Source organism: Hermetia illucens, chromosome 7 (genome assembly GCF_905115235.1).
Source record: "Hermetia illucens chromosome 7, iHerIll2.2.curated.20191125, whole genome shotgun sequence".
NCBI lineage: Eukaryota > Metazoa > Arthropoda > Insecta > Diptera > Stratiomyidae > Hermetia > Hermetia illucens.
In genome coordinates, this window is record NC_051855.1 from 11,220,431 (window position 1) to 11,354,320 (window position 133,890).

The window sequence follows — 133,890 nt, forward strand, 5'->3', positions numbered from 1 at the left end:
AATTGTAGAGGCTTGGTTAGCGAGGAATCGGTCTTGTGTTTGCGGGGTCCTGCACTGTGTCCTTCTTAGGGATAAGGTAGGTAATCCCCGCAGTGAGGAATGGTGGAAATTCCTCCGTTTCGACTCACGACCTCATTTATATTGCGTGCCAACCGACTGTGTACGCTGGTAAATTTCTGCATCCGATCCAGACCTGGGCCCCTCCAGTTCTTCGCGCTGTTTATGGCTCGTCGAACTTCCTCTTCGGTAACATCCGCAAAATTCATGTCAGGCGTATTGGAATGGCGGGTGCCTTCGACGGTATTCCACTCAGCATGCTGGGTTACCTCCAAAGTCCACCCCAATACTCTTTCGCTTTTGTTACCGAATACTGCACTGTCTGGACGCTTTGTTGGGATTCGTTGAGAGATCTGAAAAAGCTCCGTTGGTTCCTCGCGTATGTTGCATTCTGGACACGTCTGGAATGACTTTATGACAGAAAGTTTTTGTTTTAGTGTGTCCAGAATTTCAACTACGGGTGTCTCACTGAGGATGGCATAGTTCCGGTGAACTCTCTGCACTTTATTTCTCACCCGTCTGCTGGCATTGCCAGTGCTGATCTGAATCAGTCTAGCAATGTTCTGCCTTAGTGAGCTCCGCCGACGTTCGAGACGAATTTTCCATGGTGGATCTGTTCAGTCACTCAAATCAATAACACGAAAGCGAATCTTCTGACCGTGCAATCTGATAGCCGCAACTGCACCATAGTGATTGTAGTTGCAGCAGCATGTCAATCTCATCATTGACTTGAAATAGAATTCCCGGAGTTGCTGGAGATGCATAGAGCCTGGGAATATCCGGTCTATGCAAAGGATTCATATCTGAGAATTCTATACACGCTCTTTGGAATTCATCCCGAACCTCAGCGGAAACCTCAGCTGGACGGTGGAGAAGAGTGCTTCGGCGAATACTGAAACTGTTGCCTGCAATGCAGTGTGATGTTTTTGATGCAGCCATCGATTCTCGGTCACCAAATTCCCCGATGAGGTCAAGTCGAACACGTTCCCTGGTGGTGGCCGGGATTGTGTCGCTACGAGTAATAAAGTGATACTGGTCTGCGACTCGCTGGACAGTCACGTGCGCGGATTGCGGGAAACGCTCGACGAATCTCTGGTGCAACAAGGGGCGATAAGCTATTGGTCGATGGTATGGTCTCGTAATTCGCGCTAATGAGAATTCACTTGCCAAGTTTGGTCTGAATATCGAAGTCGATGGTAAGAAACCAGAAGGTCGGCCAAGACAACGGTGACTTTTTTCGCTGGATGGGGATTTAAAAGTTCCGTGATTGTATCCAGATCAGGCATTTGATCCCCGCTTGTGAACGGGACAAAGGCTGACGAAAAAGATGAAAGGGTCAATGAAGTCCAAAGACTGGTAATTTCTTAAAATAAATGTAATTTGGTAAAGTTCTAAGATCTTTGGGGTTTTACTTTTATATTCTAGTTTCTGTTTCAGTAGGTTTGAAAAAAAAAAGCTTCCTTTTTAGGAAAAAGTGAAAACTTGTGAATTCTATGCCGATATCGGTAAATTTTATGTATATTTGCATCTTCACATCTTTCCACGTGCAGCAATAATTGCACAAACGCTCTAGTTATCCTTGGAGAACAAACCCCTCCCCTTTTATCGGTGGTATGTTGCTAGTTACCAAAAATTATTTCTGTTTTCAAAAATCGTCCAAAGGAAATATAATGTCGTAATTCCTATCCTATCATCCATCCAGCAACAGAACATTTATCCAATACTCGAACCACAACATGTTTTCAGAACGTACGCATGCGTTTGACAGTCGTCATATGAAGTTTTGCATCCCGTACGTGTCGACCAATCCAATTGTCGTGTCGACCAATTCGATATACTATGGTTGCGTGTATAAGCCTCCGTCCTCTGTCGTTTGCTATCCTCTTACACCACATTTAATTCGAATGACAGACCGTACCAAACACCCTGCACGTCGTCGACTAGTTTTTATTAAATTACGATAGCAAAATCCCATGCAAACATTGGTCCGAATGCGGTCGTATGCGATACGAATGGATGGCATTTCGCGGCTGGTTTGCTAAGTGCGCGATTTGATGAGCGACAGCAGCCGCAGCTTTTCGCGTTCGCAACAATTCTCAGCCGTCGTCGTCTTCGGTCTTGTCGATTTCGTGTCTAAGGTGTTGTGTGTGTTTTTTTTTGCTTCTTTCTTGAAATGTTTCTCGCGTGAAATTTTCATCAGCGACAGAACCGAGAGCGCACAGCCCGTCGTGGTCGTGACAAACGAGAAATTTTCTAGTGGCAGCAGCACAGCAGAATGAAATTCTTCTCAACGTTTTTGTGGTGCGTTTACCTTTACTTGTTTTCCTGTTCGGGGGCATTTTGCTTGAAAAATCGAATTGGTCGTGTGAAGAACAAGTGTCGCGACGACGCATAATAAGTAGAATAATTGCCTGGCAGCGGCGGGCCCGTCGTGTTTGAGCCTCGCTCACAATTCCTCGAGCCCCGCGCTGATATTGTGTGTGTTTTTTTTTCTTCTTCACAGCCTATCCGTCTCTCCGCGGGCTCGCGAACCATTGGGACTCCCACGCCCCTCCCGTTGACCGTTCGAATTCGTTGTTCCCGTGGGACCGATTGCGGTTCTCCGACTGTTCGGTCGCCAGTGGTAGTGTCCTGTCATCTTAGAATTGATTCTTGTGGTTTTCCGGAAGTGTGGGTTTGATTTTCGTGGAGTTTTGCTAACTATGATGAGTGTTGTTTTGAAAGTTGGCCGAACGGTGCACGGAGAATGCCTGGGACATGGCTAGCGGGTGGCGGTACTTTCCTGACAGCAGAGTACGTAGTTAAAGTTGGTCGGCAATCGGTGCAGAGACGTCAAGAGTTGAAAGTTTTGGTAGTTCGCTTGCCGTGAGGACCCCAGAGGAGGAACCATGCGTGATTATCACTCTGTCCTTCCCAACTAATCGACCTGCAGGTTGCCTGAACATCAGTCAGGAGGCTGGACAGGAAGAAATGGAATACAACAGGAGCCTAACTCCCCAACTTTGGAGCTACGGAATTCTACCTGCACCCGGAGACCAAAACAAACCCTGCTTGTCCAGAACCTCGTCCGGGACGCCCTCGATCACGATGGACTAATCAAAGCTTCCAGACTGCAAGGACCAGCAGCCAAAGCCAAACAAGAGGAGTTCCCTTGACACAGAACAGCTGTCTCTGACACTCGGAAGGAATACAGCGACCATTTCCTGGGTTCCTTGCAATCACCATGTCTAAGACCACGAAACTCTGGAGCAAACGAAATGCAGCAATAAATAGTGCGGTTGTGTCCAATGTACCAGCGACGATGTAGCCACACAAGCGAAAGTAGAGAGGATGTCAGCTGTGGGGTGAATATACACTGTGGGGAAATCTCCAGGATTTCCCATGTGATTTGCAATAGACATTCAGATAAGTTTAGCCTAAATAGAAGTAAGTGGACATTAATGCGCTCCTAAAAGTCTAAGGAGCAAGACACTCACCCCCTTCGGTGTCGGTGTTAATTCCAAGCCAAAGTTCATGCCATTTCTCAAACGATGAACTGTGTATGATTCCATCAAAACTGTTTCCAACCCCTGCTGCACAGTGTGACAGACTAATATTATCCCATCATGTTATAATTTGTTTGTCAGTCTCTTTTAATTTTGTGTAATCATTTAATTTCGATCATCATGACTGGGTTAGGATTTCATTAAACTTGATTTGATATTGTTCAATAAACAATAAACAGATCTGACACCACCGGTGACATGAATTTTCGACTTGTTTCAACGATTTTTCCCATCAATTTATTTCAATTTTTAAGTAATAAACAAGTTTGTCATGGATGTGTTTTTACGAAGAAAATTATATTCCATAAATGATGCTTTTGCATGATTTTTTTCAGTCGTTTGAAGAACTGTAGTGGTCAAAACAGCTTGTCAACAACGCTCAACAAATACCACGGGAAATGTAGGAAAACAATTCGTTTATTATGCAAGAATGGGTTATAACATACAAAAAAAAAAAAAACATGTACAAAAAGAAAATATGAAAAAAATTGAGTCAAATTAGTCCACCCTAAGAAAACACGATCAAGACAGTATTTAATTTTATTTTCCTTCAACCTTTGTCCCGTTCACAAGCGAGGTCGGCTCGTCGTGATCGTATTCACCATTTGGCCCTATCAAATGCCTCATCTGGATGCAATTTCCACACCTTTAAATCCCTATTCAACGTATCAAACCACCGTTGTTTCGGCCGGCCTTTTGGTCTCTTTACCATCGACTTCGATATTCAGACAAATCTTGGCTAGTGAATTCTCGTTGGAGCAAAGTACGTGACAATTCCATCAACATCATCATCATCAACGGCACAACAACCTGCCTTAATAAGGAACTCCAAACATTCCAGTTTTGCGTCGAGGTCCACCAATTCGATATCCCTAAAAGCTGTCTGGCGTCCTGACCTAGGCCATTGCTCCATCTTAGGCAGTGTCTGTTTCGTCTTCTTTTTCTACCATAGATATTGCCCTTATAGACTTTCCGGGTGGGATCATCCTCATCCATACGGATTAATAACCCGCCCACCGTAACCTATTGAACCGGATTTTATCCACAACATGACGGTCATGGTATCGCTCATAGATTTCGTCGTTATGTAGGCTACGGAATCGTCCATTCTCATGTAGGGGGCCAAAAATTCTTCGAAGGACTCTTCTCTCGAACGCGGTTTCCCTTTGGTTTATCTGAGTAAGTCAACTAACGCCTGAAATTCCTTTTCTATTAAGGCCCGTCGATTACTGTACCTTTGATCGAGAAGAACCCATGCTTGCTGGAAATTCTCTCCGTAGATCCCTAAATGATCGATTACACGTTTTGCATCGCTTTTCAACTTGCTCCGAAGCATCATTAAACGCTCCGTAAAACTGATTTCAGAACCATTTTATACGGAGTTAAAAAGGCTTTTGAGTGTTTCGTATTCACTGATTTCAACACTGAATGAATATTGGAATATCTGGGTTTGGTGGGGTGGGTCTAAAACGATATCCTCAGTTCCAGGGGAAAAAATGGTTTGGCCGGGTTTGGCTGGGATCCAAGAAGGACTCTGAGCTTTTTGGCCCAGGAGTCCGCAAATATTGTGGCCGGAGCTGACTAGGGTCTAGTAACTAGTCCAGTCATATTTGGGTGGGGAAGGGCCCATGATTAGATGAACGCGGTTCGTCTCTCCACGTTGGGTAATATCGTCTATCTGTATAACGCCCCTCCGAACGCAACTTCACACCTGCTTGAACTCCTTGGAGTTGCCCAAGTCCCGTTCTAATGACTCTGTTTCGACGTGTCTTAGGACGCCCCCCCCCCTATTCGAACTTCCCTCACCGGGATCAATATAATTTTGGGTCTTTTCCGGGGTTTTGGGGCTTGTTCCCTATGTAACGGGTGGCCTCTGGTTGCCTCTCCTCAGGAATAAGAGAGGGATGAACTCTCTCAACGAGCTCCTTTGCTTTCAAATAGACTGATTGCATGAGTCCCAGTTTATTCTCTCGGAAGTCTGTCGATGGATTCAGCATATAGGAGCCATTTATGATCTGCAATGAGTTCTGACTAGATCTGCCGGACGTCACTCCACGCGGTTTCAAAGCGTTCCTTAGTTCGCTTCTTCTGCCGCAGTTCGCACAGCGTCTCCCGAACCTCTTCAATTGGAATTCCCTTTTAGAATATTTTCGATTTCCTTAGAAAACTCAGTCCTCTGTACCAACCGAAGAACCTGAAGTCGAATCTGTTCGTATTCTTTGGGGGACATTTGACTTTTCAGTTGCATGGCGAACCGGAGAGCATAAGCCACAACCCTTACCAGCTTTGAAAAACTTGAAAACCGCTCCAACTAATCAAAGTGGTCAATGATACTGATGAAGCTGACGACCTCCTGAGTGATCTCCTTTTCCGACAGCCATTGCGGGCCCTTCCACCATAAATGATGATTTACCAAACTCCGAGGACTTATAACTCTGGAAGTACTATCAGCTGGGTTGTCCTTTGATCTGACGTTGCCCCAAGCCCAACGAATGTCCTCCAAGAGTTTTCAATTGGTTCACCCCCTTGCTGACATCATTATCCAACTTTGCTGGATCCTTCTTTATTCATTCCAATATTATCGTTGAGTCACACCAGCAGTAGACTGCTACCTGCTTCAGGTCCATTATAGAAATCACCCTTTCTATTAGCTCTGCTAAAAGGGTGGCACCTTTCAGCACCAACCTTGGAAGTGTGAACCTATTCAATGGCTTCACATGGGTCTTCGCACAAAGCAAGGATCATTCACAGCTGGGTCGACAGGTATCCGACGTCAAATCACGATACAAATATCGCTGCCACCAGTAAGATTTGAACCGCGATCTTCTGTACGATAGCCTTGTGCTCTAACTACTCAGCTATCCGGACAAGACTATCTTCTGCTTTGCTATAAACGACCCTTGCATAGGCTGATTCGGAGGCATCACAAAATCCATGAAGCTTGCAACGGTATTTCTGAGAACAATGGATCCAGCGCGGCAACGAATGGATTCCAGTTTTGGAAGCTCGATTTCATGGGATTCATGGGAAGGTCGTCCCAGCCAATTTCTGACTGGTAAATCTTCTGCATGGAGATTTTCATCTCTGTCGTCATGGGTGCAAGCCACTGCAAAGGATCGTAGATCGCTGCAATATTCGAAAATATCTTCCGCTTGGTGAGATTTTCATTTGGATCATATTTTACCGACTTAAATCGGAGGTCATTTTTCGATGGATACGTGGATGCGAGGCCTATTTAACACCTCTGTCGCAATTAAGGGATACGGCACCCGAGTTGTACAGCGCAACTCCACGCTTGAGCTCCGAGGAGCTCTGCCCGCGATAACCACAACCACCATGAAACTCCCACTAGGGGGCCAACCGCAAAGAACCGGGCCGAGAACATATTCTCCTGGAGTATATGCTCTCAGAGGGCCATCCTGGTTCCCATGGTACCAGATATCCTCCGGTGAGGTTTCGTGGCAGAGCCACTTCAGATGTGTCCCTTGCAGACTCGGGTTTGATCCCCCTCCTCGAGGACGTGGGTACGGAGCTCCCCAAGGGGTAAGTTGAAATCAGCCCGAGGCGGAGAATCGCAAAGGAACCTTTCACCACCTAACTACCGCTCTGCGTACAACACAAAGGACATCACAAGACGACACTAACACCAATCACGCAAGACTGGTGGCTGACCATCGCGGCCACTAGGCCAATCGCCCATCAACTGCAGGTGAAACAGCGTCGACGAGCTCCCTCCTTCGTTCGGCATCTAAGTGTCCCACTTCTAGCAAAGCAGTGGCTAACATCGAAGGTACCGTTCAATACGTGAACGCCCATGTCGTTTAAATTGCGGATGTCACAGTACGCCGAACAGACACAGAGAACATGTAACCAGTCCTCCGAGTCAGCTCCACATAAAACAGCCCTGACTGGAAGCGAGGTTGCGCTTGAAGAGGAACTCATTCAAGCTACCATGCCCCGTCAGGAGAAATCCCATCTCGAGTCCGAAGTCTACGACGGAACTTCCTCTGGCAGACACGTTTCTAACGTACTGATATGTGACCCGACCTTTGCCACATTCATCCCATCTAAGCTGCCACTTAGATGTGACACTCTCAGTTAACAGCCTTTTGATCGCAAGCGGTCCTAACCCCTCCACCTGATCAACCCTTACTAAATCGGTTTGCAGCAGTACCGACGAATCGCCTCCAGTCGTCTTCCTTCGACTGTCTCAGCAACTCCTTATACGAGGAGACACCTCGCCTATAGGCGAGCCCAAGCTGGTCCACATCAATAACAGAATTGACATCACCTCGACGACGCGTCTTTTGGAATCTCTTCCTCAGGCGACGGACCTCCCTCCGTTTAACACGGAGAGCATTCGTCCACCACGTGACATGCTTCAGAGGCCTTCATTCAGGCTTCGTAAGCATGTCATCATTGACACAACACATCCATTCATTCAACAGTTCAATCTTTTCATCCACTGACAGGAGGGAAAACTCACAGAGGGGTGAGCGGCCGGCTAACTCCTCCATCCGAGCAAAATATTCACCCCAATTACACCCACGCGTATTCCAACGCGCCGGCATAAACGGGGGATTCACACTCACGTTCGCATCCCTATTGACCAGCACGACCTCAATAGGAGTGTGATCATTAACACTGCACCCAGACAACATTCTCCAGGACTGGACAAACGCCTTTGCTGCAACAATCCCATACGTAAAATCAATATCACTAACGCCCCTGGAACTTTCAAAGGTGGAAACACTTGAGCGGACATTCAGAAAGAACAAATCGTGCTTAAGCAATACTTCTCCCCTACGTATAGCACGGTGGCAAGATGTGCGCAAGGCAATGTTGCTGTGCCACATAGGGGAGACCGCATTCGGGTCTATGCCCAGGATGAATGGCGTTCCGTGAATACGCGGAACCATCTCATTCAGCTACGCGATATACAGCTCTAGGTCGTCTGTCGGTGGACAGTACATACTCGAACAGTACCACCGTCCTAAAGGCCCCGTGATTGAGTCACATACGCCCCACTCATTAGTGAGACTCTCAACATAGACGCAATCTAGACGCGTATCATTAACGACAACGGCCGTCTTGGCTGACCCCCTAGCAGTGAACACCCGCATGTCACCAGCTAAGCCTCTGACACAGTCATTGACTGCCCAGGGTTCCTGCGACATCATCATCAACGGCGCAACAACCGGTATCCGGTCTAGACCTGTCTTAATAAGGAACTCCAAACATCGCAGTTTTGCGCCGAGGTCCACCAATTCGATATTCCTAAAAGCTGTCTGGTGTCCTGATCTACGCTACCGCTCCATCTCAGGCAGGGTCTGCCTCGTCTTCTTTTTCTACCATAGGTAATGTCCTTATAGACTTTCGGGGCTGGGTCATCCTCATCTATTCGGATTAAGTGATCCGCCCACCGTAACCTATTGAATCGGATTTTATCCACAACCTGACGGTCACGGTATCGCTCATAGATTTCGTCGTTATGTAGGCTACGGAATCGTCCATCCTCATGTAATAATAATAATATTGGATCAGGGCCTTGAAGTGTGTTAGAGCACTTCATTCAAGACCGTAACGGTACACTACAGTACACTGTAGGAGGCAATGTGGTCAGCATTGCGCTCGTCCGAGATTATTACCCTGATTTGATTCAGGTACTCATTCACAGCTGAGTCGACTGGTATCCGACATCCAGTCACGATAACAAATCTCACCGCCACCAGTGAGATTTGAACCGCGACCTTCCGCTACGACAGTCCAGCGCTCTAACCATCCGGACATAGCCCAGATTGTCGTCTTCAAATTGTCGTATAGTATGACCCGATGCGATAAGTACAACACAAGATATTTTTAAGTATGGCCATCTATTGACAAAATACGACATGACGTTTTTCCCAACCTAATATAATCTAAAGGCAAATTAAAGAACAACCGCGCGTGTAAAGTGTCCTCGATTAGAACACTTTAGCTCTTTCCGGAGACTTTTCGAATGATAGTCATTGTGAGTCCTGTCCCACAATGTTGGTAAAACTTATGAAGCTGTTGAATTATGAGGTCAGCTAGGTGGCATTTCCCAAGAATTATAGAGTGTTTCTGCTCAAACGGAATGAGCGCCTGCTCTGATCTTCCTCCCACTCGGAGAACCCAAGATACCTCGTCGACAAAAGGGTTTAGCGTGGACAGCCAATAGTTTTTCTCAGTATTCGATCCCTTCTGAATTCTGGAAATTTGCCCCCAGAAGAGTAGTTTTTGTTGATACCTTATGACTGCCCACTCCGCTTGCTTCAACTCCTGAGCTGAAAACGTCCCGGAAGTTCCCGATCTCCATCGACGGCATGTCGCGATTATGTTTATCAATCGAGGTAAACTTGAGAATCGCTGAATGAAATCTGGTTCAGGTGCAGGCGTGACCAACTTCTGCTAGATGAGTCACTGTTTCAGCGCCAGAATTGACGACTTCCGTGCGAGGGAGTTCCCCTGCAAGAATTTAGGTCCATGGAACCATAACTCGTGAGCTACAAATTTCAGGGGACACATGCCCCTGGATACACAATCTGCAGGGTTAGTGATTGACCTAACGTGGTGGATATCTGTGGGTGACAGATACTTATGGATCGCGGCTACTCGTCGCTGAACCAATTTGTTGTCGATACCCTTCCGATTCCGTATCCAGCAGAGAGCCACCTCCGAATCGGTATACGCTGTGAACTTTACTGGGCTAGTCCCTAAGCTTTTAGGGACGTCGTTGGACAATTCCGTTAAAAGTACTACACTTTCCAATTCAAGTTTGGGGATCGTGCATGCTTTGGAACTTATACTCGATCGTGTCTTTAAACGCGCCCTCTGGCTGCGATCAACCGCACGATGTATCCCGTCTTGATTTTGCGTCGGCTATAGATGACCGCGGCGTAATCATCACCGGATGCATCGCTGAAGTCTACTAGCTCCATTTCTTCATCCTTCATTTTTCATTCACGTATTCATTTCATTCACGTATTCTAGGGACGAGAACACATTTTCTAGTTGCCTTCGGGACGGTTCCTCAATAATGTCATCCCAGTCGTAACGATCCTGCCATAGTGGTTGAATTTCTATTCTCAGCTTTATTACAACTGGAAGCAGCCAATCAATAGGATCGAAAATAGAAGCGACTATACTCAGCACTCTTCGTTTGGTATACCCAACATATAAATTTGGCTTGATACTGTACAGAAAACAGTCATCCCTGGGATTAGAGTGTAGGCCAAGGATCTCAAGATACCCATCTGCCTTATCAACCTCAACATATGAACGAATTCGGTGACTTTCGTCAATATATTTTAGAACCTCTGGGCAATTCGTCGCCCACTTCGTTAGCGGAAGTTTCCCTTTTTCTAGTGCATGGCTTAGCATTCATACTGGTGGATGCAAGACCTACCTAAATCTCTACCGAACTAAGGAGTACGGCACCCGTGTTAAAACGCAACACCACGCCGAAGCCCGAAGGTCTCTTCTCGCTTGAGCATAACCAACAACATCCATGAAACGCCCACTAAGGGTACAACCGAAAATAACCGAGCTGTACTCACATACAACGGGAGTTCACTCGAAGTATGAGAGTTCAGGGGCTATCTCGGTTCCCATGGTACCAGTATACCCCTGGTAAGGTTTCGTGACCAATTTGCCACTTCAGATGAGTCCCCGTGCAGACTCGGGCCTGATCGTCCTGTCGCGAAAATATGGTTCGTAACATGCGTTCAGTTGTGGAGAAGAAAGCAATATCGATGATAGTGTAGGGGCGACTCACTCGTTGGCCGTCTTGGAGGGGTGAATTGTCGTTCCTCCCCAATGTGTGATCTATTCACTATCACTTCCGTCGTCTTATCAAATCGTATACGAGTGCCAAGACTGTGTGCCGATCAAGTTGTTCGTTTGAGATAGTGTCAGGCCAGCGTACTCCGATGATACGACGCAGATAGGTATTGACGAAAACTTAAAGCTTTTGGGTAACACTGAACACACTAGCACAGAATAGTCTCAACTTGATCTCAGTGTTGGGATAATTGTTTTAGACAGGACAACGAAAGCGGATCTAGCGTTGCTAATGCCTCGGGCAACATCCAGTTCGATGCCTCCGTTCGCAGAAACCACGTTTCCTAGATATACAAACTAATCGACGCTTTTGATGCTCCGCCCATTAATGCAGATAGGGAGATTGCCCATTAATGCAGATAGGGAGATGACCCGTCAGAATGAGAACCTTCATTTTGTTGGTGTTTATCTTGAGTCCAACTCTACTTGCCTCTTTTCCCGAATCCAGAGCCATCTGTCCAAGATCTATGACCCGGTGAGAGAGCAAGCAGATGTCATTCGCGTAGTCAAAGTGTTTGAGGAAAGATGTCATTGTCCATGGGACTCATCCATGTCCCGTGGAGAACGCAGCATGAAAAACTTCACTGATAACAAGAAGAAATAATATCGGTAACAGGATGCAACCTTGGCGGACTTCGCTTTGGACCTCAAAATCGTCCGAGATTTTACCTCGGTGCAGCACGTGACATTTTGTGCAAGCATATATCGCTCTGATAATAGCTATTAGTTTCTCTGGAATGCCCCTCCTGCGTAGAGCACTCCAGATACACTCCCTGTTTACGCTATCGAAAGCGCACTGTTCCAAAATGATCCGTAGGGTGTTGCAATGGTCAATGTAGCAGGATCCGGAGCAGAAACCAGCCTGTTCTCCGCCGAATAAGCTTTCGAGATGTTCTTTGATGCGTTCTAATTCTATTTTTGCAACGGCAGGTAGCACGGAAATACTTCTCCAATCGTGACACTCAAAACGAGTATCCTTCTTTGGGATCTTGACGATCATCCCTTTCTTCCACTCTATGGGAAAGGTCTCGGATTCACCCCCTTCCGTTCATCGATGTGCTTCCACGATTCCGCAGTCAGCCAGATCTTATGACGCTCCTTCGGGACGTAATCGACCATCAGTTGGTGATCCATTTCGAGGCCGATGTCAGCGCCTCTCTTGTTACGAACATCCAACAGACAACTCCTAAATCTACTGCTGATCGCGAAGTGGTTGATCTGATTGTGCGTATGGCGTCCTTATGGCAGGCTTTGTGCTTGAACAATGTGCCACCAATGACGACGCGGTGGAAGTTGCAGAAATCCACGAGCCTGCCACGGTCGCCAAGACCGGGTTTCCCCACCGATCAAGGTATTTTCAGATCCCACCTTGGCATTCAAATCGCCTATCACGATCACAATGTCACCTTTATGAAACCTCCTCTCAACTGCTGCTAATTGCTCGTAGAAAGCATCCTTCTCCACTATATCGGAGGTCTCCGTTGGTGCGTAGCATTGTACAATTGTGATGTTCTTTAATCTGGGCCGAAATTTTGCAATTAGAAGTCTGTCAGAAACCGGTCCCTGGTCAAGAGAGCGCACCTCGCGGTAGAAGTCAAAAGCAACCCGACACCGGATTAGGGTCTGCTACTACTTGGCTTTACAGCTTTCAAAAGCATTTTGCCACAGGGGGGAGAGGAGTACTCTCCAGAGGGCCACCATCTTACTTCCCCCCCGTCGAGCTTATATCGCTGGAATTCCCGCTCAAGTTGGAACGAACATGTTGGGGATCCTCGCTACCGTTATCGAGGAGCGTCTGCACATTCCAGAAATCAATAGCCAAAGTTCGTTGCTGTGAGGTCAGTCTCTATCCATCACCGAGCGCGATCCGAACATTATCAAATACATATTACCTAACATCACCACTTTACTTAACATCATCACGTTACCTAACATCACCGCATTACCAAAGTGATTATGATTTTTTATAACGTGATATTACATTACAAAACATCACCCCTTTTCGTAGTACAACTGGTGGCAGTTGTCTGCTCTTTTGGCTGGCTTTGGGCTAGAAAATGAGTTCGGGTGGTGATACGGATTCTTGGATTTAAGTAGTTTATAATGTTATGACTTCGTAATAAATTTGTGTTCTTGGCTCCGCTACGTAGGTGATATTGCGCGCAGGATTTTCTAGCGCTTTGTTTTTTCGGGGTCTAGCTGCCTGAGCTGGGGTAATTTTTCGACCCTTGTCATGAATATGGAGATATATTTGGAAGAATGGAAAACCGTGTATCGCTCAAGATAAAATGACAAAACATTTCAAACATATTCTTATGCTAATTTCCGTGGAGCCATGTATAAATGTTAATATTTTGAACTACATTTTCTGCAATTTCTAAAACTGAATTAAAGATACACGTGCGCGTTACGGTACCTAAAAAAACTCTTGTTATGGTTGCCTTCTCAAACAAAACAAAGACCCCCGACCTATAACAATAACTTGATCTAAACATGACCTCTTGTTCAGAGCAATTTTATAATTAAGCCTTGTTAAATATTTAAATTTCACATACGCTCCCCGAAGCTGTTGTGAATATCATTTAGAGGGATGTAGCCCAATAGGCAGTAGATGCCGTGAAGACAGCTCGTTTGGAGTATCCATTTTTAGGTCTTTTGTAGTTTCAACAAAATTTTTCTTCAAATTTACGAAGCTTATTTCATTTAATCGTTTTGCCATCGTTAATCGAATGAGGGAGGGATTTGATGCAGAATCTGTTTAACAGTTGAATTTCGGTGTATCCGGGTCAAACTCGTGAAACAGTAGTGTGAGGCTGAGACCAGTTTTAGTTGAAGCTTGAGAGGGAGGGAAGACTAGACCTTTCTAGGAGATTGAGCACTGCTCAGTGAACTATATCAGAACGGGCTTGTGCCTTGAAGCCGTGATTTAGTCAGCCTTAGTGAGTATTTATCACGTGACACTATCTTTGATAACGTAAAATCTAAAGGGAATGCGATAGGTGATACTATATGATACGATGTGATAGGTGATAACATACTAATCTAATTTTTGGAACTTGTTCGTCATTACTGTGTACTGTGTTGTGCCCAGATATTAATCAACCTCCTTTTTGCTTCCATAGACCTCGGACCATGGTCCAGGTCCTAAAAACCGATAATAATCAACGACTGCACATTTCCTAATCCAGCAAAGAGGCCATTCGTCGGGGACTTCGGGTTAATCAAAGGAATGCAGACGGAGCTATATGCAGAGTCTAAGTACAAAAGCAAAAAGAACATGCCTAAGAAGTTGGAAATTCACAGGAGAGCAGTCCATTCGGAGAATCCTGATTTTGGAAGCCAGATTGTTTAGGTCTTACTTTCGAGCAGAAGAAAGTTAAAGGTGTAGATACCGCCCTAAAGGGAAACACAAAATATCTTTTTAAGGTTCTGCGTGAAACAAACCTTATCAAAATCGATTCAATGTTTGTCTGTCTGTCTGTTCGTCTGCCTTTTTTTAAGGAGGTGCAAATCTTCAAAAAACTGGCCTCGGGACGCCAGACTGTGTGATTTTTATCCCTTAATACCACCCCCAACTCCCCCATATCTCGTGAAACCACTTTTAGATTTTACGGGAGGTTCGCTCACTTTAACTAGGTCTCTTTCCGTCTACCCACGAGGTTCGCCGTGCCTTCCTCACTGCTTCTGCTTTTCGCAGTTTATTCGGGACTTCCAGGCAAGCTGCATATTGCGGACAAAATTTTCTGGTGATAGCATTTCAGCTAGAGCTTCATCTAGGTTCCTCCTTTCTTCCACAAACCTGGGATATTTGAAGGATACGTGCGCTGAGTCCTCTGGGACACCGCCGCAATTTGGACAATTAGGTGAGGTGTCCAATTTAAACCTGTACAGATATTGACGGTATCCTTCATGGCCGGTGAGAGACTGGGTGAGATTATAATTGATCTCCGCATGCTTCCTCTCCAGCCACTCCCCGATGAAAGGGATCAACCTGTAAGTCCAACGACTCTTTTCTAATGGGATGGATCTCTGCCTTTCGGCTTTTTTCACCCGCGATGAAAGCGAGATGGACCTGATGTTATATGAGTTCATCATCTCGTCTGCCCAGATGTCAATCAGCATTATTCCCGAGATCACGAACGCTAGATCATCTGAGATGGTCCTAAAGGCAGAACATACCCTTAAGGCTGTTCTTCTGAAGACCGCATTCAGTTTATGTGCATTGCCTAAAACATGCAACGCTTTTCCCCAAATTGGGACTGCAAGATTTTTTTTTGTTCGTACACGGAGGTAGGTAGGTTTGTCCTTAGGTACTGGTCCTTCTCCTCCTTTTGGTTTTCCTTTTTTTGTTATTCCTTCAGCAAGTCCTTCTGTATTTGCACGATTGTGGACCGTAAGCCAGTTTTACTCGGACCTCAGCATCTCTGCAACGAAGTTCTCCGGGCTCACGCTCCTGCTCAAAACTTGGTTCAGGTTTCTGTTCTCCATTGCAAATCTTGGGCAGTGAAAAATCACATGCTCCGAAACATCCGGTATGCCACCGCATTTAAGACACTTCGGAGAATCATCCAACCCGAAGCGGTGCAAATACTGCCTGTAGCAATCACCGTGTCCCCATGTTTCCGTTTAAGCCACACCCTAATGTTGGGAATGATCCTGTGCGTCCACTTCGTAGACTCATCCCATCTGCGTTGCCAGAGATCATGCGACTCGGACCTTGCCGCATTTCTACGCTCATTTCACTCACTCATTTCTTTAGCCAGAATGTCAACAGGGATCAAGCCTGCCACCACCAATATTGCCTCATCTGATGTGGTTCTAAAAGCACTACAAATCCTCAAAGCCATCAGCCATAAACTGAGTTGACCTACTTCCGTCTTTGAGAGTTTGCAAGCGCCTCTGGCCACACAGGTGACCAATAAAGCAGGATGGATTGCACCACTCCGGCTAGAAGTAACCTCCGACAGTGTTTTGGGCCCACCAATATTCGGCAACATTTTTGCAAGTGCTGCGGTGGGATTGGCTGCCTTTTGACGTGCATATTCTAGGTGTTCCCTAAAGCTCAATTTGGTGTCATTTATCATCCTCAGGTATTTGGTAGCTGGCTTTGATACAGCCGTATATCCACCGACTTCCACTTTCACAGTGCTATTTCTCCTGCGGTTCGTTATTAAGACCGCTTCCGTTTTTGCGTCCGCCAAGGTCAGCCCAGTTCTTTCTAGCCAGGACTTTACCGCTCTTATTGTTTCTTTCGCGTTGACCTCTACGTCTTCTGGGTGTTTGGCTGTAACAACTACAGCTAGGTCATCAGCAAAGCCGACAATCTTAGTCCCCTCTGGGACGGGAAGAGCAAGTACCCCATTATACATGATATTCTACAACAGGGGACCAAGTACCGATCCCTGTGGTACCCCGGCTGTGACAACGTACTCTCATTCGGCTCTCATTCGTCCCGTACTAAAGAGTCCTCTCTTAGAGGTAGTGTTCCACCAAATTCGCTAAATATCCGGGGACACCTATGTCAATTATGTTCCAGTTGGCCGAGTAGAATGCATTTTTGACATCCAGCGCTTACACGGCACAGCAGCCGCCAGAAATCAGGGCACTTTTTGGCAGAGTTACTACCATATTAATTGCGTCCACCGTAGAGTGGGCACGTCGGAAACCAAATTGGCGTTCCGACAAACCATTGCTGGTTTCGACGATGTGTAGGAGTCTGTTGTAGATGACTCTCTCCATCATCTCGTCCATTGTATCCAGCAGGCAGATAGGATGATACGACGCTGGGTTTCCAGGTGGCTTGCCAGGTTTTGGAAGCAACACCAACTTTTACTTTTTCCACTGGACAGAGAATACTCCTTCTTTTAGGCACGCTTTGAAGGTGTTAACGAAAAAGTCGCGCCTAGTCTTCACTGCCAGTTTCAAAGCTCGGATGGGGATGCCAACCAAATCTGGGGTCTTGTTGTCACCGAACCTACCACATGTTTCCCGCAGCTCCTCCACAGACACTGGAGGTATTATGGCCTCGTTTAGCTGGACAACCATTTGCCTCCCCCTATTTTCGTGGTGAGGAAACAGAGTGGTAACAAATTGTTTTAGGAGGTGCGTACAAGTCATTTGGAGTGATCTCTGCAGCCTTTTCACTACCACTCTGTAGGCGAGCCAAGGTTTGAAGGAGTTCTTGTTGTTCCTCCGAATGTCCTCTTCGGAAGCAAAACTAGTTTTTACCTCTTCCATCGGTCGGGCAAAACTCCTACCATGCATGTTTGAAATATGCTGATAAAGCAGTCGGGTCTGGTCTTAACAGCGTGTTTAAGAGCTCTATTGGGAACAGCATCCACACCGGGTGCTTTGTTATCACCAATTCTCTCTCCTTCTCAGTTACCGCAGGTATGGTGTAGACGTCCAATGCTTGCTTGAGTTCTTTGCGCTCCCCTTTATCCAGGGGGAAGATCGCCATCATGATATTGAGCAGAAGATGCAGGCAGGTCAGTTGTGGTGTTTGCCCTCTCATATTCTTCATAACCAGCCTGTACACTGTTCCTCAGGGGCTTCGTCTGCCTCTGCGCAAAGTTCCTTGAAGCCTACCTCGAAGGTTCATATATACTTGCCGTTTCTCGTCGAAGTCTGGTCTTCCCCTAGCTCGTTGGCAGATCTTTCAAGCTCAAAAACATGCATCCCGTAACTCCGCGATATCTTCATTCCACCAATAGTTTGGCCGCCTTTTTGCGAGGACTTGCGGCCTTGGCATAGCAGCGTCGCATGCTCTCGATATGCGTCCCATTATTTGCTTTACCTCTTCTGTAGCCGCGCCACCGGGATTGTGGCCTCCCAATAGCATCTCTATGAATGCATACCCTTCAAACTTTTTCACGCACCAGCCCTGGTTTCCAGCTCCGCGGGAACCCACATCACCGCATGGCCCATATTCGATCTGGAGGTGGAGGTAGCCTGGTGGTCGCTATGAGTATCATGGGCACTGACAAACCATGCCATTCTCCTCGCTAATGTGGTACTCACATATGTCAGATCGACTATTGAGCTTGACCCTGCCTCACGAAAAGTGGAAACATTTCCCGTATTTGCAAGAACCAGGTCTAGCTCCGCGAAAACTTCGAGCAGGATATGGTCCCTGGTGTTCCAATGCGTCGAAATAACCCGCTATGATCATTGGGGTTTCGGCTTTTTGCCCTGACGAATTCAACTTCTGGGAACTCCATCGCTTCATGAATAGCTTGATTTCCACATGCCCATATTGCCGCCTTGCTAGCTACATCTGCAGTCCAGGCACCGCTCTTATTATTGCGGTAAGGCTGGTTGATTATGGCAGCTTCCCTTCTCATAGATGGTCTGCGAGAGAAGATCTTGCACCTGGCAGTCGTTGAGGTTGATTAGTATCAACCCCATTTCTTTACTGCATTCAAGGCTCTCCTAAACGCTGGGCATACACGCCGATTCCTTAGCCTACATAACGATGAAATCTATGAGCGATACCACGACTGTCTGGTTGTGGATAAAATCCGGCTCAATAGGTTGCGGTGGGCGGGTCACTTAATCCGTATGGAAGAGGATGATCCAGCCCGTAAAGTCTATAAGGGCAATATCTAAGGTAGAAAAAGAAGACGAGGCAGATCCTGCCTGAGATGGAGCGATGGCGTAGGTCAGGACGCCAGACAGCTTTTAGGGATATCGGATTGGTGGACTTCGGTGCAAAACCGGGGTGTCTGGGGTTCCTTATTAAAACAGGCCTAGACCGGATATCGGTTGTTGCGCTGTTGATGATGAAGAAAGCATACATTCAGGCTCAGCCTTCCATTCCCTGAACATATGACCTTCTCCTCCATATTCTCTACAACTTTTCGACCTATCACAGTCACCGGTGCATTTCGTCGCTATGTGGCCAAATTCCAGGCATCTACCGCAGCGCTTGACGGACAACTTCGGAAACACTTCGAAGGTTTTGGGCTGCTGTGTTTCAGGATTGGGTAAAAGAAATCAAAGACACCAGTTGCATGGTTTAGTGTCTTCGTGATATGTGGGAGGTGGGATAAACGACAATTCATAGCCACCCCAAAGTATGTGACTTCATTTACGGTTGGGATTGTGGCGATAGTCTCTCATTTCTGTGGATTTAGGGAGAGTTTCCAGCGGGTGAAGTACCGGTAAAGCTCGTCCAAATAGGAAATAGGCGGGCTTCACGTAAAGGATGAGGTCATCCACGTATTGAAGGAATCGGATTGGGTTTGGGCATGAAGTTGGTTTGGGTAGGTCTGCGGTGAACAGAGAGAACAGGATAGCGGGGAGGACTGATCCCTGAGGGATGCCAGCCGGACTTGAATAGAGAGAAGAGAGGTGCTCTTGGGGTTGGACTTGGGACTTCCGCCCGTCAAGAAAGCTAAGAATTAGCGGATGGAAATGGAGGACTTCGGAAACCTTATAAACGAGTTAGTATTGCTATACGCAGTCAAAAGGTTTCTTTATATCCAGGAGACAGGTCATGGCCCTCGTTAATGATGGGTTTTATGGTTCGCTCGAAGATCTTGGCGGAGGATGAAAGGGTCGAGATAGACCTGTAGCCATCGGGATTTAGAGGATTCTGGTTCTTTTTTGGGATAGGAACTATCCGAGCAATCTGTTGGGAAGTTGGCATTGATCAGGTTGATGATGAAGGACATGATGGGAGCAATACTAGGAGCGCAATTCTTTAGGACGATGGAGAGAATTTTGTCAAGTCCAACCGATTTTTTTTTTTGAAGAGGCGATGGATGATGCCGAGTTTGAACTGACACAGTGGATGGGAAGGATATTTTCGCGTTGAGTTGGGTCGGCGGGAGCTTTATTGAAGGGATTTTGTGTGGGTTGGGGAATGTGGAAAGAAGGAAAGGAAAGGAGTTGGGTGGTCTTTCCGCTTACATCGTTGTCGAAACGTGGTTCACGGAAGTGGAAGGTGCAGTGGTGTGGTTGGAGGAAGCGTTCGGCGAGGACGTTCATCTTTTCTGTGGGAAGGGGGGGTGTTTTGGGGTAGGGTCGCGTTTTGTTGAACAGATTTGCCTAAACGCGGGCAGGTTCTCCTGAGTGCCCTATATGCACCAGGGTTCAGTTCGGTGTTGGAGAGGCGGTTATGGAGGTATTTGGTGTAGAGGGTGAGGACTCTTTAGCGGATGGACCTGCCCAGTTCACGGATTTCGAAGATTGCGGAGAGTATCTATTTCTAAATAGTCTCCGCCTGAGGGTCTTTTTATATTCGATGTCGTTTAGGATGTCATAAGGGAGGGTAACGAGGTTGCGGTAGTTTAAGGGACGGGATGGGATCAGTTCGTCACATACTTGCCGAATTGCTTCGGTGCATTGACGGATTGTTTCCTCAATGGTGTCGTTTGGAACTGTACTGCTGGATGGGAGTAGGAGGGGCTGAAGTTTAGTTGTGAGGGCCTGGAAGTGGGGAACTGAGGGTGGGGCAGAACGAATGACTCTGTCTGGAAGCTTGATGTGTAAGATTATGGCATCATGGTCGCTGATACCAGGAACTGTTTCGAGGAAAGGAAAGGTATTTCGATTGGGAATAACAGTTGGGTTACTGCTAGTCAGGAAATGGTCTAGGAAGGAATGGTAGTAGCTTTTGTTGAAGGTTGGAAGGGCTTTGCTGAAATGGGCTTGGTTGATGGTGGAATGGGAGGTTGTGGGGAACTGGTGGAGCTATTCCCCGTTCTGGTTCGATCATGCATTAAACCATGGCAGGTGTCTGGCATTGAGGTCTCCACCGATAATTAAGAAACGTGGAAGCACTTGATGTGGAGGAAGTGGTGTGTGTCGAGTGATTGGTAAGGGCAATAAACGGAGGCGACGAAGATCGAGGTTGATTGGGATTGGAAGGAGATGAGGGTGGCTTCAATCGACTTGAAGTTGTTATGAAGTGGGTGAATTTACGTGGCTGGGAGTTTTTCGGAGATGAGGACGGCCATTCCACCGCTGGTCTTTTGTCAGCCTGGCAGAGGTTGAAACTGGGAAAGGAAGGATTCTATCTACAGTTCAACCTAGTTTCACATAGAAGAACTATATGGGGTTTGCGCTCCCCAAGGAATAGCTCGAACTCGTGTCTGCGAGCTTGGCCCATGATGCAGTTGATGTTCAATTCGACTATCTTAACGTCCATTGATAGATGCCAAGATACCGACCATTGAGTTGAACATCTTCAAGAATTCTTGCGATTTTCTGGCGAACTCAAGAAAGTCTGGATTGGGAGTGGTGGTGGAGTGGTTTATACGGGTAGGTACATGGGGAAAGGTTCCGCTTCGTGCGGCGTCTGCAAAGGACATGGACGGACGGATGAAGGCGGGGTTTGTAATTGGGCGATCAGAGGGACCTTGCCACCACCAGGACAAACCGAGGGCATTTCTTGTAATTTGCGGGGTGTCTTTGCCCTCGCAGTTAACACACTTAGGTACCTGTTCAACCGTTTTGGCACATTCTCCTGAACCATGAAGCTGGTCACACTTGACGCTTCTTTATGCGAGATGGCAGTTGGTGGCCGCGTCCCCGATACGCTTGCAATTCTTACATTGCTGCACTTGCTTGTTCTTAATCTGCTCGAAGTGAACCATCATGTGCTGCATTGCGTTGACGTTGCTTAACTGACCTTCACTGAAAGTCGCGTCAAAAGTGACCAACTACAAGTCGAGGTTTATATTATTGTTCTTTGGCTAGGTCGTGGTAAACCGTTTAGCGCTCAGCGCTGTAGACTTCTTGAGCCTTTAATTCGTCGCATCTAAATCTTGGAGAATGAGGCTGGTAGTCCTCTGGGACGGGAGAGTGTACGTGAAGAACTTATTATGGTTCTCCGCTAGGATCTGCTTGGCGGTAGAGTAATCTTCCGGCATTTCTGTTTTGGTGTGACCTATTTGATTTCTTTATCAGGTAGTTGTTAGGGAGGGCACGGGAATTCGATTGCTTAATTGAATCAAAAATTTCTTCGTTCTCTACGACCACGAGTGGAGCGATCTTCCGACTTACCTCCTGTTTATTTGATGGCGCTGCGTTGTTGTTCGAAGCGGCTGGTTGATGAGGTTGATGAGGTTGTTTAGGTGAAGAAGGTTGCTTGGCCGAGCTTCTTCGTTTCGTTGAGCGTGGGGAAGGTCTCGGGCTGGGACCCAGTAGGGAGGACAAGTGGCGCCTGCTCGACGTGGACGGTTGTGTCCATTTCCTAGCTTTGCTTGGTTGGCATCGAGGTTGGGTTGGGTGCCCCGAAAGTACGCGACACGATCACGGCAGTTAGTTCCTTAATCCGGTCTTCTTGTCGGTTTCCCTCGAGTTTCGTCAACAACTTCGTTTTCTTCTTTCGGAGGCCGACCGCCTCGCGGATCGCGCTAACAGAAGTGGAGCTTCTGAACGTGTTGTCAGATCCAAACTGCGAGTCGGTTTTGTGTCAAACAAAACTTTATAAAAATTGATTCACTCTCTGTCTGTCTGTCTGTCACACACACAGTTTTCTCCAAAACGGCTAAACCGATCCGAATGAAATTTGGTGGATAGATGGGAACTATGAAATCCAACGAAATATAGGCGGAGCTTAGAGGGGGCTTCCCATACATGCAAAGGAGGGATTTATGGTCTTTTTTTGCACCGGATATAGTCGTGTAGAGTATCAGGTTTTCTCGAGTTTCGTAACCAACTTCTTATTTTCCTTTCGGAGGCCGACCGTCTCGCGGATCGCGCTAACACAAGTGGAGCTTCTGAACGTGTTGTCAGATCCGAACTGCGAGTCGGTTTTATGTCAAACAAAGTTTTATTAAAATTGATTCACTGTTTGTATGTCTGTCTGTCTGTCACACGCAGTTTTCTCCAAAACGGCTAAACCGATCCGAATGAAATTTGGTGGACACATGGGAACAAAGAAGTCCAACGAAATTTAGGTGGAGCTTAGAGGGGGCTCCCCATACATGCAAAGGAGGGATTTATTTTTTTTTTTGCACCGGATATAGTCGTGTAGGGTATCAAATGAAAGGTCTCGACTAGTATTTTCCGAGACTGTTATTAGTTTTCACGTGAATTGTAGTGACGTGCACGAGTAAGGAGTCAAAATGTACACACTTAAAGTGAGACAGGACTCATTTTCGGAAACTGGCCCTCCCCCTCCATTTTCATATTTAGCTTTAATAAAATATTTTGTATTGACATCGTTTATATCCAAGAAATATTTTTGAATAAATAAAAATAAATATGAACCGATTTGTTTTAATTTTTTTCCACTGTAATTTGATGATAATTTGCGACCAAAAAAAAATAGTATTGCATTAAATTAATTTATATTTCTCTCTTACAGATGTTTGAGCTGAACGAATCATTTTTTGGAATCCAACGTCCCTACTTTTGTTTGGGATCTTCACAATTAGAATTCACGAACGAGGGAGAATTTTATAGCATACAAGAGAGAATATACCGATTAGCAAAGTCGATCAAAAGAGCTTGTTCTTCGATTTCATTAGCTATCAAAGCTCCCGAACCAAATCGCGGAGTAAATAATAAAGAAGCTACTTTAAAAATTAAATCAGACTTAGATGTTTTGGCCAATGGGAAAACTAATGCTAAGACATTGTCTAATATAAAATCTAATGCTTATAACCGACAAGATAAATTCTATTCTCAACAACACCATTTTAGTTTAATATCATCAATGCAGAGCATGATAATATCGAATAATAATAATAATAAAAATAGTAATATTGACACCAGGAGAATAAGAGGAATTAATAATTATAATAAAATAAATAAATATCAAGGTGGTGACTTTTTATCTACTCTGAGCTCTAATTTTATTAAATCCTTTCACTTTGAAATTCGTCAAGTGCTGTGACTTTTCTTGTAAAAAATATACCATTTTTTTTTTTTGCTCTAACCTTCCCGTTCTTTGCCATCACGAAATGAGGAGAAAATTAATAATAAAACTGGATTAAATACCGAAAGTTAATTGTGGAAAAAAAATCCCGTGCTGTATAATTGATAGAAAATCAAGGCGTCCCCTAAAATCAAGAATCATTTCCTAAATAAAAATAATACAATTAAATATTAATTCATTGATATAACATTTGCTGTGTTGGATTGTTGTGTCTGTTCTCTTTAGGCCGACTTTCTAAAAAGTAAATTCGATAATCATTTTACGGAGAAAGAAGGTATAAATATTCACACTCATCAGGTGATTTATAAGATAACTTTTCAAATTATAATAGAAATTAAAAAGGGAAATGGAATTTGAATAAGACTTTTTTTTTTTAAGAGTTCTTTTCCAAAACTCAATAAGACCTATTTAAAAAATAGTTCAGTGACCTCCTTTTAAGTTCATTTAATTTTCAATTAAACGTTTTTTTCTTTTTTTTTCTTAATTTTCTCACGTCTGAAATTATTCATTCATTCACTATTGGCGACCGTATATCCTCTAAATTGTATTATATAATGTATATGATAAAATAACGTGAAAATTGTGATACTCAGTTAAAAATTAAATATAATCTTAAATAAAAAACACACAAGTCAAGATATTAGTAATTTGCAAATATAAAATAAAACTTTGAAGTAAATAAAAAAATTAGCCAACTTCTTAGTTTTTATGACAAAAAACAAAACAAAGCATGAAAATATAACATCCATTGATGTATGAATTTATATATTATACTAAGTGAAGGTGGATGAAGATGGAACTGAATTAATAGTATAATAGTAACCTGAAAATTATTTTCTATAAACCCAGAAATTTGATTGAATATTTAGCAAAAAATTAATAGAATCAAAATAAAACGAAAAAAATAGAGCTTTGAGTATTTATATATAAATAATAATACAAAATATAATGAAAAATTAAAGTGCAGACTGCGTCGCGAGCGTAATTATAATAAAAACCATTTATAAAACTTATAGATCACTTTTTTTTTAACAGTGAAATGTGATAATGATTATAATAAAGCGAAAGGTTGATGAATTGAACCAGTGTATTTGCAACGTTTCTTGTCTATAAAATAAAAGTCAATATTAATACATATTATATATATAACAAACAAAACTTAAAACTAATCTTGAAAATACAAAAGCAGTCAATTTAAATCCTAATATTTTCATCTCTGCTTATTCTTTTTTTCTTTTCCTCTTGGTTTTGTGAAGAAATAGAAGAACTGAGATCTGAAAACCACTTTGTTGTTTAGTAACAATTATAAACTAATAATAACCACAAAATTATATAAATCAAATGATTGTTTGGTTATGAACGAAAGTAAAAAGGAGAAACTGGAGGGAGGTATATAATAATCAATTTTACATCCACTGTTGTCTAGTGGATATAATTAAAAAAAAAAACATTTAATGTGAAAATATCTAGTAATTAATCGATCAATTATCTGGTTTTGCTTTGTGAAAACTTCTGATGCCTTGAGCCTGGAGAGACTACGTCGTCATAGAACGAAAAAAAAACCACCAGTGACGCGATAAATACTAACGAAAAAAATATATAATTAAAAAATATTTAAAAAAAAAAACGAAATCATTAGATTTTGCTCTTGAATATAACAATTAAATTCTGATAGTTGCTTTCCATTTTTTATATAAATAGATAAAAGGCCATACATCAACATAAAAAAATTCAAATTAATATTAATTTTTATTATTATAATTTCGAGCCCCTATAAAAACTATAAAAGGGAATTGTGTATATCATACGGTGAAATCAGTGTTTTAATTTTTTTTTTTTTCAATAAAAGATTGTGTACGTGTAAACGGTATAAGATTCTTTTTTAACAATTGGTCAAAATCTGTGCGAATTGGGTCAGCGACAGGGTGAGACGAACGGTCGCCGCAACAATGCGGCACAAAGAGGTGCAGCCACTACCGCCGGGACGACGACATCGGCCAAAGGAAATCCCTTTATACGGTAAGTTTATGCATGTAATATATATTTAAAAAAAATAAATAAAAAAAAATAAATAAATAAATTAACCTTCATATATCCTTTTATTGGTAATAATTCCACGAGACAAAATCAGTGTAGTTACCTTTTTTTTTTTGATTTTATCTTATTCAAATTTCGATACTTGCTGTGAGTTAAGTAGCAAAGTGTAGAGAGCTTGTAGGTCTTGTCAAAAATTAAATTTTGTAAAAATTATGCTTCTATTTTGTTGTTCGTTTTGAATTTTGTCAGTTCCTCACGAATTTCTATTTTAATTTTTCAAATATTTCTCCCATTTGTCCGCCATGTCTCAACCTGTACCATTATGCAGGTATGCAAAGACTTGTTGTCTTGAAAACACCGATATTTCGGGAGCCACTTATTCCCTTCATCAGTGCTAACAGCAACAAAGACTTGTTGTCTTGCAAATACCGACATTTCGGGAACCACTTGTTCCCTTCATCAGTGCTAACAGCAACAAAGACTTGTTGTCTTGAAAATACCGATTTTTCGGGAACCACTTGTTCCCTTCATCAGTGGTAACAGCAACAAAGACTTGTTGTCTTGAAAATACCGATTTTTCGGGAACCATTTGTTCCCTTCATCAGTGCTAACGGCAACAAAGACTTGTTGTCTTGAAAATACCGATTTTTCGGGAACCACTTGTTCCCTTCATCAGTGCTAACAGCAACAAAGACTTGTTGTCTTGAAAATACCGATATTTCGGGAGCCACTTGTTCCCTTCATCAGTGCTAACAGCAACAAAGACTTGTTGTCTTGCAAATACCGACATTTCGGGAACCACTTATTCCCTTCATCAGTGCTAACAAGTCTTTGTTATTCTTTTTTTTTTGGGGGTAGGGTAGGTGAATGCATTTACGCACACTGTGTTGGACTCCTGATTCGGTACGTCGACGGACAACCAACTAAACACCTCCATCCATCGTCAGAGAGCTAGCCTGTAACCGTTTGTCACATTACTTCGGGCTAGTCTCCGAACCCTCCCGCCTTGCGGAGCCTTCACATCATCGAATTCCTTTCACCAACGCGAAGGGAGAGGAGGAAGGGAACTGTCAGTTCAAGGAACCCTCTGCCATCCGGCTCCTCCACCGGTCGAGTTCTATCTTCTTAGCAACGAGAAGGGCCCGAACGTTATGTTCTACCTGTCAGCAGTCCTCAGCATCTCTTCGACAATGTTGTCTGGAGAGAGATCCCTTGTGTTTAAATAGAGCTGCTGACGAACCCCATCCCACCTTCCACAAGAACAAAAAGTGTGGTGGGCGTCGTCCACAACTCCATTGCAAAACACACAATCCGGAGATCGCGCCTTTCCAATCTTGTGCAGATAAGACTGAAAACTTCCATGTCCACTTAAAAATTGGGTAAGGAAATAGTCAGTCTCATCATGCTTCCGATTCAGCCACGCACCTAAATTGCTGATGAGCCATGCAGTCCATCTGCCTCTAGTTTCATTTTGCCACGAGAGCTGCCACTCGTCTAGAGTGCGTTACCGTTCTTCACGACCACCTCCCTTGGCGCATCTCCCTTGCGCTTGTATATGGCCTGACGCTCCTTAGCAAAAAGAGCAACGGGGATCACTCCCACGATCATCATCACGGCTGGTTCAGAGACAGTGCGGTACGCAAAGCTTCCAGTCTCTGTACTTGCGCGAGGTGTTTACAATATACCTCCTTGTTAGGAGCGTCAGCCCATACCTCTGCGTCGTAGAGCAGGACAGACTGCGTTGAACTCATTAGGAGACGTCGCCTACCAAACGTAGGACCCCCAATGTTTGCCATTAGCCTACTTAACGTCGAAACTCCAGCCGTAGCCTTGTTCGCTGCTGCTTTGATTTGCTCAGAAAAGCTCATTTTTGAGTCAAGAGTCAACCCGAGGTACTTTACCGCTGATTTTGACTCGATTTTCGACTCGTCGAACAATATGGGACGCAGGGTCGGAATTCTCTTTTTAGTCAGGATGACTACTTCGGTTTTTTTCCAGTGCAAGGTTGGAACCATGAGTAGTCATCCATCCGCTTACCCGTCGCATCAATATGCCGAGTCTGCTTTGCGCCTGTTCGACAGTGCGTCCAGCAACAAGCGCTGCGACATCATCTGCATAGCCGACTAGGCGCGACTCTTCTGGCATGTCGAGTTTAAGTAGACTGTCATAGGTAGCGTTCCAGAGGTCCGGACCTAGGATGGATCCCTGTGCTACCCCTGACGTGACCTCCATCCGCCTTTGATTCTCTAGTGATTCATCGAGCAGGGAGCGGTTCCTCAGATAGTCCCTAAATATCCGTAAGAGATAGTTCGGCACTTTGAAAGTATTGTCTAGTGTGCTTAGAATGTCTTTCCATCTTACGGAATTAAAGGCGTTTCTGACGTCAAGCGTCGAGTTCGGCGGCTATGTGCCTCTGCTCGTCGAACGGCGTCCACGACTTGCATGATAGCATCAACTGTGGATCTCCTGCTCTAAAACCAAACTGTCGGGGAGATAAATCTCCGGCAGCGCGTATCGCCTCAGCGAGTCTACTTCTGATGAGCTTTTCGAGCACTTTCCCAGCAGTGTCAAGCATACATAGTGGGCGGTATGAAGACGGCAATTCGGGGTCGCCTTTCCCCTTATGGATCAGCGCAAGCCTCGCAACCTTCCAACGAGCAGGGAAAATGCCCTCTTTCAGGCAAGCGTTGAAAGTGCCGAGCAGTAGGTCTGGCCGGTGTTGGAATACCAGTTTGTATACCTCTGCTGGGATACCATCGGGTTACTGTTAGCAATGATGGAGGGAACAAGTGGTTCCCGAAATATCGGTATTTGCAAGACCAATAAATTAACCACCGCCACCACTTATTCCTTCATCATTCCTACTTTTAACATTTCAGTCCTAACGGAACGTTTTGACTAACTGTTAGGTCTACTTTATCTCTATGTTTAAGTTAGTTGGCTCAAAAATTTACAAGCTGTAATTTACGTTCAAAACTTCTATACGGAAGAACTTACTGCTGGAGTGTCACCGCCTCTTTGTGCGACCGCCTTTCGCCAACTTCTCGGACACTTGTCCACTGTCCAAAGATGGCTTACGAAGGTAGATTGATCTCCACTCCTCTCCTCTCTTCTTCCTTTTCATCCATGTTATTACCCCTGCCAGAGTTACGCGGAATAACCCACCGCCTCCGGCACAACCATGGAGCATGTAACTGCTCCATCAATCTCCTCTTTTAGCTTCTGCTTAGGGTAGGTATCAGTGGCCGCTCCGAGGAGCCCAATTAACGCTTTGGTGCGCCGTTTTGATGCCACAAACTCCTAAGACCGTGACTGCTGTTATGGGAGCAGGGAGGCAGAGTCCAGCCGGCTCGGATCTTCAGAGTCAACCCTTAGCATTCACGAAAGAAAGCAGCGCTCCCACCCTGCAGCTGTAAATCTCTCTGAGGTCCCCAAAGAATGGTTAACCTAGTGCCCGCAGCCTGACTCTAGCCAGGGCTGGGCAATCGCAGAGAAAGTGCATGAGGGTTTCCCTTCCTTCTCCGCAGCTTCGGCAATGCGAGTTGTAGGGTATGCTGAGCCTAGCGGCATGGTCCCCTATAGGCCAGTGCCCCGTACAGATCGCCGTAATCTTGAATGTATTTGAACGCGTCTGGCACAGGAGCTCTCGTGATAAGCGGCCCAAATTCTCCTTGACTTGGCACAGCTTGCAAGCCTTCGCCAACTCAGGACGGCGTCTGCAAGGTAGTGCGAGTAGACTCAGCTTTCGACAGCCGCCAGCGGAACACCGACTGTCTTCACCGAAGGACTGCCAAGAGCAGAGCCTTGGATCTTCGGCAACCAGATGCGAGCGACTGCTCTCCTGGGAATCTCGTTGTAAGGGATGATCTTGAGCTTTACGCCCTCCCAGGCGTCGCTGATCTTAGCGACTTACGAACCGAGAAAGTCCTTAGAGAACTGGTCCATGCAAGCTATTACGTGGAACCCACGGACCACCTGAGAGGAATCAAAGTGGGGGATGAGTCCCGGGTGTTTGCCTCCGGTGTCCAGGAGATGCTCATAGACCATGCTCGGCAACCTGCCCTCAATACTGGTCCACATCTCCAGCGCTAGTTTGCAGAATTGCCATCTGCCAGCGCCACACGTAAGTGGCTCCTGGCCACGTCGCTGAAGGACCTCGTAGTTCGTGGCCCGTCGGCTGAGGGTTGCTGGGCAATTTCCTTCGGATGTTGCTTCGCGTCTGTGCTCTTGCCCACTCTGCTTCGCTTTTTATCTTGCTCGACCTCGGCTTGAGATCGATTGCGTTTCAGAGCGATGGGCTTCGCCTTCTGCTCGTCAGTCAGGCGTTTGCTATTGTATTTATCAAGAATCGCCTGGTATTTAGCGAGGTCTTTTTCATCTTGCTCGTCGACAGTGCCTGCTTCCTTATTCTTAGTAATCTTGCTGAGAATATGCATGGCCTTCTGGTACTGGCTCTTGAGCAGGACACCAGTGGATCATCGCTTTTTAGCCGGTTTTTGGCGACCGACATTCTTGTCGGTTTTCGCTTTCAAGGGATCCCCCGACGCTGAGGGTTTCGGGTTAGAAGTACTATATCTGGTGCTCGCTACACCCAGCTTGACGGCAGTGGATTCCAAGCTGGTACCCAATAATCCGTCTGCCGCCTCGCTCCGGGAGGTCACTGCGGTTGGTTTCAGCACAACGGTGCTACGGCTGGCACCGAGTGTACTGCTCTCGACGGCTACTCTCTCCTGGCGCGCCTGGCATCACCCTCTCTTCTTCCATCGTCGTTTTTTGTTTTCATTTTTTGAGAATTGAGTCCATGTCTTGGTCCCACGAGTTGTCCGGGAAGAATGTCTACCCTGGCTGGCCCGGCCATCAGGGTAAGGGTCTTATTTGAAACTGAAGGTGCCCAAGGTATTCAGAGTTCGCATACGAAAGATCAAGCTCCCCATTGGCCACGCAGCCTTCGGCGTATGCTGTTCCATCTTGGCTTGGAGTCCTATTAGTACCTTCGGTCCATCCCCCCGCCAGATTTACTTGCCCCTAACACAACAGCAGACAAGCAGATCCTCGTCAGTTGGATGAGCCTACTCCCAGCCCGGCCCTACACATTCTTGGCCCGCCCGAAGACGGTTTCCAGCGCCTACTACGAGGAGGTGATGTGAGGACTTACCGAATCATGCAAATTTAACCTGCTTTAGCCTGTGCTTCAGAATCTGGTAGTTTGATCCCGCTCGGCGGAGACTTAAATCGTGGTTACTTTGTTCCAATTAGTGGTGATGCTCCTGCAAACTATCGCATCTTTTCGACCTTGGATTTAACCAAGGCATATCACCAAATCCCTGTAGCTCCAGAAGACATTCGAAAGATGGCAATATACACACTCTTTGGACCCTTCGAGTTCACCCGGATGAACTTCGGGTTGTGCAACGCGGTGCAAACCTTTCAAAGGTTCATTCGCTCGGTCTTGCGAAACCTCGACTTCTGTTTCGTGTATTTGGATGATGTTTTGGTCGCTTCTTCCACTGAGTCTGAGGACTTAGCCCACCACGAGTGCATTTTCCTACGTCTCCTTGAGGCCGGTTTAGTCCTAAACGTTGAGAAATCCAATTTTCTTCAAACACAGGTGAGATTCCTCGGCCATTCGATTTCCCCTGACGGAATACAGCCCGACCCAGACAAGGTGCAAGCAATTACAAGTTTCACGCGTCCGAAAACATGCTAAACTTCTATCGTCGTTTCCTGCCCAAGGCCGCCCAACACCAGTCCGTTTTGAACGCGTACTTGTTTGGCCCCAAAATAAAAGGCACACGAGAGATTGTGTGGTCTGAAGAGGTTGTCCGCGCGTTTGATAAATCCCGACAACAACTGGTTGACGCTACACTCTTGGCATTTCCTCTACATCTCCGCCTCACTCGACTTCTTGGCTATTGCCAAGGCGCAGGAGGATGACACAGTGCTTCAGAGTCTCAAATCCAACCCCAAATACTAATCCCGGGAGTTGCCCATCTTCAGCTCGAACCTCTCTCTCTGCTGCGAAGACTCGGAAAAGGGACCCTGGCCATACATTTCAGCCACCTCTTGCCACGCGGTTCACGACTTATCGTATCCAGGCATCAGGACAGCAAATCGGCTAATCACCGAAAAATACTTCTGGTCCTCCATGAATAAGGACGTAAACTCCTGGGCCAGAGAGTGCTTCGCATGCCAGAAGTTTTTAGTTCCGTTTGTTGGACTGGTCAAGACTCTTTTTTTTCCTTTTTGGTGCCTGTTGATTCCCCAAAGTTTCCCCCTCTTTGTCTCGCACTCGCTTACTTGATCGAAGATTGATGACCTTGTGCTTTGGTGTCACTTGGGTCGCCTGTGACACTGTTGGGGCTGGGATGTCCGGCTTTTCCTTAGGCTTTCTTACTTCTTCCTGGGACCTATTTTAAAGGACTCTAATGGCTCTCACCATGTTCTTAATGGCTTAGTGCACGTTGTGCTTGTCCTTGATGAATTCGGACAGCTCAACTACTTTAGTCCCAAGCTGCATAAAAGGTAGTTCTTCTGGGTCAGGGTTCTGTTCTCCGTGAGTCTTGGCCAGATTACTCCTTTTAATGACTCCTTCGCCTTTTTCAATTACTGAGCTCCCATGGACTCCCATAGCCATGTTGGTCCACGCACCAGAGATGAGCAAACACTAGCCCATGCACAGTCAGAAAAGGAAAGTGCATGAACACATATTTGCACATCAATAGGTATGCCCCAGTCCACCAGCTGGGGTCATGCCTGATGGGAGATCTGGGCACTCCTCACAGTCTGTCCGTCTGTCTGTCCGTCACACGCATTTTTTTCGGGGACGGTTATAGCAATTGACACCAAATTTGGTAGAAAGGTGGGAACTGTGAACGCTCACGCATACAGTGGAGTTACATCCTTTTACGTTGAATTTAAGGGGGGGGGGGGTCCCCATACATGTACAATTTTTTTTCATCAAATATAGTCATGTGGGATATCAAATTAAAGGTCTCAGTTAGTACTTTCCGATGCCGGTCTTAGTTTTGACAATTGCAGGAAAGGTGGGGAGTGCGGGGGGTTGAAAGTGATCATTTATTTAAGGGGGACATTTCATATGCAACAACCTAATACCACCCTTCCCGAGCGAATGAAAGATTAATTATTATTGAACTGACTAAATTCAAACTAAAAAAAAATTATATAAATTTGGATGAATGGCAATATAATTAATTAAAATAAGTAATTATTTTTAAAATAAGCCTTAATTTAGTTGCATTTAATTAATTCATGCTGTCTTATAGAATGTCTTGGAGATTAGTGATTTTATTATACAAATAAACCATTTTAAACATTTTGAGAATGTTGTCTCTATTTTGTTTAAATTGTTGTTGCTTTTGTTTGAAAAGTAAAAGATAATTCTTTACATTATCAATCTATGTTAGTTGTTTACATATTTCTTGTGTCGTCGGCGAACATACGGAATTTTATTTTTTTATTTTATTTTAAATTATTTTAATTTATTTTATTAATTTTCCAAAATTTTTGCGATGTCGGCTACAATCTCTTGGCATATTATTCATAATTAATTTATATGCTATTAGCAATTGCGCTCCTTTTTAGTATTTTATATAAAATATAAAATCCATAATATAATCAAAATTAATTAGATTTTAATTTGGATATTTTTATTTCTTCCAAAAGATTTAAAAATTATAAAAATTCCTTGAATTGATTTATTTTCTGTTTGGCTTGTGTATGCTAATACACTCACTCATTCATATGCACAGACACGGAAACAGACAATAATCATTTTTTTTTATTTATAATTTTCGCTAATTTTACTATTTTTTTTATTAATTAAAAAAATATCAAATTTTATCGTAGAACAGAAACCCATTAGAAGCGTATATATTTATTCTAACAAGACCATATTCAGTAGATGATTTTCGTCTGTCTTATGTCGCATTAGCACACAACTCATGAAATATTCTACTAAAAACATTCCATTTAAGACAAAATAACACAGAACACACCCAAAACAAATCACTGATATATCTGTTAGTTGGATAGTTGCTCCACATCGAATGAAATGAAGAATTGGATCTAGTGAGCTATAACTAAATACGTGTGAAAGGTTTTTTGTTGAGTCCCGGATTTTTCCATTAACAATTTCCATAACAATTCAATTCAAAGGGTAGGTGAATGTATTTACGCACACACTGTAGGACTCCCGCAAAAGTACATCGTCGGACCACCAACTAAACACTTCCCCATCGTCAGAGAGCTAGCCTGCAACCGTTTGTCATATTACTTCGAGTTAGTCCCCAAACTCTCCCGCTTGCGGAGCCTTCAAATCAGGGAATTCCTTTCACCAACTGGAGGGGATAGGAGAAACAGAACTGTCAGTTCAAGGAATCCCCTCCCATCCGGCTTCTCCACTGGTAGAGCTCTATCTTCTTTGCAACGAGAAGGACCCGAATGTAATGGGCAACACGGCTCCACCTGTCAGCACTCCTCAGCATCTCCTCGATAATGTTGTCTGGAGAGAGAGAGAGAGAGATATCCCTGTATTTAAATAGAGCTACTCACGAATCCCATCCCGCCTCTCACAAGTTGCATATTACTCTCTGAGGAAGCTTAGGTGAATGCATTAACATTAAACATCTCTCCGTCGTCAGAGAGATAGCCTGGAATCGTTTGTCACACTACTTCGGGCTTTTTTTTTGTTATGGATGGAGGTGGAAATCTTAGAAAGACGCTACTGCGCCAGGTTGCAGCAATGTGTGGGATTCACACCCACTAAAACCACCCCCACTCTTCCGCCGCTCCCCGCGGGACCACCATGAAGTATTACTTCGCGGGGGAGGCTCTGGTTCGCCATACCAGCTCGTCCATGTCACGTCTCCGTCGCGCCGCCTTCCGAGCTTGATCCAACTCCAGGAGTTTTATCTGCACCACGGCTACTGCCTCATTTACCGCCATCCAGTTTTCCTCCGACTTCAACATCTCTTCCACCAGGTTGGAGGGCTCGATGTCCGCCCCTAAGATGCTGTTCAACCTACTTTTCTGCTGCAGAAATCTGGGACAATGGAACATAACGTGCTCCGGGTCCTCGAGTGTAGCACCGCATTCAGGACAGTTGGGAGACTCGTCCAACTCGAAGCGATGCAAGTACTTCCTATAGCCACCGTGTCCCGTAAGGAACTGTGTCAGGTGGTAATTCAATTCTCCGTGCTTTCGGTTGACCCATTTCTCGATACACGGGATCAATGTATGGGTCCACCTGCCCTTGTCGGAGTTATCCCATCGTTGTTGCCACTTGCCACACAACTCTCTCCTGATGGCTTTTCGGAAATCCGCATTCACCTCGGCTGGATTTGCCTTCCGTTTTTCGTAGAGCCAGTGTGCCTCGCTCGCTAGAAGATCTATAGGGATCATTCCTGCGATAACACACACTGCCTCCGTCGACGCCGTCCTAAATGCGCTGCACACCCTTAGCGCAATTGGCCGGTATGCCGAACATATCTTCCTCCGGTTGACAGCGTGGTTCAACGCTGCCGCCCAGACAGGGGCCGCGTATAGCAGGATCGACCTCACCACTCCCGCGATGAGTAGCCTGCGACTATACTTCGGCCCTCCCACGTTAGGCATCATCCTTGCAAGGGATGAGCTGGCATTTGCTGCCTTCTCTCGCGCATAATCCAAGTGTCCCTTGAAACTCAGCTTGGCATCGATCATCACCCCCAGGTATTTGACAACCGATTTTGAGACGACCTCACGATTACCAACCTGGATGGTAACCGTGTTGTTCTTCCTACGGTTGGTTATAAGGACCGCCTCCGTCTTCTCGTCCGCCAGGTCCAGCTTGACCATTCGTAACCATGACTTGATGGTATGAATGGCTTCATTTGCATAAAGCTCCACGTCCTCGGGATGCTTTGCAATTGCAAGTACCGCTAGGTCGTCCGCAAAACCAATCAGCGTTGCCTCCTCCGGCACGCGAAGGTCAAGCACTCCGTCGTACATTATGTTCCATAGCAGCGGTCCCAATACAGAACCTTGAGGCACACCTGCTGTCACCATGTACTCCTTCGGCCCGTCGTCCGTCTCGTACCAGAGGAGTCTGTCCGAAAAGTAACTCTCGATGAGCCGAGCCAAGTAGCTAGGAACACCCAGTTTGGCCAAAGCGCCCTTAATCCAGCCCCAGTTGGCTGAGTTAAAAGCATTTTTGACGTCCAGCGTCACCAGAACACAGCATTTGCCCATGGCCATTGCATTTCGAGCCAATTCCACGACCTTTGCTACTGCATCGACCGTAGAACGGGCTCGCCGAAACCCATATTGCCGCTCCGAAAGGCCACCCGCAAGCTCGATGAACGGGAGCAGCCTGTTGTATATCACCCTCTCCAACATCTTTCCCATGGTGTCTAAGAGACAAATAGGGCGATATGAAGAGGGCACGCCGGGTGGTTTTCGGGGCTTCGGTAGCAACACCAGTTTCTGCCTCTTCCACTGGGCGGGAAACACTCCTTCCGCCATGTATGATTCGAATGTGCTTGCGAACCACCTTGGTCTGGCCTTGATCGCCACCTTCAGAGCCCTGTTCGGAATTCCGTCCAATCCCGGGGCCTTGCTGTCCCTAATACGTCTGCAGATTTCCCAAAGTTCCTCTTCGGTAACATCAGGGATCGAGAAGACGTCCTGCTGAGCTGTCAGTTGGGGTTCTCTTTTGTCCTGCTCCTGCTGCGGGAAAAGAGTTGTAATTATTTGCAACAAGAGCCGTGGGCATGTCACCTGAGGTGATTTTCGCCCGCGGATATTCTTCATTACAACTTGGTAGGCTGTACCCCACGGTTTCGTATTAGCCTCCATGCAGAGCTTCTGGTAGCATTCCCGCTTGCTTCTCCGAATGGCCTTCTTAAGGTTGCTACTTCGGGCTAGTCCCCGAACTCTCCCACATTGCGAAGCCTTCAAATCAGGGAGTTCCTTCCACCAACGGTGGGAGAGAGGGGGAAGGGAACTGTCAGTTCAAGGAACCCCCTCCCATCCGGCTCCTCCACCGGTCGAGCTCAGGGCCCGAACGTAATGGGCAACACGGCTCCACCTGTTAGCACTCCTCAGCAACTCTTCGACAATGTTGTCTTTTTTTTCATCGTTGGAGGGGGGAAAGGTTCAAAACCTACTGCTGGCTCCTGCCATGCAGTTGCGTGAGACTCTTGCTCGCTAAAACCACCTCTTCCACTCTCCCCACGGGACTGCTATAAGCATTGCATCGCGAGGCTGGGTCAGTTCTTAACTGCGGCGCATTATTGTTCGGTCCCTTTCTTGCTTTCTTCGTAGTTCTTCATGCCTTAGCTGTTGATCAATCATGTTCAGCTCAATTACCACTTGATTTCAAGCCTCCGTGGATTCCAACATAAACACCACTATATTTCTAGGTGTTAAGCGCCTGTCTGCGATGGCTTCCAGCCTAGATTTTGTCGTAGAGGCGCCGACCTTCATCCGCCAAAATGTCTATGGGGATTGTCCCTGCTGCTTCTCCTGAAGTTGTTCGATAAGCACTGCTTACCTGGAGTGCACTTAGTCGATACGCCATTCCTAGTTTTCCGCAGTTTGATTTGTTTTCCAGAACGGTTGCCCAAACTGGAGCTGCGTAGAGTAGCACGGAACTAACTACCCTTGAAATAAGACGACGTCGATTTTGTCTTGGTTCACCAATGTTCGGTAGTATCATCGAGATCATTAAGAAGGCGTAGCCTCAGCACTCCATTGTACATAATTAACCACAGTAAGGGACCTAAGACAGACCCCTGTGGTATGCCGCACGTCATTGGAAATAATTTCTGTCCATCGTCCGAGTCATTTGAGGCATTTGTCACCTTGTATTGTAGCTCGAGCTAGGCCAGTCACCATGTTGATTGCATCGACGGTTGATCTTCCCTTACGAAACCTAGGCCTCCTTCCTTTTCCGCAACAGCGAGCAGCCTGTTGTATAATATTCGTCCAAATAGTTTACCAATGGTATTGACCAAACATATCGGTCGATATGAGGAGGGGTTACCCAATGATTTACCTGGCTTCGGAATAAGTATCAACTTTTGCAGCTACCATTGCTCGGGGAATTCTCCTTCTCTAAGGCATGTCGTAAAAACTTTGGCAAACATACCTGGTGCTGTCCTGGCTGTCACTTTCAGGGTGATATTCGGGTTCCATCTGGTCCTGGGGTCTTATTTTCAGCGAATTTCCTTGCTGCATCAAAAATTTCCTCTTCTACCACTACAGGTTATGCCTACATCGCGGGCAGAGCTCCTCGGAATTCAGGTTGATTTCTTCTGCGCTGGGAGCGTCTCCTAGTTCTGAGGCAATTTTCCCGACATTCCTCAATTTCTGAATTCCACCAGAAATTGGGATTTCGTCTTCGGAAAGCGCTACGCCGTGGCCTTTCCTTTTGCTGACTAGCGTAAGCCTCGCCACCTTTAAACGAGAAGGGAAAATGCCCTCTGTCAGGCGTTCGATGGGCCGAGCAATAGGTCTGGCCAGTGCTGGAATACCAGTTTGTATACCTCTGCTGGAATTCCATCGGGTCCTGGCGCCTTCTTGGTTTTCGTAGAGAGGACTAACTGTTCCAACTCTTTTATAGAGAAAAGAGGACAGTCCTCGGCGCTCTCCGCGCCGTCGTCATCATTCCCTACGGGGTGCGCAGGAAATAGTGTCTGTACAATGGGGTCCTTCTGCTCGGCTTTAAGGGAACAGGGCTGCAAAGCTTCGACTCTTCAGGTTACCAGTTTGTAATCGAGTGCCCACGGCTCCCCATTGACTTCGTCGACCAGATCCTGTCAGCAGCAAGCTTTGTTCCTGTTTATTGTGCTATGGAGTTTCCTTTTGGCTGATTTGTACTACGTCATTACGGTACCTGCCTCCTCCCGGCCGCTTAGACGCTGTGTTAAGCGGCGGAGCCAGTGCCTTCCGGAACTCTGCAATTTACACCATCCGCCAATACATGGAAGGTTTGCCACGTCTCGATGTTCTTCTGGGCATGCAGGCTCCGCAAGCCGTCGTTATCAGGTTCATAACTGAATTTACGACAATGTCAGCTGCAGTGCCACCACCCCTAGGAGTACCCTCCAGCGCGGCTCCACCTGTTCCAAGAGTTTCGACAAAACTTCCGGTGTTCACCGTTCCATGCACAGAAAGAGCGCACACCGAGAGTTTGTATCTACCACTTCGAAGGCAATGTATTGATGGTAGTTTGCCGAGAAGAAGAACTCACCAACGCGAAGGTTACGTCTGGAATGCTTCCCTCACAGCCTGGGCACCGGAACGTTGGGGTTCTGTTCTCGCCGCCATTTCGAGAATTCGTTTCCCTCTGAGATCTGTGTGAGGCATGCCCTATTCAAGTGCCCTGTCATTGAAGTCCTTCTGACCAACATCCGCTCATCTGTGCCCAAGATAACGTCCTACGAAGCATTAAGCCTGCCTCGAAAGTCCAGCATCGACTCATTCGGCGTAAGATAGACACTGAAAAACGTTATCCCTGAACACCGAATCCAGACAAAGCCGTCCCCTCGGCCTTGGGTAAGAACCCTAAGGCACCCTGCCTTCCCGGAATCAGATGGCAAGGGTACCTGATATGTCAGGGCGCATTGAAACGCCCCGGTGGACCTCGGCGAAAAACCGGGATGTCTGAAGTTCCTTATTAAGGCAGGCCTAGACCGGATACTGGTTGTTGCGCTGTTGATTATGATGATAGTTCACTCGATACCTTTCCATCATCATCATCATCAACGGCATAACAACCGGTATCTGGTCTAGGCCTGCCTTACTAAGGAACTGCTGACATTCCGGTTCTGCGCCATGGTTGACCAAATCGATGTCCTTAAAAGCTGTCTATCGTCCTGGCCTACACCATCGCTACATCTCTCCTTCTCAAGTGAGCGGTGCTTCCTTCTCAACCACGTCAATTTCCCAGAATTTACGCAGTTCCTCCCCAAAATCCACTTCGGAAATACAACACTGGATATGTTTATGCATGCCACCTTCCCAGATAGAATCCAACTTAATTTTGTCCGTTGCGCAATTGGCACCCCCGATGGCCAATGCAACACTGCTTCTAATACAGTTGCCCCAACACGTCAGCCCAAGAACCATGTTAATCTTCCCCGAAACTACAGTTTTAGAGAGAGTTTTGCCTTCTGCACCGGCTTTGGTCTATGTTCTGGGCTCCACTTGGAGAACCTCCCACACCAGAACTGTTTCATGACACAACTTTACTGTTTTACCCTGCTCTTGACCTTTGGTCGCCTGCACCTTATTTTCTGGTTTAGAAGCTTCCGCACCTCAAGGAATTCTAAAAGCTCCTTAAACGTTTGAAGCTCTTCCAGACAATTCTTAAATCTACCGCTGATCACGAAGAGGTCGATCTGATTGCTCGTGTGGCGTCGGTCAGTTGAAGCCCAACTGACTTTATGGCAGGCTCTGTGCCCAAAGAATGTGCCACAAATGACGAGACCATGGAAGTTGCAGAAATCCACGAACCTTCCACCATTATCGAAGCGGTCGCAAAGACCGTGTTTTTCATCACATATCTGAGTAAGGTGTTGTCAGATCCTACCTTGGCATTCAGATCACCTATCACGGTCAAAATGCCACCTTTATGAAGCCTCCCCTGAACTCTGTTTAATTGCTCGTAGAAAGCATCTACTCTACCGAAAGTCTTCGTTGGTGCGTAGCATTGTACAATTGTGATGCTCCTTAACCTGGACTGGAATCTTGCAGTTAGAAGTCTGTCAGAAACCGGCTCGCAGGTCAAGAGACCGCAACTTTCGGTAGCTGTCAGAAGCTACCACTGATGGTCGAAGCCTGACAGATCTGCAGTCCACCAAGTTCTCATCGTTCTTTAGCAGAAATAGCTAAGGTATCCAAAGGACCCTCCCACATTCCTGACGCTGGCTAGCGTAGAGGTAGAAAAGTGGGTAACGTGTTACTTCAGTGGAACTGGATTTAGGGCCTGTTCGGCTGACCTGCATGATCAAGTTTCGTCACTTGTTCAGTTTGTGAAATAGGTCTGCCTTCGTAGTTGACGATCTTGCATCAACGTGCATCTTACAATTGCTTGATTGGTGTAGAAGAATTCTTATCTCTATTGCTTTCAAATGTATCTTCTTTGGATAATCACAAACATCAACGTCCGTGGGTGCGATTCGAACCGGGGGCCCGAGGTCGAGATCACAAAACTGCTGTCCCAAGTGTCTAGACTAGGGCACTGTGCCCTTGCTATATAGTTACTCGATTTTCGGTTAGTCCCACTTATCTATTCGTTTCGGAACGATTTCCCCGAATTATCCAATCCAATTTATTACTGAAGAGTTGGCAGATTTGCAATATTCTACATAAATTTCTGCATCATGGACTACACAAGTATGATTATGTGGACTAAATTGCTGGAATATCATTGCTTGGATGCTCGCCATATGCTGGTATGGTTTTTTGGTCTCTTTTCTTATGAAAAAATATGGTGTGATATGTAAACATCATTCTTCGCTTTGAGATTACCAAACAGAGAACATCATAGATAAACAAATAACAATAATAATTGGTTTTCTTTAAAGAGTATTTATTCAGACGCAGGTAGAGTTAACGATTTGAAATTAAACTGAGCAAACTCAAGACTCAATCTACAGTGGATCGTTAGTGTTTCATTGTTATATTCAGAGTGGTCTTAAGATACTTTTTCCGCTCAGTATAATATCCTGTTGCAATTATAGGTCTCATCTACTATCTCTTTTACGCGTGAGTATAGTATTTTTGTTTCTACACGGATATGCAAAAAGGATTAGAAGAGCCAGAGCGGGCACAGTGTCCGTAGATAACCCCAGCTTCCCTAGGTGATAGTTTAGCCGACAGTGACCAGTGAGAATTCCTACTATGAGTACTCCTTTGTGCGCTTGGCTTCATATCTCCCAATAACGACCCTGGACTGCTCTATTCCTGGTAGGTCCGCCCAGTATAGTTTCCTCGACTGTTCCTCTTCATTTTTTAATCTCATAGTCATGAACCCAACGTAGCCTGAGTATCCCGACCTTACTGGACGAGCCGAGTGTATTCAGTCTCTCAAGGCATACCAGTTTAGAGTTCACCTGGCTGGACCTAAGTGCCTTGATCACTGGTTCATCATCATCATCAACGGCACAACAACCGGTATCCGGTCTAGACCTTAATAAGGGACTTCAGACATCCCGGTTTTGCGCCGAGGTCAACCAATTCGATATCGACTCTAAGATGATTCCTAGACCTCTCTGGATTAGTGCTGGGAAAATTCTATCTACTCCGGGTGATTTCAGTGGTTCAAAAGTTCCCACTGCCCACCTTCCCCTAGCTTCTGAGCATACGTCTTTTGTTAGTTTCCAGTTCCCCATTCATCCCCTTTTATTCGTTGTTGGGGTGGCAGGCAGAATTTTCTCGCCTGCCACCGTGGGGTAGGACCCTGCGAAATGAGGTCTGAGAAGCAGGTGTACCCTGTCCTCCTCATTCTCGGTAAATGTCCCATCTTTCTTCTTTAAACAGACAGAGGATATTGCCCCCTCTTTGGCTACAACCTTGTACAGCCTGGCTGCTTCTGTGATCTGTTTGATCTCTTCACAGAATTCCCTGAAGCTGTTCCGTTTTGCCCCCCCTTTGTTCGCAATGGTTGAGGTTGAGCCCTACGATTTATTTCCCTTCTGTATGCCGCTCACCTGCCCCCATCTGAAGCGTACCGTACTCCCTTTTTCCCTTTGCACAACATACATCGTGGATCGCGAGTGCAGTCTTTAGAACGATGGCCCCCATCACCAAACTTCCTGGACCATCTTGACCTATCGTGTTCACTAGTACATGCTGCTGTGAAGGGACCGTAATCGAGGTATTCGAAACATCCCTTGAGAGATAATTGCTCCCTAAGTCGGCGCACGACCCAACAAATTTTTACCTTGTTCGCGGTAATCAGTTTAATCCCGAATTCAACCGGCAAGCTAATGATAGCGGTTTGTGTACCTCCATCATGTTTTCTCATGATGTGACCTCGTCTAGGTTTTAGCACTTGATTACTATCTGTTGCTCTCCAACTTTACTTCAGCGTGCTCACCTACCTCCTTCTCCATCTGGCCGGGAAAACTATCCACCGTCTTCTCGCTGGATTTCCTTAGCTCCAGCATCAGATCCCTCTTCTATGTACGCAGGATACGACTCACACTGCCACCCAGGCCTGTCAATTCCGGATCGGCTTTGTCTTTCCGAAGGATATCGGCGTAAAACATATCTCCTTTCTTAGAAACAATGATTATTTCCGGACAAATTTTCCTTTTCTCCTTGTGCCGCTCTTTTCCGCCCACCTTTGTCTATTGTTCGGGCTTACGAGTTGTAGACCCTTCCCCTTTGTCAAAGTCGGAGCTATAGTCGAAGAACTACCCTAAACTTTCTCCGGCTTATCTTTCTTTGTGAGGAGTTCTTTTTCTTCTTGGCCGCTTGTTGGTCACCACTTATTCCGTCCCTATTCCGTTTGCCCGCGTTGTTACTTACCTTATGGATGTGCGTGACTTTGTCACATGACGCTGGGGCGCTTTTCTCGTTCACCGCCCTATTATAGGAATACTTAATGCCACGTATCAGAGCCCTGATATTTTAAGGATATTCCGCAACGAATTTATGCGTTCCGGTACTTGCGGTCCGTCGGTATTGGGTTTCCGAAGCCCTACACCGTAAGTAAACTCCCTTTCTTGTCCTTCATAAGTGGTGAGATTTCTGGATGTCCTTCCCATAGACAAATTTTTATCTACGGATTGGCGTTTGCTCGCCATCTAAATGGCCTGCGCACAATCATGTCCATGCACGCGCATCTTCAGAGCCAGCCTGTAGAAATCACAAAGGAAAGCAGCTCTCCCAACTTGCAGCTAGATATTTCTCTGAGGTCCTCAAAGAATGGTTTATCTAGTGCCCGGAGCCTGACTGTAGTTAGAGCTGCGCAATTGCAGACAAAGTGTATGACCCCCCCCCCCCCCCCCTTCTCTGCAACTTCGGCAATGTGAATTGTAAGGTATGCCGAGCCTGGCAGCATGGTCCCCTGCAGACCGCCGTAATCTTGAATTCATTCGCATGTGTGTAGCACAGCAGCTCTCGTGATCGGGCTATGTTATAAGTGGGCCAAATCCTCTTTGCCTTGACAAAGCTGGTAGGCCTTCGTCATCTGAGGTCCGCGGCTGCTAAGTAGTACGAGTAGACTCTTGAGACTGGACCCGCAGAAGGGCTGCCAAGACCAGAGCCACGCCTGGCCAATCCGTCAACACGCTCATTTCCCTCTATGTTCCTATGCTCGGGAACCCAGGGGGGGGGGGTGGCTTTGAGCGTGCCGCCCAGACTGTTCAGGGTGTTTCTGCGTTGACCTACCAGTCTGGAGAATGTCGCCGCTGAGTACAAAGTCTTGATGGCGCTTGGCTGTCCGTCTATGTTGGCTATGTTACGCTTGGGGCTCAGATCATGCTCCAACCATCGACAGATTTCCAGTATCGCCAGTACTTCCACTTGGAATACACTGGTGAAACCTGGGAGACCATCCGACTCGGATACACTGTGTGTATTCGAGAAAGCCCCTGCACCGACTCCACAGACCATCTTTGATCTATTACTGAAGAATACTGTGTCATCACCTTGCAGCGCACCGCTGGTTTTCTACTCTGCCCTTGTTGCACTTTCTCGTGAAGTTCAGCTTACGTGTGGCATATTCCGTGGGGAATGCCCAGATATCCCGAGGTACTTCGTCTAGGATGTTACGTAGTCTGACGGCACTGCACGCTACAACGTATTTGATGTGGAGGTCTACGGAGAGGAGATGCAGGAGTACATTGAGAGCATTTGCCGGGCAGGGCCCTGGTAGCTCTTGCACACGCCGTTCTTTGGATCCTATTAAGCTTCGTTCTATTGTAGTCTTTGCTCAAAGCCTGCCACCATACAATAGAGCCGTGCGTTAGGGGTGGACGCACTACAGCGGTGAACATCCAGAGAACCATCCTCGGCCGGAGACCCCATTTTTTTCCAAACGGTCTCTTGCAGGCATAGAAGGCTTTACAGGCCTCTTGTTCAATATGGAAGTGGAGGCGTCTGAATTAGGTTCGACCTCTTAAATTACCATCTAGGACTGTTTTGACCACCCGTGTGAATATAGTGCACACTGAGGTATGCCCATTTGACAGTTTATTGGTGAATAGGGATTAGGAATTTTTATTTTTTTTGCTGATTTGCTTTCTGTCATTTCGTGCTCTCTGTTTTAGTATCACCAACTTAGGTCGATTGTGTCTCTTTTGCTTCTTGAATTTTTCATGATTTTCATAAGAAATTACTGCTTTTGTCAAAAGCCTTTCACCAATGTGCTGCTTATCCCCTGATTAATATATGAATAATCAATGTATGAAATTCTTGTCAAGTTTCAGGTTATATCTGCTTATTTATGTCGCATTTTACCTTTTATTCTATATGTTACCAGGTGATTGCTTTTGCTATTTCAATCCACTTTCAATAGTTCAAAAAAAGCCAGCTGCGTTTAGATGATGCCAATTAATATGTAAATACTTTGTCTCATACTTCCTTCTTGTTTCCCATGTCTGTTTCCATCAACTGTCGACTGGATCGTCGTTGAAATTCTTTTAAATTTCCTCATAAAAATCTTGACTTGAGATAGTCAGAGCATTCAAATGGAAATTGTTCCACCGTCATTTCTTCTGGACAGTTGTAGTGATGTTTATGTTCAACAACCACAGCAGCAACAACACCAACAACAGATACACAATCAAGATCATGAACAAGACCAACAACATTCATTTTCATATGATCAAATGAAATATAATTGCAGTGGTAGCAGTGGTGGTGGTGATGATGATGTTAGCATTGGTGAAAAAACCCTTAAGAATCAAGAATTCAACAACGAGCAAGCTCAACACAAGACACAATTACAACATAAACATGAACGCTATCATAAATCACATAAAAAACACCCAAAACAAGCTTACAACCATTTCAGTACTAATTTAATATCAAAATCACATTTTTGTGGTGTAAAAGACCATTCACCAACAATATTACCATCACAACATCAATTATCATCATCATCATCAATGCCATCATCAATATCGCTTGATACAATAACATCTCAAAATCATCAAAAACTTTCAAATCATAGTAATGTTGAGAGAAATTTTCAACAACGCCAACATCAACAACAATTACAACAACAAGATCATGTTCAACAACATCAAGAAAATGTTATGCAATCGCAAATGCAACAATTGCACCAAAATGTAGAGCAAAAATCGCTTAAATTTCACGATTTGCAAGATCAAAAACAACAACAAGAACAGTTTCAACAACAAAAGCAACAACAACAACAACAATCGCTTAATAACAACACATCAATTAGAAAATGCAATGCAAATAATTCAAATGGCGATAATCTGAATGAATTTTCAAGAAATCACCAACAACGACTACAAGTTCTTCAACAACAACCCCGTGTTCACCAATCTCATCAACATCACGATAATAAATCGCTACAACATTCCGATATTGGTAGCATTGTGGTGGAAAGTGAACCACCGGCTGTTTCTACGATTTTCCCCAAGGTAACAGCGATTGCATGTCAATCAACCGGACGAACTCCACCAGTATCAGCTTCACCTCAATCTTTGATATCAACAATATCAACAACAATAACCATAACAACAGGAACAACCACAATATCAACTTCATCAATAAGTAAATCAACAACACTTGATGGTATCTATTTAAGTCCAAACGATGGTGATGCATCCATGCCATTTCGATTGAATCCTGATAAGATAACAAGCCAAACACCAATCACCAATATTCGAAGTACTAAAGGTACTGATGAAGTTGTTGATGAAGTGACCGCATCGCATGACGGTATTGCACAAGTTCAAACAATCATTGAAGTAATGGGAAGTGGTCGTACACCAATGTCTGATGAGAAACCAATACACAATCGTCAATTTCGACGTAAATTTGGTACAACTGGCTTTTCATCGATGGGTGGTAGTTACATCAACAGAGGAAAATCTGATAGTTCAACAACAAATTCACCATCATCAACAATTACATCACGTTCTGGTGGATTACATTTGCGTAATTTCATTACACCAACCGGTCGTCGACCGCATCTTGTTAGTCGCTGTACTGAATTTTTAGCTGCTAATACACCATCAATTTCTCAACAATACGCTTCATCAATTCATCATCAACGACATGCATCATCAACGACTACTGCATCAACGTTTCTAGCTGGACGTAATATGAGTAATACAATTGGTAGCTTCTTTTCAATAACGAATACAACAACTGGAACAAGTGCTGCAATCGTTACAACAACGACATTTGCTTCAACGACACCAGCAACATCAGTAGCAACATCATCAACAACAATTATGTCAAACAAGCGCCAAATAATTCATCATCAAAGTCATCAGCAATGTAACAGGTGTGAAAATTGTGTGATGAATTAACGCATAAATAAGTTTATGTTATTTTTGACTCTCGGTTTTATCTTCTAATTAAATTATTGGTGTATCCTGGTCTCCCCCATTTTACGCTGACTACGCCTTTCCTTTTTTTTTTTATTTTTTCTGGCCTTCCTCCTTTTTCTGTGTATTATTTTTCATATTTTTCACATGAATAAAACCATTTTATTGACTTCTCGTTTCCCCACTTCCAGAAGTTTCAGCTTTGCATCTGGTATTAAGTGTTCTCCCAGATGTATCGACCTACTTTGCACAAGTGCCGGACACTGTCCCAGGACGTGCATAGAGGTTTCGTCCTCCTCCTCACAGAACCTGCAGGCAGTGTTCGTAGATATCCCTAGCTTCCCGAGGTGATAGTTCAGCCGACAATGACCAGTGAGAATTCCCACTATGATTCGGAGGTTCTTTTTGGTGAGGTTTAAGCAATCCTTTGTGCGCATGGGTTCGTATCCCCCAATAAGCACCCTAGACTGCTTCATCCCTGGTAGGCCCGCCCAATATAGCTCCCTCAACCGTTTCTCTTCGTTTCTTAGATTCACAGAAGGGTTCTGCCCCGTGTAAAGGCATCCCTGCTCCCTTCTTGGCTAGTTCATCCGCTGCCTCATTGCCTTCCAACCCAGCATGGCCTGGAACCCAAAGTATCCAGACCTTGTTGGACGAGCTCTCTCTCTCAGTTTCTCAAGGCATTCCCATACCAGTTTAGAGTTCACCTGGTTGGACCTAAGTGCCTTGATCGCTGCTTGGCTATCGGTGAGAATAGCTATGTTCTGCCCCCTGTAGTTCCCTTGCAGATTAAAGGAGGCACATTTGTCTATGGCGTAAATTTCCGCCTGGAATATGCTAGTGTACCTACCCATTGGCTTGGACCAATGACACCGGCATCCGCTCCCTCTGCTGTGAGGGATCCGTCAGTGTACCAAGTAATCAGTTGCTGGTTTAAGCCGTATGTCGCAGCCACGCTCTCCCAGTTTGCCTTGTTACTCCAACGTGTTTCAAACTTCTTATCGAAGTGAAACCTCGTTGTCATGTTGTCCCTCGGTATCAGTAATTCGGGATACCGCCTAGAAAGGATATCAATCTTCCTTCGATTTAGGCAGCTCCCCGCCTCACTCATACTACCGGCCATCCTGAATATTGATCTCCTTGCCTGCATCTGTATGTGCAGATGGAGAGGGGTTAATCCCAGAAGGACCTCCAGGGATGGCGTTGGGCATGTCCTCATTGCCCAAGTGATACACACGCAAGCCAGCCTTTGGAGCTTATGTAATTCCCTGGCTTGTGTGCTGAGTTGGGTTCTTTCTGCCCAGATTACCGCTCCATAGGTAATCATTGGCCTTACCATTGCAGTATATATCCAAAGTAGTATCTTCGGGCTGCAACCCCATTTTTTTCCTGCTATGGATCTGCAAGTCATCAGAGCCCTTGTGGCTTTTCGACAAGTGTTTCCGACATGTGTCTTCCAGAGTAATTTTTGGTCTAGCGTGATTCCCAAATATTTGACCTCTGTTTGTTGTTTCACCTCGATATCATGTAATGTTATGGCTTTCAGGTGATCCAGCTTACGCCTCCTAGTGAATGGTACTATGGTGGTTTTGGTTGGGTTGATCCGCAGTCCCACCTTCCTGCACCAGGCGCTAGTAACCCTTAATCCAGTTTGGATTCTATCACATAGGGTGTCTTCATATTTGCCCCTACAGATAAGAACAATGTCGTCCGCGTAGCCCTGGACTTGTATTCCGGAATAAAGTCCACTTTTGCCCGTCTCCATGCCCTTGGTATGTAACCCAGTGCTATGCTCCCCCTTACCACCCTCAGAAGAGACTTTAAGATAATTCCTAGGCCTCTCTGGATAAGTGCTGGGAAAATGCCATCTACTCCGGGAGATTTCATTGGTTGAAAAGTTCCCACTGCCCATCTTAGCCTAGCTTCTGAGCATACCTCTTTTGCTAGTTTCCAGCTCTCTTTCCTTCCCCTTTTATTCGTTGTTGGGGTGTCAGGCAGATTATTGTCGCCTGCCGCCGAGGGGTAGGACCCCGGGAAATGAGTTCTGAGAAGCAGGTGTACCCTGTCCTCCTCATTCTCGGTGAATGTCTCATCTTCCTTTTTCAAGCAGACAGAGGATATTCCCCCGTCTTTGGTTACAGCCTTGTACAGCCTGGTTGCTTCTGTGATCTGTTCAATCCCTTCACAGAATTCCCTAAAGCTGTTCCGTTTCGCTTCCCTGATCGCGTTGCTATACGCAGTCAGTGCATTTCTATATCTCCGCCAGTCCCCGGTTTGTTTTGCCCGGTTAAAGAGTTTTCGTACCTCCGTTCTCATTCTGGCTAAGTTCCTGTTCCACCATGGTACATCCGTTGATGACTTGACTGTCTTGGCCGGACAGCTGGCCTCATATGCGTCAATGACGATTGTGTTAAGGTCTTCCACCACCGTTTCTAATTCCAATTCGCTCCTGATGTCACCGCCCCCTTGAAGGTAGGCAATGTTGTTGCTCAGGTGCGTTGTGTAGGATTCCCAATCCGTTCTCTTGGGATTCCTTATTATTCTTTTCATTTCGGAGTTACCCTCAATGTCGAATCTGATTATCCTGTGATCAGACATTGAGGGTTCATCCGACACCCTCCAATTGCTGACCATCCCGTTCATTAGGGTATTTCCTAGAGTTATATCTAGTACCTCTTGTCTGGTGCTGGTCACAAATGTTGGAGTGTTCCCTACGTTGTATATTTCTAACTTATTACTAAGAATAAATTCGAGAAGGTACTCACCTCTACGATTAGTGTCGCTGCTTCCCCACACTTCATGGTGGACGTTGGCATCGCAGCCGAGAAGAAGTGGTAACGCCCTCTCCTCGCAATACTCCGTCAGCTTTGCGACTTGTTCCGGTGGAGCCCGGCTCTCGTCTCCTGGGAAGTATCCCGATGTTACAACTACCTCTCGAGTGCTCCTCCCGGCTTCCAATGAGACTTGGATAGCCACAAGGTCCCCGATTAAGAACCCTGAAAGACATATGTATTTTAAATTACGTTTGAGAATTATGCAAGCTCTTGGTTTTTCACAAGAGGAGTTCCAAATTACCTGCATGTCTCCTACTTGCAGACCGCGAATCTGCCCCCGGTACACCCAGGGCTCCTGAGCCAGCACTATTCCAATGTTCTCCTTGGAATTTGTCCTTGCAATCACTGCAGATGCAGCTCTCGCATGGTGGAGGTTTATCTGGGCTATCCTAGTGCTGGCCATTGGCTCCGTTATTGTTTGGAGCTCTTCTCCACTGTCGGAGTGTCACCCTCCTCCTCCGACATGGCGCTTTCTTGCGCGTCGCTGTCCACTCCGAGCCCTAGGAGTCCTAGGTCTAGGTTGTCCAGCTTCTGTTCTTCACTGGGCAACAGGTCTATTTCCCTGGTTGATCCAGTTCTTTCCGCCTCTATGGCTTCCGCGACTTCTTCAGGGACCTCGGTAAGTTTTCCACCCGATGCCTCCTCCGAGGTCTCTTTCCTTGGCTTCTCCTTGTGCACATGCACGGGTATGTTGCCAAATCGGTAGTTGATATGGCAACTCCGAAGTTTAATTGTCTCTAGGGATCGGTCATCTACCCCGATCGTGAGGAGTTTACCCTTTCCCTCCACCTTGCTTCTGAAGACTCTCCATAGTCGAGTATGGAGATCTTCATTCTGAGCAATGAGACTCCTCATAAGGTCTTCTGTTTCTATTGCCGCGGCCTTTGGCAGAAAAACTGTCACCATGTGGGCTCCTGGTATATCATCTCCAGCACATGTTGACAGTTCCACCCCTTCCCAGCCTGGCAATCTAGGAATTATGGTTCTAACCCATTCTGCGGTGCCTTCCGTCGCGCAGTCCACCAGTATAAGGCCTGGTCGAAAGCGTATCCCGGTAAACACCAGTTTCGACGTCCAACCCTTCATCATCTGCTTGACGACAAGTTCCTCGATGATTTCCTGTTCCTCCCGAGTGAGTATTTGCTCGGGAAACCTTTTCGGCAGTATGGCCAGTCAAATGCCCTTGACCGCACTAGCATAGCTAATGCCGGGCTTCCTGGGTCCTGCCTTCACTCCTGACCTGCCCGGGTTTTCTCCTCCCGTGGGTTCAGGTCTGGGTTTTTTGGGAGCATTCCCTTCATGCGGGCTGATCTCTGCTGCTCCCCGCCAAAGGTTACTCAACAAAAACCAGTGGTTGATGAGATCCTGTCAAAATTTGTCACTTTGTTGCTTCGTCCAATGCTTTCCGATCGAAGTATCAGGGCGAATTCAAATTTCTTGAAATAACATAGAGCCCTGTGAGTTCCATGTTACCAAGGATACCATTGTGCCCGATTTATCTTATGTGTCAAAAAAGGTCCTGTCAGTTCAGTCTTAATTGAGCGTAGATATCCCAACGTTCTCGTTGCCTCGTGTATTAAGATAGAGTTATATTTTTTAGGAGGTTTACTTTACCAGTTCTCATTGTGTCTGTCAGCTTTATTTCGGCAAACATACTCCTGTATTTTCGTAACCATCCTTCAACTAATCAGCTTCGAAGACTGTCAAGTGAAGTCCTACTGATTGAAGGTATGTCTAATCTTAACTGAACCGTTCGTTCCCTTCTTTAGTATCTGAAATTCAGGACCTTCTCACTGGAGTTAAATCAATGGCAGTTCTTGGATTGTAAATAAGTTCATTTGATGTTTCTGGTATTTGGGGCCTGACATGAGCATGAGTGTCCAATTCTGTCAGAGCGACTTACTTGGTCTTATTTTTTCGTTTCGTTTTTATGAGTCCTGGGAATCATTCAGTTTGCTCGCATTCAGGCTAGCGTGACGGTTCAGGCTCGCAAGCGAGTTTTTCAAAATGGAGCCTCATAATTGACAGGACAATTGAAGCCCTCTGTTCCCTTGATTCGGTCCTTCACCGATCTTTGTTCGTTTAAACTGACATTTTGCCTAATTCTGCCTCTACGAACATATCCTATGCATGCCTTGCGGTCTTCCGTGCAACAAGGACGCATCTCTACCGATCGGGATTTGTCAGTCAGATTCGCCTAGTAAGCCTGTTTGTGTCCTGATTAGCATGTTTCAAGTTTTCAGCACTCGACGCCTCTGTCTGCATTGCCTTATTTACAGCAATTATGGTTGAAGTAAGCCAAACTCGACCCGGTTTTCGGCAGATTCCATAGGACGTTTGCAGAGGCTTCAGGAACGCCGATAGTAAGGAAAGTTCCCGGACTATCGATTCTCTCTCCTGTTTTGCTGTCTAGCAGCATCCAGCTGGAGGTGTTGAGGTTATTCTAGACACCAAGTTATTCCAGAACCCCACTACCATTACGCATCTTGTGGAAGTCAGAGGAAGCACTTTTTGAAAGATGGGAGCCTTTTTTTTCATGGTTAGTCGCGCACCCTCCCACACATCGTTGAGGGAGGAGCAGTACCGCTTGAGCCACTCGTTTGTGTCTTCTTGAAAAGTTTACGAAGAACTCCGCACAAAAAGTTCTACCGGCTTACTCCTGCGGTGAGAATTGTTCCCTCCCTGCTGCTTTTTCGTAAGGGCTATAATCTTCGAAGCTCCTCCTGAATACAACTTCTGGTGTCACTATCTGCATGTCATACTTCTCGGAATTCGAGCATTTGCGGAATGATCGCTCCACTTGTCAGGGTCTTGTCAAGAGAAGTTGAAGTTGGTCCCTCTCATTTCAACTTGGATCAATTTATAGTGGACGTCCATAATCCAAAGCTGGATATTTGGAATCAACTTGTGCGTCAACCTCCTTTTGTGACAATTATCCCAACCTTTCTGCCACACCGTGATTGTGCACGTTCTCTCTTCTCTTCGTCGATCTGCGGCATTCGGTCTTCGCATCTCCTCAGTCAAAATATCACTGGGCACCATTCCCGCGACTACGAAATCTGCTTCGTCTGACGTTGTTCGGAATGCGCTAGCGACCCTTAATGCACTCAGACGATATACTGAAGATAATTTATACGCCTGAACCTTAAGGGCTTTTGTCCAGCCTGGTGCTGCGTACAGTAAAAAGGGTGAACATACTCTCGCTAGCAACAACTTCTTCGTTAGTTTGGGTCCTTCAATGTTGGGCATCGTGCCAGTTAACAAGTGTTCCTTGTAGGTCAAGCGATGATCCAAATAATGCCGAGGTTTTTGATGAAAGGTTTGGACTCGTATCACTTGCTGTCCTACACGGAACCCTAAAATTTTTTTCAGTTTACGACTGCGACCAGTAGAGCCTCAGTTTCGTGTTCCGCCAACTCCAATCCATGTGATAAAAAAACCAGTCCTTGATCAGCCTAACCCATGTCTCACATGCCCAGATAACATCCGCCAGGACTTTGTCTTCTACAACAGCAGAACGGTGGGTCCAGCACTGATCCTTGGGCATGCCGTCAGTTATCAAATATTCAACTGGGCCTACATCGGGTGTCATAGAAGAGCGTTCTTTCCACGAAATAATTCCTGATGGCCTATATTCAGCTAGGGGCACATCCAGCTCGCTTAAGATCTTAGTATATGCTGCCATTGCGCTGGGTTGAAAAGATTCCTCAGGTCGAGGACGATGATGGCTTAGTATTTTGTCGTACCGCCCTGTCACCTTATACCTGCAATTGCTTCTTTTGCTTGATTGACTACTGCGTTGATAGCATCCACCGTTGATCCGCCGGCGCGAAAACCATATTGTTGTGTGGACATGCCTCCTGCTTCCTCTATAATTGGGAGTAGCCTGTTGCATATAATGCGCTCCAGTAACTTTCCCATACTGTCAAGCAAACAAATGGGACGATACGACGACGGCTCTCTAGGTGGTTTCCCACTCTTTGGTAGCAGCATCAGTATTTGCCATTTCTTCTGAGCCGGGAAGGTGGCCTCTTCCAAGCAGGTCTTAAAAGTGGAAATGTACCACTCCGGCACCTTCAAAGCCATGTTCGGTATTCCGTTCAGCTCGGGTGCTTTTTTAGCCCCTACCACTTTGCAGGCACTGGTAAGCTTATTTTCTGTTATACTTGGGATGTCCTTTGTGAGATGCTCTGTCTCTCTCGACCGCAATAGTGCATTCTTTGCTGCAGGAATAGTCTGGTCACTATTCTTCGCTATAAAACTGGCAACATTATCTGCGGGGTCCTGCTTCCTTTCAACTTACCCATTACCGCTCTATCGGCTCCTAACCACGGGGTGATTTCGGCCTCATCCAAGAGTTCTTTACAGGAATTTCGTTTACTTTCACGCCTTCCGTAGATCTCTTCGACTAGTTTTGGACCTCGCGTATCTCTGAGCAATTCCCTGCCCATCATGTGCGCGTTGGTAAATCCTTCTCGCTTGCAGGCATACGGCACGCAGTTGTCATTCCACCACGGTTTCGGTAATGTGTGAGCGATATTTCTGGGTCTTGGCTTAGAGGCATCAGGGGCTGTGACCATGTTTCTGACAATTGGCTTAGATTTTTCTCTCGCTGTACCTGCTGGGGTGGAACTATCGTTAAATATCTTAGTGAACATTTCCTCGTCAAACATCTTTGAATTCCACGGCTTCGTCCGACATGACTTTATGTGTCTCGGATGCTCTCTATTGTCCTATTCTCCACTACAGTAAACAGTATAGATTCATGGTCGCCATGCCAGTAGTGTTTACTGACCCGCCAGGTTCGCTAATAATCGTCATGTCTACGTCAAACTCTTGGACTGACTGGCTCAAAAGACGATCTTTTGACTGGCTGAAAAGACGATCTTTTGAGCCAGTCAGTCCAAGAGCTTAACGTGCGGCCTCACGTCCTTGACAGGGAACGTTTTCCGCTTCCTGCAGCGTAGCCTTTACCATCAAAACCTGCATCTTTACACAATATGCATTCGAACCTCCAGGTGTAGTTCTCCCTACTGCGTTCTTCTGATCCATGTGGCATTGTCTTCCAGGCCGCTTACCGGCGAATCTCCTCGAGGACTGAGGACAGGGGACAGGGGACAGGGGACAGGGGACAGAGGACAGAGGACAGAGGACAGAGGACAGAGGACAGAGGACAGAGGACAGAGGACAGAGGACAGAGGACAGAGGACAGAGGACAGAGGACAGAGGACTGAGGACAGGGGACAGGGGACAGGGGACAGGGGACAGAGGACAGAGGACAGAGGACAGAGGACAGAGGACAGAGGACAGAGGACAGAGGACTGAGGACAGGGGACAGGGGACAGAGGACAGAGGACTCAGGACAGAGGACAGAGGATCTCAGCGTACTTTCGACAATAATTGCATCCGGACGGGTTTTTCTTCGTTTTACTTTGGCTTTACAGCTGTCCAAACATTTGCTCCAATTTTTTGGAATTTCATTTGTGAAGTCTATTTGAGGTCCGCAAGCTGTGCTCCCTCCGTTCCTGGTTCTTTGAACACTCGGCTTTTCCTTTGGTGTTGGAAGCTTTACATCAGTATCCTCCATTCTTTCTTTGCTCCTCTTTACGCCTTCTACAACCTTCCACCTTGGAATTTTTTACTCAAACAATTTGCTCGCTCCATCCTTTTCGAGGCAATAGGTACCTGTGGCAACGGCGGTCACCGTAGGAGTTTGTAATTGTCCTGCATTCTCCATGCATTGGTTCGTCGAACCTATCTCACCCATGGCTGTTTCGCAGGTGTCTATGGTTTCGAACGACCACCTTAATATAATGGTGCTTCGGCTGACGAATTCATACAACATGTTCAGGGTAACCCCAAACTCCTTGAGGTAATTTTTCACCCTGAGTACTTCTGCTAGCACTCCATCAATTGTCTCGTCGTTGGCATGCACCGCTTCTTCCTTGCTGGGCCCGGTACAGCCTTTGCCATTATCAATACCTGGTCGTCCACCCATCTTGGCAAACCTGGGTGGAGAGCGTAGCATTTTACCACTTCGCTTAGAGGAATCCAGGTTCGTTACTTCCCGCTTATCACTTGTTGAAGTATCTGCTTCGATGGTCCCATAATCAACAAGAATGGCATCAATATCCTCTTTCGTTTCTTTCATCCATATTTTTGTTTGGGTATTTGCCTCAAATTCAGGCACTGGCTTGCGTCCATGGAACACAACCGTCACCAGGTTTTCGCCTCCCGCGAGCTCTGTGCTCCATAGGGGTTCCTATTGACCCAGCTGTCCTTTCCACTTTGACAACTGACCACCTAGCAATCAGTAGATAGCCGCCGAAAGTTCCATAGGCTTTCAGTAATAGTTCCCCTTGCACACCTCCTGAGTTAGCTGAACTAACTCAGGTGTTTCCCCTAGTTCAGGGTATGCTACCCTTCACTAAACTGCGATTCACCCGTCTCGGGATTGTGACAAAGTGGCGTGTTGGACTCCGAAGCCTGGAAATGTTCACCTCAACCGACCAGTCACAACTCTAAATGGGTAGCCGTATCGCTTATGCGGAGAGGAGGGTGTCGATGAAATCCTTTCAAAATTTGTCACGAAAGACACCTTGCTCTGTTGAACCTTTTCCAATCGAAGTAGCATAGCGAATTCAAATTTCTTGAAGTAACATAGAGTGCTATGAGTCTCACGTTACCAAGGATACCCTTATCTTGTCTGTCAAAAAAAGTCCTGTCAGTTCAGTCTTGATTTAGCGAAGATATTTCAACGTTCTCGTTGCCTCGTGTGTTAAGATAGAGATATATTTTTTAGGAGGTTTACTTTACCAGTTCTCATTGTGTCTGTCAGTTTCATTTCGGCCAAAATACTATTGTATTTTCGTTATCATCCTTCAATTAATCAGCTTCGAAGATTGTCAAAAGAAGTCCTACTGATTGAAGGTACGTTTAATCTTAAGTGAATCGGTTGTTCCTTTGTTTAGTATCTAAAATTCAGGGCCTTCTCACCGGAGTTCAATTAGTGGCCGTTCTTCCAGAATTGGTTGTCAACTGGTTGGTGGTTGGCTGTTGTATTTGGGGTCTGGCAGGGGTTCTGTCAGTGCAGCTGGTCTTCTTTTTGTTCGTCTCGTTTTCCTCAGTGCTCGGGATATGTCGACTTCAGCGCATTCGGGCTAAAGTGCCGGTTCAGGCTCGGATTCAAGTTATTCAGAGTGAGGCCTCTTGCTTCTTTTGACAGGACGTTTGAAGCCTCCTATTCCCTTAATTCAGTTCCTCACAGATTTCTGTTTTGCCTCTTGTCGTCTTCCGTGCAGCAAGGATGTATCTTTACAGATCGGGATTTCCCAGTCAGATTCACCCATAAGCCTCTCTGTGCCCTGATTAGCATGTTTCAAGTTTTCAGTTCGCCGATTGAAGTAAGCCAAATTTGATGCAGTTTTCAGCAGATTCCATGAAAAGTTCCTCATGTAATGGTGAATCTAGAATCCTTGGATAGTGTAGGTGTCGAGAGAGTGTTGGATGTTTGTTTTTTAGATTGTCCGGATTTCCCTCCACGACCCTGTATGTATGCCAAAACTTGTGAGATCTGTAACGCCAAGAAATAGGTTTCTGTGGCTTCAATTGCAACTATTCCTCAGGAGGTAAAATTTTGGTGTACCACTTGCAGATCCTACGTAGTAGGACCGATATAGGAAATGCAAGAATTTTGACAGTTTAATGTAGTAATCAGGAATGAGCGCACCTTCCTCCTTAAAATCGTTTACAGATGGTTTGGGTATTGAGTTGGTCCTAAATCCTCCGCCTAAAATGCTATTTTGTCCAATCTGTGACATAAATTGGTCTCAAGGCCTATCATTGACTAGTAACTGAGCCGTCAACGTTTAGTTGGTTTGACAAGGTTTGATGTAAATCGTTAGTTCTTGATGATTACTTTCCATAATGTTCAGACTTTATTTCTCCCTATGCAGATTGAAACTAGGGGCAGCACAGCTCCAAGCAATCAGGTTCGCTGCACTGACCTTCGGATCGCTTATTCAAACCTACTCCTGCCTGCGATTCTCTCAGATTTTTCCGAAGCTGGGTCCATATGTCCCTTAAGGATAGGTACATACGGTTTCGAGTATGGAGTGTGGAATTCGTCAATTGGGTTTCAGTGGACCCCATGACTCTAGGTTTTCGTTCAAGCTTTCCGCCTATGCCTGTTTAGTAGAGTTCGTTTTTAAAGGAAGGTTTTTTTAAAAAGTGGGTTTACTTTCGTGTCTGTCGTGTCTTTTTTTTGTAAGGGGGTAGAAGTCTTCAAAAAACTCTGGCTTGGACACACTAGAGAAGGTGACTTTTATCCACTAAAACCACCCCGTGCCTCGTGGAACCATAAGGTACCTATTATATCACGGGGCAGAGTTTGCTCAGTTTGGCTATTTGTCCTATCTTCTATGCGCGACGTTCGTAACCGTTCCTTCTTCACCTCTTCCACTTTTCGCAGTTTACCCTGAATTAATGTCATCATTGAGTTGATTGCATCCCAATCCTACTGCGATGTTAGCATTCTTCTCATCATATTTTCCGGTATCAATGCTTCACCCAAAGTTTCCTCTAAGTTTCTCCTCTCATCCCTGAATCTCGGACAGTGGAAGAATATGTGACCTGGGTCCTCGTGGACTCCCTCGCAGTTTGGACAATTGGGCGAATTGTCCAATTTGAATTTGTAGAGGTACTAGCGATTTCCCCCATGCCTCGCCAGAAACTCTACCCATGTTGTCTCCCCAGCCACTCCTTGATGGTAGTGATTAGCTTGTATATCCACCTGCCCTTTCCCCGAGTGGTCCCAATGCTCCTGTCATCTATTTTCAGCTCTCTCTTGTCCGGCGTTCTTCGTCTGCGACAAAGGAGAGACTGACTTTAGATTGTATATACTCGTTTCCATTTGCCAAGATGTAAATTGGCATCATTCCGGAGATGACGAATGCAGCCTCATCTAAGACGGTTCTGAAGGCAGAACACAGCCTTAGGGCTGTCCTTCTATAGACCGCACTCATTTTATGAGCATTACATGGTATGCGAAATGCTTTTCCCCCAAATTAGGGGTGGCATAAAGCACGATCGAGCCTACCATCCTGGCAATAAATAGCCTACGAATATACAGCGACCCTCCCACATTCGGCATTATCCTTGCCAGGGTCATACTCGCCGTGGATTCCTTGTCACAAGCATATTCCATGTGTTTAAAACTTAACTTCGTATCTATCCTCACTCCCAAGTATTTGATGGGCGGCTGGGAAGTGACGATGCGATTGCCGATTCTAATTGTGATGAGGGTCGCTTCCATTTTTTCCTCCGCAAGTGGCAGTCCAGCGCTCTCTAATCAGGCCTTAATAGCACTGACTGCTTCGCAAGAGTATAACTTAGCATTCTCCAGATGTGACTACAATCAATGCTGTATTATCGGCGTAACCCGCCGTGGCCCACAGTAGCGGGTGCAGTACGTAGTCCTATGAGGCATCTGCTGGGACAATGTACTCCTTGGGGCCATCATCGATACCATACTAGAGTGTCCGTTCTCGCAGGTAGCTATTAACAAATCGTGGTCAGGCACTTTCGTATAAGGTTTCAATTGGCCGAATTAAATGCATTCCTCACGTCCAGGGTCACCACCACACTTGTTGGTACAATCCCTTCCGAGAACTATATTTTCGAACCCATACTGCGACCTGAAAGGGGTCCTTGGCTCTCGACGATCAGAAGTCATCTTTTGTAAATTACCAGCTCCAACATTTCCGTAGGAGGATGGTTCACCTGGAGGTTTACCAGCCTTATCCAGCAGTACCAATTTCTGCCGCTTACATGCTCTAGAGAATATTCCCTCGGACATTCAGGCTTCTAACAATTCAGCGATCATGTTCGATCTGGATTCGATGGCGAGCTTAAAGGCTCTGTTCGGTATGCCGTCCAGACCTGGAGCCTTGTTATCATCTATTCTGCTGCAGATCCCCAATAGCTCGCCCGTGTTGGAATTGCTTCACATTCAGAGATCTCTGAAATGTGTCAGTGCCCCTCTCTGGGGAATAACCCCTGGATAATTTTCAAGAAGAGAGTAGAGAAGATCACGTGATCTGTGGGGATGACCGTCCTCTCCCATCACGATTCTGAGCAGAGCTCTTTAAACATTTCCTCTTGCTCCGCTGGGTGCAAACTTTCGGTTCGTGCGGGCTACTTTGTACACATGCTCCTTTTGTCCCTGATCACTCCTACTTACCGCCCTCTGAGCTGTTTATCTGGCTCGGTGGCAGACAAATCGAAGGCTGACCAATTCAGTATTCCACCAGTAGTTGAGTTTTCTACTGGGGAATGAGCAGTTCCTAGGCATGGATGCATTACATGCCTGGGCGATACATTGTGTGACATGGAGAGCTCCCTCCGTGGGACCGTCTGCCTTAGCAGGCTGGCCTAGGCGCACTTCCAGGAATCTTCCATTGTCCAATGATTTTACATACCAACCTGATGCCCTTCTCGACTTTAGGTATCCTGTTTCCCTGGTCTGTGGCTTCCTTCTCAGTTCAAAGATGATTGCCTCGTGATCGTGGTTGATGTAGTCTTTGCTACCGTGCCAGGACATAACATGTATCAGTGCAAGGCTGACAAATCCTTTCAAAATTTGCCACGAAAGACACCTTGCTCCGTTGAACCTTTTCCAATCGAAGTAGCATAGCGAATTCAAATTTCTTGAAGTAACATAGAGTGCTATGAGTCTCATGTTGCCAAGGATACCTTTATCATGTCTGTCAAAAAAAGGTCCTGTCAGTTCAGTCTTGATTCAGCGAAGATATTTCAACGTTCTCGTTTCCTCGTGTGTCAAGATAGAGATATATTTTTTAGGAGGTTTACTTTACCAGTTGTCATTGTGTCTGTCAGTTTCATTTCGGTAAAAATACTATTGTATTTTCGTTATCATCCTTCAATTAATCAGCCTCGAGGATTGTCAAAAGAAGTCCTACTGATTGAAGGTACGTTTAATCTTAAGTGAATCGTTTGTTGCTTTGTTTAGGATCTAAAATTCAGGGCCTTCTCACCGGAGTTCAATTAGTGGCCGTTCTTCCAGAATTGGCTGTCGGCTGGTTGGGGGTTGGCCGTCGTATTTGGGGTCTGGCATGAGCATGACTATTGAATTTTGTCAGTCCGGCTTATATGGTCTTCTTTTTTACGTTTCGTTTTCCTCAGTCCCCAGAGTAATTGGACTTCAACGCATTCAGGTTGAAGTGACAGTTCAGGTTCAGATTCAAGTTATTCAGAGTGGGGCCTCTTGCTTCTTTTGACAGGACGATTGAAGCCTTTGTCTGAATTATCTTTTTCAGAGGAATTACGGTTGAAGGAAGTTAAATTCGACTCGGTTTTCAGCAAGTTCCATGAAAAAGAACTCCGCACAAAGGTCTCGAATTAGGTTCTTATGACGTCCAATTTAGGAAGGAAAGCACCACCGGGGAAAAGTTGTGGGAATTCTCATATTATCCTTTTATTTCCTTAAAGCCTTGTTGTCGCGCTTGGGGAGAATCATCCCCTATTCCTTCTCTTCTCATCAGACCTTGCTTGCTTCATTGGTTATGCCACCATTTATTGTTTTTCCTCGACATGACTTTAATGAGGATGGGATAACCCCGCGTTACTTATTTCTGAACTTCTACGAGTATTCGGAATCCGGTGAAACATGTCCTGCCTAAATAATATTTCGTGGAATTTCGTCAACTTCATGCAAATGGCATTAAGATGTCTTTGTGGCACTATTTTGTGTAAAAAATTTGTTTAGATTGAGTGGGGTGGAAACTGGTTTTATCTCTTCAATTTGTGGTGAATCAAGGATTCTTTGGGTGATGTGTATAGGCCAGTTCCTTCAAAAGTAGAGGAGAAAGGCGTGATTTCTACTGGGCCCAGAATTTTCACAAGAGGGGAGGGGAGTTTCTCATTTAATGTTCAATTTAGAATCTTTGGATAGTGTAGGTGTCAAGAGGGCTTGACACTTCTAATTTTCGGATTCTCCACTTCTGTCGGATTTCCCTCTACGGCCCTGCGTGTATCCCATAGCTTGTGGGATCAGTGTCTCTAAGAAGTACATTTCTGTAACTTCAATTTGAACTATTCCTCAATGTTTCCACCAGGTTAAACCTCGCTGTACCGCTTGCAGATACTGCGGAGTAGGAGATTGCAGCCATTTAGGAAATGTAAGAATTTTGACAGTTTGGTGTGTGAGATCTCACGGATAAATCTGGGGTTGGGAATTAGATTGAAAATGTAAGAAATAGTGGGAAATCTGAAAGTTGAAATAGAAGGCTTTTTCGTAAGTTTGGACGTAGAGGGGCCCAATAAGCATACGAGTAAGGAGTGACACCGCCGTCGAAAGGGGAAATAGTCTCTGGCAAAGGAGAAATACGTATCTAGTACATGAATTCAGGACCTGCCGTATCCTCTCCTTTTATCTCTTGAATAGCTTTCGAGTAACGCAGTTAAGTAACTGGGTACACCGATCGTCGCCAATGAGACATCCTTATAAGGTTTCAACTGGCCTAGTTGAACGCATTTTCATCAAGGGTAATAACAGCACAATATTTGTTATAACCACAACTTTCGTGCATTGCATTTTCAGTTAAGCCAGTGACCAGTTTGATGGCGTTGACAGTTGATCTGCTCTGGGTTCGACTTAGCTTAAGGGCTTTGTTTGGTATGCCGTCAAGGCCCGGTGCTTTGTTGTCTCCCAGCCTACTACTACGAATCCCCAGTACTTGTTTTGTCCCCACAATATTGCAACCATATCTACAGATATCTATGGACTGTAACCGCACTCCTGAGGAAACTAACTCTGAACGATTGGATAGGAGATCGGAACATGTAATTTGCGGAGCTGCCTGACTTCTAAATCTCCCCATCACAACCCTTTAGGCGCTTCCCCGTGGGCCTGTATCCGCCTCGGTGCAGAGTTGCTTGAAGCAGTCCCTCTTGCTTCGCTGTATGGCCAGCTTCAGGTTTCTTCGAGCGTCCTTGTGAGCTCGCTTCTTGACCTCCTGGTCAATCCTGCCCATTGCTCTCTGGCTCGCTCGTCTGGCCCGATGACATGTCGATCGAAGATCAGACAATTAACTATTCCACCAGCAGTTGGGCCCTCTACTGAGGAAAGTATAACGTCTCGCCATCGATGAGTTGTATACCTTCGCGACACACTCCGTGATATGGAGTACTCTTTCCGAGGGTGTACCTGGTATAGTGCCTTGGTCCAAAACCATACCTATCAATGTTTGCTCGTCAGTTGACTTGCTCTTCAGGTCAAGGACTATTGCCTAGTGATCACTGTGGGTGTACTGTTCACTGACGTTCCAGGGCATATTGCGAGCTAGTGAAGAACTAACAAAGGTTAGATTTCAACCGATCCGGATACCCCTTTCCGGTAAGTATTGACCTGATGTCGTTAGCGAATATGATATCTAACTGCGCGAAAGTCTCCAGGAGGCAATGCTCTCTTGCATTCGTCAGTGAGCTTCTCCATTCTGTGGCCCATACATTGAAGTCACCGGTGATGACTTTTGGTTTCCGTCCTTTTGCATCCAAGACCAATCTGTCCAACATGTCCTCGAATTCAACCAACGTCAGGCTTGGAAGAGCATAGCAGCTGTAGACCTATATGTCGTCTATCTTTGCCCATATGAACCCACTTGTGGACTGCCTCATACATTCTTGTATGGTTTCGTCCCCCCATGCCCACAAGGCCGCCTCACCCCATGCATTATTGTTAAGGTTTCTATAGGGTTCGTTTATTATAGTCATTTGGACCTTTGATTCGTGGGTAGTCTGCGAGAGCACGTCTTGAGGGACTCTTCAGTGATTGAGGTTGATTTGGATCAGCCTCATTTTCTCATTGCATTTAGCGTCTTTTTAATGTTTTGTGTAAAACAAAACCTTATTGAAATTGGTTTACTGCCTGTCTGTCTGTTCCTCCGTTTGTCTGTCCGTCACACCCATTTTTCTCGGAAGCGGTTATAGCGATTAACACCAAATTTGGTGGAAAGGTGGTCATTGTGCAGGCTCACGCATACAGTGAGTAACATCCTTTGACGTCTAATTCAGAGGGGGGGGAGGAGTCCTTATACATGCAAAACGGGGGTGTAAAATTTTTGTTCACCAAATATAGTCATACAGGGTATCAAATGAAAGGTCTCGATTAGTACTTTCCGAAGCCGATCTTAATTTTGACATTTGTTGGAAAGGTGGGGAGTGTGGCCCGTTGAAAGTGATCATTTTTTTAACGGACCCATTGCATGGCATTATTACAAAGTTATAATAGATCAAAGTTGTCACTTCTTCGCAATTTCAAGACCTTGAATGCCGATATCACCAGTCTAGTTTCCCGACTTGTTTAACTTAGGACCGCTTTCGCCAATATGCCCGCTGTCCAGCCCCTCCTATCCATCACACACCATGTATTTGGGATCCTTGTCACAATCCCGAGCAATGTGACCGTTTGTCCATAACGTCTGCATCGGTCAGACCGATCAACTTCACTTGTGCACACTCTCGCTAGATGTCATCTTTTAAATGAGATTTGCTCTCTATGGGGAGGGATTGCCCATCCAAAACGGACCTTCTCGACATCCAGCAGCTTGCGCGCTGCTTCTGTTGGTAGCCGGATGGTCGCTGTCTCTATATGTAAGGCTTACAATGGATGATGCCTCCTGCAAGTTAGCAGTTTAAACTCCTCTGCTAAGGTAGAACATATTTCAGCGTTAAAAGTGACCTTATCTAGGTCCACTGTACAGTGGTGTCATGCTTTTGAGCATGCATGGCAGCATTTTCTCCAAGTAAATTTTTGACTTGGCTGCGGAAGCCTTCGACTTTGCTATCTTCGGACCTTTTCAATTCCAGCATGAGATCTCTCTTGTGGTTCCTCCGGTTTCCGCTTACATCCCCCCCCCTCCCCCCCCGCTTCAAATGATGATCGCCTCAGGACGGGTCCTCATTCTTCTCCTTTTTTGGCTCCAACCTGAGTCCTACCGTCGTGTACCTTTTGAGACATCAACTCCTTTGGTGGGGCTAGTGTTTTAGCCATTATTTTCGCGTCTACCGAGGTTTTAGGCTACTTCTTCAAAGCGAGTGATACCTGATATATCTTTTTGTTTTTCTGGGAACCTGCTGACTTTCTGAATGTTTGTCTTCCTTTTTGCGAAGCCTCTTTCACCTATGCGTATCTGCGAGTATACGGTTGGGTGCCACCTGCGTTGATTGCGACTGAATTTTAGGGCTGGGCTGGGCTAGAAGGGCCTTTCTCATCTCATCTTCCCAGGATTTGTTATATAGAACCCTGATGGCTCTCACCATATGCTTGACTGCTTGGTGCACATTGTGTTTATCTTTGATGAATTTTGACAACTCAACAATTTTCGCTCCAAGCAAAGTGAAGGATGACTCTTCCAGGTCGCATTGCTCTAAAGCCTCCGTTCTTTTTCCGTACACTTTCTGGGTTTAACGGGGTTCCTGTCGCGGAGGTCCTCTTCCGCAATGAATATTGGAGGAGATCTTATAATTGTTGAGCTTATCCTAAACGGATCGAGCATTCGATACTGAGGACTCTCCACTAACTCTTTACCCTCGGATGCGGTTGGTGTCATTGCGGCTTGTAACGAGCACCGTTCTCCCTTGGGCACATCCTTCCGCTCGTTTGTTATGGGTGTTCTAGGGAGCGATGTGCTTGGTTTTAACTCCTCCTTTTCTAAGCTGCTTATAGCATTAGATGCCACGACTGCAGTCGAGGGATATCGACGACTGGCAGCCTGCTTGTTCACTCCAAAAAGACGCCGGTACTGGGGTTCTGAGCCCCAGCACCGTAAGTTTATACACCTTCCCATCGTTCATATTGGCTTATTGTTCTAGGTGACCTTTCCATAGCCATTTGTACCACGGGTAGGTGTTTTTCTCCCACCTACCCGACACCTTCGCATGCGTACAAGTGCATATTCATTCGTATCCGCCGAGCATCCCCTTATTCGTACGAAGGGACGCGCCTGGTGGGAGATCTGGCAACTCCTCGCAGATATGTCTCTCTGACTGGCACACTCGATGTATTCGGAAGCGGCTGAAGCTGTTGTTATGAAATTTGGTGAGAGTATGTGTTCTGTGAATCCCTTTGCATATAGCGAGTGGCGCCATTTTGAATTGAGTTTAAGGGGGACTCTCCATACATGCGAAAGGGGGTATAAATTTTTTTTCACAGAATATGGTCATGTGAGGTGTCAAATGAATGGCCACGATTAGTAGTAAATTAGATGTATCCAGAAGCGGCTGAAGCTATTGTTACGACATTTGGTGAGAGTATGTGTTCTGTGAATCCCTTTGCATATAGCGAGTGGCGCCATTTTGAGTTGAGTTTAAGGGGGCCCGTCCATACATGCGAAAAGGGGTATACATTTTTTTCACAGAATATGGTCATGTGGGGTATCAAATGAATGAGCTCGATTAGTACTTTCCGAAGCTGATCCTATTTTTGATATTGCAAGAAACATAAAGGACTGAGGGCTCAAAATGTGTGCCCGAAAACTGTAACAGCTCTCGTTCTCAGAAAAAATCGTAATGATGGACCTACACAAAATCTAGGCCTCAAAATACAAAGATGTTAATTGAAAGGCCCTCCTTAGGCGATTCAAAGGCGTACTCTGATTTTTGATTTGAATAGAAAGATTTCTTCGCTATTAATTTAATTTATTTGAGGGGGGAGTCTGTCTTCCTCTCAAGTTTTTTTGTAACTTTTTTGTTAATTTAATTTAATTTAATTGTGAAAGGTATGTGTCTATGGACGGTGTTGGACACAAATTTCCCGGATGATAGCGCTCATTTAGATATTTTTGGTCTCTGGAGTTTAAAGCCTTTTTTAACGTTCAGACAGTGTGCATTTGTGAGTGAATGAAATCATGCGAATGCAGAAATATTTCGAAAAAAAAATCGGCTTGAAATATCAAGGAATATCAGTTTCATTTCGAAAAAATGGTTATTTACTTGCATTTTGCGTTTGTTCTCGTCGTTCCTGTCATCGAAATCATTTCTTCAGAAACTTCATTATTTTTGTGTTTTTTGATTTTCCTGTTTAGTATTTTGTTTGGTTTTTTATGTGTATTTTTTTCTTAATTTTTAGATGGTCCCTGGTCTGTGAAAATTCTTTTGGTTTTTTAACATTTGACACACCCAAATCTCAACTCATTTCATTTTCTTTTTTTTTCCGCTGGTGAATAAAATTTATTAAATTATAATTTTTGTATTTATATCAAGTAACCGTTACTGACTGAGCACAAATTTGTAACAAGGCTTAAATATTTATTTCTTTCGTTGCAAACCAAAAAAAAAAAAGAAAAATTAGTGGAAATGTGTTTTTACTTGTTTTAAATTTCAAAATGTAGTTTGGCATTGGTAGTCAAAAGAAAATGTTGACTCCAGAGTGAATTGGTTTGATACAGAATAAAGGCGTGTCATGCAATTATTATTTAAATAAAAAAATTACTAAATTTGGCCTAAAATGCCTAATTTTCTTCATTAAAATATTTATTTATTTATTTAAATTCTGAAAATAAATAATCTCAAAAGATGGTCCACAATAGGAGATTTCCTTCGAGTAAAGAGTCCAGATTAATTGCATTTTGTTTGTAGTTCGGCGAATGTTGAACCGGCTCCATGAATTCGTCAGGGACATAAAAATTTTTCTAAGTATCGAATTTGAATTCAACTAGCTTCTTCTTCAAGTAAAATTGCTGGTTGGCTAGACGAATGCTTTAGTACCGAATATTGCAGGCTTTCCCTTCATTACAAAGTGATATTAGTTGAACATTTTTAAACCTTTTGGCTACAAAATTTGCATGTTATAGTTAAGTATCATAGAAAGAAACAAGAGAAAAAAATGTCTTCCTTTTAGTTCTCCCAATTGAAAGGGTTTTATTTATTTTTATTATAAATTTTCTTAATATTCGTTACTAACCCCTTTTGGTTTTCCTTTTTTCCCTTTTGGCAAAAAAGGGGTCAGAATACTTCGGCCGTTTGCGCACGAGCCACGCGTCAAAGAAAAGTAGGGGCTGTTAACTTGTCATCTCAGTTCCAATGTCAGCAACAAAAACAACTGCAATCGCAAGAACATTCGACAGTCAGTAAGGCAGTTGCCCCTATATTACCAACAGCACATTCTGCCGGCCTGCCATCACAGACCTCCAATTCAATTGGTGATTCCGGAGCCAGTGGTGAGGAATTGTCAACTACAACATCAACAATAACAGTTGCTACTTCTTCTACACAACCATCAACAACAGCTGTATCAAGTTCATCATCCATTCCATCTGTAGACAGTCGAACTTCTTCAGCAGATTTAGTGTCCAGTGGTAATATCACTACTACCTCTGCAACCATTTCAAAAGAGGGTTCACCACAAAATCCATCATCATCATCATCGACAGTTGGAAATCCAGTGGAAAGGAAACCTAGAAATAGGAAAACATCAACAAGATCGCGGTTACAATCAAAAAATTCAGAGATTTCATCATCAGCATCACTAGATAGTCCTTCTGAACCTGCAGATCGCGGTGATCAATGGAAAACTAAAACTGTTCCTGTGAAAGATCAAGACCGAGACTCTACGACTACATCAAAATCGGCATCACAGACTAAAGACAATACACCAGTAGTGGGTGAAACTACAAGTAACAGTGAATCAGCGGAACTAGTTCGACCTATTATCGACGAATTACTTAATAATCTGGAATTAGACGAAGCAGGAACAAAAGTTCAGGACCAAAACGAATCCAGGAAAGAATCAGAGGCAGAAACTTCTAGCGCCAACAAAATGGAGGGTTCACCAGTAGGAGATGCTGAGCAAGCTGGTCGTCCATCCCAGCAGCAACAGGCTCAATCGACTGTGCCAGCGGTTTCGGCAGCAAGTAGTACAGGCACAGGAAGTGGTACGACAAGTGGTGTTCAAAGTTCTGCTGCGAATACCTCACCACGTGGCACTGGAGTTAGTGGTACATTCGGATCAAACGTAGAACGTATGTTCGCTGGACCATCCAATATCCGATTTGTACGTAAAAGTGTCGATAATACGACCGTTTACTATTCAAAGCTTCCATTTGATTCGGAAATTGAGACCGAATATCCTCGTAATCTTGATGATAATATTGAGATATTGAGTCGTGAAGCTGAACATCTTGAGGAGCAATTCAATAAGACTGCTGAAGAGAAATTAGTTCATTATGGTCCGATATTTGATCCGCAAAAATTTGAGGCACAACTCAAACAACAGAAAAAGGATGATGATGAAGATGAACCGATAGGTGTCTCACCATGCGGCCGATTTTTCAAATATAATAAGGAAGTTGGTCGGGGATCGTTCAAGACTGTTTTTCGAGGACTTGACACGCAGACCGGAGTAGCGGTCGCTTGGTGCGAACTATTGGTAAGTGTTGTTTTATAATTTGATATATCCTAGTTAAGGAAGTAAGGGACGGGGTGATACCCGTGCCTCGGCTTCAGAATCTCGGTCATTTACCTCGGGTTTGAGCCAGCTTAGTGGTTAGAGCATTAGGTTGTCACTACAGTAGCGGTTCAAATCTCACTGGAAGTCGGATACCAGGCGACTCCGTTGGGAATGGGTGCCTGAGTAAAACCAGGCTTATAATTCCAGGTGAGGACAATGTCGATTACATTGTCTCCTAGTGTGCCCTTAGGTACCAAAGAGAAGTGCTTTAAATCACTTCAAACCCTAGATCCATGTTAGATTGTTGCGTCATCGATCAAAAGGGGTACGATTAAGTGCTAGAACTACGCCCTCTTCCCTAAAAAACCAGGGGGTGAGGAGTTAACGTGACCTTTACTTCTTTGGATGTGCGATATATTCCTCAAATGCTCGCCTGTTTTCTAACTTTCTATTTTTTTTTTTTTGTCTTCGTTATCGCCTTGGTATCATCCAGGATAAAAAGGTTAATAAGGCTGAACGGATGCGATTTCGTGAGGAGGCAGATATGCTGAAAAAACTTCAACATCCAAATATTGTGAGATTTTATAATTATTGGGAGACGAGCGTTGCAAAGAAGAAAAACATTGTACTAGTCACTGAGCTTATGCTATCTGGAACTTTAAAATCGTAAGTAATTGAAAGATAGATAAATAGATTCCAAAAAAAAAAGATTGGGCAGATTTAGGTTATAGGTTTTGTCAGTCCAGGTTTTCAAATCAAATTCTGAATTTTTGCAAACAATTTTAGATTTAGATTTTTAGACTTTTTCAAGTCAATTTCAGACTTTACCAAGTCAATTTCAAAATTTTCCATTTCAAATTCACACTTTTCCAAGTCAATTTCAGAATTTTCCATTTCAAATTCAGACTTTTTCAAGTCAATTTCAAAATTTTCCATTTCAAATTCAGACTTTTCCAAGTCAATTTCAAAATTTTCCATTTCAAATTCAGACTTTTCCAAGTCAATTTCAAAATTTTCCATTTCAAATTCAGACTTTTTCAAGTCAATTTCAAAATTTTCCATTTCAAATCCAGACTTTGACAAGTCAATTTCAGAATTTTCCATTTCAAATTCAGACTTTTCCAAGTCAACTTCAAAATTTTCCATTTCAAATTCGGACTTTTTCAAGTCAATTTCACAATTTTCCATTTCAAATTCAGACTTTTTCAAGTCAATTTCAAAATTTTCCATTTCAAATTCAGACTTTTCCCGTCCAAAATCAGACTGCCCAGCCTTTTACCCTTGAGTTTAGGGACCTCTTTAGTAAAATCATTTTTCATCTTTAGCTATTTGCGACGTTTCAAAAAAATCAATCCAAAAGTATTGAAGTCATGGTGTCGACAAATCTTGAAGGGTTTGCATTTCTTGCATTCTCGCTCTCCGCCCATTATTCATCGTGATCTAAAGTGTGATAATATATTTATAACTGGTACAACGGGTAGCGTTAAAATAGGTGATTTGGGTTTAGCTACATTGAAAAATAGAAGTTTTGCCAAATCTGTAATTGGTACGCCGGAATTTATGGCACCTGAAATGTATGAGGAACATTATGATGAAGCTGTTGATGTCTATGCATTTGGTATGTGCATGTTAGAGATGGCAACCAGCGAATATCCATATAATGAATGTTCTGGACCGGCTCAAATTTATAAAAAGGTTGTTTCTGGTATTAAACCGCAAAGTTTTGATAAAGTTGAAAATCCTGAAGTGCGTGAAATTATCGAGCGTTGTATACAATTGAACAAGGCTGATCGTCCGAGCTGTAAGGATCTTCTGAATTCCGAATTTTTCGGCGAAGATATCGGCATAAGATTGGAGCCCATATCTAAAGATGCTTTCATCAATAATCCAGACGTAAGTAAGATAGAATTCCGTTTAAGATTGCTAGACCCAAAGAAACGAATCTACAAGCATAAAGAGAATGAAGCGATTCAATTTGATTTCGATGTAAATGTGGACAATTCAGATGATATTGCCAGTGATATGTTTAAATCTAATATAACATCCGAGGAGGACTCGAGAGCTGTTGCAAAATTGCTGAAAGTTCAAGTAACTTCCTTGCTTAAGGAGCGTAAAGAGCGATTGGCTCAAATGCAGTTGGAACAGGAGAAAGCTCGCCTAGAGCAGCTCACAATGAAGGCTATGAAAGAGTTTGATCACCAACAGCAACAAAATCAACTACTGAACGAGTCACAAATGCTCCAACAGCAACAACAGCAAGCGATGGGACTGGCAGCCCCAGGCCAACAACAGCAGCCTCAATCATCAGCCGTGCCCGGCCAATTTGTGATTTCACCAAATCAAGGATCCCAACAACCTCAACAGATTCAGGCACCTCAGCAATCATCCATTTCACAGCCTCAGCAGTTTTATCAGCCGCCACAAATGCAGCCAACACCACAACAGTCTGCGACATCACACATCCCTTCTCAGTTGGTTCAACAACAGCCGCAGGTTTATGCATCACAGCCGCAGCAACAACAACCACAAACTTATATTCAACAACCGCCCTCCTCAACCCAGTATGTCCCCGTTATGGCGCCGACAATACAACAACCCCAGATGGTATCACAACCACTGCAACAACAGCCTCAAATGTCCCAAAATACGGCTGGCTATTATGCGGCTAGTAATCAATGTCAACAAGTTCCTAGCGTCTATACGCAAGATTCTCAGTTCCATACAATGCAAGGTGGAATGCAAATACCAGCACAACCGCCCCAGCAGTCGCAGCCATCCCAGGAAGTTGTCATTAATATGCAACAGACTCAGCAGCCCTCAGCTGGTACTGCAGCTCCTGTGCCAGTAGCTGCTGCGGCACCTAATTTCATTTCAGCCCAAGTAGTAAGTGCCCCTGCTCAGCAAGAAGGAGTGCTTCAGCAGCAACAACTCCATAATGCAGCGGTGCAGCAAGTCGCCCAGCAGCAGTTGCATCAGCAACAACAGGCTGCCTTAAAACAACATCTTCAAACAGCTGCTGCATTACAACACCAACAACAACAACAGCAGGCACTATTTCTGCAACAACAGACTTCAGTTGGTTTGAATATGCAAATGCAACAACAGCCAGGGGTTGTTTATCAGCAACAACCTGCTGTACCGGTGATGCAACCGCATCCAGGTGTAATCCATCATCTTCAGCAACAACAACCGGTCCCCATTCAACAACAACCGCAACAAGCCCAATACGTTACAGTTCCTTCTACCCCGCAGCCGCAGCAACAACAACCAACAACACATTCCCAACAACAGGCCATGCCAGCAGCTTTACCAACATCCAATCAACAATCGCTTCCATCGCAGCAACAACATCAGATCAGTATTCAACAACAGCAATCTGTGCCACCATCCCAATCTCTTCCTACACCAATTCAAGCTACATCAAATATTACTACGACCTCAGCTCCTCCAGCAGGACCTGCTCCTATTCCATCAGTACCATTGGCATCATCTCAACCATTGTCTTCCCAAACTATGCCTGGTAGTGTTACACAGATTCAACAGTCTCAAGCTCCTCCACAACAACCTCAAGCTCAGCAGAAGATCCGTCAAATGAAATCCCGTCGTTCCAATAAGGGTGGTAACGAACGGATTCCCAAGCTTGTTGTACTGAATGTTCAAAATGGTACCGTTGTGGATTGCCAAATGGAGAATAAACCGAAAACTATCACATTTAAATTTGATGTGACTGACGTTAATCCGATTGATGTAACAAAGGATTTGGTAAGTTGGTGGGAGCTTTGAAGGACTCTGTCATTTTCTTTTGTTCTACTTTGTACAGGTCTCCAAAGATCTACTGTCAGAAAATCAAAGTACAGTATTTGTTGAGATGATCAAGGACATTGTAAGGCAAGTGAAATTGAATCCTAACCAGATACCAGTACCAACGGTAACACGAAGGACATTTGAGAAGGTAAGAGTTTTTTAATTTTTCATTTTAAGTTCGTCCTTGGACAATATTCTCAGATCTTCGTTTTGGTTTACCCCCAATTCCTCTCAGCCTCTTAAATTTTATGGCCTCTTCTTGGGGCGTAATCTCTTGGACGCTGATCCCTTTTAATTTTTTCGAATTATCAGAAAAATGAAGAGAGATGATTCCTTGGTTGGATCTAGTAAGTCTTTCTTGGGGTTGTGTTCTCGGGGATGGTTTCGGCCTTGAACGATTCCAGATTATAGGAAGCTTGGCAGATAACCACTCAGTTTAGTCCAGTAAATGGTTTCCCCGTCTTTCACGTCCTCTTGCAAGGGTATTCGCATCAAGAACTTGTGGCGTTCCACAACAGGTGTTCTTTGTGATCGACGTATCAACGAACGTCTTAAATCTAAAATTTATCGCAATGTCGTCCGTCCTGTCGTTCTCTATGGTTCTGAGTGTTGGCCGTCTATAAAAGACAATGAACGGCGACTTGCGGTAATGGAGGCGAAGATGTTACATTGAACTAGTGGCGTGACATGTTTTGATCACATACGAACTAAGGACATATAATACCGGGGCAAATGCTGAAGAAAAAGAAGAAGAAGTTTGACGCCTCTCCGGGCTTAGCGTTTTTTTTTTGTCCCGGAGAGCAGTTTCTTGTCCTTATCTGCCTCTTAACTTTCCCTCTGTTCCTTTCTCTGGCTTCCCTAGAGTATTCAGTTTTGGAGCCGAATATATTGTTAATTCATCCCATAACTCGCGCGCCCTTTTCTTATTCCGTTAGTCTTCAAAATTTGCACGTTGTCCAGAAGCGAACTTTTACGGCTTATTGATGTTTGGCCTTACCCCATAATTCGCTCCTAACTCTGCTTGGCCTCCTTGTTTCAGTTTCATATTTGTTCATCATCATCAATGGCGTAACAACCGGTATTCGGTCCAGGCCTGCCTTAGTAAGGAACTCCAGACATCCTGTTTTTGCGCCGAGGTCTACCAATTCAATATTCCTAAAAGTTGTCTGGTGTCCTGACCTATGTCATCGCTCCATCTCAGGCAGGTTCTGCTTCGTCTTCTTTTTCTACCATAGATATTACTCTTATAGACTTTCCGGGTTTATCATCCTTATCCATACGGATTAAGTGACACGCCCACTGAAGCCTATTGAGCCGGATTTTATCTACAACCTGACGATCGTGGTATCACTCATAGATTTTCCATGGCTTTCCGCAGAGAGCACATCTGAAAATCTGAGGATTCTTCTCTCGCACGCGCAGTTCGCAATCTCTCTCAACCCAAGTCTCTGAGGAATACATAAGGACTGGCAAGATCATAGTCTTGTACAGTAAGAGCTTTGACCCTATGGTGAGCCGTTTTGAGCGAAAAGCTGAAAAAGGTTCTTCCGTATTTATTGTCGTTTAAAAATCGAAGAATTCTGGACCAGATCAAAACGCATGGAGATGCAAAGGGCAGTGCATTCAAAGAATCAGGTGTGCAAGTGCTACTCGGGCTCTGCAGTCCAGCTCAGCAGATGTCCTTAATGTAGTCCTGCATCCCCTCCCCTAGACCTCCATATTAAATACGTTGTAGCGTGCAGTGCCGTCAGACTACGTAAGTCCGGATGCAGGACAGCGAAGCCCTACGCTCACAGTAACATCCTAGACGAAGTACCTCGGGAAATCTGGGCATTACCCATGGAGTATGCCACACGCAAGCTGAATATCACGAGAAGGCAGAGTGGAAGAACGGCGGCGTGTTGCAAGGTTATGACACAGTATTCTTCACCGATCGATCAAAGATGGTCTGTGAAGTTGGTCCAGGGGCCTTCTCGAATACACACAGTGTATCCGAATCGGATGGTCTCCCAGGTTTCATGGGTTTATTCTGAGCGGAAGTACTGGTGATTCTGGAAGTCTGTCGATGGTTGGAACATGATCCGAGCCCCAAGCATAACATAGCCTTGTACTCAGCGACGACATCCCCCAGGCCAGTGGGGCAGAGCAGAAACGTACTGGATAGTCTGGATGGCACACTCAAGGTCACCCTCCTCTGGGTTCCCGGACATAGAAACCTAGAGGCATTGCTTTGCTCTTGGTAGTCTTTCGGCGGGTACAGTTGGTGTCCCACTGGTGACTGTCAGGGGTGGAAACTACTCGTACTACTTAGCAATCGCGTGCCTTAGATGGCGAAGGCTTACCATCTATGCCAAGTTGAGGAAGATTTGGCCCGCTTATAACATAGTCCGATCACCAGACGCCAGGAAATGAATTCAAGATTACGGCGGTCTGCACGGTACATTGGTCCATAGGGGACCATGTCGCCAGGCTTCGCCTATTTTACACTTCATATTACCGAAGCTGCGGAAAGGGACTATCAGGCACTTCCTCTGCGAGGAAACCATCCTTTGTGGACCTCAGAAAGATTGCTGCTCTTCTTCGGGAATTCTACGGGCTTGCTCTGAAAATCTGAGCTGGCTGGACTCTGGCTTTCTGTTTTCATAACAGTAGTCGCGGTCTTAGGAGTTTGTGACTTCAAAACGGCGCACCACAGCGCTAATTGGGCTTCTCGGAGCGGTCACTGATACACACCTATCTACCTTCCTTGACTTGTTCAGCTGCTGTCAAATGGGGAGTGAGTGGCGAGTGAACTTTTTATAACAAGACCCGATCGAGAGAGTTTTTTGGTAAAATGTGTTCATAATTGCGTCATAAAAGGCCATGTGCCAGATTCGGGATAGCATAGCCTACAATGTGAATTGTCGAAGTTGGGGAGAGGAGGAAGAAACCTTCTTCAGGCGGTTTGTTTACGATTACCCAGCTCCAGCTAGGATCAAGCTGCGGGTACTAGTTAAATAATTCTTTGGGGACCTCAAAGAGATTTCTGGGGAGCTGCTATCCTTCGTAAAGGCTGGCTCGGAAGGTCTGGGACTTGTTGGATTCCGCTTCCTTTTTTCCCCTCTCCGTAGTCGAGTTACTAGAAGGATCTGATCCTCCTCTAACAAGACTCGATCGAGAGAATTTTCGGTCCAGACTTGGGCAAAACTGTACATGATTGCGGCATTTTGCATGGGTCACTGGCGTATAGAAGACCATGCGCCAGACTCGGCAAAGTATAGCCTACAATGTGCATTGTAGAAGTTGTGGAGAGGGGAAAAAACTGGCAGGCGCTTCCTTTGCGGTTTCTCAGCTTTAGCTAGGATCAGGGCATGGTTACTAGTTAAATAATTCTTTAGGGACCTCAAAGAGATTTCTGGTTGTAAAGTGGGGGAGCTTTTATACTTTGTAAATGCTGACTCGGAAGATCTGGACCAGCTGGATTGCGCTTCCCTTGCCCCCTTCCCTCCGTAGCCTAGTTATTGGTGGCATCAAAGCCGTGCATTACAGCGCTAATTGGGCTCATCAAAGCGGCCAGTGATACCTACCTAATTTCGTTAGTTTTCCGGCTTTTTCGATCCAATGTTTCGGTGTGTAGCTGAGGGCTACACTGCCCCTTACTACCTTTAGGACAGGACTCGGGAAGTATTAGGTTGTTGCAAATGAAATGTCGGATATTTGAGTAAAATTTCAAAAAACTATAACTTTTATGAAAATTAATTTTATTAGTCAAAATAAGGACCAGCAGCTTCAATGCACTTCTCCCAACGAGATACAAGGGCATTTATTCCAGTTTCGTAAAAGTCTGGGTTTCTAGAGCTAAGAAATTCTTCAAAGGCACTTTTGACAGCTACTTCATTGCTGAATTGTTTCCCCGCCAAAAAGTGATCCAAATGCTTAAAAAAAATGGTAGTCGGTTGGCGAGAGGTCGGGTGAATATGGTGGATGAGGAAGAGTCTCATATCGTAATTCATTTAATTTTTGGACCGTCATTCTGGAAACATGAGGTCGGGCGTTATCATGGAGCAGTATCACTCCATCTCTGTTGACCAATCTAGGCCGCTGAACACGTAATTTCTCGTGCATTTCATCAAGTTGGGCACAATATTTCTCTGCATTAATTGTTTCACCACGCTCCAAAAACGAATAATGAATAATTCCAGATGCAGACCACCAAACAGTTACCATTGCCTTCTTCGGGTGAAGGCTCGGTTTTGGCATGTGTTGTGGAGGCTGATCGGCATCTAGCCATTGCGCTGATCTGCGACGGTTGTCGTACAATATCCACTTTTCATCGCATGTCACTATTCTGCGCAAAAAGGGATTGTTCCTGTTGCGGTTGAGTAGAGAACTGGATATTTCCATTTGCAGCGCCATGTCTTGCTCGTTGAGTTCATGCGGAACCCACTTATCAAGCTTCTTCACCTTTCCAAGCTGTTGTAAGTGCCGAGATACTGTCGAATAGTGTACGCCTATTTTCTCTGCAATGTCATGAATCGATGATCGGGGATCAGATTCCACTATCAAACGCAACTCGTCGTTGTCGATCGATGGTCCTGGGTGTCCACGAGGTTCACTTTGGAGGGTCATGTCGCCTGATCGGAATTTTTCGAACCACCGCTGTGTCGTTCGTTCGTTTGCTGCGTCAGCTCCAAATGCTCTGCAAATGTTTCTGGTTGCCTCCGCTGCGTTGTGACCAAGTTTAAATTCATATAGAAAAAGTAGACGTTTTTGACTCCCTTCCATGCTTTTTTCTTTGAGTTTTACTTGGAACTTCAATGACGATTGAAACTGAAATGACTCCTTGATCGAACGAACGACTATTTATACTCAATTATCCCATACCACCAGAGTCACCTTGCGGCAGTTTTAAACATTAAAATCATAACTAACTTCACTTCATTGAAAAATCCGACATTTCATTTGCAACAACCTAAGATTTCTGGGTTTAACGCTGGGAAATGCCATTCGCTTCGGGTGATTTCAGTCGTTTGATGGTCCCCACTGTCCGTTTAACTTCAACTTTCTAGCATGCCCCCTTTCGTTATTGTGCAGTTTTCTCCATTCGCTTTTGACATGGCCGTATTTGGTAGACCGGTACTGTCTTCCATTTTTTTACGATATGGGAAGTGATGTAAGTACAACCTGCCCCCTCCTCCCCTCATTGTTGCTCTTCAAACAGACAGATGATATTATCCTGTTCTTGTAAAGGAGAGGTTACAGCTCAGAGAAGTTATATTCGCTTTAGTTTATCCTTGGGCTCTCCCTGTTTAGCCTACTTCATATCAACCGTTGGTTCTTCGACATATCAAGGAAAAAAGGCGCTGAAATCTTCGGGCGAAAGGCGGGGAGCGTTCAAAACTACCCTACCGTTCGGTCTCTCTGTTTTTTTTTCCACAGTTTTATATTTTGTGTTCTTCTCTTGTTTATTTTTGGTTTGTTTCTATCTTTGTAATGGAACAATTTATATTGAAAAAATTGATAAAAAGTCCCTACACTATGCACCAAAGTATTTTATATATAAAATATATATATAGGTTCGGCATGCGTCTTTAACACGTCAACGTTCTTCCGTGTTTAAAATTCATCAAAGACATCGATCTGTAAGTTTATATGAGAGAATAATAATTTATTGAAAAAAAATAATAACCAAAAATTCATCCTTTTCTATGAAGTTAAGTGAATTTTTTCTAGAATTCTTTCTAATTTTCAAACTAATGGTTGGCATTTTTGTACTTTCACTGGTTTTATGCTTTTATTTTCTTTAATTTTCTAGCCTTATTCATTCAATTTCAGATGAATTTTAAATATTAATAAAATAAAAAAAAATATTTAACTAAAAACTTGGGTTTTCAGAAGGTAATTTCGATTATTTTTTTTAATAATAAATAAAATAAAAGATAATTTTCTTATATCCAATATCATATTGAATTATATATTCTCCGGATTCGTGCTAGATTTTGCCATTTTAGTCGAATATTTTAGGCCACCTTCCTGGCAGTGGTATCCCACAATCATAAAATATTTGGACCGCGCTGTCAAAAATTGATTGAGGTCTTTTTGACGACCCCATTAAACGTATTGCATCTTGAAAATACTGTAATACCAGATACGAAAAAAAACTGGTCTTGGTCTTCAAACTAAAAAAGTTGGCACTTTTATCTTTTCGATAATGAAAGAGTAAGCTCTTTGCTATTTCAATGACGGTGTCAAACTGACCGTGTAAAAAAATAATATAAAAAATTAAAAAAATTAAAAAAAATAAAAAAATAATATAAAAAAAAGAAAAACAAAACGAAATTACTTTCCGAAAATTAGTATATTTCAAATTTTATTTTAATTACATTCAGCCTCGTTTTCTAGTTTCATTCTTGGAAAATCCAGAAGTGAAACACGTGACATTTTCCATCGCTTTTCATTTGTTTCATTCATTTTAATCGTACAGTAATCACTAGCTCATTATGATTGCCTCTAATATAAATGTGCGCATGGTTTAAGAGCTTATAAACTCTATTCTAATCTAGCAAACCTCATCAGCCTTCAATCCTTTCCGCAATTCATTTTAAAAAAATCATTTTCCTCTAACAAAAAAGGACTTGCTTGATTTGGTGGTTTCAAATCTCAAATCACCTCTTTAAGAACGATCATATTAGGTAGAAGTTCCTCCAATTGCTCCTTTTCAAATGTACATATTCCTCGAACTCAATACCATTTCCATTCCTCCTTTCGATTTCATTATTCTGAAAGTGTGAATGCATGTGGTTGGTGTTATCCTTAAAATAATTTCACAGTCTTTATGCGTTGAATTTGAAATACCATCACGGATTAACAAGTGTTAAATATAAATCCCTAGCGCGACGAGACATCATCTATATCAAGAATGTTTGATCCAACTATCTACTGCTTAGAGCCACTAGCTTTACCATCAGGCGTTGCTCTATCAAAGCAGTTCATTAAAGATCAACTGGGAAATTCAACAACTTCATCATCATCTTCATCATCAACGACAACCTCAACGACGACCCCATCGAAGACCGGAAGCATTGATGATCATACAAAAATCAATTATGAAGATATCTATTCAATTGATCATCTACAAATGGGAGAATCAGGTATTGTTGCGGATTCTATAACACATCGCACGGCTACACCACCACCAACAACAATCAATCCACCACTATTGACATCAAGTGTTGGTGATCGTGGTAGTGGGAGCGAGATATGTATGGATTCTGGTTCAGTATCTCGTAAAACAAGCACTGCTTCAGAATATACATCGCTATCCTCAGATTATACCCCTGAAAATACAACATCGTCTTCACCATCAACCATTGGTGAAATGTCAAAAAAATTGGTGGGCTCTGATCAAACAGTCAAGTCGGCCATACTTGCATCAGATCCTAGCGTCTTGCGTGCTGTTCCGCAACAACAATCACAGCAACAGCAAGCTCAGCAAATGACTGATTCGGTTGTAATAACAATGCCATCAACCGCACCTGATGACGTCAATGCAAAACCTGGCAGTGAACCCACTCCAAAAGGTCAAGCTGGAGAAACTACAGCCGCTAGTACAGAATCAAATGATACTACTACGGCTACTGGAAATGCAGTGAAACCAAAAGCTGTACGTAAAATTTCACGTTTTCTGGTAAGCCCAGTTATGGCTGGCTTGGAACAGCCAGGTCAGGATAAGGTTGTTCAGCAACCTCAACCAATTCAACAACAGCCACAACAAGAAACTCCGAAGTTGTTTGATCCAAATCAACCTATACCACCCACTTCACAACCCAATCTGATAATACCAATTGATGAGCCAGCTTCCCTACTTCCATCGGTTACTCCAGCAATAGATTCATGTGATTCTATGCCACACACTAGTCAGCTTCAACAACAAGCATTTCACGTTCAATCAGGGCTTACAGAAGCAACAATGATGTCTCAACAACAGCAACTACCCACAATGCTGCCGGCTAGTGGTCCAATGCCAATGACTGCTGGTCCACAAGTAGCCACTCCTCCGGCCGTACATCCTTCAGCTGCAATACCACCTCAACTGTCAAATGTTCCGTCAATACCGGCTCAAAGTGTCGTTGGTGAACAAGGACATACCGCGAAACCTGTTGGACCAGAGCATATAAACACCCTAGAACAACTTAAAATCGGATTAGAAAATATAACCCATGCTCATGTACCAACTACTATCAAGACCCAGACTTCAACAATAGTTCCACAAGTTGGTAGCGTTCAACAGCAACCACAGCTACCAACTTCTCAATCCCATGATCAAGCTACATCCCTTGCATCAACACAAAAAACTGGATCATCTGCTCCAGTTCCACTCACTGATGTTACAATCCTACCAACCAGTTTAGACGATCAACAGCAGCTTCCTCAGCAAATCAACCAACAGCTTCATCAACAAATACAAAATCAAATTGTTCAACAATTGATCCAACAATCTCAGCAACAGCAAACATCGGCTGAAACCAGTGGAGCTGGTGGATCATCGTCACTATACGGTTCACGCCGTACCTCACTTGATAATGGCATTGGTGAAGCCACATTGGCCCATTTGAATAACTTAGCTGGTACTTCGGCAATCAGTATTACTGAAGAACAACAAGCAGTTTTTGATCACCAACAACAACCAAATGTTGCAGGTGGATCAGTTATGACTTCAACATCTTTGGGTAGTGGGGGTGTACCAATTAATTTGGCTCAAACCCCTAGTGTTAGTGTTGGTGAAGCTATTGTCAATGCTACCACTACAGCTGCTGATATAACGAAGCGTCTATCCCAACAAACTAGCGTTGATAAACAAGAGTAAGTTCGCTGGTCTTTCATTTGTTTGGTAAAAAGAATTATCAGTTTTTGTTTTTTTTTTTTGTTTTTCCAGCACTAACAAATCCTTAGCGGATTTACAGCTGAAATTGGCACTGTTAACTTCGTCGAATCAACAACAACAACAGCAATCAAATATCGTTCCGGGAACTGCTGGAAGCGAACAGGTAAGTGGGATTTTTTGGATGTTTTTCCTTATTTTCGTCCACCATTTGATTTTATAGTTTCCAAATGGCTCAAGTGGTTAGAGCACTGGGCTGTCGTAGCGGAAGGTCACGGTTCAAATCTCACTGGTGTCAGAGGGGTTTGTTATCGTGACTGGATGTCGGATACCAGTCGACTCAGCTGGTGAATGAGTATCTGAGCCAAATTAGGGTAATAATTTTGGGCGTGCACAATGTTGACCACATTGCCTCCTAGTGTGCCGCTACGGTCTTGAGTGAAGTCCTCTGACACACTTCAAGACCCTGATCCAATATAGGTTGTTGTCCTACGTATGCAGCGATTTCTAGTCAGTGGTTAAGGGATGAAAAAATACCAGAAGTTTTGTCCATTTTTAGCTAAAATATTTTCGACATACTCCAGAAAACAATTTCTCCACACTTCAGTGTGTCTTGTATGTATTTCTTCTTCTTCTTCTTCTTCTTTTTCTTCAGCCTTTGTTCCGTTCACAAGCGGGGTGGGCTCGTCGTGATCGGTTTCGCCATTTGGCTCTATCGAATGCCTGATCTGGGTGCAATCTCGAGGCTTTTAAATCCCCATCCAGCGTATCAAGCCACCGTTTTTTAGGCCTGCCTTTTGGTCGTTTACCGTCGACTTCGATGTTCAGACCAATCTTGGCAAGTGATTTCTCATTGGCACGAATTGCATGACCATACCATCGAAGATGCCTCTCTCGCAACTTTTCCACGATCGGTGCAATCCCATAACGATCGCGGATATTCTCATTTCGGATGTGATCAAAACGTGTCACGCCACAAGTCCAACGTAACATTTTCGTTTCCATTACCGCAAGACGTGGTTCATTGTCTTTTATAGTTGGCCAACACTCAGAGCCATAGGGAGAGACAGGACGGACAACATTGCGGTAAGTTTTCGATTTGAGATGTTCGTTGATACGTCGATCACAAAGAACACCAGTTGTGGAACGCCACTTCATCCAGGTTGCGTTAATGCGTGAAGCAATATCATAACGCAGTTCTCCATTGGCTGATAGCGTTGTCTTGTATGGATTTGTTTAGAATACCTTTATACCGATGTGACTTAGATAACGAACTAGTCCCTCCTTTCTAGAAAAAGGCACACTGAAGACGAGAAAAGTTGGTTTCTGAAAAACGTCCGAAAATATTTTAGTCTTAAATCGGAAGTGCTTCCTCTAATTGTTTAGGATAAGTGAGGGATCCTAAGTCCACAACCACTTGTTGTTGGGCCGGACCAAATGGAGAGCAACTTACTCCCACGTCTCTTTGGTCTCGCGGATCCCTCGTTTGGGGCGTGGCATCCAAGCATTAAAAAATTATAGGACAAACGGTTTCGTCCAGCGCAGAGGCAACTCGTCAGACGCTGTCTCACCTCTGTGCTGGGAGCAGCGTGACCGTGAGTGGCATCAGATGGAAAACGCTCCTTTAGATATTTGGAAAAACACGCCAAGGGTGCGAATTACATCCAATGGCGTGTTTTTCCAAATATATAAAGGAGCGTTTTACATCTGATGCCACTCACGGTCACGCTGCTTCCACGGCAGAGGTGAGGCAGCGTCTGACGAGTTGCCTCTGCCCTGGACGAAACCGTTTGTTCTATAGTGTTTCCTCTAGTTTTTTTTCAATCCTTGAAGTCACTGTATCTTCACTATTATAGAAAGGGTCGATTCCCTGACTAAATAGGATGACTTATCCTCTTATTCCATCTTATTTTTTCCAGCCTTACTTTCTATCTTTTATCTGAACATTTTAGGAATTTCTTGTTTGGTTTAAAGTCCTTTTCAGAAAGGTTATTCTAGGTAATTGTAGAAGTTGCTTATTTTTGGTCCTCTCTAGATTTCGTAGGTTTTTCTTCTTCGTTTGCTTCGTTCGTTTAAATCCCATATTTTATCCTCTTTGAAGCCTATCCACTATCGAGTCGTCGTTATACCCAAAAACAGCTTTTTTTGGGGATACCACAGACATAGAAGTTTCTCGAGTTAGTGCCGAGACAATACCAGCTTGTTCCTAACAATCTAACTCGACTAAAAGATTTCAGGTGAATAAAAAAAAAAATCAATTCCGAATTGTTTCCGTTTGTTTCTTCAGGGTCCTGCTTCACCAATCACCGCTTATCCTTCATCGTCGCAGCAACAACCACCCCCTTCGTCAATTGTCCAATCTCCGATACGTGTTGATCTACCTGAACCAGTGTTTGTGCATCAACAGCCGCCTTCTACTATCGCTTCGGTTGAGCAACAACAGTCAATATCAATGGCGACCAAAGTTTCAACTAAAATTACTCAACTGGCTGATCTACAGGTGGAATTAGCGAAATTGAACCAGCGTGTTAATGTCCTTGTGACAGAACAACAGCAGCAAAACCAGCAGAATCAACAGCAAACAACTACGGTACCAATAGTGGTGAATCAACAAAGTATGATTGCTGAAACGATGCCAAATTGTGCCACCAATGCTTTGGATAGCACTGGTAATGCCACTGTTGCTGCTGGTTTGACTCAACCCCAGCCAACGCTTTCGCATTCTGTTTCGGCCACTACTACAACAATTACCACTCCGTCGGCTACAACTAGCGTGCCAGTTGGAGATTGCTCAGATAATACCAACATTTCTGCAGGGGTCGTTGCTTCTGCTGTTGGTGGTGTTCAGAAGCAACGGAAAATCTCGCGTTTCCAAGTGAGCGTTGTTAATGAGCTAGCCAAGACCTCTTCATTAACAAGTGTCTCAACTGGTGAAACACCTACTACCTATGCATCTCACCAACAGCCTTCGGTGAATACAACAATGGCCCTTCCTATTGGCGGTTCTGTTGGTGAGACCACAGTCGATCAGCAAAAACCGATCCTTGCTACTCCACCTCAAGATGTTCCAGCTGCTGTCGGGGTTGGTGCCATCAATGCTAGTATCTTACCTGTCCAGCAACAGATCCATACAATTAAGGGTGCAGTCTCGATTGACATGCCAGCGCAAGGTTTCCGGTCACAGCAATCCAGTATGTTTGTGCTTTTTTCCAGTTTACTTACGTCTGATATTTTGCCACTTCTTCCATTTTTTTTTTAAATTCATTCAATCTTCCTCATCTGTTTCGACAAAAAAAAACCCCCATACCTTGTCTCCGTCCTTATTGTTTACCAATGATCCCGCTTAAATTCTGTAATTTAGATTTTGAGACTGAGGGTGGTGAGCTTTCGGCAATAGATGAGTCAACAGTTTCTTCAGCAGTAGCTACAACCACAACTACTACACATGCTTCGAATGTATTCCCAACTTCGATGGTGCACTCGGTAAGTATCTCTTAGGCTTAAGTTTTTTCCCTCCCTTCTCTCAAAGGCTGTACACACTTAGTTCTGTTGTCTTCCTGCACATCCTAGTTTGTATAGAGCATAGTGTGCTTCCTAATAGACTGTCCTAGAAGGGTATGACAAAATCGAAAGGCTTTTAGACGCAATAAAATTAAAGTTAGGAAAAAGGACCTACGTTTCATACATCTCCTTCTCTGTGCAATCTAAAATATAAAATAGACCTAGAAATTTGGGTTGTAAATGACCTTGGCTTTCTCAATACTTAAATCTAGAGAAAGATGTCAACTTTTATCTGTATTTGTGCTTAAATAGATTAGAAATATTCGATTGTTGCGTATTTTTAAGTCAAATGTCAAATTCTCAAATGAGGTGAGTAATGAGCCCAAATATGGTATTCTGCGTTTAGGATTTCAAAAAGGAAACTTTCTCATTAACCAGACGAGCTACCTCAAAAAAAAAATCATCAGCATCATTGGTATTGCCATAGACCGCCCCCCTCCCCCCGTAGCACGGTAAGGTCTAACTTACTTGCTGAGGCGACCAGGTATCTGTAAGGCTCCGTTCCAATACAGTCAGTTACCCCCGACTGCAAACTATCCTATGGGCACGGTTCGCATAACACTCTGGATTGGGGGAGGTGTTTTTCGACTCCCCAGTCTAGATCCGTAGCGTTTTGTTAATAGTAAGGTCACCTCGTACAGGGTGTGGCTATCACCACTCACTAACGGTCTTGGTAGACGAGAGGCTTGGCCCTTCAAAAGCCACGCACCGCCCCAGAGGGGAGAGAGCTCATCCTCAGAGCGAGATAGGTTGGCCTCAGGGAGTTATGTTCCGCGTCAGTCTATCCTGCAGTGCACTGCTTGACCTCTTGCCTATAAGTTACGGCTACCTTTATGTATCACTGAATTAGGACCTCTTGCATCACCCTTACTGATGACTGGACCTTCTATTCTAGAAACTCCGGAAGTGTATCACGTTTAATCCATTAAAAGCCCCACCTACAGTAGTACTAAAAGAGATCCAGAAATGATAGCCTTTCTTACCTCAACCTCAGTCGTACCCTTTGGTATTATCCTTGCTTCCATAGCGGATTGCCAAAGTAAAGTTAAAAAAAAGTATCCAATCCTCTGCCTCGAAAGGTCCCTTGTGTGATTTTATAATCAACCTAGTTTTGTCAAAGGCTCTATTTAACTTCTAACGACCGGCATAGGCGTTACCACGGATTGATATTTCTGAAGCAACATGTATAATTCAACATCATCATCATCATCATCAACAACAATCCTGACTGAAATTCCAGATTGCTTTTTGAAATCTGCAGAGAGAAAGCGAGGCCTGAAGGTGTGCTTATTAAGCCGTACCAGCGTAGCAGCCCGTGAATAAATTTCAGGGTACTTCGCCTGCCTCGCCGATCAATGTAACTAACTCTGTGTTCAATCTCCGTCTGTTTTATCAAAATGTAAGGGGTCTAAGAACCAAGCTGGGGGCCTTCAATCTATCCGCACTGGCTCAGCAACATCATGTAACTTGTATTGCTGAAACCGGGTTTGATGATAATATACTGAACTTCGAGCTCCCCGAAGAGTACTTCATTTTCCGCTGCGTCGCTTAAGTCGATTGGTGGTGGAGTCCTAATTGCAATTAAAGATCAACTTCGCGAGGAAATCATCTTTTCCTCCTCTGGCTCACCATACGATTGTATTGTCCTCCGTGTCTTCCGGAGGATCTTGTATCTATGTCCCTTGTATTAGCCCCTCCCACCTGTACGAAAAATTTTGTTTGACAGCTTGTCGGAACTCCTTAGCGTCAAAAATTCCCTTCGCTCTCTTTCTACCTCTGCGGAGATTTTAACCTCTCCGTGCTTAATTGGGGGGAGCTGTTGTAATTTATTCAGAGGCGGCAGTTTGCCCGGAGGCGAAAGCTGTTTGCTGTCCAAGGACAAATAGTTACCCATGGGCAAGAGTTTAGCCCCAGCAGGTGGCGCGATTGGAGCCCGGGGCTAGGAGTGCTGACAAAGGGGGCCTGCTTCGCCTGGGTTCCAATCAGATTGGTTCCCACGTGAGCAAATGGAGAATCTGAGCCTAGACTCAAGTTCTCCATCGATGAGCTTCGGGTTGCCCTTTCACTCGGGAAAAGTAAGTCGATTTCGGTAGAGTCCCTTTTTTGCCGAGACAAGGCTAGTTGAAACAGAGGGTCGCCTGGTACCCAGAGTTTATCGTTCACGGCCACATCTTAACCTCTGTGACCATTCAGCTCTCGGCACGGTAGTCACACCTTGGCTTGGGAATTTGACTACCGCTTAGCTTCAGGTGTCATTCTTTGTTTCCTACAGGATCTTGCTTACTGAGCTCCCTCACCATCGCAAGGTAGGTGATCGTCGAGGGAGAAAGTCCACTTTCCGATTTCCCGACTTGTTTGCTTTCGAAAGAGTAGAGTTTGTGGTCTTGCTTTCAGCTTATTCATGACGAATTCCTACATTTTTATTTTTGGGTGGGGTAGGTGAACGCATTTACACACAGATTGTTGGACTTCAACAACGGTACGTCGTCGTACTACCAACTAAATACCTCTTCATCGTCAGAGAGCTAGCCCTCCTGGGCATGGAAGCTCCGCAGCCGATTGTTATCAGGTTCATAACTGAATTTACGGCAGTGTCAGCTGGAGTACCATCACCCCCAGGAGAGTACCCTCCAGCTTGGCCTCACCTATTCCGAGAGTTTCGGCAAACCTCCCGGTATTCACCCTCGTAACGTTCCATGCACAGAAAGGCCGCGGGGGTGGTGCACACCGAGAGTTTGTGTTCATAACCACTTCGAAGGCAATATATTGATGGTCGCTTGCTGAGAAGTCTTCCAGAACTCGCCACCCATCCACTAGCGGCATCAGTGACTTCGACGCGAAGGTTATGTCTGGAATGCTTCGCTCACAGCCTGGGCGCCGGAACGTGGGGGTGAATCCGGTGTTTAAAATTATCAGTCCTGTTTTCGTCGCCATTTCGAGAATTCATTTTCCTCTGAAGTCTGAGTGAGGCCTGCCCCATTCATGTGACCTAGCACTAAAGTCACCCCTGACTAAGATCCGCCCCTCTGTGCCCAAATTAGTTTTCTCCAGAGCATAAAGTCTGCGTCGAAAATGCGGCAACGTCTCATTCGACGTAAGATAGACGCTGAAGAACGTTATCCCTAAACAAAATCGTCCCCTTCACCTTGGGCAAAACCCTAAGGACGGTGTCGTCCCGAACCCAGATGACAGCAGTACCTGATATGTCAGGGTGCCATGAAGCTGGGTCCCTGTTTCTTTACTTCTCACTGATGAGCACTAAATCAGCTTTGGTCTCCGCTTCGAACTGCGCTAGCAACTCGTGAGCGGTTGCACTCCGGTGCATATTGATTTGTAAGATGCGAATCATGTTGACCGCGTCCTAGCTCTTTAAAGTTCTACTCTGAAGACTGGACACCGCCCCGAGTCCGGAGTATGCGTTCTCATCAGACACGTCACGGTCCCTGCATAGGACGCAGCTCTCCTTTTCGTTACAGATGTTCGTTTTATGGCCTGGCTGACCGCATTTGCGGTATGTTGCCCTTCTGTCAGGTCCCCGACAAGCTGCAGTCGCAGACGTGTCCATAATTCAAACATCTGTAACATTTGGTTGCGGCGGCTCGGGTTCTTATTCTACACACTACCAACTGAATTTGGAGTTTTCAACTCCTTAGAAGCTTCCTCGCCACAACTTCTCCACCACAGTGAGTCTATGGCCGGGGGAGTTCGCAGAGGGGATACCAATCCGAACATTGGTTACCTCTGGACATTCGCTTTTGATGGCGTCTTCTACCTTGTTCTTTTCTGTAAGGCAGTCAAGGTTTCGAATTTCCAGAGAGCACCAGAGTGCCAGGGTGGAAACCAAAGCTTCCTCTCCCAGAAACCCTTTCACTGCTTCACAAAACGTATTTGTTGTCCTCGGGCTAGGAGGACTAGGACCATCCTTCGTTTTTCGAATGGAAGACAGTTCTGCTCCGGTACCTTTGGATACCAATCCGGACATTGGTTACCTCTGGACATTCACGTTTGATGGCGTCTTCTACCTCGTTCTTTTCTGTAAGGCAGTCAAGGTTTCGTATTTCCAGAGAGCACCAGAGTGCCAGGGTGGAAACCAAAACTTCCTCTCCCAGAAACCCCTTGACTGCTTCACAAAACGTAACTTTATTTGTTGTCCTCGGGCTAGGAGGACTAGGACTCCACTATCCTTCGTTTTTCGAATGGAAGATACTTCTGCTCCGGTATCTTTGGGCTTGATTTTGCGACGGATTTCCGCAAATGTCTAGCCTTCCATCAGCTTAGTAATCGGAGCTGGCAGTCTAGTCCTCCTTTGTCTTCCCACTTTTTCTCTCGGTGCTCTATCCTTCGTGTCCGCTTTAATTTTAAGTAGAGGTTTTTCTGATGGCGCGGGTGTTGTTGCCTCTTGTATAATACCTCTTTGTCTTCTTCTTTTAAGCCCTGGAGAGTAGCTGAGTGACGTCTCCTACAGATGCCTCTTCCTCCTTTCGTTTTGTTCCCAGTTCGCTCTGCAACGGGCTGTCTACGATCCGTTTGACGCTCGCAGTTTTCCCAGCGGGAGGCGCAGTTGTTTCTGCTTCCCGCAGTGTTCTCAGCGGAAGGCGCAGTTGCTTCTGCTTCCCGCGGTTTTTTTCTTCTTTTTCTTACTCTCCATGTCAGCCTTTAATATGAAATTCTGTCCATCAGCTCTTCTAGCTCCATCAGCCCGTTTTTCACCCCATTGCTGACATTTTTTTGGAGCAGCATCGCAGATCGTATGCGCTTCACAGCTGCCGCGCATTTCTTAATAAGCTTTTCCTCATCATCTTTCGTCAGAGTAGTCGACAGCGCTCCTACTCGGCTTATGTTTGAAACTATTTGGTTAATTTCAGCAGTTTCCACTGTGCCTCTTTCCGCAACTATAGCACTGCATAGTACTGTCTGGGTTGCCGTCTTCTTTGCAGGTGTCGCATCGTTTTGTGAGTCTTCTTCTTTGTTTGCGTATCCCGTCGGGTTCTTGCTGGGTCCTTCCCTGGCGCGAGCGACGCATTTTTGCCAGTTCACTCTCCATTTCCACTATCTCCTCGTTCGTATTGTTTGTGTTTGTCATTTAATTTTTTTTACTAGCGCATCAGTTTCAATAGTCGGAACGGATATACCCTCGGGGACAAAGCCCCTACCTCAGTTCCTTGCGGCCTGACCTACGATTAGCTGATCCCGGAACTTACGGACGGATCAGCATTCGCTTGGGGCAATGCGGTCTACTAATATCGGTTCAGTGCACACTACCCGACCAGGGTCCCGAAGGAGCTGGCTCCTGATACAGGTCACAACTACCGTCTTGGTCGAACTAGGCTCACATTACCCCATTGACGTCGACAAAGAGTTGTTGACAGCTCCGGGGACTGCCAGTGTGTCCCGGCGTGTATCGATCATCACCGAGAAACGATCTCGAGGCTACTGCCAGCTAGGGGGTCAGAACTTCATGCTCCGGTACCGCGGGGACGCCAATCCCTCTATCGTAAGCGACATGCTGAGGATCGACCCTCAGGCGACCCCTGAGGGCGATTTCGTACATTAAATTTATTATTAATGTCATCTGGGTCTCTTCCAGAGAAAAGCTCTTGACTTGGGTTATTCATATTTTCAATGCGTTTTTAGTTGGTATGTTGCATGTTTTTTATTCTGCCTTAGCGGGTCCTTTGTTTTTAGTTCTTGTAAATTCGCTTTCAGTCTCTTTTCTGCGGCCTTGGGGTCTTTTTTCTGCGGCCTTGGGGTCTCTTTTCAGCGGTCTTGGGGTCTTTTTTCAGCGGCCTTGGGGTCTCTTTTCAGCGGCCTTGGGGTCTCTTTTCAGCGGTCTTCAGTTTTTTTGCTGTGGTCTTTAATTTCTTTCCTACGTTCTACAGTCTTCTGCGGCCTTGAGTCTCTTCCCTGCAATCATGAGCCCCTTTCCAACGGTTTGCAGCCTCTTTCGTCCGATCTTAAAGACTCTCTTTTTGGGTCTGGAATTCCTCTCTTGCGCCATTGAGTCTCCTACCTCTGATGTTGAATCCATTTCAAGCGGTCTTGAGTCACTGTCCTGCTCTTGATATCTAAGCTCTCTAGTTATTAACTGTGCTCATCAGATAGTTCTAGGCTAGTGGAATTGAAACTCTAGATGTTAGCTAAGAATAAATAACTGGGATTTAGTCATTATCTCACCTCATTTGACGAAAAGAACTTATGGAAGCAAAGAAAAAGAACAAAAAGCACTAAAACCACCAAATCAAAACTTTGCAAATTAAAAGGTTACCAAAAAGGCTACTATCACCACGACTTCCATTATAACCGCCATATCAACAACCACAACAACAACAACACCAGTAGTTTCAATACCATCAATTGATGTATCTGGATCTTCAACAACAACATCAAATATTACCCCTTCTTCCTCCTTTTGTTCAAAATCACAATCCCTATCACAATCATTGCGGCAAATATTTCAACAACAGGCTCCAAACTCGTCAATTTCATTACGTGGATCATCACAGAATTTAATTGGAACGATTACAGCCAATACCAGCAGTTCAATATCTACCCGACATTTAAGTTTTACAACCCCCGGTCATAATAAAAATACAGCAGGAAGCACTAGCCAATTGAATACCACCTCCATAAACATTGCAGAAGCTCTGATCGATTCAAAATTCAAAAAGAGTCGTAACATGCTACCACTGAGTAAGTCAACGTCTTATGCTGGTGTCAATCGGAATTCCAGTCAAAAATTCTTGAATAAAAGCTTGGATAGTTCCACAAGTGAGTTGACTCCATTATCTGGTATTCATCATGCTATTGGCGGGGATGTTGGTGGGGGTGAGAAAGTCGGTAGCATGCGCTCTAAAGGAGGTAAGATGAAATCGGGTAGTATCATGTATAATCACAATACCCACCGACATAGGGCCTTCTACAATCGATCGAATAGCTTGGATGAGAAATCATCAACAACTATGACAGAAAGTGATAAAGAATTATCTGTACCTCGCGTGTTGGCTGAAAATAAAAAGCTGATCAAGAAAGCCTCGCATGAAACCTACATCAATCGAATAATACGTCAAATTGCTGACTGTAACAGTGGCGTTGCCTACCAATCTCAGCAGAATGTCTGGTCACCATGGACGAGCTTGGAGACTGTCTCGTCTCGTACGAAATATCTAAAATCAAATATTGTCAGCTCACGACGAAGATCTGAGAGAAATAATAGCATTCCGTCAATAATGCCTAGTTATACTGCACCTGCAATACCAACGTTACACCAACGTCACCATGCGCCGCTTCCCGCGTTGGTGAATCGCAATTTGGATCATCTTCGAGCTAGCAGTCTTAGCCTCGATAATTTCCTTATGCAACGAAATAGAACCAGAAAGCATACAAGGACCCAAGCAACGAATCTATTACCAAAGATGCCATCGGGTGTTTTCACCAATGTCGCGTCAACGTCACCTAAACCTGCTGATCGAAACTATCTGACTTATCATGGAATTATTGATCGATCAATTGGTCATAATTTTAATTTTGGATCAAGACATCGTAGTCGATTATACGGAAGCGCTGATTTCGATGATTATTATGCTGGTGTACAGACAGATGACAGCTTGAATTTCAACACTAGTGAATCTGGTGAAGCCAGTGATGTATCTTCATCTAATTCAGTGTCTTCTAGGCATGATGAACCGGAGGAGAATGATGGTGATGCAGACAATGATGACGATGACGATCATAGTAATGTTGGTGATGATGGAGGTAATGAAGAGGATGACGAGGATGAGGACGTTGGTGAAGCTTACTTTGGCACTTCATCACTAGCTTCGTCGACTTTATCCTTAAGTCATTCGAAAAGACGCTGTTCACATCAGTCGGGAATGGAATCAAAGTTGATGGAGAAAAAGTCACCATTTCCGTGGAATAGCGCTAAAGTTACACCAATGCCAAATAAAAAGTCCTTGATAGAGTGGTCGTTGTCATCTCCAAAACGATATTTGCTGAATTTCAAAAAACGTTTCCAGTCCAGAGCCAAGAATTGCCATCATCATCATCATCATCACCATCATACATCAGATGGTAGCCGATGTTCTACACCAACGAAATGGAAATTGAATAACTCATGGCCGTTAGCTAACTCTAATGTTGGTATTCCGATATCGTCAACAACAATAAATTCTTCATCATCACAACCACCACAAGTATCCCACCATCATTCATCATCATTATCAACAACACCAATATCAACGATGCTGCCATTTACATCACTTCATAGCTCGTCTCCATGGACAATTGAATCATCGGTAAGAAATTATGAAACAGAAAAACAAAAAAAAAAAAATGCATATCCTGCATCGATAGCACATACATCAATTCATCCAATACTACGTACGAAAATCATTGTAGAAAAATTTATCTGTCTGGTGTTTTTGATCTATTTTATCTGAAGATTCTATCAGCAAAATGAAGATACACCAACAGCTCTTAAACTTCCTATCGGTCTTTTATAACGATTCCACAATATCATGTTCTTTTTTTTTGTCTTTTCATTTATTTCCTTAAATTTCTCCGCATTTTTTGTGTCCTTTCATCAATCCCTTCATAGTCCTATTTATCATAGCTTTAATTACACTATTTTAATACCAATTTCATGTCATTAACCTTGGCCTTAACGCGTAATCCTTTGTCATTCAAACATTGATGAAACGGTGAAGGCTTTGTTGAAGCAAAGTTTTGACATAAATCTAAAACGATTCCAGGACTATCTTAGGCTTTTATTAATTTGATACTAAGGATATTAGGATCGTTGTTTCGTTGAGGATTCGTTGGTGATCTGTTTTCACCAACGATTTTCACCAACGCTAGATTTTTTTTGAATGTATGGATGGTTGGTGCTAGACAGAATACCGTCGGAGTGATGAAAGTCCTCACCAACGTTTTTCACCAACGCTAGATTTTTTTGAATGTATGGATGGTTGGTGTGCAGACAGAATACCGTCGGAGTGATGAAAGTCCTGAAAGGGTCTTATGAAGGAGATACTGTAGTATAAGGCATGGATATGAGTAGTAGCATGTGTTGTTAAGGTGAACAGGGGATCAAGGTAGATGACACCAGAGTTCCGGATACTGAATATTGAAAATCGTGGAAGACAGCTTCTGGTCAATAGTCTGGTAAGGCTCCAAACTTGCTCAGCAACTCAGGGGTCCAGCAAAAAAAAAAAACCCCCGAAATTCATTCAATTTTTGAAAGAATTTTGGGTCAAGGATCAGTAATTTTAGATATAAGATGAACTATGCTAGCATGTGACAATCATATTGACAATTGGATGGGTAGGAGGTCTTCTTAAGTAATACCTTAAAAGGGATTAGAAACAAAAATAACATTGGAATCATTTGTCCATTCTCTTTGGTATCCATTATCTTTGTTCTTCTTCCCACATACATAAATGTTTCACGTATTTATTCCATTCCCACACTGACTAATTCCTTGTATTCTATTGATTCTCCTTGTTTTCTTTTTTTTCTTCTCATTTTTCTCTTCCAGGATATTATGCATAAATTGGATCGTATACGTCACAGTTTGCAAAGTGTTCCTCTCGAGCCCAATGTTCAACAGCGTCTCCTGCTTCTCCTACATCGTCAACACATAGAAGAGGAAGAATTACGTTTAAAACACTTTGTCGAGCTGGAGAAATTCCAGAAGACATTGCACCCAAGTAAGTCCCACCTTCCTGATACCTAGGTCATAGTCATAAGCTAACATGGTCATCATAGAATAAGGGAGCAAATAAAACCCTACTATGTGTATGTGTGTGTAAAGTTAGAGTTCATATCCTTCCATTGATATGATCATATTTTTTTTCGTGGTTATTATTCCAGGTGAATTTGTACCAAGTCCAGATAAAAACTCTCATTCATCAACATTAGCTACTACAAGTTCTAATACGATCACTAATAGTACTCTTCTTTCTCTGTCATCACGAGATTTAAATGCTCCGCCATCGTATATATATCCTATCCAGTCTAGGAATATATCTGCTGTAGGAGATAATAATATGAACCCTCTTTCGAATAAATGTAATGAGGGTCCGGTGTCTTCAAATAGTCTAGTCGAAACAAGCGTTGGCAATAGTAACGATGAATTTGTAGTTTGTCAAAGCGCTCAGTCGAATCATCAGGGAACTTCTCGTGTAACTGGTAAGTGGATTAGAAATTAGTTGATTACCATATTGGGAGGGTATGGTTAGGTTCCTTTTGATTTTTGCTTCTCTTGAAGAAATCTTAGCCTACTATAGGTGGTATTGGACGTTAATCCTAGAGTCAGGGGCCATAATAAAAAAAAAAACTGGGCGCTTTCCCTTAAAATTCCAAGATAATAATGTGACCCAGGGGAAATCACCTCCTTCCATAACTTTTCCATTGTCGATACTACTATTGCTGAATGCGGTTCGGACATAGTAAAAATTGAACTTCCCCGTTCGCTAAGCATCTGAGATTTCATCTCTCTCGATGCCATTGTACCCACAATAGTTCCATAATATTAAATCTAGATGAAAAACTAGTTCGCTTCCTTTTGATCTTTGCTTCTTCTGAAGAAATCTTAGCCTACTACAGGTGGTATTGGACCTTAATCCAATTTTCAATTTTTTAAAAGATTCAGGGGCCATAAGAAAAAAACTGGGTGGTTTCCCTTAAAATTTCAAAATAATAATCTAGGCCCATGGGCAATCAAATAATCTTTTAAAACATTCAGGGGCCATAAGAAAAAAAACTGGGCGGTTTCCCTTAAAATTTCAAGATAAAAATTTGGGCCCAGGGGCAATCAATTAATATTTTACAAGATTCAGGGGCCATGAGAAAAAAAACTGGGCGCTTTCCCTTAAAATTCCAAGATAATAATGTGGGCCCAGGGGCAATCAATCAATCTTTTAAAAGATTCAGGGGCCATAACAAAAAGCTACTGGGCGCTTTCCCTTAAAATTTCAAGATAGTTATGTGGGCCCAGAGGCAATCACTTTCTTCCCTAACTTTTCCATTGTCGATACTCCTATTGCTGAATGCGGTTCGGACATAGTAAAAATTGAACCCCTCGTTTGATAAGCATCTGAGATTTCATCTCCCTCGATGCCATTGTACCCACAATAGTTCCATAGTATTAAATCTAGATCAAGAATTGGTTCGTTTCCTTTTGATCTTTGCTTCTCTTGAAGAACTCTTAGCCTACTATAGGTGGTATTGGACCTTAATCCAACTTTCAATCCTTTAAAAGATTCAGGGGCCATAAGAAAAAAAAACTGGGCGGCTTCCCTTAAAATTCCAAGATAATAATTTGGTCCCACGGACAATCAATCAATCTTTTAAAAGATTCAGGGGCCATAAGAAAAAAAAAACTGGGCGGTTTCCCTTAAAATTTCAAGATAAATATTTGGGCCCAGAAGCAATCAATTAATCTTTTACAAGATTCAGGGGCCATAACAAAAAGAAACTGGGCGTTTTCCCTTAAAATTTCTCAAGATAATAATGTGGGCCCAGGAGGAATCATCTTCTTCCATAACTTCTCCATTGTCCATACTCCTATTGCTGAATGCGGTTCGGACATAGTAAAAATTGAACTCCCCCGTTCGCTAAACATCTGAGATTTCATTTCCCTCGATCTAGATCCAGAGCAATAAAGGGATTGGTTACCGCCCCCAAAACTGTCAATCGCCCAGGTTGTCGCTCTCAGTATCGGTATGTGTGGCTGTGTGTGTGTGTGTGTTTGTTGAGGTGGGGGAGAGGCAAAGCCTCTGAGCATTCAGACTCTCTCGTTGATTCTGCTTCCTCATTACAGGATGGACACGGTATCATCTTGGATAATTCCAAGTGTTCTTGCCTATCGACCGGATAACCTTTGTCGTATGTTTCTTTGGTTCTGACCGGAAAAGTTTAATGTGTTTAGCGACATGAAGGTTCAGCCACCTGTCCTTATGGGAAGCGTTTTCCCAGTTTTTGATAGCAGCATTATCCAATATTACTGACATCTCAATTGCTAGTTCTGTTCCAGGTATGGGAGAAATTGACCCCTCCTTTTGCTAAACCATCCGAGATTTCATTTCCTCTACACCACATAGACCGGGTACCCAGAGTAGTTTCACCGCATTGAACCTAGAAACATAGTTTAATCGATTTCTATATTCCTCATCAATTTTCGAGGTGACCAAAGGATGGTTCAACGCCCCCAATGCAGGTTGGTTATCGGTACAGATTGCGATGCGCTTGGCCTTCAGTCGCTCTGCAATCATCGCCTTTTAGGATCGCTTGCACTTCAACCTGAAAGACCGTTGAATATGGTCCCAAGGGAGAAGTCCACTTCTTGTTCCTACTCTAAAACCCTGTTCTATTTTTGTGGGGAGGGGAAAGCCCATTTCTCCTTTTTATTCGAGAGGTAGACTCCTGCTCCAGAACCCTGTTCTGTTTGTGAGCCATCCGGGTAGAAGACGTCATTATACCCTGATACGCATTCTTCTGGTTCGTCCCAGTTTTCTCTTCATTTGAAGATAACTTCATATCTTCTACCGCCTTCTGCCGAGAATCAGAAGGTATAGCGAAAACTGGATTCGGTTCTCCCATTAACTCTTCCAATGCTCTGTGCCATCCCCCGCCCCCGCCGAGATCCACCAATTCGATATCCCTAAAAGCTGCTTGGCGTCCTGGCCTAAACCATCGTCTTCTTTTTCCACCATAAATATTATCTTTATAGACTTTCTGGACTGGATCATCCTCATTGATACGGATGAGCTGACCCGCCCATCGCAACCTGTTGAGCCGAATTTTATCCATAACCAGACGGTCGTGGTATCGCTCGTAGATTTCGTTGTTATGTTGGCTACGAATGTAGGGGACCAAAAATTCTTCGCAGGATTCTCCTCTTGAACGCAGCCAAGAGTTCGCAATTCTTCTTGCTAAGGACCCAAGTCTCCGAGGAATACATAAGGACTGGCAAGATCAGAGTTTTGTATAGTAAGAGCTTTGACTCTATGGTGAGACGTTTCGAGGGGAATAGTTTTTGTAAGCTGAAATGGGCTCTGTTGGCTGCCAACAACCGTGCGAGGATTCCATCGTCATCTCTGTTATCGGTTGTGATTTTCACATTGTCGTCATGTACTTCGTCTTGCCTTTATTAATATGCACCCCAAGATCTGACTCGGTCTGGATGAAGCTTTAGTGGTTGCGACCTTAACGCCTTCGCGCGAATGTCACCCTCAACCAGTCTCTCTCTTAGCGAAAATGTTACTAAACTGCCTGAATGTCTTTGGATTTGAATGGTCGTCTTGCCCAGGCTTAGGTATGAAGACTACTTTACCCGTCTGCCAAGAGGGAGACATGAAGCCCAGGGTGAGACAACCTTGAAAAATATGTCTTAGAAGTTACTTTAAGTGCTCCATACCCTCCGTCAACACCCTGGGTAGATGCCATCCAAGCCAGGTGCTTTGAAGTGTTCAAAAGATAGGGTAGCAGCTCTGGCTTTTTCATTGGTAACAACCACTATCGCAGTGTCCCGATTTCCCTTGCAACACCTTCGTGTTGAAAGGTTTGCAGAAACCGCCAATTTTCTCGCTCTCACTTCTGAGACCTGTTCTCCCGTCTGTATAGACTCAACTCTGGAGTTCGTGAAAGTACCATCCGGTTTTGTAAGAGAATCTAACTTGGTCGACTTATCCTTATTAAGGACTCTGTACAGCCTGGAAGTCTCGCATCACCTTGGAATCAACAGGTCATCACAGTTGTTGCGTACGTAAAAGAGTTGGCGCCCAACGTGGGTCCACGGTTGTTAGGTACGTAACATAGTTGGTGCTCAACGTGGGGCTCGAACCCCCGATTAAGGGTCTAATGTTCTACCGACTGAGCTAGTCGGGCAACTCTGTTATGATGAAAGTCTAGTGTTGCATCACCTTGGCACCAACATGGTCATCAAGGCTCATCGTAACAGAGTTGGCGCTTAATGTGGGACCACAGTTGTTGCGTACGTAAAAGAGTTGGCGCCCAACGTGGGGTCACAGTCATTGCGTACGTAACAGAGTTGGCGTCCAACGTGGGGCTCAAACCCCCGATTAAAAGTCACATGCTCTGCCGATTGAGCTAGCCAGTCCAGTGTCCCATCACTTCGGCACCAAAATGGTCACCAAGATGATGCAACTCTGGACTCTCATAACAGAATTGGCGCCCATCGTGGGGCCATAGTTGTTGCGCACGTAACAGAGTTGACGTCCAACGTGGGACTCCGTATGTAACAACCTATTAAGGCCACTTGATTCTGCATACACTACCAGATCCCTTAATTCTTGCGTCGGTGGGGGACACAAAGAATCATAGGCTAAGTAAGCAGAGGCAACTATCACGTTTCTCCTCTTACCATGAACCTCGTATTGCAAGTTGATCGCAACAAGGTCCAGGGAACAGAATTGTCTTAGCATGGTTGCAAACGACCCTCTCCTTACTGTAAGGCTAGCTTAAGATGGAATAGGTTTTTGTTTCATTCTATAGATACATAGGCGTAGACACACAGGATTTTCTACACTGACAAGCATGTTGGCTTTCACTTAATTGGTATGATTTACAAGGTCGATAATAAAATGTTATGTAACGTAAGGAACTTGTTGTAAGATGGTGTCACGTAATGGTTTACGCCTGCCATTTATTATTTTTTTGTTAAGGGAAGGCCGCACCGCGTCCTTAAAGAACTATTGTGCTCCATTTACTCAAGCAAGCCTATAACCGTCAGGAACTTTAGTATGTTCCCTACTTCCAGATCTTTCAACTTAACATCTGATATTAATTGTTCTCCCAGATGCCTCGACCAACTTTGCACAAGTGTGCCGGACATTGTCCTAGGACGTGTATTGAGGTTTCGTCACACTCCTTACAAAACCTGCAGGCAGTGTCCACAGATATCTCTAGCTTCCCTAGGTGATAGTTCAGCCGACAGTCACCAGTGAGAATTCCCACTATGATTTGGAGGTTCTTTTTGGTGAGGTTTAAGCAATTCTTTGTGCGCATGGGTTCGTATCCCCCAATAAGGACCCTGGACTGCTCCGCCCCTCGTAGGCCCACCCAGTATAGTTCCCTCAACCGTTCATCTTCATTTCTTAGAGTCATAGCCATGAAACCGTTTCTGATTCCACAGAAGGGTTCTGGTCCGTGTAAAGGCGTCCCTGCTCCCTTCTTGGCTCGTTCGTCCACTGCCTCGTTGCCTTTGAACCCAGCATGGCCTGGAACCCAAACTATCCGGACCTTGTTGGACGAGCCGAGTGTATTCAGTCTCTCAAGGCATTCCCACACCAGTTTAGAGTTCACTTGGTTGGACCTAATTGCCTTGATCGCTGCTTGACTATCGAGAGAATAGCTATGTTTTGGTCCCTGTAGTTCCTTTGGAAATTAAAGGAGGCACATCTGTCGATGGCGTATATATCCGCCTGGAACATACCAGTGTGCCTGCCCATTGGCCCAAAGTACATTTTCCTTGGACCAATGACACCGGCAACCGCTCCCTCTGCTGTGAGGGAACCGACAGTGTACCAAGTAATAATCAGTCTTTGGAGCTTATGTAATTTCCTGTCTTGTGTGCTGAGTTCGGTTCCTTCTGCCCAGATTATCGCTCCATAGGTAAACATTGGCCTTGCTTTTGCAGTATATATCCACAGTAGTATCTTCGGGCTGCAACCCCATTTTTTTCCTGCTATAGACCTACAAGTCATCAGAGCCCTTGTGGTTTTCCCACAAGTGTTTCCGACATGTTTCATCTCTGTTTCTCGTTTCACCTCCATATCATGTAATCTTATGGCCGTCAAGTGATCAAGCTTACGCCTCCTAGTGAATGGTACTATGGTGGTTTCTCTACCGCTTTGAGTACGAACAATGTCAGTCAAATTGGTCTGAAAGATTTAGGGTGAAAAGGATCCTTTTTACCCGCTTTCAGAATAAAGGCCACTTTTGCCCGTCTCCATGCCCTTGGTATGTATCCCAGTGCTATGCTCCCCCTTACCACCCTAAAAAGAGACTCTAAGGTAATTCCTAGGCCTCTCTGGATTAGTACTGGGAAAATGGCATCTACTCCGAGAGATTTCAGTAGTTTAAAATTTCCCACTCTCCACCTTAGCTCCACCTAGCTTCTGAGCATACCTCTTTTGCTAGTTTCCAGTTCTCCTTTCTTCTCCTTTTATTCGTTGTTCGGTGAAGACCGGATTTTGTCTCCTGGAAAGTATCCCGATGCCGCGACTGCTTCTCGAGTCCTCCTCCCGGCTTCCAATGAGACTTAGTTAGCCATAAGTTCCCCGGTCAGTAACTCTGAAAGACATATGTTTTTTTAATTACGTTTAAGAATATGCAAGCTCTTGATTTTTCACAAGAGGAGTCCCAAATTACCTGATGCTTCCTCCTTGCAGACCGCGAATTTGCCCCCGGTACACCCAGGGTTCCTGAGCACCCACTATTCCAATGTTCTCCTTTGAATGTGCCCTTGCAATTACCGCAGATGCAGCCTTCCGTTTCTATTGTCGCGGCTTTTGGCAGAAAAACTGTCACCATGTGGGTTCCTGGTATATCATCCCCAGCATATGTTGACAGTTCTACCCCTTCCCAGCCTGGCAATCTAGGAACTATGGTTCTAATCCACACTGCAGTGTCTTCCGTCGCGCAGTTCACCAGTATAAGGCCTGGTCGAAAGCGTATCCCGTTGGAGACAAGTTTCGAAGTCCATCCGTTGCACATCTGCCTGACGACAAGGTCATCAATGGTTTCCTGCTCCTCACGAGTGAGTATTTGCTGGGGAAACATTTTTGGCAGTATGGTCAGTCGAATATCCTTGGCCGTGCTAGTATAGCTAGTGGCGGGCTTCCTGAGTCCCCCCTTGTGTTCAGGTTTGGAGTTTTTGGGAGCATTCCCTTTATGCGGGCTGATCTCTGCTGCTCTCCGCTTTCTCGGCTCTGGTAGAAATGGCTTAGGTCTATTCTGAGCCTTTTCAAGAGCCTCTTCTGGTTTTAGGCCTTTCTTCAGATAGCGCAGATACCATTTAACACCTGCGCCACTGGGACCTGTCTCCTTCCTGACGTCTGATATATTTATCGCAGACGTACTTTTGCTGGTCCCTGTGTTTTGAGCAATGACGTTGTCCACACAGTATACCAATGTTAACCTTGGATCCACTGCTTGACGTCTCAACTTCTCCCTTCTTGGGTGTAATCACCTGGCTCTCAGTATTTCGGAGATGTGCCTCCGCCTGATTAACCAGCCTGCCATTTACAATGATCGTAACAGAGAGTCATGAGCGATGAAAACGAGTTTAGTTTCGCATTTTTTTTTATATTTTGATGCATACTTAACGCGCAGTATGCCCATACACACCAAGGAGACTTCATACAAGAGTTTCGTCTCCGAGTGCATTGCTTGAATTTGTATGGTTTTGGAAAAGCATTGCACATGTTCGACGTCTTTCAATAACTTGGGCGTGGGTTGGGTTCCTATTTTTTGTTTTTCTATATAGAAATGGAATTTAATTTATTTATACAGAAATAGAACTAACAAAATTACGACAGATTATGTAATCTTTCTATTCATTTGCTTACATTTTCCAGATGATTCTGATCGAACGTAACAATGGATCCTGAATCATAACAAGAAGGAAAACGGATACACCTTCATTAGGCAAACATAATAATCATCAGCAAAAAAGGCAGTAAAAACAACAACAGTAACTACAACTTCGACGAGCTCAGTATATTCAAGTATTTAAATTTAAATTATATATTTTATATATTACACAAAAACATGCAAAAAATGAAATGAAAAGATAATGTTATTGCAAAATAAAATTTAAATTGAAAAAAATCTTCGAGATTCTCCATTTCCATATTTTTGTCTGAATTGAAATATCTTTTTTTTTTATCTTTGTTGTTATTCGTTCTTCCATAATTTCCATATTTCATTTAAGGTACTCCCTTAATTAGTGCCGTGAATTCACCTTTTTTTTTCATTTTCAATCCTTCTCATTTATATATGACTTAAAAACGTATCTAGATGAATTTCGTTGTTCAATTTTCACTTTCATAATCCACATTTTTTTTTAATCATCTCAAAGATGTTTCTCCTGCTTTCTTTTGCATATTCAGTTTCATGTGTTTTTTTTTCGTATCTGTGATGTGGTGTTCGATTTTCCAGGACATTTTCTTTTTGTCTTCTCAAGGCTGAGTTCTCTATGAATATTTTTCCAGAATTAATTTGCTTTTTTTTCCTTTTTTCCGAGAATTTTTTGGAGATTTCTATTTTTTTTTTATTTTTTTTTATTTTTTTTTTGAAGAATTCTAGCGTCTATTATGCGCCGTATTATAGTTGAAAATTTAAAAAACAAAAAAAAAGAGTTCACATGATCGAGACGATATTATGTTGCCAGTATAAGAGTGAGATCTCAGGGGGAGGGGGATATGAAAGGCTGAAACTAAAGGAGCTGTTATGATCCTCAATAATTAATGACTCCAAAGTTTGGTTCTGTATGAATGAGAAGGTTCGCTTGGAAGATATAGAATGCAAAAATATGGATGAATGGTTGATAAAAAAAAATTTAAATTGAAACATAATCTTTTGAATTCAATGAATGACACTTTTTTTTTTTCTTTAAATTTATAATTTCCTGAAATTTTGCAAATATTCAGAAATTCAAGATGAATTTTCAGGCCGAATAGTCGATCTACTGAACTTTAATATTGAATATTATTAGATTTAAAATATGTTTTCTCCTTAATTAACATATTATATATTTTTACATTTATTATAATCTATTTTAGTTGTGTTTTTTGTATATAAAGTTCTATAAAACCCATACTCAGATCAATTTAATTTTGGGTAAAACTTAGAATCCTCTATTTCTCATCATTATCATCATCATCAACGGCGCAACAACCGGTATTCGGTCTAGGCCTGCCTTAATAAGGAACTCCAGACACCCCGGTTTTGCGTCGAGGTCCACCAATTCGATGTCCCTGTCTAGCGTTCTGACCTGCGGCATCACTCCATCTCAGTCAGGTTCTGCCTCGTCTTCTTTTTCTACCATAGATATTGCCCTTACAGACTTTCGGGCTGGATCATCTTCATCCATACGGATGTGATATCGCTCATAGATTTCGTCGTTATGTAGGCTACGGAATCGTCCATCCTCATTTCGGGGGTGAAAAATTACTCGAAGGATTCTTCTTTCGAACCCAGTCAAGGGATCGAATTTTCTTTTCGAAAAAATCAAAAATTGACTGACGATTTCGTCCAGGGCACAGGCAACTCATCAGACGCTGCCTCACCTTTGCCCTGGGAGCAGCGTGACCAAAAGTGCCAACAGGTGGAAAGACGCTCCCTTTTATCATCGCAAAAACACGACAAGGTTGGGAATTATATTGGCTTAAAACGCCAGTCGTTGTAGTCTAAGCTAGACTAAGGCTAAAACTAGGTTGTTGTTTAGGATCTCCGGGATCCTAAGTCCACATCCACGTGATGGTGGACCGGACTAAATGAGGAGCAACTTACTCCCGCGTTTTTTAGTCCTTGGATCCCTAGTTTGGAGCGTAGCACTCGAAGCATTAAAAATCGAAAAAATCAAAAATTGACTGACAGTTTCGTCCAGGGCAGAGGCAACTCATCAGACGCTGCCTCACCTCTGCCCTGGGAATTTTCTTTTGCTAAGAGCCCAGGTCTTCGAGAAATACGTAAAAACTAGCAAGATCATAGTCTTGTACAGTAAGAGTTTTGACCCTACGGTGAGACTTCTCCTTCTTCTTTTTCTTCAGCCTTTTTCCCGTTCACAAGCGGGGTCGGCTTGTCGTGATCGGTTTCGCTATTTGGCTTTATCGAATTCCTGATCTGGGTGCAATCTTGAGGCTTTTAAATCCCTTTTGGTCCTTTACCATCGACTTCGATGTTCAGACCAATCTTGGCAAGTGAATTCTCGTTAGCACGAATTACATGACCATACCACCGAAGACGCCTCTCTCGCAACTTTTCCACGATCGGTGCAACCCCATAACGATCGCGGATATCCTCATTCCGGATGTGATCAAAACGTCTGACGCCACTAGTCCAACGTAACATCTTCGTCTCGATTACCGCAAAACGTCGTTCATTGTCTTTTATAGTTGGCCAACACTCAGAACCATAGAGAACGACAGGACGGACAACATTGCGGTAAATTTTCGATTCAAGATGTTCATTGATACGTCGATCACAAAGAACACCAGTTGTGGAAAGCCACTTCGTCCAGGTTGCGTTAATGCGTGAAGCAATTTCATAACGCAGTTCTCCATTGCCTGATAGCGTTGACCCGAGGTATTTAAACTGCTCAGTTCTGGGCAGATTACTGCCACTTACAGTGATTGTGCCTGTTTCATGGAGATCGGTCGTCAAAAATTCAGTTTTGTTTAGGTTCAATCTGAGACCGTGTTGCATGAGGCGATCATTCCATTTTTGGACAAGTTGCTCGAGATCATTTTTGCTATCAGATGCTAGGAAAACATCATCTGCATAAAGCAGTGTGTAAGGCGCTGGACGTTGGATATCCCGTGTGACGGTGTCCATAACAAGGACAAAGAGGAGTGGTGAGAGGGCGCTTCCTTGATGAACTCCAACAGAGACACGAAGCGGTTTTGAACTTTACTTTTCGGATCGTGATAGAGCAATTGAACCCAGCGCACGAGTTCTTCTGGCACTAAGTGTTGTCGTAAGGCATACCAGCTGAGTTCGTGTGGTACACGGTCAAACGCTTTCTCTAGATCCAGAAAGGCAATGTGAAGAGGGCGATGCTTCTCACGGTGTTTCTCCATGAGTAACCGCGCAGCGTCTATTACGTCAGTAGTTCCGCAGTTCTTGACAAATCCGGCTTGATTCACGGTTATTTCAACGATTTCGCGAATACGGTTGTCAAGAATGCGTTGAAAAATCTTCATGGTATGGGAAAGTAACCGGATCGGACGGTAATTTGAACATTCTGCTGGACTACCTTTCTTTTTCCATATTGGAACAGTGGTAATTTCTTGCCAGTCAGATGGTGTATTTCCTTCCTGAATAACCCAATTAAAGAATTCACTGAGCCACAGTGTTGGGTCCCAGCTCTTCGCTTTCCAGAGCTCAGATGTGATGTCGTCAGGTCCTGTGGCTTTTCCCGATTTCATTCGTTTTATTGCCTCCTCGACTTCAGTTGCGCTTACAGTCAGTCGTTTTACGTGAGTACCTGTCAGGAGGACCTAATCCCGCAGTCTTCTCAAGACACGGATTGATTTTGTGACCACAATCAGAGTCCCGCTGTGACAAACAACAACGGTACCAGTCTATATCAAGGACATGGCTTTCATTCTGGTGGATGCAAGACATACCTAAATCTCTACCGAACTAAGGAGTACGGCACCCGTGCTGAAACGCAACACCACGCCGAGGCCCGAAGGTCTCCTCTCGCTTGAGCATAACCACAACCCCCATGAAACTCCCACTAGGGGGCCAACCGCAAACACCGGAGCTGTATTCACATGCAACGGGAGTTCATCTGAAGTATGAGAGTCCAGGGGCTATCCCGGTTCCCATGGTACCAGTATACCCCTGGTAAGGTTTCGTGAGTAATTGCCACTTCAGATGAGTCCCCGTGCAGACTCGGCTCTGATCGCCTTGATTAGGCCTTTGGAGCATTCGCCTACTGCATCACGGCCGGCAAACCAAAGTGAGTACAGCGTCTCCCGGTGCCACCACTATGGAGGTTCTCCTCGGCCACTTGGTTTTGGTTTGGCCGATAGGGTTGCCGCCCCATCTTCCTCGCCGCCACCTCTGAGCACCACTTTCCAGCGACAAGGAAAAATGCCCTCCTTCAAGCAGGCGTTGAACACTTCAAGCAGCAATTCTGGCCGTTGGCGGAACACCAGTTTGTAAACTTCCGCCGAGATGCCATCAGGACCTGGTGCCTCCCTGTTTTTCATAGTGAGAACCGCTTCTTCGAGCTCTCGTTGTGAAAGGGGGGGGGGGGGGCAATCCACGACGCTTTCCGCGCTATTTACATCAACCCGTACAAGGTGTGTGGGGAACAATGCCCGCATAATGCGGTCCATCTGTACGCAAGGTTTCCACAGAGCCCCGATTTTCCGGGTGACAAGCTTATAGCCAAGTCCCCACGGGTCCTCATTCACCTCGTTAACAAGGTTCTGCCAGCCGCGAGCTTTGCTTTTATTTATAGCGATGCGGAGTCTCCTTTTTGCTGATCTGTATTGTGCCTTTACGGCACATGCCTCCTCGTTGTCGTGCAAACGTTGTGCCAAATGGCGGAGCTTATGACATTCCTTCCGTAGGTCGGTAGTTTCTGTCCTCCACCAGTACATAGAAGGCTTGTCGTGCCTGGGGCCCCTCCGGGACATGGAAACCTCACACGCCGTTGTTATCAGGTTCATCACTGAATTTACCACGGTGTCAGCTGCGACACTACCACCTCCCGGAGTGTTCCCCAGCGCGCCCCTACCTGCTCCAAGAGCTTCGACGAACTTCCCGATGTTCACTCTCGCGACATTCCACACGCAAGGGGAGCGTCGTGTTGGTGTTCGCCGGCAAGTAGCGTCAACCACTTCGATGTAATGATGATCACTTGCCGAGAAGTCTTCTAGGACTCGCCACCCGTCCACCGATGATGCCAGGGATTCCGACGCAAAAGTGATTTCAGGAATGCTTCCTTCATAGCCTGGGCGCTGAAACGTTGGCGTGGATCCGGTGTTTAAAACGACGAGCCCGGTTCTCGCCGCCATTTCCATAATCCGTTTCCTTCTGGAGTCTGACTGGGGCATGGCCCATTCAAGAGCTCTGGCATTAAAAGCACCACCAACCAGGGTTCGTCTCTTCGTGCTTGAAATGCAAGATCATTGTCTTGTACAGTAAAAGCTTTGACCCTACGGTGAGACGTTTCGAGCGAAACAGTTTTTCTAAGCTGAAAAAGACTCTGTCTCTGACAACCGTGTCCGGATGTCGTCGTCGCAGCTGTCATCGGTTGTGATTTTCGATCCTAGATCGGATAAATTTTCAACGGCCTCAAAGTTGTAGTCTCCCTATCTCCATTGATCAAACAACACTGCGATTCGATGTTATTCATTCTTTGGTTTTGGCGTTGACGTTACCGCCATGTACTTATTTTTGCGACTGGTGCGGTTGCTCCCTGTAATTTTCTACTTCACAGATTTGTTGGTTCTCCCAGGCTTAATTTTTCCGTTTGTGACGTCGCTTCTCCGCTCGAAGGAGTTCATGATAAGTCTCTGCGCGTGCCCGCGATGATGCTTTGTCTTCAGGACACCTGTTAGGTGCGGTTGTGTTACGGAGGGCTGTGTTGTGAATGGCTTCAGTATTCACTCTAATCTGATTGTCAGAGGCTGGTGGGCTGGTAGGTGGTGTCCTAATTCGAGCTTGGAGCACTATTCCATCGAGATAGTGGTCTGAGTCTATATTGGCCCACCTATATGTCCTTACGTTCATCAAGGCTTAGAGGTGGCGACGTTCGATCAGCACGTGGTCAATTTGGTTGAAAGTGGTCCCGTCCAGAGAGGCTCACTTATGTTTGTGGACCGCCTTCCGCTTTTCGTTATCATTGTTATCCCTACGTAAGCTATGGGAGCCAACGTATTGCCTGAATACGGGCTCCGTCCCTACTTGACTGTTGAAATCTCCAAGTATGATTTTGATATCATACTTGGGGCAAGCTTCGAGGGTCCGCCGAACTGCCTCGAAGAAGGTATCCTTCTCCGGTTCTGCAGTCTCCTCTGTAGGGGCGTGAACATTTATGAGGCTTATATTTCTAAATTTGCTTCGCAAACGCAGAGTGCATAGCCTTTCGCTTATGTTTTCAAAGCCGATAACAGCAGGTTTCATTTTTTGGCTGACTAAGAAACCTACTCCGAGCACATGGTTTACTGAATGGCCACTATAATATATGGTGTAGTGGCTCTTCTCCAGGAGACCGGTCCCTGTCCAGCGCATCTCCGCCTCAGCCTTATATTGGGACAGGGTATCGGCTAGCTGCTCAGCAGCATTCGATCTGTACAGCGAGCGCACGTTCCATGAGAAAATGCGCAAATCGTTATTTCGTTTTCGTTGCCGGGTTCGTCGTTTTGAAGTCCATCCTGTCCGAAGCTGGCTTCCGCGGATTCGTAACTTTGGTTTTCCGTGTAGGCTTGTCAGCCCTATCCAACCCTTAACCTGGAGCACCTCATCGGAGTCTAAAGTTTAGTGCTTTCTCAAAAAAACAGTTTAATAAAGCGTCTTGTGAAAATAGCTTTATAATTACTTCTGTGGACTCGATAATATTATGTGACGGTGCAGCGGAGGCGCGAACCTGGAGTACCATTGTGAATTCACTTCCGCCGGAAAGACGATAGGTGTCCTGGTAGCGGCTGGAAGTCATAACTGACATTTGCGGGAAGAAAATTTTTGATAAAGGAACAACAAGACAAAGAAAAAAATTGTGATATCTAAAATAAGAATGTGAAGTGTAGAAAAATAAAACTTTGAATTGAAATAATAACAATTGGGGAATAAAACCCCAACAAGCGCTTGCATTCAATTTCATAGATTAGTCAATCGAGGGGGCGTGATAAGAACTAAAACGGTGAAACTTTCCAGGAGACGGCTTGTCAATTGCATGAATTCCTACTTTTGCAGATGATTGCCGCTCGAAATGGTGGCCGATTTTGAAGATATTCGAACAGGTTAAGGTAAGTATCGTTTCCTATATTTCATTTTTTCAATAAAATGCCCATTTGCTGCAGTGGCGTCCTCGATCCGGGTCCGGAAACGATCGCATGCCCGAATCGAATGCTCCTTATTCATATTGACCACAACGGTCTTAGTTGCAGCGTTCAGAGAAGAAATGGTGTTATGGGGATGCTTATTGTTTTCACGTTCAACTCCGCCCCACCTGTGAGTTGATTTAGCACTATGGTGCGCCGTTTTGATGCCACAAATTCCTTAGACTGTGAGTGCTATGATGAGAGGAGCGAGGCAGAGTGCAGCCGGCTCGGATTTTCAGAGCCAGCCCGTATTATTCATCAAGGAAAAGAAAGCTCTCCCACCCTGTAGCTAAAAATCTCTGTGGAGTCCCCAAAGAATGGTTTGTCCAGTGCCCGTAGCTTGATTCTAGCATGAGGGTTTCCTCTCCTTCTCCGCATCTTCCGCAATACGAACTGTAGGCTATGTCGAGCCTGGCGGCATGGTCCCCTATGGGCCAGGGCCTCGTGCAGACTGCCGTAATCTTGAATGCATTTGCACCTGTCTGGCACAGGCGCTCTCGTGACCGTTATAAGCCGGCCAAATCCTCCTTGACTTGGCACAGGTGATAAGCCTCCGCCATCTGAGACCCGCGGTTGCTAAGTAGTGCGAGTAGATTCTGCCCTTGACAGTCGCCTGCGAGACAGTGACTGTACCCACCGAAGGACTACCAAAAACAGAGTCGCGTCTGGCAAATCCGTCAGCACTCCCATTCCCCTCTGTGCTCTTTTACCCGGGATCCCAGAGGAGGGTGACTTTGAGCGTACCGCCTAGACTGTTCAGTGCGTCTCTGCACTGGCCCCCAGCCTGGAGGATGCCGTCATTGAATACCAGGCCTTGGTGGCCGCTTGACTGCCGGTCAGAGTAGCTATATTACACTTGGGGTTCGGATTACGCTCCAGCCAGCGAGAAACTTTCAATACCGCTAGTACTTCCGCTTGGAATACACTGGCGAAACTTGGGATACACTGTGTGTATTCGAGAAAACCCCCGCACCGACTCCACGGATCATCTTTGGTTCGTCGGTAAAGAATACTGTGTCATAACCTTGCAACAAGACGCTGGCCTTCCACTTTACCTTGGTCGGAAAGTCCAAAAAGTTTCTCGTGAAGTGCAGCCCGTGTGTGGCATTGTCCGTAGAGAATGCCTAGATTTCCCGAGGTACTTCGTCTAAGACGTTACTGTGGCCGTAGGGCTTCGCTGCCCAGCATCCGGACTCACGTAGTCTGACGGCAGTGCACTCTACAAAGTATTCAATGTGGAGGTCTAAGGGGGGGAGCTGCCCTGTGTGGAGTTGCCAAATCTCCCATCAGGCGCGTCCCTTCGTGCGGATAAGGGAATGCTCGGCGAATGTGTCATGGCCATGCATATGCACGCATCCGGAGATGTGCGTGTTTGGGCATGTTTATGCGCAGGCCGGGTAGGTGGGAAGTAAACGCCCACCCGTGGATAAAAATTGGCTATGGGAAGGATACCCAGAAATAAAACCAAACATGGAGGAGCAGAAGAAGAATGAAGTTACGGTGCAGGGCTTCGGAAACCCAGTGCCGGCGGTTTTTGGGAGTGAGCAAGCGGGCTCCCGGCCGTCGATATCCAACGACCGCAGTGCCTCAGTAGTGGGAACCTTGGCTACTGTGGCATCTAATGTTACAAGCGTACGGGAGGAACTTGAACTGACTCCAGTGATGGATCCGTTCAGAAGGAGCTCGATTTTTCGCAGATCCCCTCCCACACGGGCACAAGCCCCCACGATCGCTACCCCCAGTGGGAAGCGTATAGCGGGAGTCTTCGATGAGGAAGAATCGCTGACGCCGATTCACCCGAACGATGTTTTGGGCAATGATCAGTCTGGAGCTGTCTTTACTGCCCTCGGTGAAAAGATCATGGAGCTGTGTGAGTTTATAAAGGAGCGCAGGAACATTCACCAAAATATAAGGGCCATGATAAGAGGCATCCGTTTGACGTACGGCAAGGCCCAGGATGAACGAGTAGGGAAGTCGCCGATTGGAAAAGTGAACCAGGCAACTCAAGTAACGCCCGTTCAAAACACAAAACGGGAGAAACCGGGGAAGAGGCTGCGCGAGAAGTTGAATGACTCAACAGGCCAGCAAACCCCGAAAAGAAAAAAGGCGGAGTTCATGAAAAGTACGTCTGGAGCTACCAGGGAAAATACTGCAGTGGCTACCTCGAGAAAAGGGATCGAACCTTCAAAGGCGGATGCGGAAGCTTGGAGGAAGGTAGAACCGCGGAAAAGAAATTATCGGAGGAAGATTAGACCGGAGGTGATTTTCATTTCCAAACGGGGCGAAGGGTCATACGCCGACATTCTCAGGAAAGTGAAGGCAGACCCCGAACTCACCAATTTGGGAGACAACGTCAGCCGTATTAGACGGTCGCAGAAGGGAGATCTTATGTTGGAACTTAAGAAATCCAAGGATGTAACCGCGGAAAAATTCTTAAGCCAAATCGGGAAGATTTTAGGGCAGGAAGCCGACATAAGAGCTAGCAGGCCGGAGATCACTATAATCTGCAAAGATATAGATGAAATCACGACGAAGGAGGAGGTTCGCGAAGCGTTGGAGAAACAGTTCGATCTTGCCGGACTACAAGAGTCAGCGGTGAAAACGCTAAGGAAAGCCTATGGGGGAACACAAACCGCCATCATCAGCCTACCAGTGGAGAACGCACTTAAACTGTTAGCAGCAGGGAGAGTGAGAATAGGCTGGATTATGTGTCGCCTTAGGGAACAGGTGGCGTTAAAACGGTGCTTTAGATGCCTTGGCTTTGGTCACATTGCGAAGTCATGCACTAACCCAAATGACAGGTCAAAGCAATGCAGGAGATGCGGAGTGGAAGGCCACATCAGCAAGGACTGCGGAGCTGACCCAAATTGTCTACTGTGCAAAGGAAAGGAGGGTGTGGACCATCGGCACATTGCAGGCAGCAGCAGGTGCCCGGAATACAGGAGAGCCCTTAGCACAAATCGCAGATGAGGTTAATACAAATCAACCTCAACCACTGCGAGGCTGCGCAGGATCTACTCGCGCAAACCATCCGCGAGAAAAACGTCGATGTGGCCATACTAAGTGAACCATACCGAGACCGCGGTGGTAGCGTTTGGGTCAAAGACCAAACGGGCCAAGCAGCGCTGTGGACTTGTGGAGAACAAGCCGTCCAGGAAATAATGGAGCACCCGGAGGACGGCTTCATCAGAGCGAAGGTGAAGGGCATCCACATCTACAGCTGCTATACTCCACCCAGCGCTACACTCGTCGAGTATGAGCGGATGCTTGCTGCTCTTGTTTTGGATGCAAGAGGACATTGGCCGATCATAATAGGAGGCGATTTCAATGCGTGGGCTCTTGAATGGGGCAGCCGGATAACTAATGTGAGGGGACGTGTTCTCCTCGAAGCATTCGCGGAGCTGGACGTGGTACTGGCGAATGCTGGGTCTTCGTACACTTTCCGGGGAAGGGGCCTGGGGTCTATAGTGGACCTGACATACGTTATTGCCACTTTAGCCAGTAGAATCGCTTGGCATGTCAGTGAGGACTATACTCACAGCGACCACCAGGCAATCTGCATAGAGATCAAGGGCGGATCGAGCTCGAAAAAGAGTTTTCGCAAAATGCCGCCGTTCGGGCGGCGGAGCTGCGGCGGACGTGTCTTTCTAAGATTTTCCACCTCCGTGTACGCACAAAAAAAAAAAAAAAAGGGGGGGGAGCTGCAGGAGTACATTGAGAACATCTTCCGGATGGGATTGCAGAGCCCCAGTAGCACCTGCACACGCGGTTCTTTGAATCCTATTACGCTTCATCCTATTGCATTTTTTGATCAAAGCCTACGTTAGGATTGGACGCACCATAGCGGTGTACATCCAGAGAACCATCCTCGGCCGGAGAGTTAATTTCTTTGCAAATGTTCTCTTGCAGGCATAGAAGGCATATATGGATCCAGGATTACACCCAGATACTTTACATTGCAGGAAAGAATCAATCTTTGTTCATTCAGCCGTGGTAGGTAGAATTCAGGTATCCTTGACTTGGTGGTGAATAGCATCAGTTCCGTTTTGGTTGGGTTTATGCCGAGTCCGCACCTTGCGGCCCACAGGCACACCTTTCGCAACGCTCCTTCCAAGATGTCGCTCATAATGGACGGAAACATCCCTGACACTAATATCACCAAGTCGTCGGCAAGTGCAACTACCTTCACCTCGCTATTCGTAAAATTTCGTCACCATTAACCTGAGCATTGGAGAGATGGCACCACCCTGGGGCGTGGCTCTGTTCATAGTTCTGGTCAAGTGGTTGCCTCCTAGATCCGACTGGATTATTCTGGTACTTAGCATGGATATAATCGCGATATGCGTAAGATACCCCTCCAGTCCAATACTGGTTGAGGTTTCCTTGATGACGTTGGTGCTAAAGTTGTTAAATGCTCCCTCTATATCCAAGAAGGCAGCTAGGGTATACCACTTATATTGCAGTGACCGCTTAATCGTGCCACTTACCTCGTGGAGAGCGGTTTCTGTGGATTTTCCTTCGAGGTAGGCGTGATGAGATTTAGAGAAAGGTGTTCTCTCTTAATAATCGTCCTTAAGTGGATGACCGGGACGCGCTCTGGGGTCTTTAGCACGAAAGAGGTCAGGCTGATTGGTCGAAATTCGTTCGCGGACTCATGATCGCGCCTGCCCGCTTTCGGTATGAAAACCATTCGTGCGCATTTCCAGGACTGTGGTACGTATCCTAAAGAGATACAGCTCCGGTAAATCTGAATAAGCCAGGGCACAACCCTTTCCTGTTGTTCCTACAGCATGACTGGCATTATGCCATCTGGGCCCGGAGATTTATATGCGGAGAAGCTATTTATAGTCGAGTCGATCTTATCTTCAGTAATTACCGATTTGATAGTCGCACAGCTGGGGTGGCTGTGAACCCTCCAAGCAAGGCTCCGACTCACAGTCCTCCTCGCTAGCAGGAAAGTGCGTTCGAATTAGCAGCTCCAAGGTTTCACCAGAAGATTCCGTCCAGGAGCCTTCCGACTTTTTAAGAAAGAATGGGCTCTTATGTTTCTTGGACAGAATCTTCCGGAGCTTCGCGGATTCGCCGGTGCTTTCGATGTTGTGACAATAGTCCAACCAAGGCTGACTTGCACTTCTTCAGGCGGGGTCTTTGTATGGTTGCCAATATTTATGCCTGTAGCAGATATTGAAGATTTCCCTGGTCACGGCGGTAGTGTTTTATTGCTGTACTTAGTAGGGCACGAGACTTTAAAGGCGGTATCGAATGCCTTTCCCAGAACTCTGACCTTTGATTCTAGTTCGTCTGTCGTGCCATGTGTGATCTTCGTATATCATCCCCAGCACATGTTGTCAGTTCTATTCCGTCTCAACCTGGCAATTTAGGAACTATGGTCCTAAGCCACTCTGCAGTGTCTTTCGTCGCGCAGTCGATCAGTATATAACCTGGTCGAAAGCGTACTCCAGTTAACACAAGTTCCGCAGTCCATCCTTTGCACATATGCCTGACGACAAAGTCTTCGATGGTTTCTTGCGCCTCATTGAATATTTGCTCGGGAAACATTTTTGGCAGTATGGCCTGTGACCGCACTAGCATAGGTAATGGCAGGGTTCCTGATTCATGCCTCCATCCCTGAACTGCCCGGGTTTTCTCCCCTCTTGAATTCAGGTTTGGATTTTTTTGGGAGCATTCCTTTTATGTGAGCTAATGTACGCTGCTCCTCGCTTTCTTGGCTCCAATAAAGATGGTTTAGGTCTGTCCTGAGCCTTCTTAAGGGTCTCTTCTGGTCTTAGGCCTTCTTTCAGATAACGCACTTGCGCCACTGAGAACTATCCCTTTCCTGACGTCTGACATATTGATCTTAGACGTGCTTTTGCTTGTCCCTGCTTTTTTAGCAGTGGTGTTTGCTGGGTGTTGTCCTCGTAGTATACCAATAATGACCTTGGAGTCCCTGCGTCTCCGTTTTTGGGTGTAATCACCTGGCTCTCAGTATTTCGGAGATGTGCCTCCACCTGGTTAACTGTTTGTGTTCGTCATGGGGTCTCGCTTGTTTGGTTGTAGTTTTCTTTATTTTTTAACATTTCTCATTTGATTTCTATGGGTATGCGAGGGGGGGGGGGGGGATTGGGGGCGAGGTTAGGATTTCCGCTGCGCCATAGTCCCTCGTAGCACGGTAAGGCCAAACTTACTCACTAGGGCGACCAGGTATCATTGAGGCTCCGTTCGAATACCGTCAGTTATCCCCGATTGCAAACTCTCCAATGGGCACAGTTCACATGACACCCTGGATTGGGGAAAGTATTTTCGACTCCCCAGTCTAGATCCGTAGCGCTTTATTAATAGTAGGGCCATCTCGTACTGGGTGTGACTATCACCACCCACTAACGGTCTTGGTAAACGAGGGGCTTGGTCCCTGGAAAGCCACACATCGCTCTAGAGAAGAGACAGCTCACTCTCATAGAGAGATAGGTTGGCCCCAGGGAGCTACAGTCTGTCAAGTAAGGGCGTGGTCGTGTTAATTTATAAACAATTTATTTGATGAAACTTTCATATTCATATATTCATTGTACACATTACAAACAATGATGCAATTCGGTCAATAATGTGTCCAGTCACCATCAGCGTCGATAATTGCCTTGCATCTCCGAGGCATGCTTTCTACTAATTTGACGGCGTATTCTAGTGGCAAGGATCTCCAGATCCGACGAATTTCGTAAGACAACTGCTTGAAAGTGTATGTGCGTCTTCCACGAAGCTTCCGTTTAATATATGCCCACACATTTTCAATAGGGTTTGTATCGGGCGACTGCAACGGCCAATCCAATGTAACGATGCCAGATTGAGTCTTCCACTGAGTACAGACCTTGCTGCGGTGTTTAGGGTCGTTGTCTTCCTGCAGAATCCAATCTTCATTTCTTGTGATGAACCATCGTTTGGCAGATGGCAGTAAAGCCTTTTTGTAGATTTTTATCATTTTCTCGGCATTTAGGTTGCCAGTAAAGAGGTGCAAAGTGCCGAATCGCTGCTTTGAGAAGCAGCTCTAAAGATGTACCTTTATTCCATGTTTTAAGTTAAACCTTTTGCCATTAATTTTGCTGGTCCTTGCCGCAGTGTTAAAGCAGGATTCCGCGAAAACAGATTCACTATTCTTTTTTCATCTTTTTTGTTCACTTTTCCTATCGAGCCACGTTCTGGTAAATCATCGATATTTTTAGTCACTTTATATCGCTGTATCCACTTCTGTACAAATGCCTTCGACTTTCTCATATATTTAACAGCCGCTGATTGCGACATTTTGGGACCTTTCGGGTGGATGCAAAGGAACACAGCCTCGTAACGCGACGTGTACTTAGCACTCATGACGTTTAACGTGATTCTCTTTCAAAAGATCAACGACAACTGTGACATATCTACTCCCGGAGGAAGAACCTTGATTAGTGAGGGGTCTTATCCATGTGGATGGTAATCTATAAGGCATAGATCTCCTCCTGAATGGGTTGTGGTGTTTTGCTTTTACCTTTTCGATCCTCAACCCGTTCGACATATTTGGGGTTCTTTCAGTTGAGAAGGCATCGTTGCCAGGTTAAATATCCTTAGTCCCAATTGACCATGTATACTTTCTGTTGGAATTACATAATGTGCTATTTGTTAACGATTAGCGCACTTTATTGCATAAAATTGTAACATTTCCTTGAAGATTCAAATCAACAGTTTCACAAAAGAAATACAATCAAGATTAAATTAAAAGAAAACCAAACTAAGACAAATACTAGTAAACGGTAGCCGCTAAAATTCAGCATTTATTATGTGAAACCCAAAAATTTATCTTTTTTTTTTGACGGGGTCGACTTCCAAACAACACAAGTAACATTTAGTCAAAAATATTATGCTGGCAGAATGCGATAATAGCATCGATAACACGATCTATGAGGTAACAACCAGGAAATGGAAATGAGCCAGGTAAAAACCATAAACCAAAAAAAAGAAATGTAACCAACAATCGGTGGAATACGAAAAAAAACAGGCAGATAGGTTTGGATATCTTTTATAGATATACACGCACTGGCGGATATGGAAAGGTATATCTGAACTGCTACGCGCACGTTTCTTTAATATCAATTTAGTGCATGAGGGGGTCTTGTGAGGGTATGCCTCTCTGCATGCATTTAGTACTGAGTAGTATCTAAATTCATGCATCTATGTATCATCATATTTTGTAGATAAGTGCGAAAATATTTTAAATGACCAGACAAAAACCACTCTCACTCTCTACTCAGGCATTAAATAGATTAAGGGGTTTATCTGGTTTTAAACATCTTTTTTTTTGTGGTTTTTTTCTTCTTTGAGGGAGAATATGTTCCTTTGTCCACCAATTCGATATCCCTAAAAGCTGTCTGGCGTCCTGACCTATGCCATTGCTCCATCTTAAGCAGGGTCTGCCTCGTCTTCTTTTTCTACCATAGATATTGCCCTTATAGACTTTCCGGGTGGGATCATCCTCATCCAGTTCATTTTAAGTAAAACTATTAAAAGAAAAAGTTTCCAGTTTAACTATAGATTTAACAATAAATCTATTGTTCCCCGGATGGTCCCCGCATAAATCAGTAATAAAAGCTTTTCCTCGAAACATGTTCTTGTTTGGTGCTCAGAGGAAAACCTAATGAATCGCTCAAACCGCTTAATGCACGCACCACCAATTAGGCAAATATATTAAACTTCAAAAATTCGGGAGCACTTTTTCCAATAAGAAACACATGTTAAAGTGCTTGTCAAACTGCAAAAAATTCAAAATGTCTGGCTAAATTTATTTGTGTGTAGTAAATTTACATCAAAACTGAAGATGGAAACTATGGGCCTACCCCGTTCGTTCCTATTTTTTTGTGTCCTCACGTTGTAATATCTGGATACTGCGAGCGCCATTTTGCGTTAAAATCGGTTTACCGTCTGTCTCTCTGTCTGTCTGTCTGTCTGTTTTTTTTTTTTTTGATGGATGGAGGTGGAAATCTTAGAAAGACACTGCCGCGCCAGGTTGCAGCAGCGTGTGGGATTCTCACCCACTAAAACCACCCCCATTTTCTCCTTTTTCCTTCCCCGCGGGACCGCCGCAAAGCATTACTTCGCGGGGTGGACTGCGCTTTACGCGACCACGCCTTCCGTTCTTCGCGTCCTCCTTGCGCGCTCCGCTCTTGTCAGTTCCTCTTGTATTCGTTTGATGGCGGTGTTCAGCGCACACCAGTTTCCCTCCGATTTCAACATTTCCCCGACGATATTCTGCGGGCTTAGAGTGGTTTTCAGGGAGTCTTCCAGACTCCTCCTTTCTGAGAGAAATCGTGGACAGTGGAACATAACATGCTCCGGGTCCTCAGGTGTGCAACCGCATTCAGGACACAAGGGATAATCATCCAGCCTGAATTGGTGCAGGTACTTCCTGTAACCACCATGTCCTGACAGGAATTGCGTCAGATGGTAGTTAATCTCACCGTGTCGTCGCTGGATCCACTCTTCAATACGGGGAATCAAAGTGTGGGTCCAGCGACCCCTCTGCGAGTCATCCCACCGTTTCTGCCACTTTTCCAGCGACTCTCGCCTTGCCGCCTTTCGGCATTCTGCATCCTTTTCAAGAGGATTCATTTTCCTCGTCTCGTACAGGCAGCGTGTCTCACTTGCCAGAATGTCTATCGGGATCATTCCCGCAATAACACACGCTGCCTCGCCTGATATTGTTCTGAAGGCGCTGCACACCCTTAGCGCCACTAAGCGGTAAGTCATATTTACTCTCCTACGATTACTCTCACACGCTAATGCTTCCTCCCAAACTGGTGCCGCGTATAATAGTGTGGAGCGAACCACTCCGGCTACAAGTAATCTGCGACTGTACCTTGGACCTCCAATGTTAGGCTTCATCCGCGCTAATGATACGCTGGTATTTGCCGCTTTCTCCCAGGCATAGTCCAGATGTCCCCTGAAATTGATCTTAGCGTCAATCATCAGCCCCAGGTATTTGATAACCGTCTTCGAAGTGATGACTCGACCATCAACGCGAATATTAATCGTATTCCTCTTCCTACGATTGGTAATCAAGACCGCCTCCGTCTTTTGTTCCGCAAGGTCAAGCTGAACCATCTCCAGCCACGCTTTTATGGCGCTAATGGTTTCGTTAGCGTACATTTCGACGTCTTCAGGTTCTTTCGCGACGACAACCACAGCTAGATCATCTGCGAAACCGATTATCGTGGCCTCGTTTGGCATGGGAAGGACAAGGACCCCATTGTACATGACGTTCCACAGGAGAGGACCCAACACTGAGCCCTGTGGTACTCCTGCGATGACGGTGTACTGCTTGGATCCCTCATCCGTGTCGTACCACAGTGTCCTCTCCGAAAGGTAACTGTTGAAGAGCTTAGTCAAGTAACTAGGGACACCCGTGTTAGCCAGTGAACTTTTTATCCACTCCCAGCTTGCGGAATTGAACGCATTTTTGATGTCCAATGTCACTACGGCACAGCATTTTTTAGACGACATCGCGTCTCGAGCCAGCTTCAAAACAGCGTCTACGGCGTCGATCGTTGAGTGGGCTTGACGAAATCCAAATTGTCGCTCCGATAGTCCATCCTTGTATTCGATGATAGGGAGCAGTCTGTTGTAGATGACCCTTTCGAGCATCTTTCCTGCCGTGTCGATAAGGCAGGAAGGGTGTCCTGGGTGTTTATTCGGCTTCGGGAGCAAAACTAGTTTTTTCCTCTTCCACCGATCGGGGAAAATTCCTTCTATCATGCATGTCTCAAACGCGCTGATAAACCAGTCGGGTCTGGTCTTAACAGCGAGTTTAAGGGCTCTATTGGGAACAGCATCCAGACCGGGTGCTTTGTTATCACCAATTCTCCGGCAAATTTGCATAAGTTCCTCCTCAGTTACCGCAGGTATGGTGTAGACGTCGAGTGCTCGCTTGTGTTGTTTGCGCTCCCCTTTATCCGGGGGGAAGAGCGCCGTCACGATATCGAGCAGAAGATGCGGACAGGTCAATTGTGGTGTTCGCCCTCTCATCTTCTTCATAACTATCCTGTACGCTGTTCCCCAGGGGCTTTGGTCTGCCTCTGTGCAAAGCTCCTTGAAGCATTCTCGCTTGCTGGTCCGTATAGCCTGCTTAAGCTTACCTCGAAGGTTCACATATGCTAGCCGTTTTTCGTCGAAGTCTGGTCTTGCTCTAGATCGTTGGCAGATCCTTCTAGCACGAAAACATGCATCCCGTAACACCGCGATCTCTTCATTCCACCAATAGTTTGAGCGCCTTTTTGCGAGAACTCGTCGCCTCGGCATAGCAGCGTCGCATGCTCTTGTTATGCGTCCCATCATTTGCTCTACCTTTTCCGTAGCCGCACCACTGGGACTTTGGCCTCCCAATAGCATCTCTATGAATGCATCCTCCTCACGCCCTTTCACGGACCAGCCCCGGTTTCCAGCCTCACGGGAACACGTATCGACGCATGGCCCATATTCGATCTGGAGGAAAATCGCCTGGTGGTCGCTGTGAGTATAATGCTCACTGACAAACCATGTCATTCTCCTCGCCAATGTGGTACTCACATATGTCAGATCGACTATTGAGCCCGACCCTGTCCCACGAAAAGTGGAAACGTTTCCCGTGTTGGCAAGCACCAAATCTAGCTCCGCGAAAGCCTCGAGCAGGATACAGCCGAGGCCGACCCTGCCAGGACGCCAGACAGCTTTTAGGGATATCGAATTGGTGGACCTCGGCGCAAAACCGGGATGTCTGGAGTTCCTTATTAAGGCAGACCTAGACCGGATACCGGTTGTTGCGCCGTTGATGATGATGAGGATACAGCCCCTGGTGTTCGTAATTCAACTGCCCTAATCCACAGCCCACCCGTTGAAATCACCTGCTATGATCTTGGGGTTTCAACTTCTTGTATCCAAGATCAGCATACCTATCGTCGCACTTGGTGAAGCATAGAAACATACGTAGATGCCAGCTATTTTTGCCCTGACAAATCCAACTACTGGAAACTCCATCACTTCTTGAGTGGCTTGATTTCCACACCCCCGTATTGCCGCGTTGCTAAAGCAGAGTTTGAGGGAAACCAGCTCCCTGAGTCGGCAAACGACCCAACCTAATTTTGCTTTACCAGCCGGCAGTAGTCTAAACGCTGCTTCAGTTGGTAAGCTTATAGTTGCCATTTGGGTGCGTCCGTATGCCATCCTCAGTCCTCTGATTGCGGAATCTTGCGAACCAAGTGGTTCGAACTGCTTTTCTAAGGCCTCGTGAATATCCTGATTTCATCAATGTCATTGTAGCCCACTCTCGTGCCTCCTTGCCCGTACTTATAGTTCTCCCCTAAGGACTTCTCCAGCTTCAGTATCAAATCTCCTTTTTGCGACCGTTTGACACGGCTGACGCTTTCTCCAAGGTCCATCAACTTGGGATCAGATTTGAGCCTCTTGAGGATATCGGCATATGTCATATTACCTCTTTTCGAAATGATAATAAAATTGGGGCGTAATTTTCTTTTACGTGTCGCTTTTTTGTTTCCGCCAACCTTTGTCCATGCTTCCTCTTTGGGACTTTATCTCCCTTGGGTCGATGGGAGGCCGTGCCGCTGTTTCTAGATTTGGTCACTTTGTTTGCCTTCCTCTTTGCCGGTGAGAGGCGTTTTTGCCTTTTTGCGTCCTGCGAGAGTCCGAAAAAATCGTTCGCGTCCTTCCTACTCCTCTTTTGAAACGTAAGGATTTTGTTGGGTATCACTTGTGTTGCCAGAGTGGCCCTTGCTTTCTTCGAGGCATTTTTTTGATCCTTGGCTCTAATGGACAGTACAGTCTTTTCTTCATCGATGTTGACTTCGGGGAGATTGCAGGATCACCAAGCTTTTTCTAAATGGATCAAGCACTAGGCCTTGCGACATCTCCCGATCAAGTGCAGTCACCCCACTCTGAGCTAATGAGTTTGTGAAGTATCTTTTCATGTTTTTGAAACAGGCGTTCTCGGGAGAGATGTACTCCTTTTATATGCTTCTTTCCCCAGCTTGCTAGTAGTGATGCAACGGTGGCCAAACAATCCACCATCGCGGCATTGCAGTCAAGGGATATTGACGGCCGGGAGTCTGCTTGTCTGCTACAACAAGGGGCGCCATTTCGTGTGGAGTTTAAGGGGGGCTGCCCTGAAAAGGGATGTAACATTTTTTTCGCAGAATATGGTCATATGGGGTATTAAATGAAAGGGCTCAGTTAGTACTTTTCGGGACTGATCTTATTTCTGATACTTGGTGGAATATGGGCGAGTGAGGGCTCAAAATGTGTGCCCCGGAAAGTGTAACAGGTCCCGTTCTCAGAAACCATCCAAGTGATAGTGCAGCTGTACGAAATCTAGGCCTCAAAATACATTCCCCTCGCCCTTATTCCAATCACTTGGAAAGAAATATCTTCTGTAATTCTGTTTTCTTCCCTACCACCCCGTTTTCAACCCCTTCTCAGATTTTTGAGTTATACAATTTCTTCGGCTTATGCACACTCATCTGTTGTTTGCATGTATCTTATTCTCATTGCAATGTAAGCCCAAGAAAGATAGAAATCTAAAAGCAAAGCTTGCATCTATTCAGTTATATCTTGTAAACGTTTTAATATCTTAAATCTTCAGTGATTATTGCGTCACTTTTGTAAATTATTTCTTTTTCCGTGGTTGCCTCGCTTATTTTCGTTAACATCTTGATAATCTGTTATATCTATCCATTCAATCCCGTCTTAATTGTTTTAGATTCTCTAATTGCGAACCATTAGTAGATAGATGTGTGTAAATATGTTGGCTTAATAGTTGAGCGACGAAGCGTTAACAGAAATCTCAAAGGAAATAACCAGAGGAAAATAAAGCAGACTAATGTTAGGTTGAAAGAGATTTAAAGGTGATAGCGGTAATTATACGGAAACGAGATACTTTCCAGCGATTTAGTAAATTAAAAAGCTAAGATTCAAAGGGAGAGATTAAGACGTTGATTACCTCAATAAGGGTGCGATATAGATTGCTTGCTGATAGCGGTTGGCGAAAGGTTGCTATTGTGTTGAAACTTTATTAATGCTAAGAGAATCTATTTGTTGAAAGCCCCCCTTAAGTCCGAAGGGAACTTCAGTCGCAAAGGAGAAGGGACTATAGGCTTGTCTATCAGTCGTTTTTACCAGGAAAAGCGGAAGAAGAAGGGACTGGTCTAATTCTGGTATGTGGAAACAGATCCATGCAGACTGGACACCGTGAACCTGGGAGGGGGGGGGGGGTTCCCAGGTGACGACAACGGAAGACACTGCGAAAGAAGGTGAAGGGAATGGGAACATGGTCGTTGCTACACCACCAAGCGTGGCGATGTCCAGAGAAATCAAACGCAAGAAGGCGGAACTATCGGCGGAAGGTGGGGACAATCTGGTAACCTCGGTGAGACCCGCACTGAATGCAGCAGACTTTTCAATTAGCGGTGGTTTTCATATTGTACTACACTAAGGGGTAGTCAAATTAACCTGCAGCATGCCAAAGCCCCTTCCTATCAACTGGCAGCAAGGCTGACAAAGTTTTAGAACTGTCCTTATATAAAAAAAGGCAAAAAGTTGACTGACGGTTTCGTCCAGGGCAGAGGCAACTCATCAGACGCTGCCTCACCTCTGCCCTGAGGCAGCGTCTGATGAGTTGCCTCTGCCTTGAACGAAACTGTCAGTCAACTTTTTGCCTTTTTTTGTAAACTTGAGTTTAAATCGAAAAAAGAGGAGTCCGGGAACTACAAAATAGGGAGTAAGTTGCTCCCCAAGTGGTTCGGCTCGTCACTAAGTGGGTGCGGACTCTCAGCATCCTCACCAAAAAATATTATGTCCTTATATATTACTGGAACAAGAGCCGTGGGTTCGTTTTACCAAAATATAGGGTATTGGGTTAGTCAAGGGGTCTAGGATCTTCCTCGATGAGAGATCCTCGAGACCGAGGGCCTGCGTTCTGATGTCAAAATTGTTAGAGGCAACTATGCTGAGACAATTCTGTTCCCAGGACCTTGTTGCGGTCAACTTACAATACCAGGTTAATGGTAAGAAGGGTGGCAATAGCAAATGCAACCCTGGAGGAGAGAAACTATTTGATTTTATCACTTCAGTTGGTCTGATGACTGTGAACGTAGGGTTCGCTCCTAAGGGGGGCCAAAAAGAAGTGAAGTGAATTGACCTAACAATCTGCACTTCAAAGTTGTTAGAGTTGATTAGAAACTGGTGAATGCTAGATGAAGTCTCACTCTCAGGGGGTGAACAGTCCGTAATACAAAGACGGAATCATAGGAAAATGGGTCGGACAAAGTTCAATGAACTTCTTGGCAATAAAGTGCAGTTCTCTAGGTAAATAAAGACCCCTTTAGTGAAAGAAGATTAATAAGGACGAGTCGGCCAAGTTGGATTCTCCTAGAAAACCAGATGGTATTATATTTTCAGGAACTCCAGAGTTGAGCCTATACAGACTCTTTTGGAAGTACACCACCCAGGAGAACAACGTTTCTGCAAACTTTTCAATACGAAGGTGTATACCATTCTTTGAACACCTCAAAGCACCTGGCATGGATGGCATCTATCCATCCATGCTAAACGGGGGTATAGAGCAAGAATTTTTTTTCGAGGATGTCTTCCTCTGGGCAGTGCCTTTACCTAGGCAGACGGTTAAAGTAGTCTTCATACTTAGGTCTGAGGTGGGAATGATGACTATTCAAATCCGAAGATCGAAAGGCAAGCAAAGATTTTCGCTGAAATATCTGGAGAGAGGGGTTTACCGTCACATTCGTGAGAAGGCGCGAAGGTCACACCCACTGAATGAAAACCAATATGTTTACCAACGTGGGACGTCCTGTGAGTCTCGTCTTCCTTCTTTGGTTTCAAAGATAGAAGACGCAGCTGTGAAAGGCCAGTACGCGATGAGGGTGTTCGTGGACATTGAAGGGAACTTTGACTGTGCGCCCTTCGAAAAGCTCTGTGATACCGCCAGAGAGCATGGTGTTGATGAGACCTTAATTATTAAGTGAAGCTATGCTATGCTAAGACAGAGATTACTGTGTGTTGAAGTAGGTGTTGATCGCTGCCTCACAGCAGAAGCAACGAAAGTTTGCCCCAAGGAGATGTGCTTGACACATTACCTTAGGCCAGTCCTATTCAGTATAGGAGGAAAAAACTCCATGGATTCACGAGGGCCTCAGCTACTCTGGAATCTCTCCTATCTACTTCCCTTTTTATCGCCTTAAGAATGCCTTAAGTGTAACGTGCTACTCGGCTCCACGTGTCCTCGCTCTGCAGCATGGTCTCAATTATGGTGTCCAGGCACCCAAGATACCCTTCCATCGAAAGGTGATGGCGATTACGCTCCCACCTTCTGCAGAAGAAAAAACATTTTGCAGGCATTATCCACCACGTCCTTGCAATAAATGCAGTCGTGCGACAGTGATTTTCCGATTGCGTATAGGTAAGATGCCAAAAACTTAGGCTGTTTGTCTGGGGTTTCTCCTCCTTGATAACAACTCAGTCGTCCATGGGAATCCTGGGGTCTTAAAGCCGCAGGGATTGGACGAGCTTGCCCTTATCCATGCGGATCTTCAGCAACGAGTTGCGAGCAACCGTTCTCATGGAGATCTCGTCGCAGGGGATGACTTTGAGATGTGCCCCCTCTCAGGCGTCGCCGAACTTAGCGATGCATGAATTGATACATTCCCTGGAGAATTGGTCCTCGTAAGCTATAACGTGGAATCCACGGATCACCTAAGAGGAATCAAAGTAGGGGATCTATCCCACGTGCTTGCCTTTGGCGTCCAGGAAATGCTCAATGACCATCTCCGACAGCCTGGCCTCAACACCTCTGGCACTAGTTTGCCGCTAGCGGAATTACCATCAGCCAGCGCCATACGTAAGTGGCTTCTGGCGACGTCGCTAAAGGGTTCCGCAGTTTCGATCAGCGTCCCCTATGCTGTGGAATAAATTAAAATATTTGCTTTGGAGCCCGTTGATGGTTCTGTCGCCTCCGACTCAGCTCCCCTATTAGTGCGATGTCGATGTCTTTCTCTAGGAAGAAGGCAAGCAAATTAGCTGAGGGGCACTTCGAGTGCTCCAGATTTATCTGCGTTACCCCCAGCATGATCTGTTTGCGTGGGGGGTTTTGTCAGTCCCCCTTGGCGGGGTCGATTGGATCCAGGTCGTCATCCGATTTTGGAGAGCGGAACACTTTCACCTTTACGTTCCTGAACCTGAACCGCACTTTATAAGCGACCTTTTCCAGTGCCTCCAGGCACTCTCTATTTCTACGGAACAGAAAACTTTGGCTGTTTGTCTGGGGTTCCTCTTCCTTGGTAACAACCCAATCGTCCATGAGAATCCTGGGATCTTAAAGACGCAGGGATTGGACGAGCTTGTCTTTATCTATGCGGATCTTCGGCAACCACTTGCGGGCGACCGGTCTCATGGAAATCTCGTCGTAGGGGATGATTTTGAGATATACGTCCTCTCAGGCGACATCTCCGACAGTCTGGTCTCAACACTGGTCCATACCTCTGGCACTAGTTTGCCACTAGCGGAATTACCATCCGCCAGCGCCACACGTAAGTGGCTCCTGGCAACGTGGCTGAAGTTTTTCGCAGTTCGTGGCTCGTTGGCTGGCTGTTGCTGCTTGCTTTTCTCCAGATGTTGCTTAGCATCCGAGCTCTTGCCCACTCTGCTCTGCTTGTGATCTTGTTCGACCTCACCTTGAGATCGATTGCATTTAAAAACGGTGGGCTTCGCCTTCTGCTCGTCTGCCAGGCGTTTAATTTTGTATTCCTCAACAATCGCCTGGTATTTAGCGAGGTCTTTTTCATTCCGCTCGTCGACAGTACTGGCCTGCTTATTCTTAGCAATCTTACTGAGAATATGGATGGCCTTTTGACACTGGCTCTTGAGTAGGATACCAGTGGACCTTCGCTTCTTAGCTGGTTTCCTGTGAACTGCTTTCTTGTCGTTCTTTACTTTTGACGGATTCCCTGACGTCGAGGGTTTCAGGTTAGGAGTACTATGTCTGGTACTCACTGCAGCCAGCTTGACGGCAGTGGATTCCAGGTTGGAAACTATCAGTCCGTCTGCCGGTTTCCAGGTGCCATAGCGAGAAGTTTATGTGAGGACTTGCCGAATTATGCAACGTTAACCTGAAAGGTAATCAGACCGGGCCACCAAGGGGCGTGAGTCGACTTGTTTCCGAAATAAGAAGGATCATTGCCATCCAGTCACTTTGCCCTGTTTGTCCGAACCCGTTTGGTCCTAATAAGCTTCTCATAATGACAGGTGGCTGAGCTTTAATGCTGCTAAGCACATCAAGCTTTTCCTGTCAGAAACATATGTCAAAGTTTATCCTGTCAAAAAGCAGAAAGACTTGCTGAAGTGTTGTGGGTATTTTGAGTGGCCATAATTCAATTCTCCAAGATGATACGTGTCCATCCTGTAATGAGGAAGTGGAATTCACGGAGCATGCGCTGTGCTACAACTGCAGCGGGTAGCATCACATCCACTAACGGAAATCCTGCGATACATAAACGAGGTTCATTCGCTTGAATCTATGCAAATTATACAATTTTATAGATGGGATAAATTTTACGATTAGATCGATATCTTTTCTTCTTATGCCGACTTACAAAAAATCTTATCCCAAAATATCGTGAATACATTTGCATCTGACTAAACAAATCATGCAAAATCCGAGCCAGATGGTCAATACAAATGCCGTCATGATCGTATTGCACTTAAAGCCGAATGCCTCACCAAAATCGAAAGGGAAAGTGATTGGTAAGTGGAAACCAGATTTGTGATTAATCGATATAGCTGGACTGGTTTAATCAGTGGCATTTGAATAGATGGTTATCATGGCAGGGTGCATATAGTAAACGGAAATTCGATGGATATGTTTTTTTGCTAGCAATTTTTGCATCACTTCCAGATGCATGGGGTTTACATATGTATCTTGACCTACAGATTTTTTTATTCGGGTTCTATAGATAGATACAGCAGGCATTCTAGATATTCAAAGCAATGTCGAATGAGCGTGCTTGGATTCGTGTTGTATCTGGCGCTATAATCCATTTGATGAGTTACTATCATCTGATTGCCACGCGCCGTTCAGTCTTTCAAGTGGTCTGTCTTAGGAAATGGTCAGATAATTGCGGTTCTACCTTCTTCATGTTCTGGACAGATATAAATGCTTGGTTTGATTTGATTGGAATTTGATTTGTTAGTAACGATTAAAGAGTGTGCATGGCTCTAGGCACTTGAAAGTCAGCTAGTGGTAAAGTGTTTGTAAGAGTCGAGAACAAACAACAGAAGATGTGGAAGAAGAGGCAGAGAAGGAAGCATTCTTGTTACTGACCCCCTTGTCGGATGTGAAAGGAATGTAATAAAAATAAATAGATAACATAACATTTCCTGGGTTATTTTGGGTGTTCCTAAGTATCTATTACTATTATATATCAAGTATCTACGGAAATAGGCAAGTGTACTTAGGGAGTTGTTGTTAGTTCAGGGAGCCCCTTACTGTCCGATCCCTCCGCCGGTCGAGTTCAATCTTCTTCGCAATAAGAAGAGCCTGAACATAATGCGCAATACGATTCCAGCTGCCAGCGCTCTTCAGCATCTCTCTGACAATGTTGTCTGGAGAGAGCTCCCCTGTGTCTGCATAGAGCTGCTGACGAAAGCCGTCCCACCTCTCGCAAGAGAAAAAGGTGTGTTCAGCGTCGTCCACCACTCCATTGCACACAATCCGGAGATCGCGCCTCCCCAATCTTGTGTAGGTAAGACTGAAAACCTCCATGCCCACATAGAAGTTGGGTAAGGAAGTAATCAATCTCACCGTGCGTTCCGTTCAACCACGGGTCTAATTTGTCGATGAGCCGCGCAGTCCATCTGCCCCTTGGCTCATTTTGCCAAGAAAGTTGCCACTCGGTAAGGGTGCGTTGACGTTCTTCACGAGCAACCACCTCTCTTAAGTTTTCGCCCTTACGGCGGTAGATAGCTTTGCAATCCTTGGCAAGGAGGGCAACGGGGATCACTCCCGCGATCACCATCACAGCCGGTTCTGAGACGGTGCGATAAGCAGACGCCACTCGCAAAGCTCTTTGCCTCTGCACTTGAGCGAGGTATTTACGATGCACCTCCTTTTCAAGGGCATCAGTCCATACCTCCGCCCCATAGAGAAGAACCGACTGGGTTGCTCCCATAAGGAGACCTCTCCTAGTTGATGTAGGGCCCCCGACATTCGCCATTAGTCAACCCAAGGTTGCGACTCCAACTCCAGCCCTGTCCGCTGGTGGTTTAATTTGCTCGAAGAAGCTTATCTTCGAGTCGAGCATCAAACCAAGGTATTTAACCGCTGGTTTCGTCGTCTGCATAACCGACCAGGCGCGACTCTTCGGGCATATCGAGTCCCAGCAGACTATCGTAGGAAGCAGGAAGCGTTCTAGAGGTCCGACCCTAGGATGGATACCTGTGCTACTCCCGACGTGATTTTCATCCTCCTTTGGCCCTGTAGCGTCTCATAGAGAAGGGAGCGGTCTTTCCCTCAATATCCGCAAGAGATAGCTTGGCATGTGAAAGGAGTTTTCTAGTGTGCCTAGCATATCTGTCAATCTTACGGAATTGAAGGCATTTCTGACATCGAGCGTTATGAGGAGCACTGGATAGATGGATGTCTAGATCGGCGGCTGTGTGCCCATAACAGTATCCACTGTAGATTTCCCTGTCCTGAACCCGAACTGCCTTGCGGATAAGTCCCCGGCAGCACGGATCGCTTCAGCAAGTCTACCCCTGATGAGCTTCTCGAGCACTTTTCCGATCATGTTCAGCATACACAGTGGTCGGTATGCAGACGGGAGCTCCGGGTCTTCTTTACCCTTACTGATCAGCGCGAGTCTGGCCGCTTTCCAGCGACAGTGAAGTCCTCGGTGTTTAACGTAGGTACCTGTCTTGAGACTTAATCCTACGGTCCTCTTCCGGCACGGATTGATTTTGTGACCACAATCAGAGCCCCGCTGAGACAAGCAACAACGGTACCAGTCTATACCAAGTGCATGGTTTAGCATTCATACTTCTCTTCTTCTCGCTTGAGCACAACCACAGCCACCATGAAACTCCCACAAGGGGGCCAACCGCAACCAACCGAGCTGTACTCAGATACGACAGGAATTCTCCTGAAGTATAAGAGTCCAGGGGCTACCTCGGTTCCCATGGTACCAGTATACCCCTGGTAAGGTTTCGTGACCGAAGCCACTTCAGATGAGTCCCCGTGCAGACTCGGGTCTGATCGCCCTTGCTAGGCCTTGGAGCATTCGCCTACTGCATCACGGCTGGCAAGCCAATGCGATACAGCGGTTCTCGGTGCCACTATGCGGGGGTTCTCCTCGGCCACTTGGTTTTGGTTCAGATGACAGGGTTGCCGCCCCGTCTTGCTCCCCGCCACCTCAGAGTACCACTTTCCAGCGACAAGGATAAATGCCCTCCTTCAAGCAGGCGTTGAAGACTTTAAGCAGCAATTCTGGCCGTTCGCAGAACACCAGCTTGTAAACTTCCGCCGGGATGCCATCAGGACCTGGCGCCTTCCAGTTTTTCATAGTTAGAACCGCTTCTTCGAGCTCTCTCATTGTGAAAAGGGGGAATCCACGACGCTTTCCGCGCTATTTACATCAACCCGTCCAGGGTGTCTGGGGAACAATGCGGTCCATCTGGTCGGTACTTAGTATGCAGGGCTCAGAAAGATCTCCCTGGAGAGCCCCGATTTTCCGGGTGACAAGCTTATAGCCAAGTCCCCACGGGTCCTCATTCACCTCGTTAACAAGGTTCTGCCAGCCGCGAGCTTTGGTTTTGTTTATAGCGCTGGGGAGTCTCCTTTTTGCTAATCGGTACTGTGCCTTTATGGCGTTGGCGTGCAAAGGTTATGCCAAACGGCGGAGCTTGTGACACTCCTTTCGTAGGTCGGCAATTTCTACCGTCCACCAGTACATTGAAGGCTTGTCGCGCCTGGGGCCCCTCCGGGGCATGGAAGCCTTGCACACCGTCGTTATCAGGTTCATCACTGAATGTATGACGGTGTCAGCTGCGAGACTACCACCCCCCAGAGTGTCCCCCAGCGCGGCCCTACCTGCTCCAAGAGTTTCGACGAACTTCTCGATGTTCACCCTCACGACATTCCACAGGCAGGGGTAGCGTTGCGTTGATGCTCGCGTACTTCAAACGTGATGTACTGATGATCAGTTGCCGAGGAGTCTTCTAGGACTCGCCACCTGTCCATCGATGATGCCAGAGATTCCGTCGAAAAAGTGATGTCAGGAATGCTTCCTTCACAGTCTGGGCACCGAAACGTTGACGTGGATCCGGTGTTTGAAACTAGGAGCCCGGTTCAAAATTCGTTTCCCTCTGGAGTCTGGTACTTCATTGAATCGTAGAAACCCGAAATCCTATCCTGGAAAAATTCTTTCTTCCAGGCATGCTTTCTATTTAAAAAACCATAAATGACACCCTGAAATCATTATTATTATAAAAGTCACATCCATTGCATATGTGCACACATGCATAAATTACCTATTTTCAGTCGAAAGGTGATTTAAACCGCCAT

General features: G+C 45.1%; 2 protein-coding genes across 7 annotated transcripts; both read left to right on the forward strand.

Annotated features, from left to right (window-relative positions):
- The first annotated feature begins 1,843 nt into the window (after positions 1–1,843).
- Positions 1,844–105,298, forward strand: LOC119660786 (serine/threonine-protein kinase WNK1-like). Of its 6 annotated transcripts, none has more exons than XM_038069583.1 (16): positions 1,844–2,850; positions 23,782–26,373; positions 46,868–47,890; positions 68,786–70,211; positions 70,726–70,898; positions 71,558–73,994; positions 74,053–74,184; positions 79,592–79,657; positions 80,908–82,877; positions 82,951–83,062; positions 85,184–86,087; positions 86,258–86,379; positions 92,718–94,751; positions 95,993–96,164; positions 96,328–96,645; positions 104,058–105,298. In XM_038069583.1, the coding sequence occupies exons 3-16, from the start codon at positions 47,208–47,210 to the stop codon at positions 104,075–104,077; spliced, it is 10,569 nt and encodes a 3,522-aa protein (XP_037925511.1). In that variant the 5' UTR covers positions 1,844–2,850; positions 23,782–26,373; positions 46,868–47,207; the 3' UTR covers positions 104,078–105,298. The 6 variants fall into 6 exon arrangements, with proteins under 6 accessions (XP_037925511.1, XP_037925510.1, XP_037925513.1 ...); XM_038069582.1 differs by having other exon boundaries at positions 1,844–2,358; XM_038069584.1 differs by lacking the exon at positions 1,844–2,850 and adding an exon at positions 14,087–14,401.
- Positions 45,976–47,151, forward strand: LOC119660860 (G-box-binding factor-like). The gene is made up of 3 exons (XM_038069755.1): positions 45,976–46,280; positions 46,580–47,018; positions 47,122–47,151. The coding sequence occupies exons 1-3, from the start codon at positions 46,273–46,275 to the stop codon at positions 47,149–47,151; spliced, it is 477 nt and encodes a 158-aa protein (XP_037925683.1). The 5' UTR covers positions 45,976–46,272.
- Positions 105,299–133,890: the final 28,592 nt, after the last annotated feature.

What these genes read in the sequence shown, in the direction of transcription:
- LOC119660860 (XM_038069755.1), top strand. An exon ending in TTTCTACGATTTTCCCCAAG is followed by an intron (nt 47,019 to 47,121) that starts GTAACAGCGATT and finishes CCATAACAACAG; the next exon opens with GAACAACCACAATATCAACT.
- LOC119660786 (XM_038069583.1), top strand. Translation starts at nt 47,208, where the DNA reads ATGCCATTTCGATTGAATCCTGATAAGATAACAAGCCAAACACCAATC. An exon ending in CACGAAGGACATTTGAGAAG is followed by an intron (nt 74,185 to 79,591) that starts GTAAGAGTTTTT and finishes ATATATATATAG; the next exon opens with GTTCGGCATGCGTCTTTAAC. An exon ending in CAACTTCGATGGTGCACTCG is followed by an intron (nt 86,380 to 92,717) that starts GTAAGTATCTCT and finishes GCAAATTAAAAG; the next exon opens with GTTACCAAAAAGGCTACTAT.